At 34.7% G+C, this 143,066-nt stretch overlaps 8 protein-coding genes and 1 non-coding gene across 14 annotated transcripts; 6 read left to right on the top strand and 3 right to left on the bottom strand.

Annotated features, from left to right (window-relative positions):
• Nucleotides 1-16,286: 16,286 nt before the first annotated feature.
• LOC135685953 (techylectin-5A) lies at nucleotides 16,287-19,065 on the bottom strand. The gene is made up of 2 exons (XM_065202071.2): nucleotides 18,699-19,065; nucleotides 16,287-18,060 (listed from the first exon to the last, which is right to left on the bottom strand). The coding sequence occupies exons 1-2, from the start codon at nucleotides 19,003-19,005 to the stop codon at nucleotides 17,405-17,407; spliced, it is 963 nt and encodes a 320-aa protein (XP_065058143.2). The 5' UTR covers nucleotides 19,006-19,065; the 3' UTR covers nucleotides 16,287-17,404.
• A 688-nt stretch (nucleotides 19,066-19,753) lies between these two features.
• LOC135685949 (uncharacterized) lies at nucleotides 19,754-31,619 on the top strand. 2 transcript variants are annotated; one of them, XM_065202062.2, is made up of 8 exons: nucleotides 19,754-19,910; nucleotides 20,790-21,152; nucleotides 22,003-22,443; nucleotides 22,972-23,302; nucleotides 24,343-24,418; nucleotides 25,975-26,083; nucleotides 26,999-27,034; nucleotides 30,186-31,619. In XM_065202062.2, exons 1-8 carry the CDS (start codon nucleotides 19,893-19,895, stop codon nucleotides 31,371-31,373), a joined length of 2,562 nt encoding a protein of 853 aa, XP_065058134.2. In that variant the 5' UTR covers nucleotides 19,754-19,892; the 3' UTR covers nucleotides 31,374-31,619. The 2 variants fall into 2 exon arrangements, with proteins under 2 accessions (XP_065058134.2, XP_065058136.2); XM_065202064.2 differs by having other exon boundaries at nucleotides 19,781-19,904.
• Nucleotides 31,620-33,274: 1,655 nt separating this feature from the next.
• Nucleotides 33,275-38,806, top strand: LOC135685950 (PC3-like endoprotease variant B). The gene is made up of 2 exons (XM_065202065.2): nucleotides 33,275-34,447; nucleotides 36,383-38,806. The coding sequence occupies exons 1-2, from the start codon at nucleotides 33,370-33,372 to the stop codon at nucleotides 37,696-37,698; spliced, it is 2,394 nt and encodes a 797-aa protein (XP_065058137.1). The 5' UTR covers nucleotides 33,275-33,369; the 3' UTR covers nucleotides 37,699-38,806.
• Nucleotides 38,807-41,585: 2,779 nt separating this feature from the next.
• LOC135685952 (uncharacterized) lies at nucleotides 41,586-50,323 on the top strand. 2 transcript variants are annotated; one of them, XM_065202070.2, is made up of 9 exons: nucleotides 41,586-41,833; nucleotides 43,940-44,060; nucleotides 45,584-45,743; nucleotides 46,180-46,330; nucleotides 47,584-47,722; nucleotides 48,176-48,361; nucleotides 48,508-48,593; nucleotides 48,997-49,072; nucleotides 49,952-50,319. In XM_065202070.2, the coding sequence occupies exons 2-9, from the start codon at nucleotides 44,021-44,023 to the stop codon at nucleotides 50,005-50,007; spliced, it is 894 nt and encodes a 297-aa protein (XP_065058142.1). In that variant the 5' UTR covers nucleotides 41,586-41,833; nucleotides 43,940-44,020; the 3' UTR covers nucleotides 50,008-50,319. The 2 variants fall into 2 exon arrangements, with proteins under 2 accessions (XP_065058142.1, XP_065058141.2); XM_065202069.2 differs by lacking the exon at nucleotides 41,586-41,833 and adding an exon at nucleotides 43,314-43,787 and having other exon boundaries at nucleotides 49,952-50,323.
• Nucleotides 50,324-51,210: 887 nt separating this feature from the next.
• LOC135685948 (uncharacterized) lies at nucleotides 51,211-57,205 on the bottom strand. The gene has a single exon (XM_065202061.2). The coding sequence runs from the start codon at nucleotides 57,042-57,044 to the stop codon at nucleotides 51,795-51,797; it is 5,250 nt and encodes a 1,749-aa protein (XP_065058133.2). The 5' UTR covers nucleotides 57,045-57,205; the 3' UTR covers nucleotides 51,211-51,794.
• Nucleotides 57,206-58,428: 1,223 nt separating this feature from the next.
• On the top strand, nucleotides 58,429-73,207 carry LOC135685951 (maternal embryonic leucine zipper kinase). 3 transcript variants are annotated; one of them, XM_065202066.2, is made up of 24 exons: nucleotides 58,429-58,531; nucleotides 59,243-59,670; nucleotides 61,338-61,387; nucleotides 61,909-61,950; nucleotides 62,932-63,048; nucleotides 63,541-63,594; nucleotides 63,967-64,056; nucleotides 65,088-65,114; nucleotides 65,345-65,444; nucleotides 65,964-65,998; nucleotides 66,310-66,408; nucleotides 66,804-66,840; nucleotides 67,222-67,253; nucleotides 67,730-67,831; nucleotides 68,320-68,406; nucleotides 68,503-68,597; nucleotides 68,904-68,934; nucleotides 69,204-69,339; nucleotides 69,668-69,734; nucleotides 70,130-70,271; nucleotides 70,504-70,551; nucleotides 71,327-71,448; nucleotides 72,130-72,224; nucleotides 72,534-73,207. In XM_065202066.2, exons 2-24 carry the CDS (start codon nucleotides 59,574-59,576, stop codon nucleotides 72,614-72,616), a joined length of 1,788 nt encoding a protein of 595 aa, XP_065058138.2. In that variant the 5' UTR covers nucleotides 58,429-58,531; nucleotides 59,243-59,573; the 3' UTR covers nucleotides 72,617-73,207. The 3 variants fall into 3 exon arrangements, with proteins under 3 accessions (XP_065058138.2, XP_065058139.2, XP_065058140.2); XM_065202067.2 differs by having other exon boundaries at nucleotides 58,447-58,531; nucleotides 59,499-59,670; XM_065202068.2 differs by lacking the exon at nucleotides 58,429-58,531 and having other exon boundaries at nucleotides 58,595-59,670; nucleotides 69,204-69,324; nucleotides 72,534-73,206.
• Nucleotides 73,208-75,399: 2,192 nt separating this feature from the next.
• Nucleotides 75,400-75,531, top strand: LOC135686952 (U11 spliceosomal RNA). Its single transcript, XR_010516130.2, has one exon. It is a non-coding gene; the product is annotated as a U11 spliceosomal RNA (small nuclear RNA).
• Nucleotides 75,532-75,951: 420 nt separating this feature from the next.
• LOC135686426 (protein SGT1 homolog) lies at nucleotides 75,952-93,593 on the bottom strand. The gene is made up of 11 exons (XM_089109099.1): nucleotides 93,391-93,593; nucleotides 91,668-91,716; nucleotides 91,049-91,139; nucleotides 90,432-90,501; nucleotides 88,546-88,616; nucleotides 80,998-81,051; nucleotides 79,917-80,004; nucleotides 78,304-78,400; nucleotides 77,873-77,980; nucleotides 76,920-77,007; nucleotides 75,952-76,549 (listed from the first exon to the last, which is right to left on the bottom strand). The coding sequence occupies exons 1-11, from the start codon at nucleotides 93,411-93,413 to the stop codon at nucleotides 76,242-76,244; spliced, it is 1,047 nt and encodes a 348-aa protein (XP_088965225.1). The 5' UTR covers nucleotides 93,414-93,593; the 3' UTR covers nucleotides 75,952-76,241.
• Nucleotides 86,048-87,782, top strand: LOC148960110 (uncharacterized). Of its 2 annotated transcripts, none has more exons than XR_016143858.1 (2): nucleotides 86,048-87,114; nucleotides 87,430-87,782. XR_016143858.1 is itself a non-coding variant. In XM_089109100.1 (2 exons), the coding sequence occupies exons 1-2, from the start codon at nucleotides 86,948-86,950 to the stop codon at nucleotides 87,671-87,673; spliced, it is 411 nt and encodes a 136-aa protein (XP_088965226.1). In that variant the 5' UTR covers nucleotides 86,732-86,947; the 3' UTR covers nucleotides 87,674-87,782. The 2 variants fall into 2 exon arrangements, 1 of the variants encoding a protein (XP_088965226.1); XM_089109100.1 differs by having other exon boundaries at nucleotides 86,732-87,114.
• Nucleotides 93,594-143,066: the final 49,473 nt, after the last annotated feature.

The following is a 143,066-nucleotide window of genomic DNA, read 5'->3' as shown; positions in this document are numbered from 1 at the left end:
ACCAAGCAACGATTCAGAGTTCCATGAAGACTTTACGCAACACTTACTGAAGGATAAGGATAGAAACATCATTGAGTACAGATTCACGAGGGTCATATTTCCTAGCCCTTATATACTAGGTGCTACACTACAGAAGCACGTATTGGCTTATAAATAAATTTACCCTGACACTGTGAACGCCTTACTGAAGGACACTTACATGGATGACATACAATATGGGGGAGATTCATTGGAAGAGCTTGTGAGATTTAAGGAACAGGCTATAGAAATCATGAAGGAACGGGGGGTTTACGCTACACGAATGGCATAGCAACATCGCGTCATTAAAATCTATTGCAGCTGAAAAGGGAAGGCAGAAAGAAGAAGATGACGTCAGAGAACAAATGAATCAACATGAAGAGTTGAAAAATACTTCCAAGATTCTTGGAATTAAATGGGACAAGGACAAGGATCAACTTCAAATAAAATTTGAGTCGTGTCACCAAACAGACCAGCCTGTAACCAAGAGAAAGATATTGGCAGTCATCAATAGTATCTTCGACTTGCTTGGATGGGTTTCACCAGTGACAATAACTGCAAAGATCTTTTTCAGTGAGCTGTGCCTAAGGAAAGTCACTTGGGATGAAAGCTTGCCAGAAGATATACAACGACGTTGGCATTTATGGATCAAAGGACTGAAGTTATGTCCCACTATCACGATTCCCAGAAGTGTTAAGAGCCCCAGAGAAGAAAAGTTGTCAGTTCATGGATTTGCTGATGCCAGCAAGCAAGTAGTATGTGCAGCCGTGTATCTATTGGTGACATATCCCACTGGAACAGTGGATGAAAACTTACTCGTTGCCAAGTCTCGCATTTCGCCAAGGGATTTATCAATACCTCGTCTGGAACTGGTGGCAGCTCACACACTTGCGAAGCTGATAAGTTATGTTATGGGAACACTGAGCTCGTTTGAAATCAAGGATGTTCATTTATGGTCTGACAGCACAACTGCTCTCCTCTGGTTGGCAAGCAAAGGAACATGGTCACAGTATGTCAGAAACCGAGTGAAAGCAATACACGACTTGGGGAAGTGGCAATGGCGCTACGTTAGCATCAAGCCATTGTTTGACATAACCAAGTTCTTTATTGACAACTTTTACAAGTTCACCAGATTCATCAGCTTCAAAATATATATTAGTGTCATCAGCAAAGAGATAAAAGACAAATTTTTGAGATGAATTAGGCAAGTCATTTATGAAAGGAAGGAATAGCAAAGGACCAAGGGCAGAGCCTTGTGGTACCCCACATGTGATGCTAAGTTGATTAGAACTAAAACCATTAACAGAGACATATTGTTTTCTATCAGTAAGATAGGATCAAAACCAGTTAAAAGCTGGGCCACGTATTCCATAGTGTTCAAGTTTTCCCAAAAGAATTTCATGATTTACCATATCAAACGCTTTTTGCAAATCAAGAAAAATTCCACATCCATATTTTCTGTTGTCTAGACATTCCTTTATATTCTCTGTCATGCTAATGAGTGCATGGTTTATAGAATGGCTTGCACAGAAACCAAATTGAAGTGAATACAAAACATTGTGTTGTTCTAGGAAGTTATACAGACGTTTATACATTAGTTTTTCTGTAATTTTGCTGAAGACTGACAAAAGGGATATCGGTCTATAATTAGATATAGCAGAACAACCTTTCTTGAACAGGGGAATAACTTTTGCTAGTTTCATTTTATCAGAGAAAATGCCACACTGAAATGATATTAATGGTATTAATAGACAATGGAAAAGATATTAATGGACATAAAAGTTTTTAAATTTTATTTGGAATACTGTTTGGCCCTATAGATTTGCCTTCTATTAAGCAGATTGATTATATCAGATATTTCTAAAGGGACAGATGGAGAAATAAAAAATGATTTATTGATCCTTTCACCTACAAAACACATAGGTAATTTTTGAGATCTTGGTATTGATTTAGTAAAATTGTGAGAAACATCAACAAAAAACCTATCGAAGATCTTTGCAATTACAGCTGGATCAGATGTTATATTACCATTACAGTATTTCATCTTCGCTATAACATTTGCATAACATTTCTTGATATCTATGATTGACTTAATGCCGGACCATAATTGTTTTGTGTTGTTACAATTTAATTGAAAATAATTATAAAAGTAAGAAGCTTTGCTCTCTTTTAAAGCAGTTGTAACCCGATTCCTAAATTTCTTCTACAAATTCTTAACTGGTTGATCATCAAACATTTTTTGTCTTTTGAATAACCTCTCTAAAGCCTTGGCCAAAAATTAGGCAACATTGTCAGGCAACATTCAAAAATTCCTAATGTTGCTCAAATGTTGTCCAGTTTGGCCACCGTGTCGGCCGACAAATTCATCAAGAAATTTGTTGCTCGAATGTTTGAACATGCTCAAACATTTTTCGGTAACATTTGTTGCTCAGCTCTATGTTGTCCAGTTTGGTCACATTGTCGGGCAACAATTCACCTTAATTTCCCATCTGAAAAAAACCAACTTGCATAGTGATGTATTGCGAAACAGTATGCTCTACTCGATTCAAATAAAATGGCCTGTCAAAATTTAAGCTTTCAAGTTGATTGCACCGAATGGGAAGAAAACCATGGAGTGGAAGAATAGTTCAGGAAGAATAGAAAGTCTCGTCTGAAACAAGTCCAAATGCAAGCTCTTTGAAAAAACAAATCAGCCAAATGCTACCCGCGTGCTTGACCATAGAGTGCTAAGCAACAAAGGTGTTGTGATGTCAAAATCAGCTTCCAGTAGCTGCAGCTTGCTTCCTATCTGCCATTCTTATCCAAATTTTTGCTCAAATCAAATATGGCGCGGAAAACCACATATCAGATCATATTTGGCACGCTGTTTCGATAACATCATCAAAAGATGCTGCACGACAATGTTGCCCAGTTTGGTTACCACGTTTCGGCGACGAAAAAATTAACAAAATTTCGAGCAACTTAGTTTGGCCAAGGCTTAATGCGCTGTTTTATCCCTATCTCATTGATCACATGTTTTATCTGTTGACCTAGGTCATAGTACAACTTCCCAGGGGGCTCGTCACCAGTCGACATTTATGTCTTGTAAAGACGGTGGAAATTTGGAATGGATAGGTGTGTGATCGGCTAGAATGAGAAATTCAAAGAAATGTAATACTCTCACTCTTTATGTTCTTCCTCACCTTGCTTAAGCCCAAGACACAATAAGCTTCTTAGTTTTAAGAGCTGGTAGAAATTTGACTGTCTCTCATTGTCGCCCTGTAGAGCTTTACCCTGACGTCCAAAGAATTTCAGTACTTGTAAAATTTTCAAGAAACAATGGCGATTAGTCTGCATCGTCATTTCAGCCTGTTTGTTCACCATCCCCAGCACATCAGCATATTTCAGTCAACGCAGTTTTGTGTGATTTAGATTCCTGGTGGTCACAAAATCTTTCAACTGCTTTTTTCCAGTTGTTAAAGCCAGCTGAAATAAATGCTTCTTCTGTAATTCTGCAGCTTTGCAATTTTTCATTCTTGTCTTGAGGTGCATAAACAAAGCAAACCACGCGATCTCCACCTAGAGAGTGAAGCCATGGAAACTCGTCAAACCATTTGGGCAGAAACCCTCTAAACTGCGAACCGAACTTTGCCTTGGGAAATTGATAGTTGCAAGGCAAAAATTGACCCATTATATTAACATCCATGATTATATTCAGTGTGGTATTACCATCATCATCATAATCATCACCTATGCTCTCGATAAGATAAGAATTTTGACGGTATTCCCGACTGAAAATAGAGGTATTTTTGTAGACCTCTTTATTGTGGATTCATGATCGTCGCCTTTTCAATTGTTTACGCTTTGGCAAAAAAGTGGGGTGGAGGGGGGGGGGGGGCTAGAGATAGATAGATAGATAGATAGATAGATAGATAGATAGATAGATAGATAGATAGATAGATAGATAGATAGATAGATAGATAGATAGATAGATAGATAGATAGATAGATAGATAGATAGATAGATAGATAGATAGATAGATAGATAGATAGATAGATAGATAGATAGATAGATAGATAGATAGATAGATAGATAGATAGATAGATAGATAGAAAGATAGATAGATAGGGATTTTTGAATTCTAAGTCTCTCTATACTTCAAAGCGAGTTCCAGTCCCTATCTCTTTCTAAACAAAGTTTCAGCCCCATTTGAATAATGATTTTAATTTTCTTACTTATATTTTTAAACAATTTAGTCCCCCTTGGTATTCGCACCCTCCCATCCCCACTTAAGCACAAATTTGTTCGCCTCCATGGAATATTTTTTTTAAACTACAAATTTTATGGTTAAGTCATCTTCACACAAGCGGCTGAAGGTGCGGGCACATTCTTCACTGCCATAGCAAATTCAATTTGTAACATTGATTAGGTTTATCTCATCAGTCTTATGAACGAAACAAGTTTTTAACTCTCCTTAAAATTGATCCCAGACGACTCAGTCAGTTGGTCAAACGTATAACATCTGAGTTCCGAAAATTTGAAAAAAGCTAGAATTCTGGGACATAGAATCTTGAAAATAGGGTTGCATTCTTAATCAGTCAGAGGAAGCACAAAAAGAGCAGGAATTTACTGATATTATGTTGCAGATAATTTTTTAGGTAATATATTGAAGTACAACAAATTTTGCAGTACGTCTAATCTTGTATATTGTTCTAATACTAGATAAGAAATTTCATTTCTTCATAAAAAACATTGAACACAATGTTGTGAAGCAAGCAATATGTGGCAGCTATAGTTTTACAGATGTCTGATTTTGTTAATAAATATGTCAAGAACCATAAGGGATTGTTGTTATAATCAAATTTAGTGAACTCTGCTTTTTAACTTGCCTGTACATAAGTTTAAGAAAAAGAATGGCTCTAACATGCTCAATGAAAAGCAGAGTTCACTAAATTTGACTTTAACAAAAATTCCTGCTCAAGCTTGAATATTCTCAGTGAAAAGAGTTACACAATTTTGGCAAAGGCACAGAATAGGGTACATTTCACTCAACCCAGAATCAGAGATAGGGGTCCAGTTTTTACTTTCAAGAACACAATGGCGGCTTTTTCGTTTTTATGTAGATTGACTCCAAAACTGCTAGATGGAAGGACGACCGGGCTCTGCCAATTATCCAAAACATGTCGTCATTATAGAGTTTTGCACAATCTGGGTTGTCTAAAAGATGTTGACCGATGGCAGAATCATTAGTTTTAACAGTGTTTCTAGACCTACAAGATCGAGGAGGCTGTTCTCTTTGAGGGGCAGTTTTGTTTCGTATGTTGGAAGGAACATGCTGTTTTATCCTATCCCCCAATCTTTGGGTTGTGCGTCCTACGTACAATGCCTGCCAAAAGTACTTGGAACACCCACCAATTTACGCTGCATTTGATATCTTTCATTCCTTTCATGAAAAAATTTGCTAGTTCCGCCCCCTTCCCCCTCAAACAATGTTGATGATTTAGAGAAATATCATAAAAGAAGCGCAAAAGAAAGTGCTTCCTAAAATCCTAGTCCGTTTGATAGTAAACCAACATTGTTCCGTGGGGGAGAGGGGGATGATTGGTTTTGACCTTGGAAGTTGATGTCAGTGTTCCAAGACTTTTGGCAGGCATTGTAGCCAGAATCACACTGGCACGTAAATTCATAAATGACGGAACTTTTTTGTTTGGTAGGAACGCAATCCTTTTGAATGGATGGAAGGGCTCTCCTAGTGCTGTAAACAATCCGAGGATTGACAGCAAAGAAACATTTGGTTATGGCTTGCCTAATCTGACTCTCGAATCGCAAGGAAATGTTACCAATCCATGGTAGTTTCAAATAAACTGGGCACTTTTGCGGACCAAACTTCGGAACAGCCGAAAAAACTTGCGATCTTCTCCTTAGTATAAGATAAAATGACGTCTTCAGGATAGCCGTTGTCCAAGAAGATCGTTTTGAGTTTTTCCAGTTCAGCGTGCAGTTTAGATTTCGAGCAGATCATAAGTGCCCTATGTAACTGACTGTGCCCACCGGGGACTTGATCGGACCTTTCACTAATGATTTTGTTGCTGAAGATATACTAAAGAAATTTTCTCGCGAAACTGGCTGTCTCCTTTGCAGTTGATATTGTTCATCAAAGGAGCTTGCGCTTCTTGCATCAAGACCAAGTAAAAATTTAAGGAATTTTCAGTGAATGGTCCTACAACAAACAACGTCCAGAGTTATGTTATTTTATTTATTTTCTAAAGGCAGAATATCTGGCAGTGAACAAGTACACGCAATATATTTTTCGAAAAGGGGCACTTGTTTATACTTTTCAAAAACAGGGGGGGGCTGTGCCCCCGTGGCCCCCTGGCTCTGCCAGCCCTGTAGATAGATGAGAGAGCTTTGTGAATAAAATGAAGCATATGAAAAGCAGTTATGTTATCCAATATTAATGCACATTGACTCTAGAACTTTTACGTTTCAACAAAATATATTTCCAATGCACAATTGCAAAGAGAATTATCTTCCTTTCACAAGCTCTTGCTTTTACTGGCTTTCAGCAAGCTGGCCGAATATTTTTTCTAAATCTAATAACTCTGCAGGTTTTCAGCAAATTCAATTTTTGGGACAGTTAATATTAGGACACTTTTGTTTATAACAGTAATAAGGTCAAAGTGTTTGTTTGAATAGCAGCCCTTGCTCCACAAAGGAGCTTGACCAGAAAGATCTAGGAGCTTCATTGATCGAGGAACAAGTATGTTTATGAACTTTAATAATTAAATGCAAAACCCAAATTTTGTTTTTGATGATATTTGATGATGCTTAATCGAGCACCTAGAGAGTTGAAGATGCTCAGTGTCAAGTGCCTGCTTTTTGCTTCTCACAAGGTCTGGTGAAAAGGATACTAAAAAGAAACAACATGAACCTTTATGTGATAGTATCGGTATGACATGAAGCCATAATCTTGACAATGTATGAAAATAGGCAATCAGCAACAAGTGATATCATTAAGATTATCAGTATGATAAAACAAAGTGATAAGTTATCTTGAAAGTTTTCTAAAGATAAACTGTAGGTAATATTGTAAACACTGGGCAATTACAGCTAGTCAAGAGAATGGATTTTGTCACATTGGGCGATAACAGCTAGTCAAGAAAATTGATTTTGTCTTCAAAACATGCTGCAATGAAACCTAGTAAAAATTGAAATAATTGTCCTTATTACCAGCAGGTATTTCATAGAAGAGGTAAAAAGCAAAAATGTTCTAAAAGGGAAAAGTGTTAAGCTATCCTATTGTAGACAAAAAGCAAAAACTCTGGCACTCTTGCTAAAATTTCTGATTTTCATGGGCTGATCAGAATAAAGTTATTTGTTGTTTAAAAGTCTGAATTGCTATCAGATTGATTTTAGATTGAAGATGTCAGTCCCATTTTCTTATTGAGTCAATGGAGATGCAAATTCTTCTTCTGATTTGATAATTTGCAACCAAACTACAATGTGAGCATGATCTGACAAAAAGTATATCTTCTCTGCATCTACCATCAAATCTTAGTTGCCATGGAAACCAACTGAATCCAAACCAAAAGTAATTACTTCTCAGAATGAAAGCTTCGTTTGTGTCTGTTCACATGACTTGAGTGAGAAAATGCAGCATCACACAAATCACAAACATAAGGCTTTGCGCCACTGTGGATGCGAAGGTGTGTTGTCAGGCTTGATTGTTGCCCAAATGTTTTATTACATTCTTTACACACAAAGGGTCTTTCCCCACTGTGAATGCGTTTATGTCTTAAAAGATGGCCATGATTGTTAAAGGCTTTCCCACACTTATCACAACTGTAAGGACGTTCCCCTGTGTGGATTCGCCTGTGTGTTTTAAGAGTGCTACAATCAGCAAATGATTTATTACAAAATTCACAAGAATAGGGTTTTTCTCCTGTATGTGTGCGGGTATGTGCAACAAGCCCAGCTCTAAGTGAAAATGTTTTGGAGCAGAAATCACAATGGAACCTTTTGTCTATATCATGGGCCCTATAATGGCTCCTTAAACGTAATTTCGAAGGGAAACTTTTACTACACCTATCACAGTCATATCTAATAATATCTTCCTCTTTAACTGTTTCACACCCTTTTATGCCAATGACCCCACCATTGCAGAGGTCAGTTTCAACATAATGAGTTGGCACTTTTACGGAAGAATCTACGGAAGCATTATCTGAATCTTCAGAATTTTCTTCGTTGGTATCTGGGAAATACTCATTATCACTGTTTGTTATGTCCCTGTCATTGTCCTTATAATCATACTGGATACAAACATCATTTATGCATTTTTCCATACTGGTAGGTGTATCATCTGATGGTTCCTCTTTAATTTCAAGCAATACAGCAACATTTTGTCTCAAAATTACATCATGAGGATATTGGTAGCTCTTTGGCTTTGTGAGGGCACTCTTTTCTTCGTTTGCCATAGTAACACCAGTTCATTCAACAAAAAGCAGCCGTGAAGAAATTTTCACATTATTTACCAACTTTGCCCTGGAGAGTAAAGCAAATAAAACTATTGCTCTTGTGTGCACCAATCATTTAGACAACAGACAAAAGAGGTCTAGGGACATAGACTTATTTAAAAAAATGGGGGTTTTGAGAAAATGAATCAGAAAAACAAAATGGGCTGATTCAATAAACCAGATTACATTTCTGGTTAACCAGATCAATCAATAAGCAAAGTAATTGAACTATAAGCATGTTTAATTATTCTTTTCAATGAGGGTTTTAAAGATAAGAGGTCAACATTAGAGAAAAGGGGGTCAATTCTGACAAACTGTGGTTTCATGATTGAGGATCTAATCTAATTTTATCTAGTTTACTCTAAATATACACTACCAGGACAAAAGTATTGCAACACCTGCGAAGGCAATTAATGGCGGATCAAGCAATAACTTTTGTTGTTGTCTGATTAAGCTATTGTTTAATCAGCCAATGGCACGCAAATAAAATTGCAATTTCAATGAAGCGCTTATTCTAATATTCCATTTTCTTTTTTCAAAATTTTAAATCAATAATTTAAGTAACTTTTAATTAAACATATTTTGTGGAGGTGCTTTTGGGTCTGATAAGTGCGGAAAATTGCTTTGGATTTGATGCACAAAATTTGTTGATGAAATGCACTGGGATTCTGTTTTATTCTCAATAAACTCTCTATGCCACTTTTTGTTTGGACCTTAGAGACCCTTGTGGACCTCAAATTCGATCATTTTCATTGGCAACAAGAAATATTAGCTTATTTTAATGTTAGGTCTTTGTGATGGCCGAGGAAGGACATAGAGTTTGCAGATTTTCAGGTAAATTTGAGTAAAAATGGCCTTGTAACGGGGATGTATTGCTTTTTATGATAAAAACTGCCTTCCTCATTTTCCTAGCATTAATTTAATTCCACCAAAGAAACTGTTATGCATTATTTTGACATGTTTCGCTGCATTAACTCGCAGGTCGCTAGTTCATGATTTACCAATTTATATAGGCCTAAATGTACCAAAAAAATTATCCAAGTTTTATTGGAGAATTTCGAGGCTAAAAGAGTCAGCGCTAATAACTTCATATGTTGTTTCCTAAACTTTCACTATTTTGCTATCATTTTCTATAAAAAGTTGCAAAATCTTTAGAGTCCAGAGACCAGTTACACGAAGTTTAATCACAACTACTCGCTCCTTATCTTGTCAATATCTTGAATTTACCACTGCAGATATTTTTTCCTATAACTGTAAAACTTCCTACGTTAATATTGTAACTCTTTTCGAAATCCTCAATAAATTTCGAAGAATTTAATTCCTGGTTTAGAATGATTATGCTTATTTTTGAGGGGAATATTTCAGCGTAAAGTTAAAAGTTTACAAAACTTCAATTTTTTTTGATGCCATTTTGATTAGGGTGTTGCAATATTTTTGTCCTGGTAGTGTACAGGGCCCCATCATTGGTACTGCGTACTGATTGGGGTTATTTGGTTAGTTAAAAGAAAATAATGACATTGCACTAGCATGGAATTTTATTGCCTTCACCATCAGTCTCTAGAAATCAAACATAAACTTGATTGGGTAGAGGCAACGAAAAAACATACAGGTTTTCCACAACAAAAGATTGAGATTTTTACTTTCTTTTCGTCGTATTACTGCTCGATAGATCGCCCGAACAAAAACACTAGCTTACCTTAATAGGCGCATCATGTTTGGTCATCTTGAAAAAGATCCTCAAGCTTAAGAACTGGAGAAGAAACCTACCACCCGATGTTTACGAGCATATCAAGCTTGTTAGCTTTAAAAACTGGGGAAAATTCCAAATGTTCCAACAACAGCAGGCCCTTTGCCTCGAATCTCCATGTAAATGACTTGTAGTTTAACAATTCAATTCAATGCCGAGCCGAATTCGAAACTGGGACGGCGCTAGGCGGAAATACCGCAAATCCTCGAATTGCCCCCCCCCTCAAAAAAGCCCCCCTCGAATAAGCCCCCACTGCTAGCATATATTCTCAAATTGGACCTCTCAATTTGATTATTATTGCCATCTGAGGTTGCCTATGGCGTTTTATTGAATTACTCTAAGGTCCTTAATTGAAGGAGGGGGTCTTGATTGTTGGGTGGGGTCAGAAATTTTTCAAAAAATTAATAAGTGGGGGTCCTAGTAAGTGGGGGGGGGGGGGGTCGGAAATGTGAAAAATCTGAAAAATCTCGTGATCATTCTTTTTTGGGGTCAAAGTAAGTTTCCAACTAAATTTCTACGCATACTGGCGTTCATTTAAAAAAAACAACATGATTACGACTACAAATTGACCAAGAAAAAATTATCCTGAGTAATTGGAAATTGTGTGATCTCAAAGTGCAATTTTCAATCACCCGTGGCAATTTTTCCTTGGTAGCCCTGCGTGTAAAGAAAAGAGGATAATTTCAACAAATATCAACACTTTTTCAAAATATCAGAACAAAACAAACTTTTCAAAGCTCATATATATTAATAAACGGGGGGAGTTTGCCCTGAAATGTTTTCGGTACCACTCCATCTTAAGCGCTATAAACGCTTCTCAGAAATATTGACAGAAATAACCAAATGTGTTTAAAAAAATCTAAACGCAATCAAAATTCCTATTTACAAGAAAAGATAAGATTTAAAAAACCTAAATCACTTAAATCAAGCGTTACACGGGACAATTTTTCACGGAAACTTGTGTTGCAATTTATTTTTGATGAATTTATGTGATTTTTGATAACTGCAGATGGACCTCCCCATATGTTCAAATTTTGAGTGACCCCCCTGGGGGAATGAGAACCTTCAACTGCCGCTTTTTTGCGGAAGCTATGAGAGAAGTATTGAGTGAGTGAACATATCACCCAGGCATTGGGGTGCCGAACCAGTCAGAGATTTCAAGACCATTAGTTGGGACTTGTTTTGAATGAATCTACAGATAGTTTTTCGACCCAGGCTTTAGACTAAAGGGCCTACTAGGGACATCATAGCTGCTTTTGAATTTAATTCTAGTAGCACGATTCTGAAGTTTTTGCTGATTTATTTTTGTTGACCCTGTACAGAAACAAATAGGGCAGCATTAAATGCCTGAGTACAGAGTTTCAAATTTGGCAAAAAAAATTTCTTCTTGCATGCTTCAGAAAACCTAGAGCCCTAGAAACTTTGGAAGAAAAAGTTTCCACTTGCCCTTTCCAATTTAAGGAACAATCAATTTGCATTGCAAAGTTGGGTTACTTTGTTTTGTACTTTAATTGCAGGACGTCGTTCTGATTTTTGAGAATGTTACTAAAGCTTTTCATCTGATACTCTTCAGAATGTAAAACGTCAGAGCATCGATCGAAAACTCTACGCTTGAAAATATATGCCCAGTTGTGAATCGAAATAGGCCAATCAGAATCACGAGCACATAATTGCTGAGGTTTCCTAATCAGTGCTACTTGCCTATTGAAAATGTTACCAATGGAGTGCTAAGGTGAAAACGAAAGATGACACTAGCCATTTTTTGAGATATCTATTAGTAGCCCCATCCAGCAAAGTAATGTTATCACACTGAAAGCAAAGGCTAGTGTCATCAGCAAATACAGTGGAATCATGGACCGCAAGTTGTTGATCATTAATGAAGAATAGAAAGGGTAAGGCATAAGCCTTGTGGCACACCGACATCAATATTCGCAATCTCAGAATCTACACCATTAACCCTACAGAACTGTTTGCGATTTGTGTGGTATGATTTGAACCATCAAAGTTTACGGTCTGGAACACCATAGAAGGCAAGTTTTTGACATAGGATGTCACGATCAACAGGATCAAAAGCCATTTTCATGTCAATGAATACTTACCCAACAAGCTTACCAAGATCCGAGGTTACAGTGGACCGGAGTCGCTGAAAGCCTGATTGACCATTAGAAGACAGACCACTTATGTCCATATATTGGTACAGTAGGTTAGTTATAGGTTTCTGAAAGAGCCTTGAGATGACCGGAAAGGCAGATATTGACTAGTCAGTTGTTTCTTCTTCTTCGAAACTTGGAACAATTCTTGCTATTTTTAATGTGCCAGAAAATTGACTTGCTACAATCGATATATTGAAAAAGATAGCAAATGAGTTTTCGATAAAGAGTAAAGCAAGTTTCGAAAAGTAGCTAGCAATTCATTTCTGTTTTTGTTACTTGCCAGAAAAGAGGCAATTTTGGGCTGGGTCAATTTATTAGCAAGACTCTTTGTTAGAACACAGGGTTCCCATTCATTGCAGGACATCACATGACAATTGCATCATTGCGCTGCAATTGCATCAGCTTCTGTAAATTGAATTATTCTTAGGGTATATAAGGGGTGGCTTTATAGTTAGGTTGAGTCTTGCCGTAAGCTTTGTCGAACTCAACCTTGTAAGTGTACGAATAAGTGTACCTTGTCGCTAGCTTGCAGAATTGTGTTTGCCGTTACATTTTCGCCGTTAGCCATTTAAGATATTTTTAGTCGTTTGCCGTGAACTGATTAATTAGAAGAAGTGTATAGAGAATTGGATAACAGTTTTTGCCGTATTTATCGTGTACGTTTCTGCGAACGACCTACGAACTCACATTTGTAAAACCCCCTTTTTAAGTGGTTTTACATTGGTTACCCCGTGTGAGGACAGCCGAGCCGAAGGAACAGAAGATGAGCACTTATCGATACCTGCGAACCACAGACGACCAGCCGATTTGCAATTACTGCAAAAGAGTGGGACACGTGGTCAAATATTGCAGAAGACGCCCGTTGAAGCAGCAACCATTGCAAGGTAAAGCTTCTGTGCCTGTGAATGCAAAAATGGGCCCAGTTTTTGAAGCCGAAATTCGGACAAGAATGACAACCTAAACCACAACTGAACCCTTCGTTGCTCTGTGCAAGTTGTTCCGCATGTTAGAAGACATAACAAAGGAGCTTGCTAACTTGATGAAAGAGCAATTGGGCCAAACAATAGCGTTCGACGAGGCAGAAATTTTCAAAACGCCCCTGACAACGATATTCAAAGAAATGACGTCAATCACCGATATACTGTTAGCCCCATCACATCTGTGCAGATCATCATCACCATTATGCTCATTACCAAAAATGAAAGAGTTGCAAGGCATGTTGTATAAATGCGAAGAAGAAACGCCACAAGAAGACCAAGCCAGGAGGCTTGTTTTCAAAGGAGGGGGCTATGTTAGAACACAGGGTTCCCATTCATTGCAGGACATCACATGACAATTGCATCATTGCGCTGCAATTGCATCAGCTTCTGTAAATTGAATTATTCTTAGGGTATATAAGGGGTGGCTTTATAGTTAGGTTGAGTCTTGCCGTAAGCTTTGTCGAACTCAACCTTGTAAGTGTACGAATAAGTGTACCTTGTCGCTAGCTTGCAGAATTGTGTTTGCCGTTACATTTTCGCCGTTAGCCATTTAAGATATTTTTAGTCGTTTGCCGTGAACTGATTAATTAGAAGAAGTGTATAGAGAATTGGATAACAGTTTTTGCCGTATTTATCGTGTACGTTTCTGCGAACGACCTACGAACTCACATTTGTAAAACCCCCTTTTTAAGTGGTTTTACATCTTTCCAACAGAGCAAAAGAAATTGTTCATGGAATTTGAAACTTCCTTTTTGTAAATTTGAGACAATAATACATTAGCATTATGAAGCATTACGAATAAAGAGATTACATCTTCTATCAATTTTCAGGTTGCAAGAATAGAGATGACTATTTCGAGAGACAAAATAAAATCTATATTACAAGCAGTGGTAGGCTGATATGATGGGCTAGTTATCAGGCTAAAGCAGTGGGTTTAAACTATAGTATTCTCTCAAATTAGCGGACACCGTCGGGACAAGAGCAAGGTGTCCGCTAATTGGGAGTGTCCGCCTTTTGGAAAGTTTTGCAATGTAAGTCCCAAATTTGAAAATAGACCCGAGTTTTGTATTTAAAAGGTGCAATCAGTGCTGGCACCAGGGCTGAGCTAGTGGAGGGGGGGGGGGGGGACTTCAGCCCTTCCGTCGGAAGCATCTAGCCCCCATCGGAGGAAATTTTAGGTTATTGTTGGAGCAAATTTGACAAAATAACGTACAAAATCTGCATATTTTAGTCATTTTAGCCCCCCTGTCGGAAGCTCCAACCCCTCTGTCGACAGATTTCTGGCTCCACCTCTGGACGTAATCTGGGTAGTTAGTGGCTATCGGGTAGTGCCAAACACTTACATTAAAGCTGAAGTTACTGGAAAGAGGTCGAATCGTGGAGGTAGCTATGGTCTGGAGATTCCAGTAATTTACCACTTTCATGGACAAGAAAAGTTAGTAAACTGGGCTGTAAAGAAGCTCGAAGCTGTAAAAAGCCAACTAGATTGTTAAATGCCAAAGTGTTTGAAATAAATATTTGAACAAATATTCATTCGTCTCAGTTATTTGCTTGCTGGCTCCTAACTTTTTGTACTGTCCGCTAATCGGAAAGAAAAAGGCCAAATTGGCTATTTTGTGCAAAAGATATTTTCCGTTTATTAGAATGTCTGCTAATTAAGTGTCCTCTTTTTAGGAAGTTTTTTATGAGACTTTGACTAGAAAACCATCGGGAAAAAAATTTTCCGCTAATCAGAGATATCCGCCTTTTAGAGTATCCGTTAATTGGAGAGAATACTGTGTAAAAACCATTTTTTTAAAAAAAATTTAATTCATAAAACGGGTTTAAATTACTAATAGTTTTGAACATTACAGTCATCACCCATTGCATGTATTTCTCATGTATCGTTACAGTTCAGGCTTTTTTAATAAAGTTGCAGAGCTGAATCTTTAGTATTTACGTCATATTCTCTGGGCTCCCTCGTGCAGCCTATTGACTTTCCTATTTATGTTTCTGCTATGCAACATCCACACAAATTGACAGTACTGTAGCTGGCCGTTATAAATGCCATCATTAAAAGTCTCAGTTCAGCGATACCTAGATATAGACAGATATGCTTACAAATAAATTAGAAATATTAATGGCAATGCTGCCAATATTTATGGCACCCAGTTAAATTTTTGGGATCTCTTCTAGCCTATATTTTTGGGATCTCTCATCTCGCACGCTTGAATTGATGCATTAAAGTTGCAGTCTCTCGCATTGATAGCAGAAATTAATCGGTAAAGAAAAGACATTGTACAGTAGAGGTCCAGAGGAACACCAATCCCTAGGCATTTAAAGATCCATTAACTTTTACCCATTGCCTTTGATTTTCTAAGTGCGAAGCCTGTATGTGTGAAGCTGTAGCTTGGCAATAAGTACATTCTACTTGATGCAATCAAAGGCCTTTGAAAGGTTACTCTCGTGCCGTTGTCCAAGCAAACTTTCAATTCTTTAATTTTACACATCAATGCAAGGTTTGCATTGTGGCCCTTGACGAAAATCCACAAAGCAACTATGATAAATTCCGAGACGTATAGTAAAAACTGAGAAGCAATGAGCCCTCTCAATTGTTTTTGACACTGTGGAGACTGGAGAGAACACTTTTAGGCATGTATTTACCCTTTTTTCATCGTTTTAAGAAAATATTACGCATCCGGGAATTTCAATTCATCCATAATGGAAGATTACTGTATGGTGTTATTGAGTATGACTCGCAAAGGATGTAGAAACCAAATCGAAGTCACTCTTCAACCGATCTCGATGAGACGCAATTTGAGAAAGTCGTTTACTTAGTAGGATTTATTCTAGCAATTTTTTATTTAACTGACAACTTATTTCAATGATGGAAAGCTGTTTTTGTAATCCTGAAAGTTACAGAATGTAGATAAGCGTTGACCATTAGGACTCCTAGTTTTTTTAGAATCACGGATAGTTTTTCCTTTCTCAATAATTCTAAGAGAATCGGTTATAGTGACAAGGGAATTATTAAACATTTCAACTACGTCTGAATCATGCAAAATTATTGTCCCTTCATTGACCCTTGTTATGCTTGTCAAAATCTCTTTTCTCCTTAAAGGATATTTAAACCCATACATTATGCTGTCTACGAAAAGCATGCTAGTTGTAAACTGTTCTATTCTTAAAACAGCTGAATCGCTTTAAGTCGTACAACGGAAAACTGATTTAGAAGTATCATTGGATTTTCCTATCGGATTCACATCAAAAGACGAACCCTGGAATAATCAGACATTGGAAAAGTCAGACCATTATCTTACACCCCTTGATGGTGCACTTTAATGGAATTGAATTGTATATTATTTTTCAGTAGGTAACTAGAACAGTTTGTATTCATACTAGAAGTAGGAACCAAGAAAAACAATCTTCCAGTCATTAGATTAAGTAATTTGACTCGTTAGATTAGTGTAAAGCTGCTACAACAGTTGGTCATCAAACATGGTGATGTTCAATTCAAGCCATTTATTCCTATATATAAATCACTAACAAAATATCTAATCAAACAGTAATGGAAGAAAGTAAATGAAATAAGAAAAAATCAAGAAATTGAACCAACTGTCTAATGTTGTCATCCAAAATGCCCGAGCTACAGTGTGTAGGAATATTTTGTAAATTAGCTAAATGTTGTCTTATACGTAAGCGAAAGGGAATATCCTCCTAGATAATGTAAGCTATGAAAACTCCAGCAATTGCCTGATGATTGCATTAAGCAAGATCCTAATTGCTACTTAGAACCGCCTTATTTTAAACAACAAAGCGTAAATCATAGTCTATTCACCTTTTGAAAAGCAAATTATGCGTAGTAGCGTAGGTAAATATTTTCTGAGGATTATAGATCGATGCAGTGATGACAAATTTGTAGATAAATAGGAAGGGTGGGGAATTCTCTTTCCCTTATCCCCACTCAAATATATAATTCTGAAACTAAATTGTGGAGACTCGTATATAGTAATTGCATAGTACTATAAATTGTTGTCAATTGTATTTCATATTCATTTCAACATAAACAATCTTCCGCTTTCCTTCATTTTTCCAAGTAATTTCTTGGGCAGGATCTGTGCCTTCTTCTGTATATATGCCATTTAGATTTGCGCTTGGTCCTTTCGAGCAGTCGCCAAACCACCAGCCTCCAGTGTAGAGAGAGGCACAGCTACAACTGCAGCCATCTTGGTCTCTGTCTCCTGTACTAAATTGCTTTCCATTTTGTGTTTCCATGGCGTTTACGTCATTGCCAGAAAAGTTACCAATATGTAGTCTGTATCCATTAGCCTCACTTTGAACTTTGAATGTCTCATACTTCGCAAAAGCTTTGTACTTTCGTGCTGACTCTTGAAATGTTATATCTACTCGCAAAGTCGCTGATTTCTCACTTGAGGTGAGGAAATGCATATTTTCTAAGCCTATCCACATGTTTTTACTTAGATCTCCAAAACCATCTTTGTATTGTTTCCATTCACTGTTGAAGTACCTATTTTCGTCCACTCTTCTTTGGATCGTTATCCATCCACCTCCATCGACGTCCATATTACAAAACACAGCAAGGTTACCATTATCTGTGCCTTTTGGCCATATTTCGTAAATACCGCTACGTCGATTTCCCCAGTCGTATAAAGTCTTGCAGTCTTTAAATCCTTGAATAAATGAAAATAAAGCAGGATGATGTATGATAACACATGTTGACTTGCTGTCACAATATCATTTATCAATAGATATCATGCATGATAGATCAAAATGTCTGAAAACGCCATAAGAAATTCCATATGCTGTGCTCTCTGCTTGGAAAAATGATCTTGATTCTATAAGATAACGTGAAATTCCAGCTCCTTCATAGACAAAGATATTTTTAGGGTCTTTTGAAACACTTATTCATGCAATAGATACCATATTTAGAAACTAATAATTTGAAAAAGAACATTTAGATTAGCAACCTAATGACAAGTGACTTTTGACAAGTAAGATCCAGTGTATCAACCTAGCCTACATGGAAATAAACTCAGGAGAAAGAGTACATGCTGTTACTTGTTGAAAGATACTTGAATGGAGTGAAAGGAAGAATGTGATTGGTAAAGGAGCATTTTCGCGATTTTAGTTATTACCTAGTGTAGCTGATCAACTCATGATAATCAGTTGAAAAAGAAGAAAAGTTGGAGATGTCAAGTGGGTCGTTAACAATGGGCCTTATGAGATTTTCTTAAATGGATTGTTCCTCCATTTTCCCAACACCTCATACGTCCCTGCCAGTTTTACTATATTTATAAACACGACATACTTTTTAGACTTGTCTCCTTTAACATCTTTTTCCACCTCACAATTACATTTGGGCAAAACCTGCTTTTTGCTATTCTTGTCCGATTCACAGCAAAACAATCTTCACGAAAACTGCAAATGTGATAAACAGCACTGCTTTGAACCACTGGCTTGTGCCTAGGCGCAGAAGGCATCACCCTCGATTTGGTTTGGTAGGTTTCCGTGTCTCTGATGAAAAATGTTCCCTTTGTTATCACCACAGAGCAAGATGCTTGAAAAAGAGCAAAAAGTTTTGTTAGAAACAAGCAGAATTTTAGTGTAGTCAACATGACTAAATGACTTATAAAACTGAGACAATATTTCACTGGTTTTTAGTCCCTATTACGAGACAGTTTATTTCAATATTTATGAGAAAATGAGCTCATTGCCACTTGGGCAAACAACATCTGTTGAACTGATTGCCAAGGAAAACATCAACATTAAATAGCGAGTTTTGGTAGATAAAAGAAGTTAAATTGTTCATATAACATCCTTATGCGAGATTCAGACTCCTGTTTATTTTTGAAACCTACCTTCAAAGTTTGCTTGGCTTTTGGGTAGAAATCTGTAGAAATTACTGGTGTTTAACTTATTAATTTGCTCAGTCGATATTTAATTTTACGACTCCTTTTAATTCTTTCTTTTCTATGCAAATATCTTTCTTGATGTAATAATTACCAATCTATTTCTCAATTTGTCCGCATTAAAGCACCTAGCTATCTGCATTTGCAGATCCTAGAGTCAGTCATAACGCGGGGCGGGTCGCGGGTTGTGGAACAATAGTGTTGTTAGAGACAAAGCAAGCTTGTGAAAATAAATTCTCCTCCGCAGAGACATAACGTCTCACTGCTAACTGTTTCACCCCCGTTTTCAACCCTTAGATCCCAGCAGATTACTGTTCACCGTCACTTTTCTGAACCTTTACATATGTACTTAAAAAAAACAACAACAATTTGTGCGATTTCAGGTGGCATCTACCCGGTTTCGGGCTCGTTTTGATTGTTTATTGTCCCGGTTGTAGATGCTATTCGCTGATTGGTTAGTCTCATTCTCGCTTCAACCGTCACTGTGTTTTCGTTTGGACGCAAAGTTTGAATACAAAAATGGCGGAACCGTTCTATCGACCCTCCACTCCAGCCTGAATTATAATGATTTCCTAAAGACCATTTCCATAATAATGCCTAGCAAGGTGAGGGTAAGTATTTGCACTGCCAAAAATTAATTTACATTTATTTAGAAAATATTTATGGGTTTTCTTGCTAGTTACATTTTATTCATTTAGGCCTAGCTCTCTTTCTCCTTTGGATACCAAGATGACGACCGTAAACAAAGAGTTATGCACGGATTTACATCTATTACGTTCTATCTTGAGGTTTTCAATCAAACTTTATGCTTATGTTTATTGCTTTTTGAAGAGAAAATGCAAAGAGCAGTCTGTTCAGTTATTCTACTCTACAAAGGAGACTGCGACTCCTCAGGGAGACAGCTAGTATGTTGAAATAGCTTGTGAGTTGTGTAAGGATAATCAGTGATGCACTCATTGCCAAATATTAGCCCAACTAACCTAATTACCAATTATAAATTGAGAATAAGAAATATGAGATCCAGCAACAACACATGAATAGTGTCAGCTTTTACTGACCATTTTCTGCCAAGCTGGGAAACTTGTATAGCTTGGCTTTGGATGGCCAGTAATATGTTACAGCCAGGATCCCACAGATTGGTTCACATGGGCATGAATTTAAGCTGTTTGAAGTGTTGATTTTATTTATGGTGGCATTTATATGGCAGAAACGGAAATTGTAAATTACCAGTCACTTCAATACATTACAGTATTCAATAGCTGCAAGGGAATATTGCCAAGAATCTGTGTCAGAGCCAGACATTTCAACACCTGACGCATTGATACTTTTGGTCTAGATGTGTAGTTTCCTTTGTGGGCTGGCATGATTTTTTAGGAGTCCGGGTTGAGCTTTTTCTCGGCCAAAATGAAGAAGTTGAATTTCTATAGCTTGAATCAAAAGCAGGCTAATAATATATCAATTTATGATGAAAATTTATAATTGCTTTTTAGTTTGAGACAGAGTATAACTCATCTTTCAAAGGATTTGACAATGATGTTTCAAAAGTTGTCAGGAGTCCAGTCTTGAAGCCAAGGGCATCAGATGGTCCAATCATTGCACCAGTGCCGATTTTGAAAAAGAAATCAGGAAAGGAAGCAGGCGTCAAGTCGTTAGATGTGCACATCACAAGGGAACCTCCCTTACAGCACAAAAAAGCTGCTGCTCTAACAAAGAATGCAGATAAAATTATCCCTGCACCAAAGGAGAATTACAAGGAAATACAAAACCCTAAAGCTTTCAGTGAAGGAAATCCTATTTTGGACTATGCAGCTAAAAGGCAAACAGCAAAAGTTGATGCAAATGAACAGTTCAAGGTACCTTGCCAATTCTATCAGTTTATCTTCAAGTGTTAAAATTGACACTGTTTGATGTTGTATCCATGTTCATTTATAGGATTATTATATTCTGTCAATCTTGACACTAATATATTCTGTACACTGATTTAACTTCAATAATAATAATATACAAATTCAGTGATCAGTTCCTCTATACTCAAAACGTCAAGAATAATTGTTCAACCCCTTTAATTTTTTTAAAAGTCTGAGGACCCTCAGTTCCTTATTTTGACTTCATAAGAGGTAGACTCCCTGGGTTTATAACCTCTCTGAATTTATTAAATTTTTGACTTGACCTTGACCTCTCCTTTTCAATTAAACCCTCTTGTTTATTTCTGACCCCAGTGTACTTCATGGTCAAGTCCAACAGTAATGTAGATGACAATTTTTTGTAGTTTAAAGGGTTTCTTTTTTCCTATGGCCATTTTTTTCCTTTTAAGAATTTCTTTTTGTGAGTTTTAAAACATTAATTTCAGTTTGAGGCTTATACGCTTCTCAATGTTTTGAATCCAAGATTAAGATTAAGAAGCATCAAAGCTAGTTCCTGCTGTATTGTGCTGTATTAGATTATTTTTGAGTTTAAGCATCTTGATTTTGATTACATCGCAAAAACTTATTTGGAATGAATCACAAAGAGAAAGTAATAGTACTCAGGCATCCTTAATTTTATGGTGCTCAAATTTGTAGCAAGTATAATGTATCTTTCTGGAATAGTTTTAGCTAAAAGTCGTCAAATATTTAATTATTTTTATCTTTTGCTGTTAGAAGTCTAGTAATGATTTTAATTTGCAATACTCAGTTTAGAAAATGTTTCAATTCTTCTTTTAAGGATGACAAATTTGCTGGAAGAGAATCTTATAACCAAGGCTACAGTGCCTTGGAACCGCCGATGCAGCGTAAAAAAAGATCGCCATTCAACTTCAACCATAATATTCTAAGAACAGACACCATTCCACCTATGAACGGCAACTCAAAAGAGAGCGAGGGTAATGGCCTGGCTGAAGTGACAGCTGTTAACCAAAATGTTTCAGAAACTGCCAAAAGGAAATTGGAGTTTGAACAACCAGCAAAGAGAGATGTTCCAGTTGAAAGCCTTTTTCCTATCAAAACTGCAGACTGGCGGTTGAGAGAAGACACCAGTAAGAAAGAGAGCAACCCTCTAAAAGAACATGCTGATGATTCCAAGAGAGAGAAAAGACGCCGAAAAAGCCCTGCAAAAGAACAAAGGAAGAAAGATTTGGACGACGTGAAAAACAAGCAAAATGAGCGGGTTTGCGATTTTATGAAGTTTAATCTTAAAGTTATTTCCTAGTTTCTTAAACATACTCTTTCAAAAAACCTTCATGATGTTCATTATTTCAGAAGATTTTATTGATTAATGACTTCAAGGTTTGTGAAGGTGCTCATCAAATCAAGAAAGTGCTTATAAGCAGGGGCGGACACTTGATCAAATATTGGGGGGCAAGCCTATTGTTTTAATAAGATGATATCACATTTCCCATTGTTTTAGAACAAAAGACCATTGTCCTCTAAAGTATTGGGGGGGGGGCGGTCGCCCCCCTCGCCTCCCAAGTGTCTGCCACTGCTTATAAGTTCTCATCCAAAAAGCCAAAATATTGGTGTGGTAGCTGTGGTATTTTTTTCATGTTATTGGAAAATTTAATCTTGTTTCTTTTCTTGTAATGGAAGATGACGATCTCAAACATAATAGTGAAACAATGTCTAATTAACTTTTGTGCTCTTCATAATCGTTTCGTGCTTCTAAATTTTTGTTGATACGAAGATGTTTTCTTTATAGGTGGACAGAGCACTAAAGATAAAAGCTGGAATGCAAACCATTGAGCCTCCGTTACACAGTCACCCCATAAAGACAGAATATCAGCTACAATTTGCGTGGAAAGAGCCGGTCAGACATGAAATATATCCTAAGGTCTCTGTTCCCGTAGAAGTTGAAAATGCTGAATTAGCTAGTGATGATCTCACAAAAAGGAAATTCAAGCCTTTCAAATCGGAATATCAGTTGCAATTCAGAGAGTACCCGTTGGTAAAACAAAGTCCAGATTTTAGTATTGCAGGAGATAAAAAGGCACCTGCCGAAAATGCTGGCGATCACAAGGAAGGCAAAGAGGGTACGGTGCTACTTAAATTTATTTTCTTATGCTGGCCTATGACCAGGCATAATTTCCGAGAAAAATCTTTCGAAAACGGTATCAATTCAACTTCAAACATTTCATTTATATATAAATAAGATAATTAAATAACACGAAATAGACATTAACGTATTTAGTTGATAAATATAACTATTACAAAATGAAAGCTGTAGGACATAAGAAAAATCTCATTACAGCTATCTAGCCACATGGCCTTGCTTAACGCAAAAAGAAAAGGCCTGTTTTTGATCATGAAATTATGCACTTTGGTATAGTGAAATTTTATGATTAGTCGTAAGGAACAAAAGAACTTCCCCATCTATTTATCTGATACAGTATGATTCCAAGTATGCCTTTTTGTCTGTTGATAAAAATCAAAGCATTTTTTACGTTCTAACTACGGAGGATCTTGCCCCGCATTGAAGAGAAAATGCCTCTTTAGCTTAAGGCCTATCCTGTCCTCTCGATATTGTATGAGGAGCAGGAAATTTCTTATTAAGAAATGCCCAAAATGCAATTGTAAACCTCATTTTGTTTGATGCTGGGGGGGGGGGGGGGGGTAATTTCTTTGTAATTTTTTCTGAAATCAGGGTCCTTTCAAAATGTTGCCCCTACCGGGGAAATTTCCTAAAGAATGTTTGCCAAAAATTGCACCATCAATTGTAACCTTCTTTCACGTTTACACAAGGTGCAAGTCAGCGATGCAATGTCTCCACATTTCCATGACACGGCATCAAATGAAACATTTCTTTTGCACTTGTGATCTCCTTTCCTACTCCAACTTGGAGTTAGCCGGTCACTTTCTTTTTTTCCTGCCTTCCTATATATACCCTTCTCTTCCTAATTTAAAGTTGAAGCCTGAGCGTGCCGCAACTATACAATACGTATCCAGTTATTTACTTAAACAACGTATCATTTATTCGGAACTCTGAATGATTTCCAAAATGTTTTTCATAATAGTATTTATTCGTTATTGATTGGTGTAAGACAACATCTATTCTGCGTGAAATATCTTGCAGGTAAACCTGTTGTCGACAGAAGACTTCTTCACCAATCCAAAAATGTTCAGCCTCTCTTTGTCCCATACGGCAAAAGGTTTGTCAGCTTTTCCACTTCTAGTTTCTCATTGTCTTTTGACACACCTACAATGCTATTTTATCATGTCTAATCTTTAATATCATGTTTGATATCATGTGAAATGTCTCATTTATTAAATTTAGCTAGTTTGAAGCAACTGAATAAGGGCGATTTAGGCTGACATTGCTAGATTTTTTATAATGATTTAAACTTGAACACCGACAAAGTGTTTTGCCTGCGTTATATTTTTATCTCGAATCATATGAAGTAGAGTCTATATAATCTCCTTGAAAATAAAGACTCTGCCTGATATAACCTTGTTTTCCTTTAATATTTAAAAAAAGGTAAAAACATACGCTAAGATAAGGCCTTTGTTATTTCTCGGACATCATTCTTTTATGTTTGATTTCCGCATGTTATAAGAGTATTATCATCTCAATGAATTTTTCAATCATAAAAGGCAAATGTCTTTACGTAGGATTAAGATTATTCTACAAATAGACCTCTTGAATGAAGATAAGCAATACTAGACTTAACGTTGCTTGTTAAAAATGTACCTGGGCTTTTGGTACACAAATGTTCTTTTTTCTCTTAACTCGTGGTATAAGTCTTCATGTAATCACTTTGTTATACAATTTTTCCCAGAATCTTCAAAACACCTCGAAATAGATGAGAAACTTGTAATATAAGCTATTTCGTTTGTGTCTTTTCTGTTGACATTCAAAAAAGTCATCTATAAGTTCGAAATGTGATCAGTTTTTGGCTGCTTTTTGTGACTGGCTACAACACAAATAATTGTTTATTCATGTTTTGATAATAGCAGATTGCATTGTTATTTCGAGATTCTCTGCCTTAGTTGCAATCCCTGCAACTATGTCATGCAGGTTAATGAACAACGTAGCTGCAGGCCAGGACCAAGGATCGAGTATCTTACGCTTCTCCGTAGTCTCAAGTTAGCTACGTTTAAACCCCAAAGTAATGTCTGTATCAGACTAACAAACTAAATGATTACTACAATATCCGAAAGCCTTGTTTCTTTGTGGTTTATTTTATTATAATTTTTAATTTACAAGAAATCCTGTTTGCACTGTTTACAGTAAGGCCTCGCAAATAAGAAACTCTTTTTTCTATTTAGCCTAAGAAGTTTCTTAAATCTTGGTTTTTTTAATTTTTAAGCTAAACGATTATAAAATTTCCTGAGGCCCATTACCATGTTTTCCTAAGAATACTGTACTGTATGATTTGCCATACATCTTGCTTTGTAACCCATTCATAGGTTTTTAATTTGAAAACGAGTGCTGTTATGTCTGTGATCTCAAATAAGTGTATTTCTAAATGTCTTGTTAAGAACAAGGCAACTTGGACCACGTATAAGAAACATTGTATCACTCTTTATAAAACAGAGCCTTTCAGAAAACATTTAAGCCTTAAAGTTTCTTAAAAGTGGTTTCTTATTTGCGGAGCCTTACTGTACTAGATTTGTACGACTTCATGTGATTTTGCTCAAGTTTTCCTTTAACCCATCATACATCTTATTTTACTTTCTTATTCTTAAAATTTTCTTTTTTTCAAAGCAAATTGGTCACAGAATACAATGCCAACTTTGTCGCTCCCTCAAAGTTTAGCCCCGGTAAAGTATCTCGTTCTAAAGCCCAAGAAGACGAGCAAAGCAAACAAGAAACGGTTTGTACTTAGCTTTTCTAATGGAACAGACGTTACTATACAAGCAGAATGACAATAGTATTTTCGAAATTTTAATTGTATGTTCACAGCTTAGCGATGTCGGAAATATTTTTTTCCAATTTTTCAATCCTTTATGCAAGAAAATGTTTGATCTTGCATAATCTGTCTTTATTATGTTACATAAAGGTTATTGTTGATGCCAAAATTAGCCTTTTGAAATCATTATAAATCTCATATTCAGTTATAAAATTTTTTTGCAGTATTCGCATTTAGACGTTGCTCGTAATTGAATTTTTTCGACTTGTTTTGTGATGTTGCAAATAACATTACAGCTACAAAAATGATTTTGTAGAGAATCTTGCCATGCTTTGGTTGTATAAGTGGCTTAGGAATGCAGTGAAAAACAATGGTATTATGCTTAAGTTTATCTGTCAATCGATAAGAACAGACGATTTTCTTTTGTAGCTGTGTAGACCAATTTATTTTTCTATTTCCGTACCAAGCGAAATTCCAGCTGCCGTCAATTAAACGCCTCTTGCATATAGTTAGGGCGTCTGGTGTAGCCTTTTTTCAGGGAGATTTCTTCTTGATGAGCGAAATTTTAACAATAGAATCAACAGAATTATTGTTTATACTCGTATAAACAAATGAAACTTGTGAATGGCTTACATACCTAACGATCTTTTTTAAAGTTATGATATAAACACAGCGTCTGCTTATACTAGTGGTTTGATAACTCGAAATCTAAGCAAAACCAATGTCCCATATACTTATTACGTCATAATGTGATTCTCTTTTAGAGGATCCAAGCCAATTCTGAAATCAACTCTTTTAATAGGACATTTGTTAGTATGACATATTTTCGTTTTCTCGATGCCTAATATGAAACTATCAAACATATATTTTGTTTTTCAGGTCGAAACATCTGAAAGCCTTGATTGGTTCAAAGAAGTAAGTCTTCTCAATTTGTACCGTATTGAGGTTTCATGGTTTTCACCCCTATCAACCTCTTTTCTGTATGACCTAAGACCACCTACCTTGCTTTTGTTTAGTGTAACTCACAAGAAATGCTAAACTAGTATACAAATTACGAGTTGGGGAATAATATGATGGCCTCAACTCAGTTTGGACATTTCTGAACCTCAAGTCTGATATTCTTAGTGCTTTTTTTAAAAGTTGCTGAAATGTACAACAATATCCGATTCAGATTCCAATATGAATAAAAAAGGGCCTGGCTGCAAACAGCAGCAACAAATTTCTGTACTATTGAGATTTGTGATAATGAATTTATCTCCATACATCTTTATAGGTTATCGTGCAACTTTTTCTATAGCCAAGTATCGGCGGTTATGCTTTTTGTTGAGCATGACATTGTGCTGCAATGGTTGCTTATACAAGACAGGTTTTGCTACAGAACATTTAAACTAAATTGTAAAACTGCAGTGTAATGTAACGTCTTCGGTTCACCTTTGATACGGTTATCTGGAAGAATGCTACCTTAAGAATAGTTATCTGTGATTTATGAAGTCCTTCCTTTCCCAAAGCATAACCTCAGATTTTCGATAGTGGCTTAAATAATTTTCTTTCCTCCTGTTGAAGAGCTTCATTAGGTGTTACATTCTCATGAACTTTCTTGAAGCTCATGCCGCCGCTCGCCACCCACGCGAAATTAAATATAACCAATATCTTTTTTGGGAATTTTTCCTCTTCCTCCTGACCAATGCCCATTCATTCTTACAACAAACTGCAGGTCACTGTGGCGTCACCCGTACTGAAAATTTGCTTTATATTTTGGTTTTTTCTTCTTCAAAGGGAACCTAATCTTGTTTTGTAGTTCAATTTTCTTGACTGTTTGATTGAAATATTGTGAAAGAACAGCTTTAATGGTGACAAAGTATTATGTAGAGTCCTTAAAGGGGTTTCGATCGAGCAAAATATGACTGTTCGCTATTTGAAGTGATCGGTTATATGCAATGTTTTTTATATTTTGATGTAAACAAAAATTTGAAACATCAAAAATGCTTTAGGAAAACTCTTTGATTCTTCTTTAAATTTCAACCATGTTTAAGGCGTGTGGACCTGAAGGAGAATCCTTAAGGGGTTTCGATCGAGCAAAATATGACTGTTCGCCTTTCGAAGTGATCGGTTATATGCAATCTTTTTCATATTTTGATGTAAACAAAAATTTGAAACGTCAACAATGCTTAAGGAAAACTCTTTGATTCTTCTTTAAATTTCAACCATGTTTAAGGCGTGTGGACCTGAAGGAGAATCCTTAAGGGGTTTCGATCGAGCAAAATATGACTGTTCGCCTTTTGAAGTGATCGGTTATATGCAATCTTTTTCATATTTTGATGTAAACAAAAATTTGAAACGTCAACAATGCTTTAGGAAAACTCATTGATTCTTCTTTAAATTTCAACCATGTTTTAGGCGTGTGGACTTGAAGGAGAATCCTTAAGGGGTTTCGATCGAGCAAAATATGACTGTTCGCCTTTTGAAGTGATCGGTTATATGCAATCTTTTTTATACTTTGATGTAAACAAAAATTTGAAACGTCAAAAATGCTTTAGGAAAACTCTGTGATTCTTCTTTAAATTTGAATCATGGTTAAGGCGTGTAGACTTGAAGGAGATCCAGTAAAGCACATCAGCAGACTTGCTACAGCAGCTCTTAGCAATGCCGCTAGTTTTTATTGTTTCTTTTCTTGACAGCAAAGTCAATTTCTAAACTCTTGACAAAAACATTTGTCCTGTCTTATGGGGAGATTAAGTCTTTTCAATCAGTCGTCATGTCTGTTGTATTCTCGATTCCTCTGGCTGCAATGTTGATTTTCATCCTTACGGCTCTGTTGCTTTAAGTAAATTTATTTTCAAAATCATCGCATCTTTTAAAAGTTCTCTTTTAAGGCTATATTATGCTTGGATCTCCAATGTAGCCTCCTAATTAATATTTTAAACAATAAATGCAAATATATACTAATACTATTTGTAAGTTGCTTGGTAACCAGAAGTGTAGCGTTGTGTTTGGTCTTTAAACATCGATGGGAACTGCCACGTGTGTTTGTCTCGGTTTCCATTGTTTGATGTTCTATCTGCATCCAGATTTACTCTGATCACCAGAGGATATTCAAAACCACTTATTTTTTGCAATTTTAAGTTTCGAGTAGAAATTTTATTTCACTATAAATAAACATCAATTACTTCACAGTTTGATATTCCAAGCTATCAGGGGTACGACTTAGCTGGATTCAAATGTATTCTGTCGTGAAATCCGGATTGGGATTTCATTAGAGGTCCTTAGAATGAGAAATCCTTAACAAAGTCATTATCCCGAGTTGAAGTTTAAATTGTGTCGAAACTTTGGTTCTCGTTTACATGTTAGAGCAATTTGACATGTTAGAATAAAATTCAGGGTCTACTTTCAAGACAGAATTTTGCCATGTTAACCTACATGTCTTGAATATAACTGTTGAGACAAACCCCAAAACCACGTGCCCGATAGAATACATGTATATAAACACATACCCCCCACCCTTCATTTCAAGGTTAGGAAGTTTGTAGCAGTGATATCAACATTGAACTGGAGGGTAGAGAAGGGTGCAAAATCTCAATACCATTTATTCGTATTTGAAAGTTCTAAGTCCTTCTATGATAATGTGATTCAAAAATTGAGAACTGCAGGTATCGGTTACATACTTTCATTAAATTATGTAAAGGATACGGATTAAAAATTCCCTTTTACCAAATTCGTAGGTTGAAACGCTTGAGCTTTGTTCATTTCTTGCGCAAAATTCTAGTTTTTTGACAAAACACGTGTGAAGAGCGTGTTTGAAATCGACTTTTCTTGCTTTGGAAACATCTGCTCCGTAAATGCTTTTTTGAGCGAATTTTCCATTTATGGTTTAATTTCTGTTAGTAATTGCCTTTCTTAGTTTAATTTCACCCATATCTACATGTGAAGATACTGTTCCAATAAAAATTAGATTTATTTTTGTAACTGAAGTTTGCTGAAGATTGATTGAACTCTGCGAGAAATAGGTCTTGATATGATGTCGACAGTCAGGCTCGTATTCTTAACGCCATTTTGAATTTTCTTTAAGGTACTACGTCTCAGGGAGAGAGCCCAGAGTTACAAAGTGAGGACACGAGAAACTCACTACCCGACAGTGTTTCTTGCATCTTTGTATGACGACGATGAAGATGAAACTGCTTCCGAAGAAGGCGTTAAAGGTTCGGAGAAAGCAAACTTCAACTTAGAAGCAATTGGAGGGGGCAAAGTTAAGAAGACTGAAGATTATGAAGATTATGTTGCACAAAGTAGTGAAGAAGCAGAGGAGAAAGATGAACCCGCTGAAACAAGCAATACTGCAACCAATGTGCTAGCTTCTCAAGCTGGAGGGCCTAGATCGAAAACGAATATTTCAGACTCCAGAAAGCATGGGAAGTCAGCAAGAGCAAACGGTTCTAGTAAACAGAGCACTGTGGCCGCCACTGGGAAGGTGATGAAAACTTATGTCAGAGATGAGAAAGTAAGTGATAACTATGAAGATGAAGAGGCTGAGGCAATATCTTCTTGTGATAAAGAGGGTTTGGTAGAAGCCGACGTAGAGCCTCTTGCAAGTCCTGTCTTATCGTCATCCTCAAGTGAAAGTGATTCAGTTATGAGCCTACTCAAAGGAAGGATAGAAACTCCACGTTTAAAAAGCAGAATGGACCCTAGGCGCCATAATTTGGACCGGACAACACCACTACGAGGCGGTAATGTTGCATTCCCTGGTCAGAAGCTTTCAAGTGAGGTTACAGCTCCAGTGCACGAGTTTCGAACTTTGGAACCAGATATAGGCTATGTCAGACCAAAGAAGTGGGCAGAAGGAGCTGCAAGGAAAACAATGGTAGGAAATTATGCCAAATACGGACCTCCAGGTGAACCCGAGATTATACGGGAAACTCGACCGAAGCCAGCTCATTATCATAAGACGTACAGGCGTGATAAATACGAAGACAAGGCCAACGAGGGTGACTTGATGGTGACTGATCTAGAAGAACGAGATGGAGCTGTTAATCATTTACGTTATGAGCCGAAAGACTATAAACAAAAAGATAAGCGCCCGGAGATCAAATACAGTCGAAAGCCTCCGAGAGCATTTGTTCAGCCCTCTGAAATTGGGCAAGATTTGGACAACACAGTTCAATCGGACATTTTATCGGACACTTCGATGTCTGCTAGAGAATCTGTCATATCTGATGTCCTTCAAAGATCGAGAAAAAGAAGAGACAACTTCTGGTAGCATGGTAAACAGGTTTTTTGTTCTGGACATTCAAGACCAAGGGACTGTCATTCTTTGTCCTGTAAGACGATGGCACACTGATAACGTGTTGTAAAAGACTCTTTAATTATATAATTTATAACTGGTAGAAAAAAGAACAGTATTTAATCGTGTATGTTGTAAATAAAAATTTACTGTTTTTATGGTTTTAGCTGTTTTACATTAATTTTTTATCCTCAATCAAATCTTGCATATTGTCGTGATTCATTGAGTGTTTAATTTTTTCATTCTTTTGGTTTTAATGCTTGAATTTGTACCCAAAGCTTAATATGATGCCGTTAAAAGTGAGTTGGACCATTATTGCCTAAAATGATAGAATAATTGCCTAAAAGTTTCAACTAGGAGTAGCAAACTGCGATTGCTGTCGGTTTCAAAATTATGCTTTACTACTTCGTTAGCAATGCAATTTCAAGGGGGGTTAATGTTAAATGTATCAAGTTTTTAAATAGCACGAAATTCAAATTTTATGAAATTATATCTCTTTTTGTGTTTGTGTCAACTACCAAAGCTGTTAATCTCTGAAAATAAAATATTGATGCCTCTAATGTCCGCAGCGAATACCTGATCTGATTTGATCAGTTCCTGGGTTCAAATTACACACATCTCGCTCCTTAGTTTCTTCGCAATAACTTCATAAGGGCAAGTACATTCTGAAACTCTTTAAAACTGTGTGCATTACATATGTGCATTACAACTGATCACATTTACTGTAAAAAAGCAAAACGTTTATCTCACTGGTATTTGGAAACGCCAGAAGCTTTGCGGTAGAGATGCGACTAAGACACTTTGCTATTAAAAAAGTATTGACAAATTCAATATAAACATATGAATGATTTAGAAATGATGTTATATTTCTGAAGAAAGTTAATCCTTTTATCCTCGTAACCTGATTTGGATGGTCTAACTTGCAGTCGCCTGCCTTTTGGTGGGATTAATTAGATTCGACGATATAAACGTTAATACAAGTTTCACGACCTGACTTTTCAGACTAAAGAACTGTTCTATTGCACCAAAGTGCTTTAAAATGTTTGTAGAGAAAACTGATTGGTAGCTATCTCACATCAGACAGTATGAATCATGTTTTGTGCAATGATCGTAATGCATCGAGGAGCCTTGTAGAACACCATTCAGTTCAAAGATACAAAAGGCTTCTTCATTACTAATTCATGGGAAATTTATTGTCATGAAATGTTTGCATTTTATTTTGCTTGAAAAAATGATATAGGGTGTCGGATGCATTTGTAGAGACTTTCTTGAGCCGATTTTTCCTCAGAGCCTAGTTCAACAAAAAGATAAAGATGGGACCTTACTGATAAATTTGCAATTTTTTGAACAGTTAATGGTTCATGGTCAGTTTAAACAAGAGCTATTGAAACTTATATGTATTCAACGTAAATGGGTGTATTTGAGGTTTTTTCTCATTATTGTAATTTGAAAAGTGTAAAGCAGTTGCTCTACATTACTAAAAATATCCAACCTATTTGTTTGTAAAAGGTGGGAGCTTCGTCGGCAAAGTCTCGAATCCTTTGGCAAAGAAGGGTTGGCTCACCGATTTCGTCGCCAATTGAGACTTCGAATACGCCGACCCTGCGTGTGAGCCCCTGTAAATTTCATTATTTCGTTCATTAAATTTTTCACCATTTAAGAGCATCTAGATGTTACTTTCACTTTTTGCCCTGAGATGCTTATTTTTCTCTGTGAAATTGAACCTAATAATACTTCTTTGTATCCCATTATTGAATTGTGACTGTTACATGAAGTTGCTGCTGCAGCTGTTTTGATGTTCGGGGAACATCACGTGACTTGATTATTCTTCCATGTGACGACGTTTGTTCAGTTTTGAGTGGGCGAAATATTTGAAGTGAAGAAATTTGCATAAATAAATGAGAGGAAGATGTCGCAAAGGATAGGCTGGTACTGATAAAGATAGTGAAGGTATCCTTGTTCCTTTCTGAAAATGGGACGGGGTATTTTAGGGTATTGCTTAGTTGTATTTATTTTTACTTATTTAAGCCACATTTCGTCAGCCGCTATCGAGAAAAGGCAGTATTCTGAAGAAGAACTAGACAAATATCGATCGTTGCTGCATGATCCAAAAGACGAAGAATACGATGACGAAGAGAGCGAAACTACATATGATAACACTTGGATTGTAGGTTTGGATGCAGCAGATGCTGAAATTGCTAATGATATTGCTAACAAATATGGTTTTGAAAATAGAGGACAAGTACCACATATAGACGGAGTTTATAAATTTTATTTTCACGATCACCACGAAGATAAGAAGGAAGTACACGAAACCGAAGATGATCGTGCTGAACATGATGTTCCCTCTATTCACAGTACGAGCACCAGCAAGATACACGTTAGAACGAAACGAGATCATGTTGAGCATGCTAATCTTTTACGTTCTCACCCGCAAGTCAAATGGGCAAAGCGAGAACGTCTTCTATCGAGAGAGAAGAGGGAAGGAAGGCCTAGGCCAAAGTCAGACGAGGAACTTAATTTCAATGATCCATTGCTGTCCGAGGAATGGTATATTCTCAACAATGGCCAGACATCAGGTCCTGCAAAATTCGATAGCAAGGTTTTTGATGTATGGAAGAAAGGCTATACGGGAAAGGGGGTTGTTCTTAGTGTTCTTGATGATGGTATGGACCACACTCACCCAGAACTGAAAGACAATTACGACCCGAAGGCGAGTACGGATCTCAACGGGCATGATTCTGATCCTTTTCCAAATGATTCAGATCCTTATAATGCCCATGGTACTAAGTGTTCTGGTACAATCGCTGCGAAAGCTAACAACGGCATATGTGGTGTAGGCATTGCTTATGATTCGAAAGTTGGTGCGATAAGGATGCTAGATGGAAAGGCCACTGACAGTCTTGAGGCCGATGCCTTGTCCTTCAACCCACATCACATAGATATATACAGTTGCTCTTGGGGACCAAAAGACAACGGGAAAACCTTCGGCAGACCTGGTAAACTAGGACGCATGGCTTTAGAGGCTGGAGCAACACTTGGGAGAAATGGTAAATGTTGATCATTTGATTCATACAAACCTATTCTTTAAAGGTTTTTCCACTGACCTTAAATCACGAAATTACTATCTGATATCTTGTAGAACATTTTACATTGTTCGAATGCTATGGCAAGGGTTTTTCCAAGAGTTCATTTGGAGAATTGTGCCAGTTCATTATTAGCAAACAAAATTCTTTAAAAATGTTCTTATTGAACAAAACATAAGAGCCAGGATTTTGAGACAGTATTTTCAATTATTATTATCGAAACACAATTTTATGGAATTGGAATCAATATTTGAATGAACAGCATCTCATGGGAAAATGTAATGTTTGAACACCATACTTCCAAAGATTTAAATCTGAATGCTGCCAACTTCAAAAACAAACTTGACTTTATCACTGTTTGTTTTTTAATCAAATAGATTTTAATCAGCACAAAAATTAGAAAACTCCATATATTTTTAATTATCCTAAGCAGCCAACAAGCCTACATATTCATTTGTGCTAATAAAGATAATGTCCTAGATTCCAGTCACAAACAGTTGATTTTTGGGTGAAAATAAATCCTGTTTATTGTCCTGGTGCCTCTCTGTAGCAGTTTGACAAAACATTACACATTTAAACTGTGATGATCCAAGAACTTAAGGCTTGGTTTGTTGTAATAGTTACATTTCTACCTCTAGGAAGCAAAAATTTACCAAGATGTCTAAAAAATGTCTCTGTTTCTTTTTTAATGCAGCATGGTTCTCCATCAGATACTAAAAAAATGTATTATCTTGTTTATTTTTATTGCTGTTTCCTATTCTATCTGTTAATCTTTCAGACAGATTAATGTGCTCCCCCTGTGGGTTGATAACAACTTTGCTCTTTATAATTTAAAACAATGTGTATGTGTATTGTTTGATGGTGATCTTTGGTCATAAATATTCATGAAATTCTATCATGAAGTTAAAAACAATAATTCTCTAGAGATGTTAGAAGATTGAGAGAAAAATGATTTTTCTATTACAAAAGATTTTAATGCAGGTGCTGGCAGGTACAAAATATCTTAGTAGACAGGTAGTTTTTGTGATTTTTTTTTAAAATTATGAATAATTAATGAGGGTTGTGAATGAATGGGAATATTTTGCAGCTGCATGCTTCGTTTTTCACATTACTTTAAAGCCAAAATGCAAATTTTTCATTGTTAGTTATAACAAATTAATAATTCTGTAGTTTTGCTGTTTTTCCTGATTTATGAAATCCTGTCAAGTTATCACCAAAAAAAGAAGGAATGTTCAGTTTTTTTTCATTTCCATTTTCCTCCCTCAAAATGGGGAACCATTATTTATATTTGCTAGATTCTCAATTTTTCAAAAGTTCTTAATGAAGATCTACAGCATAAAATATTCGAGATATTCTGATTTTGAGGCCAATTGACATTCTTTAAGAAATTTTTACTAAGGTCAAAGTTGACAATCATTCGATCATTCAAATCAATCATGCAATTTATTTATACAATACGTTTTTGGTCTATGATAATGATATGCCTATTCTAAGACTTAGCCAATCCGAACAAATATATATGCTTATTATGTGAGACTTCAAGAAATGAATACAAGTTTGAACCAATTATTTGTTAAAGTTGATAAAATGTAAGCTAATAAAAGAGCATCTTTTTATGTGTAAGCTATTTCGCTTTGCTCAAAGGACTCTAAATAGATACTGTCTGTCCAGATTTAGCCACACAACAGAGGGCATAATGCCTGTTGGTACTTTATGATTTAGAGAAATAGACATTTATGCCTTACATTGAAGGAGAATAAAGAACAACTGGACTCAAGTCAGTCTACAAGTCAGTCTACAACAGTTGTATGATAAAGCAAGTCATTTTACGGTCATCTGTGAATCTTTTTAACCATTTTCTTTTTATATTTTTTCAATATCATCCTTCCTTTTAAACAGGGCTTGGGAGTATATATGTTTGGGCAACTGGCAATGGTGGAATGGCAAAAGATGACTGCAATGCTGATGGCTATGTCAATAGTATTTACACTATTGCTATTGGTTCAGTCAATGATTATGGTGTTTCAACTTATTACTGTGAACAGTGTTCTTCCACAATGGCTGTAACATACTGCAGTGGGCAGCACAAGTATGGTGACAATGAGAGTAAAGCAAATGTCATAACAACATACCTGCATCACCAGTGTACAAAGCACTTTGTTGGCACCTCATCAGCTGCACCCTTGGCTGCTGGAATATTTGCCTTGGTGCTGCAAGCCAACCCAAAGCTATCTTGGCGTGATATGCAACATCTTGTTGTTGAAACTGCTGACTTGACTAGTCCACTTGACCCAGGATGGAGGTCAAATGGTGTGGGGCATCATTACAATGCCAAATTTGGCTTTGGTGTTCTTAATGCTATGAAACTTGTTGAAAAGGCATTGAAATGGAAATCTGTTGGCCCACAGCATGTCTGCCATTTTCCCATCCGGTTGAAGAACAAGGACATCCCAAGTGATGGAGCTTTGAGAATCAAGATAAAAACAGATGCCTGCCAGAGCTGCTTGGCAAAAGACAAAGATGAAAATGGTACATGTAAGCATGCTGTAACAAAGATGGAACATGTTGTGGTCACTGTTACTTTGAGGTACAGAATGAGAGGTGATTTAAGTATTGCACTATTCTCTCCAAATGGCACAAAAAGCAAACTGTTGCACAGACGCCAAAATGATGACTCCAAAAATGGCCTTAAAAACTGGTCTTTCATGACTGTTTACAATTGGGGTGAAAATCCAAAAGGGACATGGGTCTTGACTTTCACTGATAGAGAAAGAGTCATTGCAAAATCTTTGTCAAAACGATATCAGCGTGATATGGAGGAGATATATGTTAAGATGCTGGATAGAAAGAAGAGGAAAACTGAGATGAAAAATTCACAACAGAAAAAAGCAGCAAGCACAGTGGAGAGTGATGACGAAAGTGATGTGAATGATAAATCAGCTGACAGTGTTCCAGAAACAGAAATTTATAAAAGGGCCTTTGATGAACTTCGTAATGAAATGGCATCAAAACCCAAAAATGAGGAAGAGAATGGTGACTTTAAGCGCAATGCTGATGATGATGGTAGAAGGTATAATCAAGATATTGATGATGAAGAGAGGTATGTTGGTAGTCGAGAAAGAAGGACTTTAAATAGTCATACTGCATTGGAAGGCAGTCCTGTTGCAGGTGTGATTGAAAAATTATCACTAACATTATATGGATCAGCTGACTAAAAATATCCTATATTCAAAATTTATTTATTTACATTTTGTTGGGAATCTTTATTGACAAATCTGCATTGAACGAATCTGCAAAGGCTTAGGTGTTGCCTATTTAGAACTCCAGGGTTTAGGATATTGTTTGTCTTGGAGCAGGGGTGGATAATGATTATGAAAGTAACCAAAATGCTCCAAATGTAACAAGTCTCATATCCAATTTGATTTTCTCAGCATTCCAAAAAATCAGCGTTTCCTTCTGGTTAATATTTTTTCCCAATGAAAACTGCATTATATACTACTGAATGTTAAAGTTGATGAACGCCTCTAAATTACAAAAACAAAAGTAAAGAATAGTTCTCAATTTTGTAATATATTTGATAGATTAATCTAGATTTTCTCACTATATTGCATATTTTTCCTGGAGGGGAAGAATGGTAGCATATTACTTTTCAAGCTCTTGCTTGTCTTATCATGAAAGTAGCTGTTGAATTTGTGCAATTAATAAAAATGCTTGCTGTGATATTTATTAGCACCATTTATTTTTTGATGAATTTATTTATACTGGAACATAAGATCATGCAGAAAGGTCTAAGATGTTATTAACTAACATTGTAGTCTGCAGGCTGTTCATATCTCTCTGGTCAACAGATTCAGATTACCGCTATACTTGAAAAAAAATTCTAAATGTGTGCCCACAACTCAGGAAAGTATTTATGTTGGAGGTTAGCGCCAATTTCACGCTAAGAAGAATAGAAATATTTCTGTTGATAGGTATTTTTATCTTCTTTACACAAGCTAGTAAAAAGGTTACAACTTAGATCTAACAGTTTGATACCCACATGAACCTGCCCTCTAGAGAAACGGCAACTTGCCTTAAACGAACCTGGTGCAATTTGTTCTCCTGAAAAACGTGTAGGTATGTCCCTTTCCAGCTATGTTCTCGTATCATTTTCATGGGGGCCACCAGGGCTTACCACAGAGAGGCAGATGGCCTATGTTTGTAATTGTTCAAAGCAGATTTGTTAATATTGCAGATTGTGAATATGTCAGAATGTATTAGCACATAGTAAACGAGTTAGGTTTTAATTAATCACAGAACATATATGTTGTAAAAAACACACAATGGAATTTTATTTCTTAATTGCCTCTTTGTAAAAATTAGGGGAAACATTTCCTGTCAGCTAATATTTGGAAATTTCTTTCCATTCAGTGATGATTCTATTGAAAATATTCCCACAATATTAAAAAATGAAAAAGGTGTTTTTAAAGATTGTAAGGTAGGAGTTACCACAATACGCGAAACAAGAAAATTGATTACGAAATTAACTTTGTTTACACAAGATGCGTTCTCTCAAATGCTTGTCCATCTTTGCTTATGTTCTCGATAAACTTTCAGCATTAAACATACCAAAATATTATTCAAAATGTTATTGAAATGAAGATGCAGTATGGATTTTGAAAAAAAATTAATATTGCTCGGAAAGCAGAAACATGTTATTCTGTATATCATAGTCTAATAGACTACTTTTTAATATCAACGACGACCAAAAAGTATGGGGAGGATAGCGGGCAAAGAAAAGTTTGGTTGGTTCCTTATTTTTACTGCGAACCTCTCATGTAGCTCAATTTGAAGATTCCAATAAAGGAAACAAACTCTTACCGTCTATAAATTTGGATATACTTGAGACGACAGTGAGAAAATAAGCAATAAATGGCATTGTTTAGATATGCAGGAGTTGAGCGAGACCCAGCAACGCTCCAGCAACGCAGCATTCAAGAAATGGATGCTGCCAATGACATAATTTCCGTCCTTATGATGCCATTTGAGGGTTATTGTCAAAAAACACTACGATTACATTATCATCATCATCATTTTATTTAGGTCAGGGTTTTTCTCTTTTTCAAAGGGTTACTGACTTTCCATCCATCACTTGATGCAACTTCTCCACTTCACTCGGTCATTCGCATCCTCAAAGTTCACACCAACTCAACGGCACTGCTTTTCCATCATTCCTCTCCAGCTCATCTTCGGTCGTCCTCTTCCTTTACCACCCTCAGCCTCAAAATTCCATGCCTCTTTCACACACTCATCATCACTCTTTCTCAAAACATGGCCCAACCATCCTAAACTTCCTTATCTAACAGCTTCTACAATGGTATCCTTCAGTGTTATCATTCCATCAACTCCGTTGTGTTTATTCTATCAGCCATTTTAACACCACACATCTTTCAAACCATACGTCTTTCTGTTCTTCTCAAAATATCCTTTTCAACTGATCTTACCACCCATGTTTCCGATCCGTATGTCATGACAGGTTTCACGCATGTCCTGTAGATTCTTCTTTTGAGATTCCAAGTGTACCGTTCCCACACAAAATAGAAGACAGTGTTAAATGCCTTCCAACCCAGACCTACTCTTCTTGTCACAGCCAGTTCACTCCCCCCATCACCATTTATACTGTCAACCAAGAAGCAAAAATTATCCACTTTCGCTAACTCACTCAGGAAGCCATCTTCTGCTGGGTCCTGTTCTTCATTTCCTCCACTGCTGCAAACTCTGCATCCAGTCAGTCACTCTCTTGACATTAGCACAACGTACATGAATCCATTTCTGACAAGTCTTGCACAGAAGACAGTTGACCTTAGCACTTTTACCGCACACACCACATGGATCAACTTTCACCTCTACTGCCACCCCTTTTCCAGCTCAACGCTCCAGAATCTTTGTTTTGCCAAGATTCACCTTCAATCCTTTCCCTTCAAAAGCTGACTTCCAACGGTTAAATTGTGCTTCCAACTCTTCCATTGTCTCAGACATCAGAACGAGATCATCCGCATACAGCAGCTCATACAAGGCGCCTATCACTATTTGAGGGCAATTATTTGAAATTTTAGCTTTGGCCCTCATTGACCCCTGACTGGACCCCCTGTTAGGCCATAATGGGAGTAGCCACTTCGGGGGCACGAAACAGTAGTTCTTTTATATATCTTTTGTTACTTTGTCTAGCTCCACTCTTACTGGGCTTCTTGCTTCAGAGTTGGTTTTGCAAAGAACGGAGTCACTGAAAACTGCACAAAACATAAACGCTTTTGATTTGTACTCAATAACAGAACAAGTGGGTGTACGCGTTTTCCTGAAATAGCTTCAGGTTCATTATGCAAAAGGACCAACTGTACAATGTGTTTTTTTAAGGGCAATTCATAGTACACAGCTTTAGGAGGCTTCTACAAAGTAGCAAGAATGAACCATCCAAAAGCTGCCATGGCTCTTTCCCTTACTAATGCGTATAGGGGTTCTAGGGAACTAGGGAGACGTTTTTTCAATAGGGGTGGGGAACAGGAAGCAAGGCTAATCTGTGAGCGGAACGAGGGAACATTAAATTTGAGGAAGGTTTAGCTGAGGAGAAGGGCAGTCAGAGGAAGGTTTAGCTTTTGCTGAACCATGAAAGTCATCACATCACATTTTAAGAATGTTTCAAAACTCATTTGAGCGACACCATTTACCATGATCTACACTATTTACCATGTAACATTCGGGAAATTAGGTTCACGGAATACATATCAAAGGCTCGAGTCTCTGCCGTGAAACAAGGTTTGGTCAAATCAAGAAGAAGGGCCAGGACACTTCTCGATAGGCATAGCTTCTCAGTATCCAAAAATCACCTTTTGATTCTAGGCAACACCAAATATAAAATGCATATACTGATTTTTCTAAACGAATTATTCAAGTATGCAAATATTCAAGTCCACAATTATATTCCAATTAAAGTTTTCCAAGAAGAAAAAGAGGAATGTCGCAAATAATGATTTACGATATACGTTTGCTATGTGGTACGTTCCTGTACTCAAAAATCAGAGTGATTGTTTTTGCACTAGGATACCAGCCAAACCAAAATACAGTAATCCGACTAACAAATCGGAAAATTTTTGACTTGGGCTCTTAAAACGCTATTCATAATTTATGTAGTGTTGAATTGAAATAGATTTTGAGCACCTGTAATGACTTGGCATTAGCAACAAAAAACTTTTATTCTTAATTAATGGGCCGTTACCATGGTGTACATCGATGATTTGTTTACTGGCAATATAAGTAGTCTCTAACATATGACAGTCCACAGACGACTAAACCGAGAGAAGACAAACTTTTTCGGTGAGTTTTTGTGCCATACTTTTCCGCCAATTTTATAGGTGACTGTTATTTTAAGTCCTTTAGATGATTGTCAGCTTCATTTATGAGTCATATACGGTATCCAAGGTAGACATAGCTGAAAACTTGGCAAACTTTCTATGTCTGTGTCATATTACTATAGCTTTAGTTTCAAATTAAACTTAGAATTGGAAAGGACACCACTGAAACGATAAGCGAGAAAGAGGTGAAATTTAGGAGACTCAAACTGAGTTTGCCAGGAATACTGCTAAGTGCAGAGGACAGAGTAACTGTCGTGTAATCAAGTATCCAGAATAGAAAAATGAAAAATGTTGTGCTCAATAGCTTTCTCTATGAAGTTTACGTTAAAAACTTTGGATTCAAAAAGTCGCGGTCGATAACTTTCCGTTATTTCTAGTGTAAAGAATATCCCAGACTTTGCAGAGCCTCGATAACTCCAAAAGTTCGCGATTGTCTGGTAAATAACTTGAGAGCTTGAATTTACTTTCAAACCATTCATAAAGCGATACATCACGAGTTGACAGAACCGAAAAGGAAAGTTATCTTCTTTGCTACTGCCATTATTCATCACGAATATATTCATCACGACAATACACACTTGACGAATGTACTTATAACTTTTTACGTGAAAGTCACCCAAGTTTTATTTGCTTGATATACCCAGATGAGTAAAGAGCAGAAGTAAAAATTCACTAATTTCCAGCTTTAAAAATCGCTATAATTTTTTTTTAAAAAAAGTATCTACATTTTTAGGGCATACACACACGCACCTCCTCTTAATTAATAACAGTGGGATGAATAAAAATAATGATGATTCTGAACGGCACATTTTTTTGCAAATTCTTCAATGTACGATGCAATAACATGAACTATTGAAGGGTGATTTTAATGGTAGTTCATAATGGTGATAAGAGCTGTGACAGGGGCCACAAAATGTATTAGAGCTTTGGCAGGAACTGCAATCACATGAAAGTAGTTATAAATACCAACGCAGACTCGGTGTGTAGTTAGGCCGATATAAAAGCCTGCTGATAAAGATCGCGATGGGAGTTGCGAGATGTTACAAAGCTGATGAATAATGAAAACTTAAAAATGAAAAAGACAGAGTTTCTCTAAGTGTAAAACTAAGGGCAAGAGGAGTTGGCTCCCCAATTTCCGAAATTTTCTTAAAAGAATATTAAAAACCACCTAGCTCTTGGTTTTTCATGCTAGGCCTGCCAAAATTTTTTAGCCCCCTTAATACGTAATCTGCCCCACATCTTGTGGGATGGCATTGGGAGTTTAAATGGTAAATTTAGCTGCTCGTCGTCAGAAATTAATTCTAGTCTTTTTTTAAAAACCCATTTTATAGAGCTACACATTTATTTATAAGAATGCATAATTTTTTCCTGAGCCTTGATATTCTTAATTTTTTATTTTGAGCCTCAGATTATTCTTAAATTAATTTCAAGTGACATAAGGTATCATCGAGTTGCATTATATAGTTTTAATGACTCCATGGCCAGATACATCTTTTTCAAGACACAGCGTGAAACTCTCATTTGTTTTGCTTTCCAAAAAACTCAAGTAGACAACGTTTATGTTCTTGGTGAAGCTCGAGCCTTGCATTACTTTTAAATTATTCTTAAATTTCACTAGATTTGAGCCACAATATACTATAGACTAAAAGGGTGTGTTTCTGCATGAAGGAGGTTTTGCTATGCTTACGGTGACAGAATCTCTCTGGGATCGAGGCGTTTCCTTGGCAACTGTTGTATGCAGATGGCCTTCCTCTGGTCCTAACGGTGTGCAATCCATAGCAATTACGTTATATTAATCAAAAATTTTAAAAGTTTTGATAATGACGACTAATATAAGAAGGCCCAATTCTTGCCATTATTACCGCAGAGGTAGAAGTGCAGGTCCAACTCTTGCTTGGGGAGAACAACCTTTTGAGGTATGTTGAATAATAATGTGCAAACAACCAACCCACTTCACACCTTGGTGTAAGATATCGCAAATTATTTTGCCATGGTAGTCTCTTTAGGCAAAATTCATTAAAAATTATATTGTTTTGTATTGTTTTAATCCAAAAGTTTTTTCAAATAGGCTTCAGAAAGTGAAGGTTGTTGGCAAGGTCAGGTGAAAATTGACAGCAGACGTTTAGAACAAGAAGAGATAGATCTCAAAATGGAAAGGCCAATTCAGCACGGACAAGAAAGATTTGCAGGTTTCTATTAATTTGTTTAATCTTATATTCGATAATTAAGATATGCTCAATTGCGTGAAGCTATCAAAAGGTTGTCAGAGGAGGAGCTGGCGGGCTGATGCAAAGCTGTGCTCCATTTTTTATACAGAGTACTGAGTGGGGAGCAACTGACTGGAAACCCATAGCAGTGGCGGCTGGCACGAAAAAAGATGGTACTAGTAAACCAAAGAAAAATTAAGAGCAAACCAGCTAGAGGAAGGGTGTTGCAGGGGCGTGGTCCCTGGAAAATATTTGTTTTATAGCTAATATGGCCCTCAGTTTGTTTGATGTCATATTATATTGTCAGCTGCAGGGGTTAAATGGCCTTGCAGCGTTTTATCACTAGAAAGAGGAATCTAGAACTGTGAACGATTTTTTCATTGTTTGGTTGTCGAAAGACAAACGGTTTTACGCCACGTTGAGTCACAAATGGCAATGGGACAGACTTCTTCAGTACTGGATGAATGAGGTATAGTACTGTGGTGTACATAATAAAGAGGGCTTATTCCAATCTTTCAATGAGAATTAAGATAAGGAGGGTCAGAATTAAAGGGCATCTGTTGCATTAGCAGTTGGCTAATAAAACAAAAGCGTTTGGAGTGGAATTCCATTGTTTAGTGACTTTTCATTTCTTCTCTCGATTCCATGCTTTGTACTAAAAATAAGAGATAATTGCGTTGCATTAACCAATTATGTTCACGGCACATGCCCTTTAAGATATGGTGTATTCTGCTGCTCTTCCCTTTATTGCCATTAATTCAATTATCATAGAAAAAAGCAAAATCATTACACTACAAAAATATTTAAAGCTTTCAAATTAAAATGGTACTAGACTGGTACCACTAGTACTGCTGCAAGCCGCCGCTGCCCCATAGTAAACATTGGATTTGTTAAGGGATATGAACACAAAATGTAGCCTATGATGTCACTCAGTACACCTTTCGGCTGTTTAAGAAGGGGTTTTGGAATAGGTGTGTTTCTTCCATCATAAAATATGGAAGGATGACTTAATGTTTGCCCTTGAAGCAAGGTAAAATGAGAGCTACAAATGCCCCCTGGCTGACCTTCCCATGAAATTAAAATTTGGAATTTGTTCCAAGAACATAAATTATTGTTCTAGCTCTTATCTAACAGAATTCCTCTATTGGTTTTGTAAAAATGCAGCTATGTATGAAGTCTACACATGCAAGTTAGAGGAGGGAAGGAAGGGAGGATAATAGTTTTTGACATAGGCAACATGATCTCTAAAGATGGTTCGTAGAGAATGTGGCAAAATAACGGACCCGAGTGAGGCTTGAACTCATGACCCCTGACTTTGTATATTAAGTGCTCGACCACTGAGTTATCGGGTCATGCTTTGAAGCCATCACTCAAGGCCAAGCCATTTGCCCGCATAGCCCCTCTCTTTTGCCGATTGCACTTAATAGTTTTTTTTAATTTCAAAATATCCTTAAAATGCATTTATCATATTCAGCTTCATTGTCAATGAGTTTCTTGTATTTTAGAAATCTCCCCAAGAGATGGCTTGGATCTCACTGCTACTTCTCAACAATGCAAAGGCATGAAGAGCCATGGCTATGCTTTGAAGGATCCTGATTATTTTTACCAAACATCAAATAAAAGGGATTTTACAGGATATCCTGGTTTACCTGCACCCAATGCTAGGTTTGACTTGTTCCTTTTTTAATTTTACTTACTTTGACACAACCCAGATTTATACAAAAATCCATTATTTTCTCTTAAGCTCGCCTGGATTAATAAAAGGCTTTTTCATTCATTATTTGTTCCGCATCCATTTTTCAACTTTGCAATGGAGGGTGTCAAAATTATTTTCATATTTTGACTATCAAACCAAATTCAAATTTCAGTACATCCCCAGGTACCTTTACTATGGGAGAGCCACTCATTCCTGAAGGGTTTTGCACGCACATGCTTATGTGTGAATACATCTTTAATATCATAGTGAATGTGCACATGCTAGTAGCTCATGCATCAGTTAAAAAATCTCAGATATATTTTGGTTGCTATTGCTATTGCTTGGTCAGTTCACTTGTTATAACTTTTTTAATCCATTTGTATAATTTTATGTGCTTGCTTTTAGGCCAAAATCATCAAAGTTCTACCCATCAGAAGGAAAATTTCTCAAATCATCATATCAAGATGAATATTGTGGAAAGGAAGCTATAATTGATTCTGCTTCAAGATCTGTAACAGATAGTGCCCATAGACGCAATAAACCACATCCATTAGAGGTGTGTTATTACATACTTTTAGTTATTCAACCCTTACTAATACGTTTAGAAATCAGTAACGTAAAGGTCTCATCTCATCCTATAATCTTTTATTCTTTTTTCACAGTTAATTTTTGACAATGTAGCAATTTATGGTCATGCTTATCCATAGAACACATACATTATTTCACCCTACTCACTCACTACTCTATTGAAGGTCAATTTTTTCTTGTTTTCTGTATTGTGGTTGTTCTCTGTGTTTCGAAATCCCTCCAGACCCCAAATTCTGAAATTTGAGTGCCTGAGTGATTCCACGTTTTACCTATTGGCTGGAACAGGCAAACTTTTGCTTAATTCTTTCAAAACTAATTATGCAACCCCTGAAGCAAACAAAATTTGTCATCAGAAACATATGATGGCACGATAATCATCTCCTCTTGATCACTTCAAGCATAAATCTCAGAGTGGCAACTTAGAGTCGTCCTTGGAACCATCAATGCATGTAAAGCTTTGTTTATACATCCTTGTGAATTAAGCACCCAGAGGGGTCACTTGAACTTTTTATCTACTGGGGGTCCAGTCGATAATTATGGGTAAGAACTTTTCTTTGTGATCTGATACTTTTGGGTACCTGATTTAACAATATACCTTTCTATGCCTATGGGTCTAATTAACATATATAATAACGTCAAAAAAGGAACAGAAGAACAGATGGATTTAAACTACTGATTATTGTAGTAATGGTCAAAATTATTGGTCTCTTATGTGCTCAACAACAAGATTTTGCATTTTGATATTTTTTGGCGACTCCCCTAGGGCTAAGCATACCACATATTTTGACTATGCTTAACATATATTTCAAATCCCGATGTTCTTTTAATGTTAATATCACCATCAATTATGGTAATCCTCTCAAGACTTGCCATTTGTGCTAACCTGTGCTTCTCTGAAGGTTTACACTAATGAAAGACAAAGCTCGTCTTTGAGGTTATCTATGTATCTCGCCTTTGGTCTTCCATTTTACCACTTTTTGTAGACCATCCAGATGATGAATTCCCTAATTAAGGTGTTGCTTCTGAAGATGTGCCCCAGGTAGGAGAGTCTCAGATACTGTCCAGAAGACGTTTGGGACACTGTGCACCTTTTAGCACCTCCTCATTTGTAACTGTGTCAATCCAACTAATGTATGTATATTTATATTAAGAGGGTACCCAGTATGGAACCCTGATTCCCAAACTCTTGAAAATCTGCAATGTATTTCGTTTCTCATTAAGGCTTTCATGATTTGGAAGTTTCCTGGACGACTGCCGCCTTTAGAAAATGTTCATGACTTGAATAAAGAGTTGATGGAACAAGTCTCAAGAGAATCTTTGAAATCAACATATCAAGTTGATTACATTGGGTTAACTCAGGGTAAGGCATTTTACAATTTTTTTAAGTATTTTAAAAAATGTAAAATCTCAACAAATAGAAGAGGCTTTTATCTTGCAAATGATGTGAGGTTTATTAGGCAATATTGCAGCTGTTTTGCTTTTTTCAAATATTTAATCAGTTGGTGATTTTTGTGTTTCTAATTTTGCAAGTTCATTCACAATCATTCTCAAAATATCAAATTATATTTTTACTTTTGTTTCTTCTATAGATAGCTAGTATTGGTAATTTTGTGTATATTGAAAAGTATATTAATATCAGAAGTTGATAACCCTTTCAGTCAAGTTTTCATTTAAATTGGCTCTTTAGTTGGTTTAATAAACAATTTCATCATTTTATCAGTAATTGTAAGAAACTTTTTTCCTATCCTTTCTCTTTTGAAAACACCATCAGTCCTTGTAACTTGCTATTATTGTGGTATTTTCTATGATATAGGGACACAGCAAATGCAAGAATCCCTGAAAAACTTTTACCCAACAATGAAGTCAGACAAGCCACCTTACACATTGGATTCAACAAAGAGGTTTGATTACCAGCAACCCCAGCGACATGGCAGCTTGAAAAACAATACTTCAAGGTATGGTTGTAATGCTAGGAGACAGGTGCCAGCAAGAGGAGCTGGTAAGTTTCTGATCATTTAGTCTTATCTGGAACACTGTACCTAAACATAAAACATAACAGTTACCTTTGTTTAAGAAGCTGACTTTTGTTTAAGAAGTCCCTTTTAACAGTCCATCGTTTAATTAACTTTAATTTTTCTTTCATAGTCCCTAATATTTCATCACGAGCTCCTGCAATGCAGAGATATGAGAAAACTATGTATTCTGATGAATACATAGACAAGTCAGAAAGTGTAAGTCATATTACAGATAGTTTTGTCATTCATTTACAGATAGTTATGTCAATATTTCACGTTATCTATGGCAGGGAATGGCAACCAGAAGTCCGCGAACAGAAGGCTTTTAGTTTGCCTAGATCGAAACAAACTGGTACGCAGATACAAACTACCAAGCTAGCTTTCATTTTTCAACAACCCTTCCCGTCGTACAGGCCCTCGGGATACCCAAAATAATTAAGTTGGCACCCAAAGCTTAATCCATTCTTAACCTAAGAATGACAATATCCACCAAGCACTTCGGTTACCTACTGAAAATTTTTACTCTTTTGTAATGATAACCAGTTTAATTTATTTGGTAGTTACTTATTTAATTTCTTGGTTTAATTGCTTTGTTAATTCAACTATTTTACATCACCAGGCAAAAATATCTGAACATGTTCGACCCATAGTTGCAAAGCGACTAAACAAATTTCTTGACAGCCAAAAGTTTGAAGGTAGGCTATTTTTCTTCATTTTTCTACTTCTTTGCACCCATGTACCTTTGTAGGTTTTGTTAAGGAGTCTATTCAAGTAGACTAATTGCTAACAACTAAAACGAGTTTTTACCGCAATATCAGATAAGGTTTAGTATGCACCTATGGAATATTGTTATCAACCACTAATTGAGAAATATACATCGACTTTCGGTTATCGCGCCTTTTCATAGCTGTGCAAATATTTTTTACTGCTGATAACTTAGCAGCAGAAGACGAAATTTTTGTATGTACATCGACCAACAGCAGGGGTGTAACTGTGCTGCTCTGCGTCTTTTTGAAGCATATGCATTCACAACAATGTTAGATAACTCCACATTGTTATAGAGCATAGCTTTTTATTGGCATAAACAAACTGTCTTTGATGAAAGCTGTTTCAGTTATCTGTGTCGTCAACAACTATTACAGAGAATTTGCGAACAACTGTGGTTGACTCATCTTATTGGTGTTTGCGGATTAATGTTTAATAATGTTTTGTATTAATGTTGTCATGGAAACTACCCATCTTCCTGTTTCTAAAGTAACTCCTGCTATAAAAAAAGAGCATGGACTTGATAGAAAATTGAGGTACAGATTTTTCAAGATTAATTCAAAATCAATGCAATTTTCATATAAGCAAGCTTACAAAATGATAAAACCTTGACTTTAATTCAATTGAATTTTTAGTAACAGTGATATTTATCGAAATTATTTTAGAAATGAAACGTAATTATCAATTCATTGTATCTTGAGATAGAAAGTATCTATTCAATTATCGTACTGTAGGAATAACCTGCAAATATTGTAACTGCTTGGAAATAATTTGCGATGCAATTTTTTACTAAAATTTGTTGTTTTTAGATAAAGAGAATCGATTGAGAACACCAACTTCTGGTAGATTTTCACAATCCCAGTAGAAGTGCAAAGCAATCATTGCAACGATGTAGCCTAAATCCGATTAAAACAGAAATGCTTCATCCAAACCAATTTGAATGAAGAATAACAGCTGCTAAGAATCTCTAGCCATGATTAACGAATGATAATTATATTTTTAAAGCCTGTGTTTATAAAACTTGAATTGTCTTAATCGTTTAACGAAAGCGGTTAATTAACTATGGGATTTTGAAATCTTCTATTCATTGCACAGCTGACTCTAAATTAAACAGTATCTGAAATAATTTTGCACTATTTATTTAAGAAATTTTCAATGTAAATATTACGTAAGATTTTTATTATAATAACTGAATTTCTTTTTAAGAAAATTCGGAGCCTGTTTGTTCGTTTCTTAAACTGTACCGAGTGGTAGATCTTTGATAAAATATAATAAATTGAATCAATTAGACTAACAAGAAAGAAAAACGAAAACCCACGCGCTATTACTGCGATTCCTTTTTGGAATCGCCTCTTGAATATTGCTTAATATTCTCATTAAAATGTCTGTCTAAAATAGTTATATTGTAACCAGCTCCTAAAGAGGCCTCTAAAGATGCCTGCAAAATAGGCTCCTTTTGCATAGTACCTGTGACAGGATTCCTGTCTGCAAGGTTTAAAACTTAGCATTTCAATGGCAAAACAATGAGTTTATTTTTAACTGTTGCCAACAGGGGCACGTTCTGGTTCGCTCTGTAGTTTTGAGGGTGCCTTATTGGGTCTTATATGGGCTTTACTTCCCAGTAAATAGAAAATGCAGAATATGATTGACATTAAACTGACGGTGAAAGTCTTGTAGACACATTAATGACGAACAAAACTACATCAATCATACAGCATTTTACGATCATAGAGAAGACTGTGTCACTTGAACTGAATTTACACAGCTGTGTAAAGATGATTTGGGGAGTTTGTAAAGCGACAATGGAAAAAACTTACACAATAATCATTGCTTCGGTGAGTATTAATTCTGATAGCTTCGCTTCTAAATAAATGATTAAGCTGTCAAAAATGACAATTTCAAGAAGTGACCGCCTAGGGGTTTCTGCAAAATGTCATCTTTATTTCTATTTTGCACAAGGCTTCTTGAACAAGTGGCGCTTCATCTTAATCAAACATTTTTCTTGATTCTTGATTTGATTCTTGCTGTCTTTAATGTTAGCCGTAAATTATCTATATTAGGTTGATGCTTGTTTCACTTTACAACTTTAGGCAAATGTAAGATAGCGCCGAGCTTCGATAATCGTTGATAATGACGTTAATCTTTGTTGACTAAAGTATACTTGGCATGCTTTACAGATTAATACCGACAGATTTGCGATCGTTTCCCGTGCATGTTATATCGACTCCAAATCAGCATCCTCGAGCGTCTAGTAAGATCATTTATGCGAGCCTTATAGCCTTCCGTTAAATGAGCTCAAAATTCATTCTATAAGGGCTACTTTTTGATTTAGTAAGCCTGGTTTGCTAGTGTATATCGTTGCATTATGTTAATGTAAAGATCCTAACGAAAAATAAAATCGGGGATTATATTCAAATTCAACATATTTAGTATCACTACGATCAATCCTGGTACATCACAACGTAGATAAAATAATTCTTTAGAGAGAGTACCAGTAAGATTTTTCGACAATTAAGGTGTCAATCAGCCTGTATGTTTTCGCCTGACCGCCAATCAGACTGAACACCAGAAACCCGTACGGATTTTTGAAGATACTAACATCAACGATCACATTATCTAGTCTTAATACTATACACGAAATGAAAAGAAACATTAACATAATTCTGTAAATCTCTTCGTTCGATGATTCTGCGATGCCCCTTCAAAGTTTTTAATACAGGATTTCACTAGCGGCTTTGGGCAGCTACCATTACATGGAAAGTGGCAGTCAACGTTCCAGTGTCTCTTTTCACCGTGCTTGTCGTTAACCCACTCGTTAAATGCATCATTTAAAGTCTGATTATTGACTCGAATACGAGACCATGTGTAATCCACGATCGCTTGCCCGTGCCCGATGCACGAATCTGCAAACAAACCGTGATGTTTAGAGTCTTTTAAAGCCTCTTTTAGGTTCTTATACATGTCGTTTCTAAACTCTAAAATGCGATCGCGCTGTTGCGGTTGACACTTTTCGTTATTGTAAATACACCGCAACTGGTGCAACTCTGAAAGTTGCCAATGGTCGTAAAGAGAATTCACAAAATACAGTGGTAAACTTGTATACTGAACCATATTTTGAGGCAATAAGCATTTGAATTTTGTACTGTTGTCTCTTCCTTTCTCACATTTGGTCCTCAGTTTAGGCATGTGCGTTTCGTACAGTCCCTTAAACTGGTTTTCTGTGACATCCACGCTACCTTCTGCTTGTGAATCTAGGAAGAATCCAGCATCAACTAATCCACGGACTGCCGCAGTCTTTGGAAGTTTGTGCTTTAAGTAATCACCCTGTAACAAAACTGCTAGACCTCCTGCAGACGTTCCACTCAAGATAACATCGCTGGCCTTTTCCAAACCTCTTCCTTTTAAACTTTTGATCATTGCTTTTAGGATTTGGCGTCCCCTGAAATACATTTTCGCACCCCGATAAATTAAAGGCTCTACTCTTTTCCCAGAAAAGAAGCCTCCGTCACAGTATGACTGAACTACGACATTCCAGTTCTTGAACCAAGGGTTGATTTCATTTTTATCGGAGAGGATCCCTTGGAAGAAGTTTGTTATGTTTTCAGCCGACCAGTGCTTCGTCGACCCAAGTATAGATTTGCTGCGTCGGTAGCACGTTTCGGGATCGTAGCACCAGGCTCCACCGTGTAAATGAATGATCCATTTGTTATGGTCTTTTCCGTTACCTTGCCGAAAATAGTAGCCCGGGATTGATCCATCAATACAGACTGCTCCCTGTTTCGCTGCCCTCTCGATTTTGAAATATTTAACATTATTGGGCATATGGTTCTTAAATGTTGGTTCCTCAGCTGGGCTCTGAATTTTGAGCGTACCACTTATTCCAAATTTGGCAATTCCATTCACGTGCCTGTGATTCTTTGCTTTATATCTATGCTTATGTAACCTATTTGTCTTCTTTACATGCGACCTTGATTTCTTCCTGTTCTTTCTATGCTTATCCTTCCATCGAACATTGCTTCCTTCTGATGACAAGGGAAGAAATGTTTTTGCGCGATGGTGCTTTCTTTTTTTATGACCTTTACTCTTTTTTCTCATATGTTTTCTTTTCTTCCTTTTCGTTCTAGGTTTTTCTTGAACTTCTTTTTGAAATTTCTTCCTTAGATTTCGGTGTTTTGCTTCTTTTTCTGTGATGTTGTTCTTGCCCATCTTTCTGTTTTGTGCGATATCATTACCTTTTGGTTGTGCAGTTGGATGTTCCACCAAATCAATCAAGTTCTTGTGATTCACTTCGTAAAACACGTGAACAAGATCGTCAATATTCATAGACACTACTGGATGGTTCTTCCATAGACTGCTATTTCCAGCAAAATATAGCGAGGGATGTCTTCTCAACTGACCGCGCAATCGCGCCATAGCTTTCGCCATTCTCTCCTTCTCACTGCGCCAAGTACCTGCGTTTTCTGGAACCCGAGTTGAGCTAGTATTTTTCGCTTGTATCTCAGTGATGTTTTGCTTTCCGCCTTCTTGTTTCAAAGGTGTTGCTGTCATGTTTGTAACTCCATTCGTCTGGCTCTGATATTGTTCTGTTTTATTTTCAAGGCTCTCCTCCGAATTATATGATGACAGCAGTGCTGCAGCGGAATTTCCTGTTGCCATTGACTGCATAATTAACTCAGATGAAGCATTCTCTTCGTTTGGTGAGAGTTTTCCTATCATTGCCCCGATGCTCTCTTTTTCGATCTTTTCATTTGTTGCCAGTTCGCCTTCTATTTCCTGGTCGATCGTCTTATATTCATAGTCTTGTTTAACTCCATCGAGATTGTCTAAGTTTACATTATTACCCAGACCAACTTTGGTTTGCTTTTGAAGCACAGTTTTTCCTGGATTCTCATTCTCCATGGCATCACTGTCTAAGCTTGTATCTTCCTCATTTTCTCTCAGTGGCAAGGGTATCTCTTTTGCCTTTTTGGTGCTCAGTTTCAACTCTGCTAGTTTTTCTACCAATGAATTCTGTTTTGATTTGGTAAGGTCTTTTATTTCGCCAACCTCAACAGTTTTAGTCGCTGCCTGTTGCAAAAGCTTGTGATCATTGGCCACCATTGTACTCAAGATGTTTGTTGCCAAGTTCTTCAGGCCAATGGGACCTTTCACATTAGCTCGATTATCTGGCCTGATGACTTGCAACTTTCCTTTTGCTTTTTTTTCAGGATATATGCCTGGTTTTGTATACCTCATATGATGCCTTCTTCTCTCTTCATGGCGTTTTCTTGCCATCAAAGCCTTAGACGTATCATGTATTAGTGTTTTGTAAAGTTCTCTTGCTTTCTCGCTCATCATTGCTATTATAAAATTCCTTCCACTCTTCTTCCTTTTTTTTCTCTTCTGTACCTTAAGTCTCGAATTGCTTCTTTTCCTTTCGCTATCACTTTTCTCTGCATTATGGCGACTTTTTCCAGTTCTTGAGGAATTTTCCTGTCTTCTGTGAGGCAGTATTTTGTTAACCTCTTGGTTTTGAGCTAATAGTCCATTTTTGTCAGGTAAAAATTTTTTTGTGAGGTGCGATTTTCTAGAATCCGAATGCAATGACCCTTTGTCTGTAAATGTTGCATCAGAAACTTTTTCGAAATGTTTTCTAGCTTCTGTGTTCGCTGAATCATGTTGTCCGTCAACGAGTGAGTTATCCTTCACATTATTTATATCATCTTCCACAGTTGTCATTAGAAAGCTATTTTTAGATTTGCCTGCCACATTTTTGTCATAAGTAGTTGCTTCGCCTTCTTCTCTCTCCCCAGACCCTGGGTTCTCAACCTCTGCATTTTCCAACTCTTCATTTACTTCATAGCTTGACATAAATATTTTTCTCACAGCTTCTTCTTTAGTTAGTTTAGCACCCTGGCTATTTTTTGATTCTATTGAACTGTTTGATATTGGTTTTTCATTCTGTTTCATTTCAGACTCTAGGCCAGTATATAGCCCTGATTTATTGTCCAGTCCTGACTTAAAGCTTGTCGTAGAGACAGATGTTATGTTTTCTTTTGGCAGATCTTTACTCATACCTTGAAAGCTGGATGCAAAACCTGTATGGTCAGTAACTGCACCACTTGACATTTCTCGATTATTATGCTGTAAATCCCCGAAATTCGAATTTACGTCTGTTGTTTTATAGACAGTGCTATTACTCTTTTTCAACTGGAGATCAACATTACTTGCATTGGAGAGATTATCTACAGAAGAGTGCAGCACTGTATCTGCCCTGGGATTACTCTTGAATGTTTGATCTAATTGAGTTTGATCTTTGTTGTCGCTTTCTTTTTGGTCGTCCACATCGTGATTAACTGGAAAATTTTCCTGTTGCACATTTGGCGTTTGCAAAGAATTGATTCCAACAATGCTCCTTGTCGTATTCTCCGGTCGTTTAATCGCCCTTAAACCATCAGATGTATATTCATTTGCATAATTATCTTTCTTTTGATCTTCTTCAAATGAGTTTGCATTAGGCTTTAATATATTCAGGCGATGAATCTTGTTGTTTTTATCCAATGACATCTTTCCAAAAACTGAACTTACTGCTTCGTCATTCTCCATATTTGAATTGCTTGAATTAGTTCCAAGCTGAATTGACTTATGCTGTCTCTCGGGTTTATTTTCATCGTTTGCCTCTTTTTCACCTGAAATCTCTGAGTCTTCTTCAGCCTCATTTGCAGGATCATCACCACCAGAGCCAATCTCAGTATAAATACCCGCACCTTGTTTCACTGCCGCATTTAATGAGCTGTTTACTGATTGTTCATTAGTGCTCATATGCTCACTGGTACCTACGTGTTCAGTAGAGTTTATATGCATACTGGTGCTCAACTGCTCAGTTGTGCTCACTTGCTCTCCGATTTTAGTGTCCTTTCCAGCTTTTGGTTCTTGCCTTTGAACGGTCTGGTAAAGATGTGTATAATTAAATCTCGCATTGTAGATATGTGGATTAGCAGTTGATGTATACGTGTTGCCTTTGTAATCAGTAGTTTGATCTGTTTCCTGATCCAGTGGATCATTTTTCCCTATTGCTTGAACAGTTACATTTTTAGCTGGTTCATGTCTATCTTCATCCGCTGGTCGATACTCTAGATTTATTTTCATGTTATAAATTGGTGCAGAATTCGCGCTATTATTATAAGCCTCTGAAAAATCAATTACGTTATGAGAATAGGCCATATTCTTTGAATCATTGAAACTATTTGACGAAATATTTCCATTATTCTGAACAGCTTTACTGGCTCCGCTAGTAGTCGTTAAAGGAGCAATAGTATCCACTGTTTTGTCTCCACTACTATCCTCGTCTCCAGCAGTACCACTTCCACTTCCATCTTTGCTCCATTGGTCATTTGAAGGTTCAGCATCGTCTGAAGCATTCATGATTCCTTCACCTCGCTCTGTTTTATCTGTTGAAAAAGTTGGTTGTTCAGAATGAATTACGCTTGAACTCGATTTCGTTTGCTCTTCATACATGGTCAATGGTTTTATACGGTAAAACGTACTGCTCGTAGGCGTTTGGGTTGTAGATTCGAGACTGCTGTATGCTGTCAATGTATTTCTGTTGTGCGCAGACGGAACAAGAAACTCAGAGTCGCTGTTTTTTGTATTTTGTGCTTCTTCTACCGGCTCAATCTGAGCGTCTATGACTGCTTTTTTATACCTGGCAAGTGGTCTAAACATCTGCTCCAAGTTTTGTGCTCCTTCCGGGAGAATTTCTGCGATGAAAATATCAACATCTTGATCGGATCCATGTTCATTTGCAGCGCTTAGATCTCTTTCGTATCTGCTAAGGTCAAGATCTGCATATACCGTGGCTAATGCAAAGATTACCAAGAGCACGAGCCACTTCTTTCTGTGATTTGCGATGAGCATCACCATTGCTGAGCTCTGTGTTGCCTAGTCCCTGATTCCTGCATGGATGAAACCTTGAATTACAATTACTTGTGAAAAGATCAACTTTTAATATGCAATGTGAAATTGGAAACGACCTTTAGGGAAAATTTGTGCCCAGGCCTAAGTTTGCTTAAACAAAATTAAATCTGTGAAAGCTTCCATGAATAGAAACCTGCTCTCGGCTGCACATGAATGGATCAACAATTCACGTGTTTAACCAACTGAAATCACTTGTATCTGATTCAGAACAGGGTTACTGAATAACAAATGAATGTTGAGTCATTAGACAATGCAGTTGATTATAGAGGTCCTCTAAGCTGTAAATGCTTCGTTGAGCAATGTACAGCTTGCTAATTAATTGTTTCAGAGTTCAAATAATTGTTATAAGGTAAATACTACGTTTGAGGATATCCAGCCAATAGCTTTCAGGATCTATATACGGTTGCATGAATTAAATTGATTAAGTACTATAACTGGCTGGAAAGTCTGTGTCAAAAAAGAATCAGAAAAACATTTTTTGCTTTCAGCATTGTTGAGAACAAAGGTCTTGAATTTCATTGAGAACATAAGCAGATCTCACCTTGGGCCTTGGATATATTTTTGCGAGTTCGCTGGTCAAGGTACAACAGCAAAGTCTAGAGTAACATGTAACAGTTCCATTATCGTGGGGCTCAGCTCACGGAAAAGCTTAACCCGTATGATACCAAAACATTTATCTGCTTATTATACTCCCTTCGTAAAGGAGTACAAGGTGGTTTAATCCGCCTTGTATTTTTATGTACAGAAAGATGGGTGTTGACTTTGATTTAACCAGAAAGGAGGGGTGATTTTTGAACTACCTCAAAATACATGTTGCAAATGCCTTTTCCCCTGACTTGACCTGAGTATATTTTATTTTTTGAGACCAAAGAATATAGAAGCATCAAATATCAACATTTTCAACCATTTAAAGTTATCAATCATTTTAGAGATAGAAAAAAAGCAAATGAGTTATATTGCAGTATCCAGGTGTCTGTGGCGAAAAGGAGAGTGGGATAAAGAACACTCAATTTTCTTGGTCCTTTCTACGCTGTCCCTAGCTTTCCTTCTTTAGAGTTCGAACTTGTATTTTTATTGGATTAAGAACTTCCATATTCATATAAAACCACTTAAGCCACGAATTTCCAAAAATAAATGACTTTCTGTTTCACTTTTGATATCAAACTTCTTAATATCGTAATGGTCTTCTGTCACCAAAGTTGAATTCATTGCGATAATTTCACGTTATGAAATCATCCAGGCTTTTGGCAGCCATCCATTAAAATTGTGTTTGTCTTTGGCTAGCAAAAAACTTGATTGTTTATTTTTGGCTTTTCTGTAGTACGAACTTGTTGAATACGTGAGGCAGGAGAGATGTCGTTCTCAAGATCTGTTTTACCTCGCCCCTCATGGTAACATCAATAGCCGCTTCACCATGCGTTCCTCAGCTGAAAGTAAGTACCAATGAAATATTTCGCTCATCGAGGAGACATCGCCTGTGAAAGGCAAAATATTACAAAGAAAAATATAATGTTACATTGGACAGGTATCGCGGAGCATAATACGATCCATTTCAAAAGGAAGAAGAGCCAGGCACCGCGCAGCCATTGAGCTAGCAGGGGCTACAGCCCCTCCACTTTTTTGCGATAATTAATATATGTTGGAAAACTTTTTGGAAAGTTTACGCAATATTGAATAGTATACTCCTAAGTAGAAGCAGTTCTTCTTGGCTGGGAACCCTTTTTGTTCATTTTCTAGGTGTTTTTCTTGATGTTTGATTATCTCCAACTTGGGGACCCCAAGCTAATTTTATCTATTCTATAGCTATTGATATCTTCTCTGAAACAGACTGTTTATTAAACCCCAGTAGAGATGAGCCAGTATTTTCTAAAAGGGGAGTTTTCCGGCGTTTTAGAGAGCATGGCCGCAAAACAATTTTCGGTCATGCTTTTTTCAGCCCTCCCACATTTAGCTGGTGCGCGGTCTCTGAGAAGAGCCCTTTCAAGTTGTAGCGGTAGCACAATAGATCGCATGAAATAATGCACAATTTTATTCAAGTTCTGGTATTTTCAAGAAAAACATTCATACGTTCTGCTCTTCATTCATACATTAACCTCGAACTAAATATTTTGCATTCATTGCTAACGTTTTATTTACAAGTGCAGTTGCGGACTTGGCCTGCTGAAGAGACGAGACGACGCTAGAGGCTAACTAATAGGATTTTTGACCACAAACCCCCTTGTTTGCCCCTTGTTTGCCCCTTTGGCCACCAGTAACGCCATCCTTTCCTGGACACTCATTGATGGTGGCCACACAAATCGAAAACGAAATCCCTCTCACTGGCGTGTTGTTGTACTAGCGGAAGTAGAGTCATCAGTTCACATGTCAATAGTGTTGTGTCAACGTTGCCTTTCTTCGAAGATGATGTCCACGCGGAAATTGGTTCAGCAATAAATCCTGGGTACAATTCAAACGCCCAGTGAGAAAAGAGTCAAAATGTCTCTGAGGTCAGAGGAAGATGAGGACGAAGAAATTTATTTCCCTGAAGAGCTTGATGAATTTTACGAAAATAAGTACACGAAACTTGGATCAGGTATGTTTATAAACATATTTGTGATGATAGACACAGTACCGGGAGGGCAACAATGTGACACAGTACTGGGAGTTCAGCATCTATTAGCAATCCCCTACTCTCAAACCACTAGTAGATTCACAACTGCTTGTTAAATATTTTTCTCTACCAGTGCAAAGTTGTAAGTCTGGTCCCTTCGTAAATACGTCACAATCAAGTTTTGTTCCAGTCGTGCAGTTTCTGTTCAAAACAAGCAGTCGACTACTATTTCTGTTTCTCAACAATGTTTGAAATGATGCGCCAAATTGCGCCAAGTTATTTGTTAGAACTACTAGATGATGTTTTCTTGAAAGCACAGATGCATTTGCTTTCCATCCCTTTATTTTTTAGTAATCTACCCGGAATCAAGCATCAAATTCTCTCACCAGGCTGTCTCCAAACAGATCGCTGGGTTTTCGTTTTGGACGGCAAATATATGTTTTTTATCAAATCTGGGATTCAGATCAAAAGGGTGTTGAAACAGAATACTAGGATTATTGACAAAAAAGATTAACAAGGGATGGGGGGAAGTAATAAGCAACATTTTTCCTGAAAGCATTTCGGGCTGGGAAATGCAGTTCGATTTTCTTGTAGCTTGATGCTCCTGATAAAGGACCAGATGCAATGGACATCCAGCTTCACTCTTATTACTCAACCATAAATAGAAGCAAACTTGTAATATGTGGGACTTTCTCTAGGTTCAGCAAGGCTTTTCTAACTAACGATTTCACTACTGACTCGAGTGTAGTTTTCATAATCTTAAAAATGCATTTTCCCCCGCTCTACCTTGGTTTATTTCGAAGAAAATTTGTTCTAAATTTAGTCAAAGATTTGATATTATTTGCTCCAATAAAAACTGGTAGAAATTTGGCCATTCATTATTGACGTAAGTCAGAAACCGAAAGATTGCTATCTCTGACAAAAATATCAGCTTATTTTGGCTTGATAAAGGGGTATTAATTTTCATCATTATACATTATTTTCCTTTCCATTCGAAAGCCTTGACCGTTGGACACTGCTTTAGTTGTTGACAACAGGCTTGCTCCATGCCCCCATTTCAAATAAGAACCTAGAAGGATTGTTAGGACATATTTGCTAAAACGAAGGATTAAAAAATAATTGAATTGTCTTCGGTCAGATCGGAATGATCAGTATCCCGAATTTGATAAAAAAGTCTCTCTTTTCAAGTCGGAGAATGTTTATCAAGGAATGTTATCCATATATGTTGCCAATCGGTATTTGCAGTTTGCGAAAAGCATCGGAGGCAAAGCTTAAGCCCCCAATTGCCTCCCGTGGGACCTTCCTTGGGACCTCACTTTGGTGTCCGTCAACTACAGGACACAGCCTTGATTCGTTGTGAGCGTTCTTCTGCAGATCCGAATCAACTAATTCCTACGCAAATCGCGCGAACATCGGCTTGAGTATCAATCATAGAAATATATATAGCAAAATAAGCCTCTAGCACTGCAGAACTTCAATTCCGAAAGCTATCGCCTAACTTTTGGCAGGTCATTATCCGTCAGTGATTGAAAAACTCGATGACCTCGATGATTGTCTCTTAAAAAGATGGCATTCAATGAAACACGAAATCTGTAACTCCTCTACTGCATATGAATCAGCATAAATTTGTCACATTTGATTTTCTTTAGGTGCATTTTCCAAAGTTCTTCTTGCTGAGCACCGCGGGACACAAGAAATGGTAGGTACTTTCTAACCCGCTTGCTTTAACGAATTTTATGAACATGTCAAAAATCTATCGACAGGGTCATAAAATTTGTATACAAAACTGGCGTGTTTGGAGCGTAAATAGTGTCCGAAAAAATTGAAATGCTCGAAGTGTTTAAAAGTTTGGAAAATAGATCAAGACTGAAGTACGAACATTTTTTTGAAGTTTACTGTCCGTTGACAAAAGTTTTGTGAACCTGAATTATTTCCTGTGGTCATTTATTCACAGCAATCAAGTCCGTCTGCTCCATTTCTTGCCAATAAAACATTTTCACAGCGGTTGTTCGTATAAATAAGATAAAAGATTAGTTCAAAGTTTGCCAAAATCATCAATTAGAAAAAGCCAGTAAGTCTTACGATATGACATCGTTTTCGGGCAAGTTAAACAGGAGGGCTGATGCTTCCTTTAATCTGCCTCATGTTGCATTATAAACTTATTTTCCTGAAGATAATCGATCGCTCCCCATGATATTCAGCAATGTTATCTTATTCCAGGTGGCTGTCAAAGTTATGAGCAAAGAGAAATTGAAGAAAAAGGTTTGATTACTGTTTTCCCCTGCCTATCTAAAAAGCCTTCTTTCGATATGGTTTCAATCATTGACAAACTGATCAGTAACTGCTTGAGAATATATTACTCAATCTTCTGCAAGCAAGCATTAGTATCCCAAGAAGATAAGTCTTACACCAAATGATATGTATTTACTCCTGCGCTTTCTAGAAGGTGTCCTTTATGTCAATTTTTTTTGGGGGGGGGTACCTTAACATGTTTGAAGGTACAGGGACGTGTCATTACTTAGGGGTACCTTTTTTCTGAAAAGTCCGGAATTATCGATAACAATTTTTGAAATATGTGCGGAGCTATGGGCCCCATTGAAAGAAGCATGCAGAATTATGGGCACCATTTTGGGAAACTATTCCAAAGTTATGGAGATGCCCAGTAAGAAATGAAAGTATAAAATATGTGTATTATTAAGATTTTGAGGCAAAAGACATGCAAAAGTTGTTTGGTGGTTTTGGTGTGCCATTAAAATTTAATTTGCTTCCTCGAAATTATGAGTAAAGTTTCCGTCATGTTTGCGGATTTATGGGTCACATTTTTTCAGACATGTGCGGAATTATGTGTCCAAATAATTAATCAAAATGACACGTCTCGGTCCAAAATCAGGGTTAGTAGCCCCCACCCCCCGAGATGTCAATATGCTCTGTGATTTTTTAATTTCTCTCTTATCTAGAATTTTCGAAATAGCCTAGCTCTGTTATCTCGAAATAGCCTAGCTTGAATAGCAGCCCAACATGTGCGCCCATACCATCTCAAATTTGTTGTTATTGGCATTCAAAAGATGCTTTTAAAATTATGCTAGAAATACTCTGTCACATTTAAGACTCGTATGTGACAAATATTTTCAATTGAGCATACATATCTAAGGCTTAATCCTGAGTCCTGCTCACTTACTGATACAAACGGTTTCTTGTGACACCTTGCGTTTCGGAGTAGTTATAATTCGCGTTTTTTTTCAGAACAACCTTCATCGATTTAAGTGCGAAGTAGATGCTCTAAAAATTCTCGTGCACCAAAACATATGCCAGCTATATCAAGTTGTTGAAAGTGATGGGTACATTTCATTGGTGATGGAGGTAGGCTTTCGCCCTGAGGTGCATTTGCCCTGAGGTGCATTTGTCAGTTACTCTCCTTGTAGGATGATGCCTGAAGCACAGCTGATATGTTTAAAAGAAACCCAACAAATTCACATCTTGAAATTTCACAGTGATACTGTCAACTTTGAATTTTGTCAACCTTTATCTGATAAAACCAAGATAAAATTCGCAAGGTGCCATCCAGACCTTTGCAATCAATTTGCTGATAATGGTAAAAAATCTCGAGGTACGCCAATTTGAAACAAATAAAATAAACCACCATACCCAAACCATGCTTTAAATTTTGCTCTTATGTGGCAGATTTTAAGAGTTTCAAGAAATAGTCCGAGTGAAAAATGGGCATTTTTCTGGACCCTTGGCCTAGGTTTTTATTGTATTTACTGCAATCCTAAAAGAATTTCAGTTCTAAAAACTTGAACGGAAGTTTAACGTCTAGAAGTGGCAAGTACGATAACGTCTCATTTTTTATAGCATTGCCCTGGCGGAGAGTTGTTTGATTACATCGTTTCAAAGAAAAAGCTACCGGTAATTATTGTTTTCAATTGTTTTTTCAATCCTTTTACAATAGCACAGAGACTTTGAAACCTTTAAAAACTTTGAAGATTTCCTTCCACGTATAAAAGTCCAACAATAATAAACAAGGTTCAACATAAAATTCTATCAATCAAATCGGAGGGATAAAATGTTCTACTTGCTGTTTGCAACATGGCTTAGGGTTTCAAAAACTATTATCATCTTTTTTATGTTATTTGTCAAGACTTGATAATTTTTGCATAAAAAAGGCATTCATAAATTTTGAATTTTAAACAAAAATCTTAATGCTCTTTAGAGGTGGCATTTTAGATTTATTTTATCTTATACTGCATCAAACTGCTACACCAGTTGCTTTTTTTCTAGGAAAGCGAAGCACGGATTCTCTTTCGACAAATTTTGTCAGCAGTTGCATTTACTCACGAGCATGGCATTGCCCATAGAGATATCAAGCCAGTAAGTCGAATTTGAATTGACACTTTCAAAACATTGTCAATCGATAGATACTAAAATGGCAATCTGTCAATCAAAATTGGCCAATCAGTAAGCGTATTGCTACTAAAACGTTTGTTGATTGGTTAATAGGCGATTGACAGATAGCTTAAACCATTTAAGTATCTGTCGATTACCTTTAAGGTATTGCACTGGTCGGTCATTCTTTGTTAAAATTTATATTAAATTTTCGAATAGGTTTTGTTGCATAAATTGTATAGGTTGAAAAAGTTTCAATCATCCTTTAATTTTAATAGACCAGAGAGCATAAAAATCCGTTTGGTGTGTCTTCAATGTCTCATATCATCCATACGTTCTTAGAAGGAAGAATGGGATCTTCATGTTTGAAACAGGCCCTTTTGATTCAATCGTCTCTATAAGTTATCAATAATATTGCTCAAGACTTCTTTCCTCTGGCATTTAATTTCGCTTATTCAAGTTCAGGTCTGCCAGCCTATGCCTGTCAGAGACCATTTTCAGCGGCGACCATATAACATTCAAATCAAACTCATTGTATTGGTAGGGGTCAAAGGGGCTCAGCACTATGAAAAAAGAATATTTCTCTATTTTATTCAAGTGGTAGAATCTCTACCTGTTGAAGATTAAAATGCTTTTAATAGACTTTTCATTTGAGATAGACGCAACCTGACCTAAAATCTAGCGGTACGAGTAGAGATTCTAATATAATCAGATATGAGAAAACCTGGGCTAAATTTTAGTTCGGCATAAGCTATCTACAACTTCCTTGACCTCCAGCTTTTCTTAGTTATCTGTGTTCCTAGGAAACATGGGTTTCAAGTTGAAAATACATTTACTATTGTCATTATTACTGGATATATTGAAAGGCTATTCAAATCTTACACTTGCTTTGTTTGCTTCCAATGTACATTAAGTTCGAGGATTATTTTTATAAAACGTTATTTCATTTTTTTTTCATTACACCCAATGCTTGCACACATAAATTTTATTCACCTTCCTTTCTTTTTAATTTTTAGGAGAATATGTTGTTGAATAACGAAAAGGTTTGTTTCTATCTCTCATCCAGTTTAGAACCACTGAAATCATATAAAATACAGTGGTGTATAAATTCTAAAGCATTTTTTTAAGATTCAAGAAGAAACTTTAGATGAAGAGCAGCGCTAGGACACATCATTTATGACAGTATTTTGAAAGCGGAGATCACTTTGTATCACAAATTGAAGTTAATTGCCTGAATTCCTGACTAGACGTTCATCTTTTTTTTTTATAAAAGTCAATTAAGATGATCGACTTTGGTCTGTCTGTGAAACCAGTAAGTGGTCTAGGGGTACCACTTTTGACAAGGGTTGGCTCACCAGCTTATGCAGCTCCTGGTAAGTCCTCTTCGAACAGCCAATACCTTTAAGAAATAATAATCTAATATCCTATCTAATAAGATTTTGTTGAGAAATTGCATACCTGTTTTTGCCATCTTTGCCTGGCATAATCTTAATGCTTTTCAATAAAACCACCGATATGTAAGAAAAGACAGGGGTAGCATTTTCTGTTTCTTTACTCATCTTTGTTTCTGTCGGTGAATTCAATTACTTTCTCCCCCCCTTCTATGCCGGGAAAACAGTAAATCTTTTCCCTATTAGCTGTAATAATATAAGGTGGAAAAATTGTTTTGGATTTATGAAAAAGATAATGTCTTTTGTTGCAATAATAATATTAAAAGTAATGACAGAATTTCAGAACATAAATGTTGCAGTTTTTATATTTGTAATCTGTAGCCGAGTTCAAAAATATTTGACATTAACTATAGATCAGATTTACACAAATGGTTGAAATGTTATGGAGAATAGATTTCATACTATATCTTTTTCTACCATATCTGAATGCTTCATTTTTAGAGCTAGTATCTGGAGAGCTTTATTACGGAAACCAGGTTTGTTCGACTCTTTTGGTCGTTATCGTCGATAACAAATTTACCCGCATATTTATTTCTTAAATACAGGTAGGAAAATTATGTATTATATTATTTCAAACAACTAAAAATGGTAGGATATAATTTATAGATCTTCACTGATATTGTAAATTCAAGAGAGATGTGTGGTAAAGCTATCAAAGTAAATATGTTTTCAAAAATTGATAAGTCTGATGAAAGCTGAATCATAATACCAGGAAGATTCTAAAGAAAATGTGATTGCTCTTTTAAGGGCAGATTCTTAGATTTTCAGAATATGGGTTTTTCTGTAGACTGACGTTTGGAGCCTTGGAGTTGCACTGTACGCCATTCTTTGCGGTCGATTGCCTTTTGATGAAGATACAACAGAAGAGCTGTACGAGGAAATCAAGGTGACTTGTAATTGTTAACGCTGAAAGAGGGACAGAACTCAAGCTATTGTGAACTTCACCTTAAAACATTAAGTTTACCTCTGCTTTTAGAAGCTATGTGGCAGAGCCTCAGAAGGTGCAGGCGGCATGCCCCATTAAATTTTCTTATCCAACAAAAACTGTACCTTCTTTCTTCTCATCTGTTTTAGGTTATCATTGGCATAATCATTGGTCCAATGCCAATCCTCGATTGACCATTAAAAAGTTACCGTAAAAGGGGTAAATTTAGGCCCTCCTTTTTACAAAAAACTTTGTGATTAGAGTTTTAGCATTGTCATGAGCACAATAGAAATTATGTTGCTGTTGCAAGTCTTTTGTTTCTATAATATATAAGACTTTATTTCTTTCAAAGAAAGAAAGGAGAATACTTCAAACCAAAGCATCTAAGCAAAGGTAAGAGCTTCTGTCTTTCATTGCAAACTTTGCTATTGATCACCTCTTTGGCCCGCTATTTTTAGAATAAAAACATTTGATCAGAAAATTATTGGTGTCCTAACGAGTCATTATGATGATCGCACGTTTTTTGCAATGGTAACTTTTGTGCTTTAATAGAGCACAATGATTTATGGAGTTTACAGATGCAGTTATGAGCAGAATACTTCTTATAAACATTTTTGTTTTAGAATTTAAGAATGCTTTCTTATTTTCAATCACTATTCCCGAATAAAACGATTTTTTTTGCAATTCACCAATGTGTTTTGCAAAGTGTTTGAGAAAGTTTTTTTATTTTCTTGTACACATCTTAAAAGGGTATTTCTATCTATGATTTTTTAGGCAGCGCTAAGCTGATCAGCAAAATGCTTGAGGTATGACGTTCATAGGGAGTATGTTAAAATTTTTCCTACGGACTTCTCCATCCACTTAGAGACTTTCGGCTTTCTAAGAATTGTGAATGCCTTTTTTAAAAAGCTTCTTTTTGTAAAGATGTCATTAGAAATATCACCAGCATGATGACGTCAGAAAAGATAAGTGCTAGAGCGTTTGATGACATAACTTTAAAAGTTGAAAGGGCAAATGCTAGGGGAATTTGCTAGAAAGAATAGAATCTTGGATTAATTTTTCATCGTACGACTAAGTCAATGGTGGATGATATTTAGTTTTTTCAACCGCCGGATATCGATTTCTCTGTATATAATGACATACTCCCAAACTTCAAATTAGGTACCTTGTGGATTTTAAACTATTCGTAGATGCATTGTACCCTGGCATGTGTTTGGGAGTTTCTTTGACATGTCCAAGATAAAAGTACTTTGCAATGTTGATTTTTCTTGGATCTTTGCAGGTAAACCCAAAAAAGAGGATAACAGTACCTGAGCTGCTCGAAGACGACTGGGTTACAAATGGAAAGGAGCTGGAACGAGTGACGTCAGAAAGTAGCCTACCAGTACGTTTCTTTTTGCTTGTACATCGTTAACGTGTGCAAACTTGCGCTGTACAAAGTTACAAAGAGTCCCACTTTGAAAACTTGGTTAACATTTTCAATCATATCACTGGCAAAGTAAGACCAAAGGAACAACAGCGCTTTCTTTGTCATTTTTGAAATTCATGCAATGCCTTTTAATTTCATGGAATGGTATCCGTGAAAATCGCAGGTGCCAATAATTTAGTTATCCAAACTCAAATAAAATACAGTAAAGCAGTATACTTTGAGTATATAATTGTAATTATCCTTATCGAAAATTATCTTTATCCTTAAAAGGCTTTCTTATTTTATCAATAGACTTCTTCCATTAATCGTGGAACAGTGGCGTGGGAGCCGGGGGCTATAGCTCTCCTTAAATAATAAGATTTGCCAGGAATTTTCAGTAATATTCCTTCTTGTTGGAATTCTAGTTTTTGCAAGGTTACAGCATTATTTTGCTTTAATTCTAGGTGTCATCGGTCGATGAGAAGCTGGCAGAGCAGGTGGCAACTGCACTTGGTATCAGTTTGGAAAATGTAACCAAAATTATTGAAAAGGTAGAGATAACATGGTAGTAGAGAATAATATTGTCTGATGCTTTATAGTTTATTGATAAAGTTTCGTAAATATATTTATTTTTGCTTCCTTTTCAGAAAGAGTATGACAACACAATGGCGCATTACCTAATATTGTCCAAAAAAAAGGAAGACGATGTTCGAAAATTTCAACTTATTTACGGACTAAGCACGTATGTGTGGGCAAGAAAATTGATTTGATACCAAACAATGGTTTATTGCATTACTTTCTCTTTCATAGTTAAATGTTTAACGGCTGTGGAAGATTTTAAATCTCATTCATTTTTTTCGTTTATATTATTTCATCAAAGCTTCAAATGTCTTTAATTGCCTCTATCTATTGATATTTTCAAACCTAATTCTTTAGAAAGTAGCAAAATTTAGCTATAGATTACTAATATACTACTTCTGCTGGAGCTAATTTTTTTTGATTGAAAATTGTCATTTGTTTTACATATGGTGAAATTTGGTTTTTGTAGGGAGAATCTTGAGCAACTTCGTCTGCTTGGCGTGAGTGAATTTGATTTCTTTTCATCTTTGAGTGTGCCTTTTGGCTGTTGAGTATGCAAACTTGAAAGCTTTTCTTTTCCTCGTACACCTCATCATTGAGCTAATCGAAAGTAAAAATTTACCAATCATCTAGGCTTTGCAGCAAGGAGAGAAAACTTTCGTTCAAGAACTTGGTTGGCCAAAATTTAAATCTAATAGAGCCTGCCCCATAAAACGTTCTTTTAGACTAGAATTGTCGCTTTTTTAAGCCTTAACATCTCTTTGTGTAGCCGTCAAATACAAATCTAACGACACGACAAAGATCCAAAACAGAGCAGCGTGGACTGTTTCGAATGATTGACGGCATAGACACAGAAGATGGCCGATTTCTAGATACTGAAGAAGTCAGTGGTAGGTACAAAAGTGGTATGTTATTTCGTTAATCTACAATGCAGGCTGGTGACAATGACCCCAATCAGTATGCGTGACAGCTGAATAAACGCAAACATCTTTTGTCCTTCGTATTGGAAATTCTAAAAATGTTGAAATGGTGTCATTCATGTTAACAGAAAAGTTTTGGGGTAAGTACTTGATTTCATTGTCAGTGACAAGCTAAAGGTACCACGTGATTTCATCAAAATCGAGGCGATCCTGATGAGGCTAGTAAGAAGGTTTTGGAAACTCATAAACTTTCTGGATAAACTCATAAACTCAAATTTTGGATGATGCATCTCATTGAGTCTTTTTTCTCTAGGTTCGAAGAAAGGAAAAGGCCACTGGAGCCTACCAAGGAGGAAAATCAGCTCACAGGAACCAAGCAGGTATTTCTTAAGAGTCAAGCACATTCTGCTCTTATACGTATCTCGATCATCTTGAAATTTTTCTTGAATTCTACTAATTATGCTAGCCATCACCATACTTTGTGCTCGGAAAAACGTGTTTTTATTCTATGATAAGAGTGCTTTAGGCTCTTCTAATGCTCAGCATGCACGAATGCTTTCAAGAAGTTTTGCGTGGCAATTTCCTCAACGTTTTCATGTGTATTTAGTTTCTTGTTTATGTAATTGCATGAAAGAAACAAAGCAGAAAAGTAAAATTTATATACTTTCTTTATTAAATATTCACATATAATTATGTTCCACGATTTATTTCCTTCTCATTGATGGTTTATCTTAAAGATTTGCCATCGTTTATTTTCATAACATCTTTGTGCCAGGACTCCTTTCTTGACTATCAACGAGAGCCCGCAAACACACACTTCACAAGAGCTAGAACGTCATCATCAAAACGATTTAACTAAGTCAAGATCAATCACAATTAATGACTCGAAGTCAAGGTCAGGAAGTCGCTTAAACGAGGTGAGAAGTTTCAAGTAAAAAGCGTTAAATGATAAACTGAAATTTGAAATAATTCTGTGTTGCTGTTCAGCAAGAGAGATATCATCCACCTAAAAAGTTCCATTCAAACTTAATTGATCTTTTAAACCTTACCTTTTCATTCTTTACTTTTTGTGAAAGGGATGCTCATTTGAGATATTTGCCAATTTATTTTGTCTTTCCTTGAACCTAATTTTCATTGCATCATTTTCAGCTTGTTTCAGCTGTTTTCAAACTGGAAGAAAAGCCGAGAAAAGTAAAGGTAAAACAAAAGGATTTCAAATCTATTGATATTCATTAACAAATTCAACTTTTCCCCTTGTTGATCTTACTCAGCTGGTTCAGTCTAATATGTTTCATATTTCATAACAAAATTGCCTGTTTTTTCAAATTTGATCAATTATTCTAGGATCTCAATATTCAACCACAATAAAAACAATAAAATTGGTCATTACATAATGAAATGATATTGTGTCTGGGCCTCTGTACAAAGTGCCTCTATAGAAAATAGTGCAGACACACTTTTTTATAAGAATAAAGTCTTTAAGAATAAATGAGGCTAAAAATTGCTAAAATTTAAGAATAATTTAAGAATAACACCAGGCTCAACCTTCATCAAGACTAACATTTTTCCTTAATCTGAGTTTTCTCCCAAAGCAAAACAACTGACATTTTGACGCTATATATACGTATTTATACATGTTTTGCATTTTAATATCACATTTGCTGTTCTGTCTGTTCTTGTTGAAATTTATGATGAAGCAACACATCAAAAAGAGTTTAATGTTTTTCTTTGATCTCAAGGCGAATTTACACCTTGTGTTGGGCAAGAATAAATTAAAAATAATCTTAAGCTCAAAATCAAAAACTTTTGAGAATATTGAGGCTCGGCAAAAAATTAGGTATCCTTGTAAAAAAGTGTGTATACGATCAAGTGTTCTCTGGAACTAGATGCAACTAGACGCCATGTCTAAAAGACACTTGTAGCCCAAGAATGCTGCAAACCTGCGGCTCTTGATGTAGCAATTACATTCCAGGGATTTTATCACATGGGAAATACATCAACGAAATACCCAGAAGATGTCAGAAAGGAGTTGGCAAGAGTTCTTGAAAACCTTCCATCCTATTATGATATAGCAAGCATCACAAACCCCAAGAGGTATGCCATTTGCTCTCTCATTTATATACATATCATATTTCATATTAAAAAATACATTCAAACTAAGATCTTCATGGCTGGCTTTCACAATCCTTCGCATACTTTATTGAATCGTTTTGCTCAATGAAATTGTAATTGCTTTCGAAGCCGCAAACTGGAGTAGGATTGCGATCAAGGTCAGTAATTACCATTTGGTGGCATATTTCCTCTGTATATATGCTGTATCTGATAAAGCATATTTCAGTATTTTATGTCTTGTATCTTTTTCATCTAAAATTTATCCCTTAACAGGGTCTATTAGTGTTTCCCTATAATTTAACATTAATATCAATATTGAAGATTATAGTTTGATTGGAACTTTTTTGTCTTGTGCAGAGCTATTGACACAGGCTCACTTTTTACCCTTTCTTTTTGGGTTTGGCAAGACTCTGACCTTCAATTGAATTCGTTTATACTTGAAGCGCTTAAACTTGCGCTCAAAATTGGAAAAAGTGGGTAATTCGCTGAAAACTTCAGCCATGACATTGTAAGAAGCTAGCAAACAAGTGACATCTTTTTGTCAGCAGTAACAGAAAACATGCGCCGTCAGCTGGGCACTTTTTATAATCAGCTTGCTCCTTCGTCGTGCTCAATAAAGTTCTGCTACGCATGGGTTGCTATAAATTTGCTTTAAATACCTAGATTCCTTTTTCGTGTAAAAGCATTGGACAGTGAAGGAAAGAAAATGACGTGCGAAATCGAAATCTGTGCCATACCCAAAGTGGATAATGTTGTGGGTAGGTACAATTCATTGACACATTGATTCCATGTTATGGCTATTCAGGTGTTTTTCTTATCAATCTTTCTTAAAATTACTTTATTTTTGTTGCCGTAAAAATCTGGTAATGGGATCACTATAGGATAAAGTTTTATCATCATAATATATATTGTATAATCTTTTCACGAATTACGTTAGAACAACGTTACGTGAGAACAAAACGGTTAGAAAACGGAAATATAATAACATTCTTGTGATTAGCTGTGTGTCAACTGCAAACTATGTTTTGAGAATATCATTGATATGGTACTTAACATTTCGTTTTCAGGGATTCGTAACAAAAGACTAAATGGCAATATCTGGTTTTACAAACGACTTGTAGAAGATGTATTTACAGCGATTAAATTGTGAATAAACTGTTCTAAGAATTACTGTACTGTATACCCATTTGATGAATAAATTTAGATGTAGGTTTCTTATCACAATAGGTTTATAAAAGATCGGAATTTGAATGACTAGCATCTTCAGTATCAATTTTACGCCGTTTTTGTTTAAATTCTGCCACTGGTTAATCAATGTCTAAAAAATTTTCTTGAAAATATTTTGAAATCTATTCAAAACTGCATCAAACAACCCTAGAAATGATGAAATAGATTCGAAATTTGCTTTGGTAAGGAAAGATCTTGGTCGATCTTTTAGCAAGCTCAAAGCCAACAGCCTTGCCACAATCATAATTTTCGTATCACATTTTTTAACGAAAGTCTCTTAAAATTAATTCTAGTGAGAGTCCTATAAGAACTACTGCGAAATGATGAAGTTTATGCGCAAATACTTGTTGTACAGAGTGTTTTCGTACTACATTCAGCAAAATCACTTTTTTCATAACTTTATACGACAGCATCAATTCATGTGTTTTGATTTGGTAGTGACTGTTCTGATTCAGTAGTAACAGTACTGAATTCTTATTTCACTATGAAATATTATACATAAAAAGTACAAAACTTAAAAAAAACTAATTAATGAAAAATTTTTTTTTCTGACGCGTCTATTTTTGATGAAAATGTAAGGCTATAAGCTTAGCAAATTTGTTAAATATTTTCCGGGAATACTTTCTTCTAAAAACAAGTTTATTTTCTCCTAAATGATGGTAAAAACAGATAACTGAATTTAGTTTGTGAATAAAAGTCATATTTGTCGAAAAATAAACAATTTCAAGACAGATCGATTTTTGGTAAAATAGTAAGGCTTTAGGCTTAGAAAGTTTGTCAATTTTTAATGATTCTTTTCTTCTGAAAACCAATCTACTTCTTTCTAAATGACCAGAATAATAAAGAATTGAATTTAGCCCTGGAATAGAAGTCGCGTTTTTCGAGAAAAAAGGATGATTAGTTGCATCAATTTTTGATGAAAAAGTAAGGCTATAGGCTTAGCAAATTTGTTAAATATTTTTCGGAAATACTTTCTTCAAAAACAAGTTTATTTGCTCCTAAATGATGATATAAACAGATAACTGAATTTAGTTTGTGAATAAAAGTAATAATTGTCGAAAAATAAACAATTTCAAGACAGATCGATCTTTGGTAAAATAGTAAGGCTTTAGGCTTAGAAAGTTTGTCAATTTTTAATGGTTTTTTTCTTCTGAAAACCAATCTACTTTCTTCTAAATGACCAGAATAATCAAGAATTGAATTTAGCCCTGGAATATAAGTCGAGTTTTTCGAGAAAAAAAGCATGATTAGTTGCATCAATTTTTGATGAAAAGTAAGGCTATAGGCTTAGCAAATTTGTAAAATATTTTTCGGGAATACTTTCTTCTAAAAAACAAGTTTATTTGCTCCTAAATGATGGCAAAAAAAGAGAATTGAATTTAGTTTGTGAATAAAAGTCATATTTGTCGAAAAATAAACAATTTCAGGACAGATCGATTTTTGGTAAAATAGTAAGGCTTTAGGCTTAGAAAGTTTGTCAATTTTTAATGGTTTTTTTCTTCTGAAAACCAATCTACTTTCTTCTAAATGACCAGAATAATCAAGAATTGAATTTAGCCCTGGAATATAAGTCGAGTTTTTCGAGAAAAAAAGCATGATTAGTTGCATCAATTTTTGATGAAAAAGTAAGGCTATAGGCTTATCAAATTTGTTAAATATTTTTCGGGAATACTTTCTTCTAAAAACAAGTTTATTTGCTCCTAAATGATGGCAAAAAAAGAGAATTGAATTTAGTTTGTGAATAAAAGTCATATTTGTCGAAAAATAAACAATTTCAAGACAGATCGATTTTTGGTAAAATAGTAAGGCTTTAGGCTTAGAAAGTTTGTCAATTTTTAATGGTTTTTTTCTTCTGAAAACCAATCTACTTTCTTCTAAATGACCAGAATAATCAAGAATTGAATTTAGCCCTGGAATATAAGTCGAGTTTTTCGAGAAAAAAAGCATGATTAGTTGCATCAATTTTTGATGAAAAAGTAAGGCTATAGGCTTATCAAATTTGTAAAATATTTTTCGGGAATACTTTCTTCTAAAAAACAAGTTTATTTGCTCCTAAATGATGGCAAAAAAAGAGAATTGAATTTAGTTTGTGAATGAAAGCCATATTTTTTCAAAAAAAAAACAATTTTAAGTTTGATCGATTTTCGATAAAATAGTGAGGCTATAGGCTATTATGAAAAAATATCTATATAAACTGAATGAAGAAGAGTTTAGATTTGATTTGGAATGTAAGTCGCATTTTTCGAAAAATCAAAGAACTGTTCATAATGATGTATTTTCTCATAAAAATTTAGAACACTTCTATTAAATAGAGAACATTTAAAATTCTTGTTAGATTTTAATCGAAAAATCTAGAATTCTCATCCCTTCTATAAATTTTCTCATCTATGGCACTGCTTATGACCGCGGGTTAGAATAATACAAAGATAGGAAATGTTCGTTATTTGACGTCCTGTATTTCGTGGAGCCCCTTTTTTGGTTCTAACGAGGCATTGTTACATTCCTTCCTTCAACTTGATTTTGTTCCATGCATCCCAGTGTTCAGATAGGTAAAACAAGAAATCAAAAAAAGGCTTTGTTAAAATATTCTTCATCCCTCGATGACCTACACTGATGGTTTTATACGCATGCGCCAAATGGCAGAGGTCCCTCATTTGGAGACATTGACAGCTAAGAATTGGCAGGTGCGGCCACCTATCATCATTTGAAAAGGGCATCTGCCGTCAATGGCACGGGGAGGCGCCCCGTGGGGCGCACCCCGCGGAATCGCCATCATGAGATTTCGGATGCATAATTTTTATAACCAGGAGCAGTTGATCTCAAAGGATCGGCGCTCCTCCTACAAAACACGAGATAAATATGTATAGGGTACCAAAGTGCGACGAGAGCAGTATAAAAAACCTCGCAATATGCAAAATTAGTTAGATATGATCATAATTGGGCGAGGCATGGCCAATGTAAGGTTTAAAGTTTGCTAACGCATTACTGTTAATTTCACCTATAAAATCAGCACGTAGGCACAAAATTTTTTGCAAGATATGTTTTATCATAGACGTAACATGCTGTTCTACTGGAGAGGGGGTCATGAACAGCAGCGCAACCCTTTACTAGGAGGGACCTCGTAAAAATTTTATCCAATAACAATAGCATGAAGTAGAAAGGGATCCTTTTTTGGCATTAGAAAAGGGAGCTCAGCCTTCTTTGCACCTTCAAGTAGCGAACGGCGCACGGAGCAAACACAATAAAGAAAAACAATAATTTATAAACATTTCAAATGCCGTTCTCCTGGCAATGAAAGGAAACTTGGATTGAATTTCTACAACTGTAAGTTTCATGAAGATAATTAATGGTGCTTCAAAACATATTTCAGATGACAAAAAAATCAATGTGAAGTAGTCTGCAAGATAGCTTACGTCTTCATAAAAATTTGTACAAAACTCTGAAACTTTTCAGCAAGCGAGACTGAAGATGCATGAAAATCGACGAAGCACAATCAAGTACCAGTGGGTTACTAATTGCTGGATCATTTCTACGAAAGTTGTCTTCTTTCAAAACTCATATTTCTTGAACTCCATGCCATCAGGGGGTTTACAATCAACCTTTTTAGCGCCTATGTCCTTCCAATTCGTACTCAACACTGTTCCCCCTGATTCCTGAAAGCTTTTGTTCATTGCTCTTTTCGTGTCTTCATCTGCATTCGCATAAATTTTCTGGAAAAGTTCGTTCAAGGCAGCCTCGCCTTCTTTCTTATCTTCAGTTTCGTCCTTCTCAATTTTGGCAGCAAGTTTGTCCCAGTCTTGGTGCCGCTTTGATGACGTAGGGTACTGTCGCGTGGAAGATTCATTTGTCGCCGAATCTGTTTTTACAGGGATGGTAACAGTAAACAGTCAACAATGGTACAATCAAAAGCTGAAAATTCTAAAATACTTATGAAACCTCAATGGAGCTACTACAAAAAAAGCTTTAACTTAAGGAAATCTTCCTGAACCTTGCTTTGAAACAGACATACTTGTCAGAAATGTAGGGGAAAAGTAAATGTATCGTTAACTTCAGCCATAAACCTTAATATAAGCAAGGAATGCGATGGTTGATTTTCGAAAATCGATGTTAGTGATAGCCCATGTTACTGAGACTGCACCATACTAGTTGTTAACTACGAAATAAAAACATTCTCTTGTCAAAGATAAACTTGACAACCCAACGAGTGACACCCATACATAGCTTACCTTTATCTAATTTGGCAAAAACAGGTTCGTTTTTATTTTCAAGAGAATTCCAACGCATTCCTTCAGTTTTTTTCATTTTCACCTCGATCTGAAAAAGAGAAAAAACATAATCATTCTGAATGTTATCCACAGTATTACATCACCACTGCCAATAAGTTGCAATAAGCTACAGGGTTGGTAGATTATTACGCATACTCAAAGCCAAAAAATTGGCAAACATGTAAATAAAATCTATATCAGAAAGCCAAAATTTTCGTAATTCAGAAAGAAAAAAGCAAAATGTAACATTTATGTCACATTAGCAAAATTATTTGAAACTTATGCCTACTTCAAGGTTTCTGCATCCCTCTACTGAATACATAGCAGCTGATTTGCAGTTTACACAAGGCGAATAAAAATCAGCCCAAACAAATCATGAATGTACCAGTAGCACTTCTAGACATGCAAATAAATGCATAGCCATATAGCACTAATTGAGGCTGCCCATTTTCAAACAGTGTGCGAGTCTCTTTGTTACCCCAAGTTTAAGCTGTTTCTTACGGTTCCCTTTATTATTTCTAGCTTCTGTGTCACCCAATAATTTTATAGCTGCAAAGTTTTACACGAACAAATTGTTGTGAAAAATGAAGAAAGTATTCACTTCTTTCGCTTTTAACGATATTTTTATCTGTCTTTTATTGTTGCCAGAAAATTTCTACGCTTTCTTGGGTTCTCTTTTGGTCTTAAATGACCAATTTATAAGATTTGAACCCAGTCCTCTTCCCGTCAGTCACTGTGTTGACAACACCTTCCATATTTCGATACACAATGCACTTGCCCACGACAGTTAATCAGTTCGGAGTTGGTATAAAAGGAAAACGTCAATCTATGCTATCTCTGGCTCAGAATCTTGTCTCTATAACAGATTATGCTTATAAAGAGAACCTGGTGGGACTGTAATAGGGTTGGCTTACCTTTGTTGAAAGAATACGAGTAATGCAGTCCTGTGGTACTATTGGATGGGCAAGGTTCAATTCCCAGTTGTAGTCTTGTGAGCTTGAAAGCTTCACTGCTATACTGACCTGTAAATATTCAAGTAGATAAAAAGCTTGTCTTTGCAGCTAAATGGAATGTTACCTACAACAGGTTTTTTCCAATTGCTCCATTAACATAATTAAAAGAACTTAAAAAAGGTTGTTACTTTTGCCCTTGATTGATGCAAAATCTCTGGCTACAGTAATTTCTTCAATGAATCTAGGATAAGACCAATCCCCCTAGCCGATTTTCCTTTGACAAGCTGCATAGTAAATAAAAAAATACCGTGAAAACTATTGAAGATTACAAATGAAATGTCTAGTCTTAGCATAAAAAGGCAAAATTTGTTGGAAAATATGAAAGTACAAACATTTTGCTTCCCAAACTCGACTTCAACATCCTCTTTCTTGCGGTTTTTCACCATCAGAGTAAGGACAACATTAGTTTCAGTTTGATACCAGTCGTGCCTTTAAATAAAGATGAAAGACATGACACAACTAAACAAACAAGCAATTGACAAGACGTTCATACCAAGATCCAAATTTGATAATGGAATATTTTAACAGAGATTTAGATTGACTAGTCAAAGTATAATCAAACAGAAACTTCTGGGTTAGGTAACAACTTCACTCACCAGAGTCACTACTTATAGCTATAAGGTCATTAATTGTTCTATAAGTTCTATAAGGTCATTAGTTTATAGTTGCTTGTGTTTCTGAGACCTCATTTCTTAAATCTATAGAGTTAGCAGATGGCCCGAGAGCCTATAACTGAACCCTAACAATAAAGGGAAGAGAAGGGAATAATTTTATTTTTTGACGGTATGGGAAGGTAATGGTTTTGAATGAAGGCAGGTAGGAAGGGAGTAAAGCGCTGCAAAGTTTTCAAGATCTGGTAAGGAAGAATGAGCTGTGGGACAGAGTTCTTTAATTGTGCAAACAGACATGATTAGGGAGGGCACTAGAAACCTATCTATACTGCATACGTTTCTCAGGGGACTGTAGATCTCTGATACCCGTGGTAGAGTCTTAATAAAATTGAGAGATCGGCGACACAGCGCCGACAAAAAAGATGTGGAACGGAGGTGAGGTTGCAGTTGTTGATTAGACGAATGGCTTTGGATTGGATTTTGTGATGGAGACAAAAGGACGATTTAGGTGCACCACTCTTAATAGAAGGGCAGCATTCTAAAGAAGGACCGATCTGAGACCTACAAATTGTTAAAAGTTGTGAAGGTGAGAAAAATCCACGTGCGCTAGAGAGGAGACTAAGATTTTTAAAAGAATATGAAGCAATAGCGAAAAAGGTGAGAATTCTAAAAAAGGTTGGATGATAAAGAAAGGCATAGTTGTGAAAGAGAAGTAGAAATGCCCAAAGCAGTACCATTCATGGAAACAGGAGGGAAGCCAGGGTTGCGTTTATCTGAAACAATAACCTGTTTGGTATTAGTTTGGTTGAACCTAACGAGATTGTCTTTACCCTTCTTCTGAATTATTGCCAGGCTATCAGTGGGAAGAAATATAAAAATGTTTCTTTGAATCATGTTGAGAATCAAAAGTGAAAGAAGAGCTCAGATAAGCACAAAGAACAAATACTTGTAGCGGTGAAAGATAATAGATCCTTGATGAGAAGGACGAACAAAACAGAGGCGTTGACAGCGCCCAGTGGAACACCAATCTAATGAATCATAAAAAGACTAGGTCTGGTATTCTCTGCTGTCTAGAAAAAAATCAGTCAAAGTTCAGATGTTTGGCTTCAGCAATCAGCGAAAAAGCAGTTAACTTTGTATAAACGCTTGCTTTTAGGATGTCTGGCTGAAACAAGTTACAGTAAGTCTCCTTTATTTCTTTCCATAGACAAAAACCCTCAGCACTGTCAGCTTCAGAAGTTGTTTGAGAAAATTTTCCCCTCATCTCCACTTTGCCAATGCTAAAATGAATGGTCACTAAAATGAAATTTACAGAAGATTCTAAAGCATCTCACTTAACGGAGTTAGCTGCAGCATGCTTTTCTTCCATATTTTTCTCTGATGCAACAGCTTCGTTTGTCACTTTACTTTCTGCATTGTTTGCTACAAAACATGTTAGCAAAGTTTAAGACCCCTGTTTACATGGAAAATGGGACTGATCCAGTTTGGGATTGATCTCATTTGGGATCGATCCCAAAATTTCGCAAAAGTATACACGGGATCGATCCCAAAATAAATTGTGTTTAAATATAAAATGTCAGTAATAATATTTTCTGTAAAGCATGTTTAGGTAGCATGAAGAATTGTGGCTTATCCATACGTCAAGCAAGTACAAGTATTTATTGACAGTGTATACATGAGAGGCATAGATTAAAGTCTGAGATACCATAAAAGCTCTATTAAGCCCCCTCTCATTTAAGCCCCCCTTTCATTTAAATACCCCTTTTATTTAAGCCCTCCTTTTCAAACCCAAGTATAAAATAAGCTCCCTTTCTCTATCGAGCCCCCTGTTTTAGCTCCCGATATCAAACGAAAGAAAAAATGCGCATTGAGTGGGTCTTTTGATAGGTTTGATGATGATAATACGACCGTGTGCACTAGATACAGCCCATGAAAAGATTTACTAGTGCACCTTAGAAGTCAGTCAAAATTTGTTTAGAAGATGAAGCCCCCTCTCTTTTAAGCCCCCCTCTCTTTTAAGTCAGTCAAAATTTGTTTAGAATATGTCTCAGGGGTTACAAATTGATCCTGTTGGCTCTGATTAACATGAGAACATCATAATTGATTGATTTATGAAACTCTCTAAGCTACTGGCGAAGGTTTTTGAGAATATTTGTATGACATTTTCATAACAGAAATGTATAAGGGCCTTTTGTATAAAAGCATTCAAATTGAATCATTAATAAGCCCCGCTCTAATAAGCCCCCCCTCTCTAATAAGCCCCCTCTCTTTTAAGCTTTCCCTCTAGGACTGAAAATATAAATAAGTCCCTGGGGGCTTAATACAGCTTTTACGGTAACTAAAAGATGTTTCTGAGAGTTCTCATGCAAAACTGTCTAAGAAGGTTTAAAAAATACAGAGACGTATAACACTAACCCGCTATTTCGGCATCACATTTCTTTATCCAATCTACTGCTTCTTTGTTTTCAGCTAAAAATTGAAAATTCATTTGATTTAAAATATGTACACTTCAGAATAGAGAGAAATGCGAATACGTTAAAGCTCTATTAAGCCCCCCGGGGGCTTTTTCAGTTTTGCCAGTCCAGGGGGGCTTGAAAGAGAGAGGGCTTATTAGAGTAGGGGGGCTTACTAATAATTCAATGTAAAAAATGTTATAAAAAAGCCCTTATTAATTTATTGTTATGAGAATGTTATAAAAATTTTCTCAAAAACATTGCTAGTAGTGAGGGAAAAAGCCATAACAATCGTGCATTTAGTGAAGAAAGCATGAAAATTGGCATACCTATAGATTTTGACATGCTGAAAACGATGAGATCGGGACCCCACCTGTAAATTACCCCAAAAAGCTATTTTTAGATGATGATACTCGGACCCAGTCCTCCTCAACTAATTCTACCAATTTTACACCACACTTCCATATTAATAGCATACAGAGTTGTATAAGTGTATAATCAGGCATGAAAATGCAATAATATTGTTATTTCAAAATGAATTGCCACCAAATTCTATTTTTAGATGGGGTTCTTGGTCCCAGACCTCCAGGAAAGGTGCTGATCATTTTTCTGTAGTACCCGGGAGCGAAATACTAAAATTACTAATTTCACAGAGATTAAGATCCTCATAACGATGAAAGCAATTCCTCAAATTTCATATTAGGCCCGCAGTCTATTTTTAGAAAGAGGTACTTGGACCCAGACCTCTACAAAATTTTCAAAAACAATGCGTCAAGTCATAAAAGTTAATTGAGAGGGGAATTCATTCAAATCATTAAATTGTACCAAAAAGCTTTTTCAGAATGGGGTAGAGCAGTTTTTCTATCAATTTATCTTTATGTATGCAATGGATGGACAATTTCGATTTTCGCGATACAGAAGCTGAATCCGTAGTTAACAGCTGAAAGCAATCTGTAAGCGTTGCTTTTGGATTTCCAGAAACGTGGTATAATTACTGATCTGATCAGTTGCGTTGATGCATGTAGAAGATCCTTTGTCTTAAGAACGCGCGAGCATGCTACCCTTGAAGTGAGATACCTGGTAAAAAGAAAAGCCTGATCTTATCAAGATACAGGGGCGCGTGGCATGGTATGAGTAGGGGATATTTTGACATGACTGTAAGCAGAAAGTAGTCAGAACGGTTCCAAAAAGTGTCATGTCCGGAAAGAGGTTTGAGCTCTTGGACGTACCCGATCACTTTGATAGATGTCAGACTGATAGAGAAATAGACTGGAATCTCTGTTTTCTGTGTCAAGGAGTCGATCAAACTGCGCTCGTGTGTCCAGCGAATGTTACTAGAGCTGATGCTAGTCAAGGATATCTTGCTGTAATAGAAAACCTTAGACGTTTTGAGGAGATAGGGCAGCTACCGTCATCTCTGAAGCGAAGGTTCCAAAATCCGAATCTCTTAGATAATTTTGTTCAATACCAAGCAAAGTTTCATAAAAGTTGTAGAAATCGTTACGACAATTATCATTACAACAGGGTATGTAGAAAAAGGCGCGTTGATGAAAGCAGCCAGGAACAAGGTTCCACTGTGACTTTAAAAACTCGATCTCAGTATACTGCAGATAATTTTCAACCAACGTGCATATTATGTGATGAGCATGATTCCGACAAAAACTTGCACCATGCGCGCACACTTGGCTTGGATAAAAGAATTCGCGATGCGGCCATTCTGTTATCGGACGACAAGCTTCTTGCTAGACTCCGTGAAGGTGACTTGGTCGCAATTGAGGCTCGTTACCACAAGAACTGTTTGACCATTCTAGGAAATAGAGTACGAGCCATAAAATCTTCTAAACCTGCAGCAGATGTTGAGTACGAAATTATTTACGGAGTCGTTTTAGCGGAAATAGTCTCCTACATACAAGAATGCTGCAGTGTTGCAGAAACAATCCCAGTTTTCAAACTAAGTGCTTTGAAAACTCTTTTTTGCAAGCGCCTTGTCGAATATGGTGCATCTGAAGAATATAAGAGCAAGATTCACAGCACTCGCCTCAAGGAGAAAATTATTGAGCTACTTCCAGAACTGAGTGAGCATAAGAAAGGAAGAGAAATACTCTTGACTTTGAAGGAAGAGACGGGATCAGCAATATTCGATTCGTGCTCGTTTAGCGGAGAGGATGATGGTAGATGCCTTGCAAGAGCAGCCAAAATAATTAGAAAACAAATGTTTGCTGACGATAAGGAAGAACCAAAACATGAAGCATCAGTTCCGGCCTCACTTTATAGCTTAGTAAGAATGATCCTGGGTGTTTCGGTGATTGGAGGGGAGCCTTGTGAATTGAGCAACAGTAGAGCTGCGACATCTATCTCTCAGTTGATTCGGTTTAATACAATCAGAAAAGAAAAGAAGCATAATGGCATTGTTGAAAAAATACGGCACATGAAAGCTGACGAAACACCATTTCCTCTCTATATTGGATTGATGATACACAGCAAAACGCGAAAAAAGGGCTTGGTAGTAAACCTTGCAAAGCATGGAATAAGCGTCCCGTACAATCGCGTGCAAAATTTCGAACTAGCGGTTACAAAACAGTTGTGTAAAATTTACAGAGAAAACGGCGTAGTTTGCCCACCAAGTATCCAGAATGGTATGTTCACGTCTGCAGCGATCGGCAACATTGACCACAATCCATCTTCATCTACAGCATTGAGTGCTTTCCATGGTACCAGTATCTCAATTTTCCAACATCCGAAAATCATGAGAGGGCAGACACAACTGCAATTGGAGAATGATATCGAGAAGAGCAGTGTTCCCTTAGAGCTGCCAAGCTACTATACTGAAATATGCCCAACAAAATCGAAAATACCGGAATATCCACTACAGAGAACAAACACTGAAGATTATAGCAATAACGCGCAAAAATTGCTTGAAGATAATGGCTGGTTGCAAAATTTGCACTGCTGGGAGAGTTCAGAGGTAGAAATTCCTTTGTTCGAAAGAGTTTCTTGGTCGGCATACAATGCAAAGAAGCTGGAACGAAACGAAGCACTTCCGACAACACTTTCAACGCTCTTGCCACTTCTGAAAGAGTCTATCACGTCGACGGCCACAGTTGCCCATACAATGAAGATAGTTAAGCTCATATTACAGCATGTGAATCCTGGACAGATTCCTGTAATGACAGCGGATCAGCCAGTATACGCGATTTCAAAGCAAGTGCAATGGCTCTACCCCGAGCTTTATGGTGAGGGTAAGCTATTAATGATGATGGGTGCCTTGCATATCGAAATGTGCCTTCTCTCAACCATTGGTGATTGGCTTGATGGGAGCGGTTGGGTTGAACTTTTAGTAAAATCCAACATCAGCACGCCAGGAAGAATCGAAAGTATGATTCAAGGCAAGCAAGTTAAGCGTTGCCGTTACGTTCACCAAGTGACATGTGCTGCACTCTACCTCCAACTTGGCGATGTCTACAAATGCTCAGGTTCATCATTAACACTGCAAGATTGGATCGAGAGCAAGCGGGCAAAATCACCACAGTTTCACTACTGGGCCACAGTTATTGAATTGGAAGTGTTACTCTTAAATTTAGTCCAGAGTCTACGTGAATCAAACTTTTCCATGTTTGTACAGACTCTTCAAGAAATTGTGCCATGGGTATTTGCACTAGATCACACTAACTATGCAATACTACTCCAACTGTTGCTATGCACGGTGGCTTCCTATCTTTATTCAAGACCTAAAGATGCTTTCCTCTAGACATCCTTCAATTCACAAAGAATTTATGGAAGGGAACTTTACAGAACTTTACAACTTGGCGATGTCTACAAATGCTCAGGTTCATCATTAACACTGCAAGATTGGATCGAGAGCAAGCGGGCAAAATCACCACAGTTTCACTACTGGGCCACAGTTATTGAATTGGAAGTGTTACTCTTAAATTTAGTCCAGAGTCTACGTGAATCAAACTTTTCCATGTTTGTACAGACTCTTCAAGAAATTGTGCCATGGGTATTTGCACTAGATCACACTAACTATGCAATACTACTCCAACTGTTGCTATGCACGGTGGCTTCCTATCTTTATTCAAGACCTAAAGATGCTTTCCTCTAGACATCCTTCAATTCACAAAGAATTTATGGAAGGGAACTTTACAGTAAGAAAGACAAGAAAGGCCTTTTCAACTATTGCTGAAGATCAAGCTCATGAGCAGAATAACAAAGTTATAAAAATTGACGGTGGAGCGATCGGCATTCTTGACAACGAAACCGCTCTACTGAAATGGATGGTTGGGGGACCGGAAATTGCCCGGTTAGTTAACGAATTTAAGCATTACGACGAACAGAGTGAGGACGAAGACAAAACTCCAAAGGAAGAGTTGCCACATCATGAAGACTCAAATTCTTTTGAAAAGCGTTTTCGAAAAGATGTTGCATCGCTCAAAGCAACGTTGTCAGAGATAGGGAATCCATTCGATGAAGGTGATATTCTATTTCAAATAATGACAAAGAATGTCATGGCTGATCCTTCAATCAAGTCAGTACAAAACGCTAAAAAGATCGGAGAGGCACAGTATCAAGCTTACGTCACAGAGAGACTGCTGACTTGCAAGAAATCAATCTACGAAGTTATACCGAAAAACAAACTCTCTCTATTTCGCAACAAGAATGCAGTGAAATTCTCAAAAGGTATATTGAAGGTGGTTTCTCTTCAGCAGGACCGAAAGCTCTATGCATCACTCTATGTTGCTTGTCAATCAAGGAACGGTGATCTGGCTGACTTCTTTGCTCACGAGAATCATGCTTATCCACCAGCAATATCTGAATATGGAAAGCTACGTAAAGGCAATAAAGCTGATTTCCTTGCATGTTTAGAAAGACACGAATCATCAGACGTTGACGAACCAACTGGTGTAACTGCAAAGATAATAGATGGGGCAGCAATGGTTCAGTTTTCAAAGCCAAATCAGGTCAAAACATTCGGTGAATATAGCAAGGAAGTCTTTCGTAAAGCTGGCTTTAGAGAATTTTCCACCAATGGCATGCAGCGAGTCGATGTCGTCTTTGACAGATACATAAGTGGTAGCCTGAAATCAGAAACGAGAGAAGGGCGAGGTTCTGGAATTCGAATCCTTGTTAATGAAGCCACTCCTGTCTGGAAAAATTGGCAAAAATTTCTTAGAAATGACGAAAACAAAAGGGAGCTGTTTCATTTGCTGGCTGTCGATTTGACAAGCGAATCCTTGACAAGTTGTGTCGTAGTTGCTACAGATTCTGAAGAAGTGCTATCATCAGAAGCAACAGATCTTACGTTTTTAACTCCTTGCAACCACGAAGAGGCGGACACACGCATTTTCCTGCACGTCAAACATTGCGCTGATTCCGGTCATAGCAAAGTCGCTATAAGAACTGTCGACACAGATGTTGTTGTTATCGCCATCTCATGTTTTCATTCACTAGAGGTTGAGGAATTATGGATAGAGTTTGGCGTCAGGAAATCAAGACGGTGGTTACCAGTTCACTCGTATGTACATGCTTTGGGACAAGACGTTTGCAAAGGCCTTCCATTTTGGTATGCATTCACTGGCTGTGACACTGTGTCGTCATTTTCTGGAAAAGGAAAGAAAATAGCTTGGAACACCTGGAAAGCTTTTCCTGAGGCCACGGATACCTTTGCAAGATAAGTTCTTTAAGTGACTAAATTTTCTTTTTGATAGTATAGTTTCTAGCTTTCTGTCACAGAGATACAAGAGAACTTCAGAGCAAAGAACATTCTTCTGGGATTGCTGAATAAACTCTTGTTTAAAGATTTATCTACAGATTTATTGTATCTAAAGAAGTGCATTTGTTTGCTATTTAAATTCATCCCATTTTTCAGATTGTCGAATGGTGAGAATGGCCAACCTAGGGATATTGATGTCAAGATGATAGAGCGCTTCGTGGTATTGATGTACCAAAGAACGTCTTCACTCAGCGACGTAAACGAGTGTCGCCGACATTTGTTCACCAAGAAGGGTTGCCCAAGTGAAAGTTTGCCACCAACAAGTGATGCACTTCTTCAACATACAAGACGGGCTATTTTCCAAGCTGGGTAAGTATTGAAAGACTATTCACGTTGAAGTTTGCAGAAGCATGTATTGGTAACATTGGGCGACCTGCCTTCCTTGAAGGCGAAAAAAGCTTTGGATAGTAGACCAATTCTTGAAGGTTCTTGAAGCTCCTTTTTGCTTTCACTTCATCAAACATTTCTTTGGTTCTGTTCCTTAACAAAACTTACTTCATACAAACTCAATAGTCATTGTGAAAACCAACTTTCATTGTTCGACCCAAACAGCAAATTCAGACTCGATATGCTTCCAAATATTCTGGAAGGGAATGGCACTAAGATTTTGCTCTTTCCTTAAAGGTTTGTCTGGTATCAATCAACGGTGAAAACGCAGCATCTACCTCCAATTGTAGAATGGGGTTGGAATGAAAATGTGTCACCTTTATGGATGGTTGTCCCGGAAGCCTCAAAAGCATGCCAGGAGCTAATCAAATGTGGATGTAGGCAGAAATGTTCGACACGATGTAAATGCAGACAGTTTGGTTTGGAATGCACGGAATTGTGCATGTGCAATGGGCAGTGCCTCGAAGAATTAGACATTTGAACTTTCAATTTGAACTAATTTTCCTTTGACAATGAAATTTTCGCGCTTGATGAACAATTAATCGTTAGTAGAGGTCTGGATCCAAGTAACTCTTTCTAAAAATAGACTGCGGGCCTAATATGAAAGTTGAGAAAGTTGGAGGTCTGGGACCAAGAACCCCATCTAAAAATAGAATATGGGGGCAATTCATTTTGAAATAACAATATTATTGCATTTTCATGCCTGATTATACACTTTTACAACTCTGTATGCTTTTAATATGGAAGTGTGGTGTAAAATTGGTAGAATTAGTTGAGGAGGACTGGGTCCGAGTATCATCATCTAAAAATAGCTTTTTGGGGTACTTTACAGGTGGGGTCCCGATCTCATCGTTTTCAGCATGTCAAAATCTATAGGTATGCCAATTTTCATGCTTTCTTCACTAAATGCACGATTGTTATGAAATCTGCCACTGGTTGCCCTCACTATAGCAGCTTCGAAAGTTTCTTAAAATCAATCAATCATAAGGTCCTCATCTTCCTCGGAGTCACCAGAATCAGTTGATAACCTTTGGGACATATTCTGAACAAATTTCGACTGACTTCTAACGGGCTTCTAAGGCACACAAGTTTATATTTACATGGGCCGTATTTCTCGTAATCACTTCCGTCAAAAAACCTACTAAATTAATATGTTTTCTTTGTTTGACATCAGGGGCTTAAGAGGGGGCTTAAGAGAGAGAGGGGGTTTAAAAAAAGACGGGGGCTTATTTTAAATGTTTGCTTGATTACGGGGGGCTTTAAAGAGAGGAAGATTAAAAGAAAGGGGGGCTTCATAGAGCATTACGGTATATTCAAAGTAAAAAAAAATAAAAAAGCATAAATTAACCTTACCATCTAAAGCTGATAAACTTTGAAATGCTTCTTTTGAGCTTTTATACTCTTTTAAGTGGAATTTTGCAATCCTAGAGAAGATGGAGAAAGGTTGCTTTGTGTAACTTTTAAAAGTTTTCTTTGGGTTACATAAAAACCAAAGAGCAAAAGGCAGCGGCAGCTCTTGGAGGAATTGTGAATGCGTGTCATGCATGAACTTCATTTTTAGGGCACATCGCCTCAAGGGCTGAAATCATCGGGGACCCCGAGATAGGGTCACCAAATATGCTAGGCCTTTAGACTCAGGCTGTTTGTTTAAAGTAAACAAATATGCTTCTTGATTTCTGGTATTGGCTATAAACATCTGCTTCCGAAAAGCAAGCATTTGCAAGGCCTGTCTTTTCTATAAAAGAAAAACAGTTTTCACTTTCTAAATCACCTATCTATTAAGAGAGCAATTTCAAAAAGAGACTGAGGTAGGATCTCAACTTTGTCACAGTGGAACAACAAAACACAGCTTGGAAATTTCGGAATTTAGAAACAACTATGCAGACTACAATGTTTCAAAAAAAGAGCTTCAGTTGCATTTTCTGAGTTTGATTTCAACTTTCGGTTGCTTTGTAAGGAATTCAAACAATTTTGACACCAAAGCACAAAGTCAGTATCTCTGAATTCACCATAAGGAAAACCCTCAAGCAAAGAAAAGTTTTTTTATTGGAAATATTTTGCAGGTACACATATCATCAAAGCTCAATTTTCGTGTTTTCAAATCATGGATATTGTTCAGAAACAGAAGAAGCTCGAAAATTTTTTGCAATTCATATCTCAATTACAATTCCTTGATAAATTTTCTATTATTTACTGCTTGAACTGTAGGCTTAGAACTTTCTGTTATTTGTTACAGCTGTTTGGTCATTTTTTGGCGAAGGGTGCAATACTTTCGGATCGTAAGTCTAAAAACCTAAGAGAATTTCGGGGCATAACTCCCTATGAATGTATGATAAACCAATGATGAAATTTTCATACATTTGGAAAAGAAATTACTGCTTGATTTTTCTCAACAACGTATTCCAAAATGGCATTTGATTTATGATGCTTCTAAAATTGTCAGTGTTCAATGGGCTCCGATGCAGGATGGAAAGGGGGCGGGTCAAGGGAAAATTTAGCAATCCCAACAAAAGATTTTGAAAAAGCTCTCTTGTTTTGCAAAAAGTGGGGGGGGGGCATGCCCTGTGCTAATTTCCTTCTTCATCAAACACACTTTACTTTCCGTCTATACTTTCGCTGTCGATCAATACTTCAGACTCTACTTCTGCATATCGAGGCAAAAACAAACATGTGCACGTCGTGCTCGAGACAAAAGACAGAATGTTGCTCTTGCTTGCCTCGTTTCTGTTTCGTTTCCAAACTGGGCGGAGATTGTAAAAAGATGAGGGGAAAAGACAATATATTCAAAAACCACGCTGGGGCAAAAAGAAGCAATAAAAGTGCGACCTAAACAAAATTTCCTTATCTGCCTGGCGGATATGCTGGCAGCCATAAATTTGCCGGACAAAATCTGCTTTTTTGAAGATTGAGGGAAGGGGTGCAACACCCCCATACCCCCAGCAGTTTCGCCCCTGCCTACCCCAACAACAGAATTGACCCATAAGAGAGCACAAGTTGAGAACAAACGTTAGGAAGATGGTTTCTGGCACGTCTTTTTCTAGTTTTAAAAAACGTGGTTAGTAGGATCTTTAACAAAGAATCTAAACTTATAGAAAACAGGCAATTGAAATTATGATGGACATTGAATATTATTTATGTACATGAATATAAAACTAATTCTGGGAAATCTTTGACGGTCCTGAGCCACACTTGTACCAGCATATGGGCTGCCACTAGCAGTAAAAATATTGAAAACCTACCCCAGCCTTAGATGTGCTTTTTGATTGTTGGCATCTAATTTGATAGATTGTTCTGCATCACTGGCTGAGCCTAAAACATAATAAATTTCAAAAGTTATAGAAAGCAGGGCTGGTCATTAAAAGCAAGCCATAGCTCTTATTTTTCTCCAGATTCCTCTCAAATATAAGATGGGAAGCTGTAGATTATCTTCTCAAGTGCTAAAAAGACAAATTGCTCTCATTGAAAAAATTCCTTTTTATAGGAAAATTATAAATACCATATGTTTGATCATGTTTGAAATGAATTTCAATGGAAGTTCTAGCCACAATATTTTAAAGAAAAAGTAGATTTCCCTTCCTTTATTACCCTCAAAATTCCAAAATGCCAATTGGCAGTCAATAAAGGTAAAATATAAGAATTTTGAGAGTTTCCCCCCTAATGGCAAACTCAAAGTATAATCCTAGACTAGCTATACAAATTAATACTTATTCGCTGAAAAGAGAAGTACCTTAATGAAGCAGCTGATCTTGGAAAATGAGCTAGTTTCAGAATTCAGCAATATTATTTCAATATCTCACTTGTAATTAAACATAGTAATAGAAAATCGCATAGAAAAAAGGCATAGAAAAAGGCATACTTGCATAGTCCTCTAATTTTGCATGACAGATTGATCTCTTGAGGTAATAAGAAGAATTTTCAGGTTCCAGGCTGATTGCTTCTGAATATTTCTGTAACAACATGTGGTACTATCAGTACTGGAAATAAGTGTATTGAGAAAATAATCTGATGTTCATTAGCTTGTGGAACTCTGTTCTAACAGACAAATTATAGACATACAGGCAGACCATGTCACATAATTTTGTCTATATCTTGCCCTTAAATCACACAGGCTGTGCTAGACCATTTTGGTACACATTTTAACAAGCAACCTCACAATGATAAACCCTTAATTAGATATTAAGGCTCTAAATAAAATCCTAAATATGAGTGTTCAAGAAATTAATCTCGAAAGCTAGAAACATATGCATTGAGAGTCTAGATCTTCATAAAAATTTAAATATCATACAGATTCTTTGCAAATGTTAGTTCTTCTGACATTTGCAAACTGAATTACTTTGCTAACATTAAACATAATTGAATGCATTCCTTTAACATTGCATTCCTGTTGCAAAATTGTCCAAGAAAAACAGTATATTTTTCAAGAGGCTGAAAAAGCAATTTATTTCCACCTATATCTATAACATGCAACCAGTTACCTCTTTGGCAAGGCCATACTCTTCATCCACAAAAGCATCATTGCCAAGGCTTTAAATACAAAAAAGAACCCAAATTCTATTTGTCAAACCAAAAAGCCATAGAACTTAAAGTTTAATTCAAATGATAATTATCATATCTTGACACATTTATTATTTGACATGGATGATTTATCTCTTAAGGGAACAACAATTAGCAAGTATGATTGGATGCGAGGAGGATCAAGTCTCTATTTTTGAGCACAGGGTTAATAGGAAAATCAAAGGCAAAGAAAAATCATGTACATTTCTCCATTTTTCATAAAGAAAAAAATACATTTCTCCATTTCTAAAATTCATGTACAATTATGAACACATGCGAAGAACTATCTACTTAAAGTTTCCAAGCTTTCTTGGGGTTAGTCCTTTTCTAAAAGTGGAATGACAGATATATATAGAGATATTAAGTTGGCACCATGGAATCAGGGAAGTGGTGGAAAGGGATTCCATCCTTAAAAATGGGCAACAAATGTGAACTTGGGTTGTTTCTTCCATCTATTTTTCATTCATAAAAAATTTTAATTTACATTTGCCTAATCAAGCTTGACACATAACGGACTTGCACATATTGACAATAAGCAAACCTGAAGAAGTAGACCACAAAAATTATGTGCACTGGGAATTTTATATGGTACATCCTCGCCAGAAATGTTTTGATACAGAACACCTGAGATTTTGTTTTGAGTCTTCTGCAAACTGGAATTACTAAAAATTTTTGCACTATTTAAACCTTATACTATTGCTCACATTTTCTGTTATTAAACAATCAAAGAAACAATATGAAAAATATTCATAGGCCAAAAAAAGCAATAGTAATTGCTATAAAATCAGAACCGTTGATTGAGGCTTCTGAGATGCTGGTTAATATAGCTCTCAGGTTGAAAAACATATCAAAAACAAAGTTAGCAGACCCATAATTATTAGCAAAAATGTGTTGATATTGACTCAAAAATATCAAAAAACAAAATCTTGTTGTTGAGCACAAAAAGACTGGTAATTTGGACTGTTTCCAATAATCAGTATAAACACATCTCTTCTTTTATTCCGGTTTGTGATGTTGGTATGTATTAATACATACCAACTAGTTAGTTAACTAATTAGTTAAAACCCATAAGAATCAAAAGGTTTATCGCTAAATCATCCTGGGTCGCAACACGAATGTTGTTTAGAGCAACAAAAGTTGTTTGAAGCAAAAACATTTTTTAAAGTTTGCAGGACAATTTCAGACTTGTTAAGTTTCTTATTTAATCTAAATTCACGAAGACAAACGAAATATCTCCAGATTTGATTGAATGAAACGTCATTTTCTTGGCCTAGACCAACGGCTATACATATTTCTCGTATCGATACAGTGTCTGTACAAATGCAGAGTTATAATTGTTGCCAATTCGATTTTTGGTAAATGCATCCAGAAAATACAATTTATCGACTTTATTGAAGCAACGGAATATCATCTGTCATCATCCCAATGAGCAAAATAGACTAAAACGTACATTTTCCCTTTCTTGGTTTGTTTACAAAACAGTCATGTACAGCCCTCTTAAGGCTATCCACCTTTTCTCCTAACAAAATATCTGTCAAGACAAAGTGTATAAAATAAATTGTTTAAAACTTAAGGCAACATTGAATTCCTAATTAAAATTAATTGTTTTCTAAACGCAGAAAAAACCCTTCTAATGTTGCTTACCCAAACTGTTTTGCACCCGCCATTTTTCTCCTTGCAAAAAGATGAGGACAGCCTCCTTTTGGAAAGTTCTGGAAATTTCAGGAACTCCTCTCCCGAGGTCCGTAGTAAAAGTAACCAGTTGGGGCAACCAAATCTACTTGGGCCCACTCCAAACGATTTTTTGCGTCTGGATCATCTAATTTGCATAACAGAGGCTGTTTTGCATTCAGCCCATGCCAACGTCATTTTGGCAGGGTCGCACTCAGTGGCGGATCAAGGGGGGGGGCAGCTAGGGGCAGTTGTCCCTCCCTCACCGAGTTGAAGCAAGTCTGGCGCTCCTTTTCAGGAAATCGTGCGCCCCTTTTGAAAAATGATAATCAGGTGCAAAAGTTACTGAGACTTAAAAGTTAATTTACTTCAAGAATTATCTCAAAGTGGATAGAGAACCTACTGTCAGTAGTTAGAGTCTGAAATTGCTGTATACTGTTTATACTCGTCACCAATATTGGAAAATTTTTCAGCGCCCCCACTACCAACTGCCCCTCATTCGAATTTGCTCTGGATCCGCCCCTGATCGCACTAACATTTTTAGAGCCCCCGGGCCCAGGCAGAGACCCCGGGCCTCTATCGTGAAGTGTGGATGTCCGAGCATTTTTTTGTAGAAACTGAGATGTGAGAAATTTCACGAGTTATTGAAAAATTAATTGAAAGCTGAAACTCTGTAGCTACAAAATATGCAATCAATGAGTCGAGAAATGCCTTTATCAAAATGTATCACAAATTCATTTTTCACAATTCATGCATCAAATTAGAATTTTTTGCTCAATTTTTGACTCGTAAGTATGCGTCCTAAATCATAACAAAACGTCTCGATTTACTTACTACCCGAGGCGGCACCACAGTTGCCGCAGAAGGGTGAAACAGGTACCATGGAGAAGTGGGGGGGGGAGGGGGCTTCGGAGGCTATAGCTCCCCACTTTTCGCCGAAATGCAAACAAAAATTACCAATGAATCACCACTCAAGCCATGTTTTATTCGGTTTTAGCCCCCCCCCCCCACTTTTTTAGATCCTCCACTTTTCTCAACTCTCCGCGGTGCCTGTGAAACATTTTCGCATATGATTGATTCCAGTACACTCTTTGAAGCAATTTTGCCCATACAATATAATTGCCTATATAACAAAATCTCTCACATCGTATGGTTGGGACAAATTCTTGATATCGAGACAAATCAGATATCAATGACTGGGGGTTGTGAATAAAGACGAAGTCAATCAGTCCTCCATTCGCTCCGCCAAGTCCTCAGCTTTACCGCTCATTTTAGACCGTCGAAGCATTTGCCAACAAGTTTCTACATACACTTTTTTGAAAAATTTAGCAAAAACTTCCTTTCGGATTCCATTCAGTGCAAAACTGACACAAACTGACATTCAGCAGACAAACTGACAAACTGACTAGCATTACAACCGCTTTCTTTTACTTCTTCGACAATCTATTCAAGCACAAATTGGGCTGTTTTTGTCACTTTTTTGGTGTTTTTCCACCCAAGAGATTTTTACCTTTTCCATTACTTTCGAAAGCGCTCTCGATCATGACCACTTGATTTTTTCATCTCAGAGAATTTCAAGCATGTTAAAAATGTAGTTTTCTTATACCTTTTTGTTTTTGGAGAAGGCTCCTACCCGAATTTTGCCCGAAAAAAATCAGCTGCCCAAATCTAGTGGGTTGAAGGCTCCCAGCCCCCGTCCCGTACGCCAACGCTTATCTGTTAGCAGATTGGGTATCATCCTCTCTAACTGCTGCAAAGATTCTAAATATTTCTTTTAGCTTGGCCCTATCCTATAAAATTCTGGGATTTTTCCTTATATGATAACAAATTCTTGAAATAACGTCCACCTTTCCGATGTTTTCTCATAACGCGGTGTTATCTTAAAGTACTTGAAGCCTTGTGTAAACTTTGTTTGGTTTAAATTGCTCTTTACGATGCCGGACGGCATGACTGTAAAAGCCATATCAATGTTTGAAGCTTGTACACGTTAAGGTTGTGCATTCTCGCAGTATTTGGTTATGAAAATCTTGGTTCATAAAACCTATAAAGGCGCAAGTTGGTTGTAATTTTGCTCTTCTAAATCTGGAGTGCGGCCCCTTTTGCTAACAAGCAGATTATGAAACAGTATAAAACCCTATACTTGAAAATTTCTGGGGAGAGTAACTGCTCATTTGATCCAGCTCGCTATGCATGGCCATGTCCAAGACATTATGGGAAGTGTGACCCTGCTTTTTGGCGCCTGTACCTGTACACAGATTTGCATGATGTCGATTCAAAACACTTACTAACGGACGGCATCCCTTGTCTCAGCCCCCTTAAAGTTAGCGATTAGCCCCTATAATTAAAAGGCTCACATCCTGATATGCCAATTTTTAATCCAAGTTAAATCGCTTATAGCATGTTCATGACGTTTTCTTGATGTCGGTTTAAGGATGTTTTGCTGTATTTTGCCCTTCTCTGGAATTAGCCCTCACCCAAATTCATAAACCCAAGAAAGCTAATCCAAGGATTCATTGCAATAAAACTCATAAAAGTGTATCTTTACGGGTAGAGGCTGTTCAGAAAAAATAATAACCTGTCATCAAGAAAAGTTTCAAAATATTTTGACAATGAAATATTTAAAGTAATAAAGCTATCACTAGGCAAAAGCTATACTACTTTGCTGCTCCAACGTTTTTTCGCCCTCTGATATTTAGTTATTTATCATGGCACCCCCACTTTTTTGCAAAGTCAAAGGTTGAAATAGCCCAAATTTTCACACACACACATATATATATAAATATATATATATCATAGATTGAAGAAAGTAAAACTACATGGTTTATCTCTACAAGCCTGTTTCGTGAGTAACTCACTCCTGCTAACGTATTGAGCACTGTGCTACGGAAGTATCAAAAGCTATATATATATATATATATATATATATATATATATATATATATATATATATATATATATATATATATATATATATATATATATATAAATATATATATATATATATATGGAAGCACTCTTTCCAAAACTGAGCAAGAAAAGTCAAAAGTTGATGCACTTCTAAATAGAGAAATGGATACAGACACCTACAATGATGTTAAAAAAACTATCAACGCAAATACACTGCAAACAAAAATAACATGCCAAAAGAGAAAGTCAAGGAAGTTATACTACCTGAAATACGGTAAGCCCCAAAACAAAAATGTAGCTGCGGCTTCTAAGGAAAAGAAACAACAAATTGCACCCCAGAAAGAAAAAGAGGAGAAGTCTTACGCGGGCGCAGTAAAACGACCGCAACAGATGGCATCCAACCAAAGTCGACCAATGAGCTTTGTAGATCACCTAAAAAATGTAAGAGCATCAACAAGCCAGAGCCAAAGAGACAGAACAACGAAAGTCCCTGGAATGATCAAAATTTTGCAGCGCCCGAAACAAAGAACGGAAAAGTCTAATCAAACAACACATGTTGAAGCACAAACAACCGAGGAAATTCAAAACCGGAACCAAAAAAACGAAACCACGGCCTCCATGTATCATGGGGGCCTAACAGATATGCTTACAGCCCTAAACAAAACAACAAAGGCAATAACAGGATTCGAAAAGTTATTAAGAAGCTTGTCCGAACAATAAACGATCCGTTTGGACAGGTCATAAATTTGTCAAACTTTAAATTTTCCTTAAGTGAATTTAAACTATTAAACAAAAACCTCAACTTTTGTCCTACACCCTTACCTTACAAAACAAAAGAACTGGAAGAAGACATGAAGGAATTTTTTCGAAAAATCAAACTTAAAGCCCATTTTAACAACGATGAAGAAACACTAGAAGACGAAGAAGAAACTGACGAGCAACAAGCAGACGAAGAAAGAATATTTAGGAAGAAAAGTAGATGGACACCATACAATGTACATCATACAGTCGAAACTTTTATAGAAGCGGTAAAAAGCGATATTTACTCAACACCTAAGGTACCTCTACCCAAAAATAACCTCTCAAAAAAAGAAATAAAAGCCATGAATGATTTAAAGCAAAGAACCGACATTATCATAACCAAAGCGGACAAAGGGGGAGCAGTTGTAATAATTGCTGTAAAAGACTATATAAAAGAAGCAAACAGACAGTTAGGTAATACCCAGTTCTATTCAACCATTGACAAAGATTTAACCAATAAACACAATAAAATGATAAATGATTTAATCGACAGGTATATAAGAGAGAAATTAATACAATCTAAAATTGGAGAAGCGTTAAAAACAGCTAACCCTAAAACACCTAGGTTCTACATGCTACCGAAAATACATAAACCAAACAATCCCGGTCGACCGGTGGTAAGCTCAGTAGCTTGCCATTCTAGCCAAATCTCTAAATATGTAGACTACCACTTAAAGCCAGTAGCACAGCGACTAAGTTCGTAGGTAAGAGACACCACAGATTTTATTAATAAATTATCGTCAGTTAAAGACCTACCATATAATACAGTACTTATTTCCATGGATGTCAGATCCCTTTACACTAATATCCCTACAAATGAAGGCCTTGATGCTGTTAAACAAAAATTAAACCAGCTTACAAATACAAATACACTTTCAGCCTCTCCAATCGTAATACTTGAATTTCTAAAACTTAAACTTACCTGTAACAATTTTGAATTTAATGGCAATAATTTCCTCCAAATCAAGGGTTGTGCCATGGGAACAATATGTGCCCCTTCTTACGCTAACATATTTATGGGGAAATTCGAAAAAGAATACATTTATCCATATATTGGGAATAAAGCAAAATTATATCTACGTTACATTGACGACATATTTATTTTGTGGACAGGCACCAAACAGCAATTTGAAAACTTTATATCTGAACTTAACGAAAAACATACCTCTATCAAATTTGATTATGAGATGTCAGCAGAAGAAGTCCCATTTTTGGACACGATCGTTTATATCAATAACAGAACCATTTGCAAACACAACTACATAGGAAACCCACAGACAGACAGAATTATCTTCATAGAGCATCTGAACATCCACTACCACTAAAAAATAGCCTAGCCTACAGCCAAGCATTAAGAATTAAGAGAATTTGCTCTGATAATGCAGAGTATGAAAATAACACAGAGCAACTTGTCAAAACATTTACATCACGAGGATACGAAAGAGCAATCATTGACAAACAAATAAAAGAGGTTGACAGCATTTCACGCGAAGAACTACTAAAACAAAATTCTAAAAAGACAACAAGTAACAGAACTCCATTCATCACGACCTATAACAGAACCCTTCCACCTATTGGAAGTATATTACGTAAGAACTGGAACATCCTTAACATCAATCCCAAAATCGCGAAAAGCTTCAAAAATCCTCCCATGATGTCATACAAACGTAACAAGAAATTAAGGGATATCCTTGGGAGTAATAAAATATCCAACAATGAAGTAGCAAAATCTAAAAGCCGTAATGAAAAGGGTCATTGTAAACCATGTAATACTAAACAAGGCAATTTATGTTGCCAACAAGTTTTGAGTACATCAACTTTTAAAAGTAACCAAACCAAGCGTACTTATGTGATCCGACATAAGGTTAACTGCAAAAGTAAGTATGTGATCTATCTACTAGAATGTATAAAATGCGGTTTACAATACATTGGTAAATCAGAAACACAAGTCAATCTACGAATAAACAACCACCGAAAAGACTCAAGTAAATCAGCATCAATACCAGTTTGCCAACATTTTAACAACACTTCCAACAACTTCAATAATGACGCGAAACTTATAATAATTGAACAGCTTAAGTCTCTTGAAGGCGACAAGGAACTCTTAAGATCTCGACTGCAACGACGAGAAGACTTTTGGATAAAAAAACTGAAAACCCTAAGTCCGCTTGGGTTAAACATGGAACTCAATAGCCCTATATAGGGCAATACATTTCATAACCTCGTTTTCCCAATTCATTCGTGCATTTTGTCAAACAACAGACTTTATTTCTGGGGTGAGGTCTTACATCATATTAATAAACAATGAAACGTCATATTAGAATAGCCTATATTTAGATATGCTTTATGTAATTGGAATCAGTTGATTGCCATGAATACGACAGAAAGTCGAAACTAGTCGGCAAAATTTGAATTTTTACTAGTGTACACGTCTTTTCAACTGTACAATATAAATATATATAAATATATATAGAAATTTGTCTTTTGATACTTCCGTAGCACAGTATATATATATATATATATATATATATCATAGATTGAAGAAAGTAAAACTACATGGTTTATCTCAGAGATAATCAGAGATAAACCATGTAGTTTTACTTTCTTCAATCTATGATATATCACGCTCTACGTGCTAATGTATTGAGCACTGTGCTAGTGAAGTATCAAAAGACAAATTTCTATATATATATATATATATATATATATATATATATATATATATATATATATATAGAGTCAAAGAAAACACTTTCGTAAGACGTTTCGCTTTCGCTTTATCAGTAATAACTTTACAAAATCAGAGGAGCCTACTTATCAACCTAAATTACAATAGAACACTACAATACAATAGAAACCTAAGGGGCACCTGCCTAATACAATACATATTGTCAAATGTGTTAGAACGCAAACTGTTATGGGGAACTGGGAGAGAAGTGAAAAGAAAGGTAGAAGAAAGAATGTGATGGAGATGCTGGTGTTGGTTGTCTCACAAGAGATAGATGAAAGCCATAAAAGCAAAAAACGCAAAATAATGAGAAGATAAGCTATAAACAAAAGAGCCGACATTAAAAATTAAAAATATAAAAAAAAAACTTTTACAAATTTAAAACTGTAGAAAAATTTATAAATGTCCTATGTATCTACCTGCCTAGTATCAAGACCTATCGGAGAGAAAGTATTCAAGCGATATTGCCAAAAACTTTCTCTCCTCCTATCATTATCTGTTAACCTATCTATGACCTTAACACTTATGTCATTCAGGAACCCCCGATGTCCTTCCTCAGAAAAATGTCTGAAAAATTCCATCTGGGGCACTGAAGACCCTAAATTAAACTTACGACTACACGCCTTGTAATTATTAAACCTAAGCCTAAAAGGCGTACATGTGCTACCTACATACTGGACTCCACAGACATTGCACTCGATTAAGTACACAACATTGGACGAGTCACAGTTAAACGAATAGTTGATCTTATATTCTTTACCTGTAGTGTTAGACTTAAAATTATCGCTGTTAGACATGACTTTACACACTTGACATCTGGACTTCTTACAACACGAACTTCCCCTGTTATTGTGTCCCTTCTCCTTCTCCGTTTACATATATATATAATATATATATGTCATTCAGTCAGATGTATATATATATAGAGATATATTAATGTATATATATGTATATATATTAAGATTTATATATATATATATATATATATAGATACTCAATAAAAAAACAACTTGGTTGACGTTTCGCTATAAGCTTCTTCAGAATGTGAAGAAGCTTATAGCGAAACGTCAACCAAGTTGTTTTTTTATTGAGTATCTATTTATATTTTTAAAGAACTTTAAAGTTAGGAGCTATTGAATATATATATATATATATATATATATATATATATATATATATATATATATATATATATATATATGTAAAAGATTCATGTGTCGAGTATATTCTGCAGGAATGAATCAGTTTGACTTCCCTCTTTTATTTATAGGAAGGTGTCCCCCTAAAAAGACATAATATTCTTTCCAAACACTAATTCGGGCAATTTCTGTGAATTTCAAGGTCGCGTTTTCAGCAAAAGGACTTCTTCATTTTTGAAAAAATTAATGACCCTGGGCCTGTAAAAATCTTCAAAAATGTTGAATTTTTTCAAAAAAATGTTTTTACTCGAAACAACCAAGAAATTCTTAAATTACGTTCCTAACACCATTGTAGGTAAATTTGGCGAAATTCAGGCTCGTATTTTGCATTAAAGGACTTGGCCATTTATAAAAAATTTCATGACCCCGGACCTGCAAAAAAGTTCAAAAAAGTTGAAATTTTTCAGAAAAAACATTTTTACTCAAAACAATGTAAAATACTCAAAAAAATACTTTTCTGAAATCAACTGATGACATTTGCTTCAAATCCCAAGTGACATCTGAAAAAAGAAAGAAATAACATTTATAGAATGTTTGGCACCAAAACTTGAAAAAACCTGAAAAAGTTGTAATATTTTTAAAAGATTTTTTTTCGCAAAATACCGAAAAAGACTTAATCTTCTTTTCAAACTTTAATTCGGGTAATTTTGACGAACTTTAGGCTCTTATTTCGAATTCAAGGATTTAGCCATTTTTGAAAAAAATCATGACCCTGGACCTGTAAAAAAATTCAGAAGTGTTGAATTTTTTGAAAAAATATTTGTTACTTGGAACAACCAAGAAAGTCTTAATTTACGTTCCAAACAGCATTTTGGCTAATTTTGGTAAATATCAGGCTCGTATTTTGCATTCAAGGACTTAACCATTTTTAAAAAATTTCAAGACCTCGGACTTGCAAAAAAGTGCAAAAAGTTTTAAAATTTATTTATTTGAAAAAATTCATTACCCCATAGCTGCAAAAAAGTTAAAAATAGTTGAAATTTTTCAAAATTTTTTTTACTTGAAACAACCAAAAAAGTATTAACACATATTTCGAACAACATTTCGGGTAGTTTCGGTGAATTCTATGCTCTTATTTTGAAAAAAAGGACTTAGCCATTTTTGAAAAGTTTCATGACCTCGGACCTGCAAAAAAGCTAAAAAAAGTTGTAACTTTTCAAAAAAATTGTTTTTAGTCGAAACAACCTAGAAAGTCTTAATACACGTTCCGAACAACATTTGGTGTAGTTTCGTTGAATTTTAGACTTTTATTTCGAAAATAAGGAGTTAGCCATTTTTGAAAAATTTCATGAGCCCGGACCTGCACAAAAGATCAAAAAATGTGAAATTTTCGAAAAAAACTTTTTACTCGACAAAAACAATAATGCTGAGAAAATACCTTTCCGAAATTATTTGATGACATTTGGTTGAAACTCCAAGTGATATCTGGAAAAAAGTAAGAAATAATATATCTAGAATGTTTAAAACTGAAGCTTGAAAAAATACGAAAAAAATTGAAATTTTTCAAAAAAACTGTTTTAGTCAAAATATTCTAGTAAGTCTTAATACACGTTCCAAACAACATTTCGGGTGGTTTTGCTGAAATTCAGACCCTTTTTTTGAAAAAAAGGACTTAGCTATTTTTGAAAAATTTAATGACCTCTGACCTGCAAAAAAGTTCAAATTTTTGAAAAAATTCTTTTTGCTCAAAACAACCTAGAAAGTTCGTTGAATTTTAGGCTCTTATTTTGATAAGAAGAACTTGGCCATTTTTGAAAAATTTCATCACCCGGGACCTGCAAAAAAGTTCAAAAAATTTGAAATTTTTCAAAAATGTTTTTTAGTCAAAACAACCTAGAAAGTCTTAATACACAGTTCGAACAACATTTAGGGTGGTTTCGTTGAACTTCAGACTTTTATTTTGAAAAAGAGGACTTAGCCATTTTTGAAAAATTTCATGACCCCGGACCTGCAAAAAAGTTCAAAAAAGTTGAAATTTTTCAAAAAATTTTTTTAGTCAAAACAACTTAGAAAGTCTTAATACACGTTCCAAACAACATTTCGGGTGGTTTCGTTGAATTTCAGACTCTTATTTTGAAAAAGAGGACTTAGGCATTTTTGAAAAATTTCATGAACCCGGATCTGCAAAAAAGTTCAAAAAATTTGAAATTTTTCAAAAAATGTTTTTTAGTCAAAACAACCTAGAAACTCTTAATACACGTTCCAAACAACATTTCGGGTGGTTTCGTTGAATTTTAGGCTTTTATTTTGATTAGAAGAATTTGGCCATTTTTGAAAAATTTCATGACCCTGGACCTGCAAAAAAGTTCAAAAAAGTTGAAATTTTTCAAAAAAACTTTTTACTCGACAAAAACAATAATGCTGAGAAAATACCTTTCTGAAATTATTTGATGACATTTGGTTGAAACTCCAAGTGATATCTGGAAAAAAGTAAGAAATAATAGATCTAGAATGTTTAAAACTGAAGCTTGAAAAAATACGAAAAAAATTGAAATGTTTCAAAAAAACTGTTTTAGTCAAAATATTCTAGTAAGTCTTAATACACGTTCCGAACAACATTTCGGGTGGTTTTGCTGAATTTCAGACCCTTTTTTTGAAAATAAGGACTTAGCTATTTTTGAAAAATTTAATGACCTCTGACCTGCAAAAAAGTTCAAATTTTTGAAAAAATTCTTTTTGCTCAAAACAACCTAGAAAGTTCGTTGAATTTTAGGCTCTTATTTTGAAAAAGAGGACTTAGGCATTTTTGAAAAATTTCATGAACCCGGATCTGCAAAAAAGTTCAAAAAAATTGAAATTTTTCAAAAAATGTTTTTTAGTCAAAACAACCTAGAAACTCTTAATACACGTTCCAAACAACATTTCGGGTGGTTTCGTTGAATTTCAGACTCTTATTTTGAAAAAGAGGACTTAGCCATTTTTGAAAAATTTCATGACCCCGGACCTGCAAAAAAGTTCAAAAAATTTGAAAATTTTCAAAAAATGTTTTTTAGTCAAAACAACCTAGAAACTCTTAATACACGTTCCAAACAACATTTCGAGTGGTTTCGTTGAATTTCAGACTCTTATTTTGAAAAAGAGGACTTAGCCATTTATGAAAAATTTCATGACCTCTGACCTGCAAAGAAGTTCAAATTTTTTCAAAAATGTTTTTTAGTCAAAACAACCTAGAAAGTCTTAATACACAGTTCGAACAACATTTAGGGTGGTTTCGTTGAACTTCAGACTTTTATTTTGAAAAAGAGGACTTAGCCATTTTTGAAAAATTTCATGACCCCGGACCTGCAAAAAAGTTCAAAAAAGTTGAAATTTTTCAAAAAATTTTTTTTCGTCAAAACAACTTAGAAAGTCTTAATACACGTTCCAAACAACATTTCGGGTGGTTTCGTTGAATTTCAGACTCTTATTTTGAAAAAGAGGACTTAGGCATTTTTGAAAAATTTCATGAACCCGGATCTGCAAAAAAGTTCAAAAAATTTGAAATTTTTCAAAAAATGTTTTTTAGTCAAAACAACCTAGAAACTCTTAATACACGTTCCAAACAACATTTCGGGTGGTTTCGTTGAATTTTAGGCTTTTATTTTGATTAGAAGAATTTGGCCATTTTTGAAAAATTTCATGACCCTGGACCTGCAAAAAAGTTCAAAAAAGTTGAAATTTTTCAAAAAAACTTTTTACTCGACAAAAACAATAATGCTGAGAAAATACCTTTCTGAAATTATTTGATGACATTTGGTTGAAACTCCAAGTGATATCTGGAAAAAAGTAAGAAATAATAGATCTAGAATGTTTAAAACTGAAGCTTGAAAAAATACGAAAAAAATTGAAATGTTTCAAAAAAACTGTTTTAGTCAAAATATTCTAGTAAGTCTTAATACACGTTCCGAACAACATTTCGGGTGGTTTTGCTGAATTTCAGACCCTTTTTTTGAAAATAAGGACTTAGCTATTTTTGAAAAATTTAATGACCTCTGACCTGCAAAAAAGTTCAAATTTTTGAAAAAATTCTTTTTGCTCAAAACAACCTAGAAAGTTCGTTGAATTTTAGGCTCTTATTTTGAAAAAGAGGACTTAGGCATTTTTGAAAAATTTCATGAACCCGGATCTGCAAAAAAGTTCAAAAAATTTGAAATTTTTCAAAAAATGTTTTTTAGTCAAAACAACCTAGAAACTCTTAATACACGTTCCAAACAACATTTCGGGTGGTTTCGTTGAATTTCAGACTCTTATTTTGAAAAAGAGGACTTAGCCATTTTTGAAAAATTTCATGACCCCGGACCTGCAAAAAAGTTCAAAAAATTTGAAAATTTTCAAAAAATGTTTTTTAGTCAAAACAACCTAGAAACTCTTAATACACGTTCCAAACAACATTTCGAGTGGTTTCGTTGAATTTCAGACTCTTATTTTGAAAAAGAGGACTTAGCCATTTATGAAAAATTTCATGACCTCTGACCTGCAAAGAAGTTCAAATTTTTTCAAAAATGTTTTTTAGTCAAAACAACCTAGAAAGTCTTAATACACAGTTCGAACAACATTTAGGGTGGTTTCGTTGAACTTCAGACTTTTATTTTGAAAAAGAGGACTTAGCCATTTTTGAAAAATTTCATGACCCCGGACCTGCAAAAAAGTTCAAAAAAGTTGAAATTTTTCAAAAAATTTTTTTTCGTCAAAACAACTTAGAAAGTCTTAATACACGTTCCAAACAACATTTCGGGTGGTTTCGTTGAATTTCAGACTCTTATTTTGAAAAAGAGGACTTAGGCATTTTTGAAAAATTTCATGAACCCGGATCTGCAAAAAAGTTCAAAAAATTTGAAATTTTTCAAAAAATGTTTTTTAGTCAAAACAACCTAGAAACTCTTAATACACGTTCCAAACAACATTTCGGGTGGTTTCGTTGAATTTTAGGCTTTTATTTTGATTAGAAGAATTTGGCCATTTTTGAAAAATTTCATGACCCTGGACCTGCAAAAAAGTTCAAAAAAGTTGAAATTTTTCAAAAAAACTTTTTACTCGACAAAAACAATAATGCTGAGAAAATACCTTTCTGAAATTATTTGATGACATTTGGTTGAAACTCCAAGTGATATCTGGAAAAAAGTAAGAAATAATAGATCTAGAATGTTTAAAACTGAAGCTTGAAAAAATACGAAAAAAATTGAAATGTTTCAAAAAAACTGTTTTAGTCAAAATATTCTAGTAAGTCTTAATACACGTTCCGAACAACATTTCGGGTGGTTTTGCTGAATTTCAGACCCTTTTTTTGAAAATAAGGACTTAGCTATTTTTGAAAAATTTAATGACCTCTGACCTGCAAAAAAGTTCAAATTTTTGAAAAAATTCTTTTTGCTCAAAACAACCTAGAAAGTTCGTTGAATTTTAGGCTCTTATTTTGAAAAAGAGGACTTAGGCATTTTTGAACAATTTCATGAACCCGGATCTGCAAAAAAGTTCAAAAAATTTGAAATTTTTCAAAAAATGTTTTTTAGTCAAAACAACCTAGAAACTCTTAATACACGTTCCAAACAACATTTCGGGTGGTTTCGTTGAATTTCAGACTCTTATTTTGAAAAAGAGGACTTAGCCATTTTTGAAAAATTTCATGACCCCGGACCTGCAAAAAAGTTCAAAAAATTTGAAAATTTTCAAAAAATGTTTTTTAGTCAAAACAACCTAGAAACTCTTAATACACGTTCCAAACAACATTTCGAGTGGTTTCGTTGAATTTCAGACTCTTATTTTGAAAAAGAGGACTTAGCCATTTATGAAAAATTTCATGACCTCTGACCTGCAAAGAAGTTCAAATTTTTTCAAAAATGTTTTTTAGTCAAAACAACCTAGAAAGTCTTAATACACAGTTCGAACAACATTTAGGGTGGTTTCGTTGAACTTCAGACTTTTATTTTGAAAAAGAGGACTTAGCCATTTTTGAAAAATTTCATGACCCCGGACCTGCAAAAAAGTTCAAAAAAGTTGAAATTTTTCAAAAAATTTTTTTTCGTCAAAACAACTTAGAAAGTCTTAATACACGTTCCAAACAACATTTCGGGTGGTTTCGTTGAATTTCAGACTCTTATTTTGAAAAAGAGGACTTAGGCATTTTTGAAAAATTTCATGAACCCGGATCTGCAAAAAAGTTCAAAAAATTTGAAATTTTTCAAAAAATGTTTTTTAGTCAAAACAACCTAGAAACTCTTAATACACGTTCCAAACAACATTTCGGGTGGTTTCGTTGAATTTTAGGCTTTTATTTTGATTAGAAGAATTTGGCCATTTTTGAAAAATTTCATGACCCTGGACCTGCAAAAAAGTTCAAAAAAGTTGAAATTTTTCAAAAAAACTTTTTACTCGACAAAAACAATAATGCTGAGAAAATACCTTTCTGAAATTATTTGATGACATTTGGTTGAAACTCCAAGTGATATCTGGAAAAAAGTAAGAAATAATAGATCTAGAATGTTTAAAACTGAAGCTTGAAAAAATACGAAAAAAATTGAAATGTTTCAAAAAAACTGTTTTAGTCAAAATATTCTAGTAAGTCTTAATACACGTTCCGAACAACATTTCGGGTGGTTTTGCTGAATTTCAGACCCTTTTTTTGAAAATAAGGACTTAGCTATTTTTGGAAAATTTAATGACCTCTGACCTGCAAAAAAGTTCAAATTTTTGAAAAAATTCTTTTTGCTCAAAACAACCTAGAAAGTTCGTTGAATTTTAGGCTCTTATTTTGAAAAAGAGGACTTAGGCATTTTTGAAAAATTTCATGAACCCGGATCTGCAAAAAAGTTCAAAAAATTTGAAATTTTTCAAAAAATGTTTTTTAGTCAAAACAACCTAGAAACTCTTAATACACGTTCCAAACAACATTTCGGGTGGTTTCGTTGAATTTCAGACTCTTATTTTGAAAAAGAGGACTTAGCCATTTTTGAAAAATTTCATGACCCCGGACCTGCAAAAAAGTTCAAAAAATTTGAAAATTTTCAAAAAATGTTTTTTAGTCAAAACAACCTAGAAACTCTTAATACACGTTCCAAACAACATTTCGAGTGGTTTCGTTGAATTTCAGACTCTTATTTTGAAAAAGAGGACTTAGCCATTTATGAAAAATTTCATGACCTCTGACCTGCAAAGAAGTTCAAATTTTTTCAAAAATGTTTTTTAGTCAAAACAACCTAGAAAGTCTTAATACACAGTTCGAACAACATTTAGGGTGGTTTCGTTGAACTTCAGACTTTTATTTTGAAAAAGAGGACTTAGCCATTTTTGAAAAATTTCATGACCCCGGACCTGCAAAAAAGTTCAAAAAAGTTGAAATTTTTCAAAAAATTTTTTTTCGTCAAAACAACTTAGAAAGTCTTAATACACGTTCCAAACAACATTTCGGGTGGTTTCGTTGAATTTCAGACTCTTATTTTGAAAAAGAGGACTTAGGCATTTTTGAAAAATTTCATGAACCCGGATCTGCAAAAAAGTTCAAAAAATTTGAAATTTTTCAAAAAATGTTTTTTAGTCAAAACAACCTAGAAACTCTTAATACACGTTCCAAACAACATTTCGGGTGGTTTCGTTGAATTTTAGGCTTTTATTTTGATTAGAAGAATTTGGCCATTTTTGAAAAATTTCATGACCCTGGACCTGCAAAAAAGTTCAAAAAAGTTGAAATTTTTCAAAAAAACTTTTTACTCGACAAAAACAATAATGCTGAGAAAATACCTTTGTGAAATTATTTGATGACATTTGGTTGAAACTCCAAGTGATATCTGGAAAAAAGTAAGAAATAACAGATCTAGAATGTTTAAAACTGAAGCTTGAAAAAATACGAAAAAAATTGAAATTTTTCAAAAAAACTGTTTGAGTCAAAATATTCTAGTAAGTCTTAATACACGTTCCGAACAAAATTTCGGGTGGTTTTGCTGAATTTCAGACCCTTTTTTTGAAAATAAGGACTTAGCTATTTTTGAAAAATTTAATGACCTCTGACCTGCAAAAAAGTTCAAATTTTTGAAAAAATTCTTTTTGCTCAAAACAACCTAGAAAGTTCGTTGAATTTTAGGCTCTTATTTTGATAAGAAGAACTTGGCCATTTTTGAAAAATTTCATCACCCGGGACCTGCAAAAAAGTTAAAAAAATTTGAAATTTTTCAAAAAAAGTTTTTTAGTCAAAACAACCTAGAAAGTCCTAATACACGTTCCAAACAACATTTTGGGTCGTTTCGTTGAATTTCAGACTCTTATTTTGAAAAAAAGGATTTAGCCATTTTTGAAAAATTTCATGACCCCGGACCTGCAAACAAATTCAAAAAATTTGAAATTTTTCAAAAAATGTTTTTTAGTCAAAACAACCTAGAAAGTCTTAATACACGTTCCAAGCAACATTTCGGGTGGTTTCGTTGAATTTCAGACTCTTATTTTGAAAAGGAGGACTTAGCCATTTTTGAAAAATTTCATGACCCTGGACCTGCAAAAAAGTTCAAAAAAGTTGAAATTTTTCAAAAAATTTTTTTTAGTCAAAACAAGTTAGAAAGTCTTAATACACGTTCCAAACAACATTTCGGGTGGTTTCGTTGAATTTCAGACTCTTATTTTGAAAAAGAGGACTTAGCCATTTTTGAAAAATTTCATGACCCGGGACCTGCAAAAAAGTTCAAAAAATTTGAAATTTTTCAAAAAAAGTTTTTTAGTCAAAACAACCTAGAAAGTCCTAATACACGTTCCAAACAACATTTTGGGTCGTTTCGTTGAATTTCAGACTCTTATTTTGAAAAAAAGGATTTAGCCATTTTTGAAAAATTTCATGACCCCGGACCTGCAAACAAGTTCAAAAAATTTGAAATTTTTCAAAAAAAGTTTTTTAGTCAAAACAACCTAGAAAGTCCTAATACACGTTCCAAACAACATTTTGGGTCGTTTCGTTGAATTTCAGACTCTTATTTTGAAAAAAAGGATTTAGCCATTTTTGAAAAATTTCATGACCCCGGACCTGCAAACAAGTTCAAAAAATTTGAAATTTTTCAAAAAATGTTTTTTAGTCAAAACAACCTAGAAAGTCTTAATACACGTTCCAAACAACATTTCGGGTGGTTTCGTTGAATTTCAGACTCTTATTTTGAAAAGGAGGACTTAGCCATTTTTGAAAAATTTCATGACCCTGGACCTGCAAAAAAGTTCAAAAAAGTTGAAATTTTTCAAAAAATTTTTTTTAGTCAAAACAAGTTAGAAAGTCTTAATACACGTTCCAAACAACATTTCGGGTGGTTTCGTTGAATTTCAGACTCTTATTTTGAAAAAGAGGACTTAGCCATTTTTGAAAAATTTCATGACCCGGGACCTGCAAAAAAGTTCAAAAAATTTGAAATTTTTCAAAAAAAGTTTTTTAGTCAAAACAACATAGAAAGTCTTAATACACGTTCCAAACAACATTTCGGGTGGTTTCGTTGAATTTCAGACTCTTGTTTTGAAAAAGAGGACTTAGCCATTTTTGAAAAATTTCATGACCCCGGACCTGCAAACAAGTTCAAAAAATTTGAAATTTTTCAAAAAAAGTTTTTTAGTCAAAACAACATAGAAATTCTTAATACACGTTCCAAACAACATTTCGGGTGGTCTCGTTGAATTTCAGACTCTTATTTTGAAAAAGAGGACTTAGCCATTTTTGAAAAATTTCATGACCCCGGACCTGCAGAAAAGTTCAAATAAGTTGAAATTTTTCAAAAAATTTTTTATACTCGAAACAAACTAGAAAGTCTTAATACACGTTCCGAACAACATTTCGGGTAGTTTCGTTGAATTTTAGGCTCTTATTTTGATAAGAAGAGCTTGGCCATTTTTGAAAAATTTCATGACCCTGGACCTGCAAAAAAGTTCAAAAAATTTGAAATTTTTCAAAAAATGTTTTTTAGTCAAAACAACCTAGAAAGTCTTAATACAGGTTCCGAACAACATTTCGGGTGGTTTCGTTGAATTTCAGACTCTTATTTTGAAAAAAAGGACTTAGCCATTTTTGAAAAATTTCATGACCCGGGACCTGCAAAAAAGTTCAAAAAATTTGAAATTTTTCAAAATATGTTTTTTAGTGAAAACAACTTAGAAAGTCTTAATGCACGTTCCAAACAACATTTCGGGTGGTTTCGTTGAATTTCAGACTCTTATTTTGAAAAGAGGACTTAGCCATTTTTGAAAAATTTCATGACCCGGGACCTGCAAAAAAGTTCAAAAAATTTGAAATTTTTCAAAAAATGTTTTTTAGTCAAAACAACCTAGAAAGTCTTAATACACGTTCCAAACAACATTTCGGGTGGTTTCGTTGAATTTCAGATTCTTATTTTGAAAAGGAGGACTTAGCCATTTTTGAAAAATTTCATGACCCTGGCCCTGCAAAAAAGTTCAAAAAAGTTGAAATTTTTCAAAATATGTTTTTTAATCAAAACAACCTAGAAAGTCTTAATGCACGTTCCGAATAACATTTTGGGTGGTTTCGTTGAATTTCAGACTCTTATTTTGAAAAAAAGGATTTAGCCATTTTTGAAAAGTTTCATGACCCCGGACCTGCAAACAAGTTCAAAAAATTTGAAATTTTTCGAAAAATGTTTTTTAGTCAAAACAACCTAGAAAGTCCTAATACACGTTCCAAACAACATTTTGGGTCGTTTCGTTGAATTTCAGACTCTTATTTTGAAAAAAAGGATTTAGCCATTTTTGAAAAATTTCATGACCCCGGACCTGCAAACAAGTTCAAAAAATTTGAAATTTTTCAAAAAATGTTTTTTAGTCAAAACAACCTAGAAAGTCTTAATACACGTTCCAAACAACATTTCGGGTGGTTTCGTTGAATTTCAGACTCTTATTTTGAAAAGGAGGACTTAGCCATTTTTGAAAAATTTCATGACCCTGGACCTGCAAAAAAGTTCAAAAAAGTTGAAATTTTTCAAAAAATTTTTTTTAGTCAAAACAAGTTAGAAAGTCTTAATACACGTTCCAAACAACATTTCGGGTGGTTTCGTTGAATTTCAGACTCTTATTTTGAAAAAGAGGACTTAGCCATTTTTGAAAAATTTCATGACCCGGGACCTGCAAAAAAGTTCAAAAAATTTGAAATTTTTCAAAAAAAGTTTTTTAGTCAAAACAACATAGAAAGTCTTAATACACGTTCCAAACAACATTTCGGGTGGTTTCGTTGAATTTCAGACTCTTATTTTGAAAAAGAGGACTTAGCCATTTTTGAAAAATTTCATGACCCCGGACCTGCAAACAAGTTCAAAAAATTTGAAATTTTTCAAAAAAAGTTTTTTAGTCAAAACAACATAGAAATTCTTAATACACGTTCCAAACAACATTTCGGGTGGTCTCGTTGAATTTCAGACTCTTATTTTGAAAAAGAGGACTTAGCCATTTTTGAAAAATTTCATGACCCCGGACCTGCAGAAAAGTTCAAATAAGTTGAAATTTTTCAAAAAATTTTTTTTACTCGAAACAACCTAGAAAGTGTTAATACACGTTCCGAACAACATTTCCGCTAGTTTCGTTGAATTTTAGGCTCTTATTTTGAAAATAAGGACTTAGCTATTTTTGAAAAATTTCATGACCCTGGACCTCCAAAAAATTTCAAAAAAGTTGAAATTTTTCAAAAATATTTTTCTACTCGAAACAACCTAGAAAATCTTAATACACGTTCCGAGCAACATTTCGGGTGGTTTCGTTGAATTTTAGGCTTTTATTTTGATTAGAAGAATTTGGCCATTTTTGAAAAATTTCATGACCCCGGACCTGCAAAAAAGTTCAAAAAAGTTGAAATTTTTCAAAAAAACATTTTCGACTCGAAACATCCAAAAATGCTGAGAAAATACCTTTCTGAAATCTCTTGATGACATTTGGTTGAATTTCCAAGTGATATCTGGAAAAAAGTAAGAAATAATATACCTAGAATATTTAAGACTAAAGCTTGAAAAAACACTAAAAAAGTTGAAATTTTTAAAAAAAAATATTTTACTCCAAACAACCTAGAAAGTCTTAAAACAAGTTCCGAACAACATTTCGGGTGGTTTCCTTGAATTTCAGACTCTTATTTTGAAAAAAAGGACTTAGCCTTTTTTGAAAATTTTCATGACCCCGAACCTACAAAAAAGTTCAAAAAAGTTGCAATTTTCCAAAAAAATTTTTTTACTCGAAACAACCTAGAAAGTGTTAATACACGTTCCGAACAACATTTTGGCTAGTTTCGTTGAATTTTAGGCTCTTATTTTGAAAATAAGGACTTAGCCATTTTTGAAAAATTTCATGACCCTGGACCTGCAAAAAAGTTCAAAAAATTTGAAAATTTTCAAAAAAAGTTTTTTAGTCAAAACAACCTAGAAAGTCTCAATACACGTTCCGAACAACAGGTCGAGTGGTTTCGTTGAATTTCAGACACTTATTTTGATAAGAAGAATCTGGCCATTTTTGAAAAATTTCATGACCCCGGACCTACAAAAAAGTTCAAAAAAGTTGAGATTTTTCAAAAAAAAATTTTCTACTCTAAACAACCTAGAAAGTCTTAATACGCGTTGCGAACAACGTTTAGGGTAGTTTCGATGAATTTTAGGCTTTTATTTTGATTAGAAGAATTTGTCCATTTTTGAAAAATTTCATGACCCCGGACCAACAAAAAAGTTCAAAAAAGTTGAGATTTTTCAAAAAAAATTTTCTACTCGAAGCAACCTAGAAAGTCTTAATACGCGTTGCGAACAACGTTTCGGGTAGTTTCGATGAATTTTTGGCTTTTATTTTGATTAGAAGAATTTGGCCATTTTTGAAAAATTTCATGACCCCGGACCTGCAGAAAAGTTCAAATAAGTTGAAATTTTTCACAAAAATTTTTATACTCGAAACAACCTAGAAAGTGTTAATACACGTTCCGAACAACATTTCGGCTAGTTTCGTTGAATTTTAGGCTCTTATTTTGAAAATAAGGACTTAGCCATTTTTGAAAAATTTCATGACCCTGGACCTCCAAAAAATTTCAAAAAAGTTGAGATTTTTCAAAAAAAATTTTCTACTCGAAACAACCTAGAAAGTCTTAATACGCGTTGCGAACAACGTTTCGGGTAGTTTCGATGAATTTTAGGCTTTTATTTTGATTAGAAGAATTTGTCCATTTTTGAAAAATTTCATGACCCCGGACCTGCAGAAAAGTTCAAATCAGTTGAAATTTTTCAAAAAAATTTTTATACTCGAAACATCCTAGAAAGTCTTAATACACGTTCCGAACAACATTTCGGGTAGTTTCGATGATTTTTAGGCTTTTATTTTGATTAGAAGAATTTGGCCACTTTTGAAAAATTTCATGACCCCGGACCTTTAAAAAAGTTGAAATTTTTCAAAAAATTTTTTTTAATCGAAACAACCTAGAAAGTCTTAATACACGTTCCGAACAACATTTCGTGTAGTTTCGATAATTTTAGGCTTTTACTTTGATTAGAAGAATTTGGCCATTTTTGAAAAATTTCATGACCCCGGACCTGCAAAAAAGTTCAAATAAGTTGGAATTTTTCAAAAAAATTTTTATACTCGAAACAAACTAGAAAGTCTTAATACACGTTCCGAACAACATTTCGGGTAGTTTCGATGATTTTTAGGCTTTTATTTTGATTAGAAGAATTTAGCCATTTTTGAAAAATTTCATGACCCCGGACCTGCAAAAAAGTTCAAAAAAGTTGAAATTTTTCAAAAAAATTTTTTTACTCGAAACAACCTAGAAAGTCTTAATACACGTTCCGAACAACATTTCGTGTAGTTTCGATGAATTTTAGGCTTTTATTTTGATTAGAAGAATTTGGCCATTTTTGAACAATTTCATGACCCTGGACCTGCAAAAAAGTTCAAATAAGTTGGAATTTTTCAAAAAAATTTTTATACTCGAAACAAACTAGAAAGTCTTAATACACGTTCCGGACAACATTTCGGGTAGTTTCGATGATTTTTAGGCTTTTATTTTGATTAGAAGAATTTAGCCATTTTTGAAAAATTTCATGACCCCGGACCTGCAAAAAAGTTCAAAAAAGTTGAAATTTTTCAAAAAATTTTTTTTACTCGAAACAACCTAGAAAGTCTTAAAACACGTTCCGAACAACACTTCGGGTGGTTTCGTTGAATTTCAGACTCTTATTTTGAAAAAAAGGATTTAGCTTTTTTGAAAATTTTCATGACCCCGAACCTACAAAAAAGTTCAAAAAAGTTGCAACTTTCCAAAAAAATTTTTTTACTCGAAACAACCTAGAAAGTGTTAATACACGTTCCGAACAACATTTCGGCTAGTTTCGTTGATTTTTAGGCTCTTATTTTGAAAATAAAGACTTAGCCATTTTTGAAAAATTTCATGACCCCGGACCTGCAAAAAAGTTCAAAAAAATAGAAAATTTTCAAAAAAAAATTTCTCTACTCAAAACAACCTAGAAAGTCTTAATACACGTTCCGAACAACATTTCGGGTAGTTTCGATGAATTTTAGGCTTTTATTTTCATGAGAAGAATCTGGCCACTTTTGAAAAATTTCATGACCCCGGACCTACAAAAAAGTTTAAAAAAGTTGAAATTTTTCAAAAAATTTTTTTTACTCGAAACAACCTTAGAAAGTCTTAATACACGTTCCGAACAACATTTCGGGTGGTTTTGTTGAATTTCAGACTCTTATTTTGAAAAAAAGGACTTAGCCTTTTTTGAAAATTTCATGACCCCGGACCTGCAAAAAAGTTGAAATTTTTCAGAAAAAATTTTCTACTCGAAACAACCTAGAAAGTCTTAATACGCGTTGCCAACAACGTTTCGGGTAGTTTCGATGAATTTTAGGCTTTTATTTTGATTAGAAGAATTTGGCCATTTTTGAAAAATTTCATGACCCCGGACCTGCAGAAAAGTTCAAATAAGTTGAAATTTTTCAAAAAAATTTTTTTACTCGAAACAACCTAGAAAGTCTTAATACACGTTCCGAACAACATTTCGTGTGGTTTCGTTGAAGTTCAGACTCTCATTTTGAAAAAAAGGATTTAGCCATTTTTGAAAAATTTCATGACCCCGGACCTGCAAAAAAGTGCAAAAAAGTTGAAAATATTCAAAAAACATGTTCGACTCGAAACATCAAAAATGCTGAGAAAATACCTTTCTGAAATCTCTTGATGACATTTGGTTGAATTTCCAAGTGATATCTGGAAAAAAGTAAGAAATAATATACCTAGAATATTTAAGACTAAAGCTTGAAAAAACACTAAAAAAGTTGAAATTTTTAAAAAAAAATATTTTACTCAAAACAACCTAGAAAGTCTCAAAACACGTTCCGAACAACATTTCGGGTGGTTTCGTTGAATTTCAGACTCTTATTTTGAAAAAAAGGACTTAGCCTTTTTTGAAAATTTTCATGACCCCGAACCTACAAAAAAGTTCAAAAAAGTTGCAATTTTCCAAAAAAATTTTTTTACTCGAAACAACCTAGAAAGTGTTAATACACGTTCCGAACAACATTTCGGCTAGTTTCGTTGAATTTTAGGCTCTTATTTGAAAATAAGGACTTAGCCATTTTTGAAAAATTTCATGACCCTGGACCTCCAAAAAATTTCAAAAAAGTTGAAATTTTTCAAAAATATTTTTCTACTCGAAACAACCTAGAAAATCTTAATACACGTTCCGAGCAACATTTCGGGTGGTTTCGTTGAATTTTAGGCTTTTATTTTGATTAGAAGAATTTGGCCATTTTTGAAAAATTTCATGACCCCGGACCTGCAAAAAAGTTCAAAAAATTTGAAATTTTTCAAAAAAAGTTTTTTAGTCAAAACAACCTAGAAAGCCTTAATACACGTTCCGAACAACATGTCGAGTGGTTTCGTTGAATTTCAGACACTTATTTTGATAAGAAGAATCTGGCCATTTTTGAAAAATTTCATGACCCCGGACCTACAAAAAAGTGCAAAAAAGTTGAAATTATTCAAAAAACATGTTCGACTCGAAACATCCAAAAATGCTGAGAAAATACCTTTCTGAAATCTCTTGATGACATTTGGTTGAATTTCCGAGTGATATCTGGAAAAAAGTAAGAAATAATATACCTAGAATATTTAAGACTAAAGCTTGAAAAAACACTAAAAAAGTTGAAATTTTTAAAAAAAAATATTTTACTCAAAACAACCTAGAAAGTCTTAAAACAAGTTCCGAACAACATTTCGGGTGGTTTCGTTGAATTTCAGACTCTTATTTTGAAAAAAAGGACTTAGCCTTTTTTGAAAATTTTCATGACCCCGAACTTACTAAAAAGTTCAAAAAAGTTCCAATTTTACAAAAAAATTTTTTTACTCGAAACAACCTAGAAAGTGTTAATACACGTTCCGAACAACATTTCGGCTAGTTTCGTTGAATTTTAGGCTCTTATTTTGAAAATAAGGACTTAGCCATTTTTGAAAAATTTCATGACCCTGGACCTCCAAAAAATTTCAAAAAAGTTGAAATTTTTCAAAAATTATTTTCTACTCGAAACAACCTAGAAAATCTTAATACACGTTCCGAGCAACATTTCGGGTGGTTTCGTTGAATTCTAGGCTTTTATTTTGATTAGAAGAATTTGGCCATTTTTGAAAAATTTCATGACCCCGGACCTGCAAAAAAGTTCAAAAAATTTGAAATTTTTCAAAAAAAGTTTTTTAGTCAAAACAACCTAGAAAGTCTTAATACACGTTCCGAACAACATGTCGAGTGGTTTCGTTGAATTTCAGACACTTATTTTGATAAGAAGAATCTGGCCATTTTTGAAAAATTTCATGACCCCGGACCTACAAAAAAGTTCAAAAAAGTTGAGATTTTTAAAAAAAAATTTTCTACTCGAAACAACCTAGAAAGTCTTAATACGCGTTGCGAACAACGTTTCGGGTAGTTTCGATGAATTTTAGGCTTTTTTTTTGATTAGAAGAATTTGGCCATTTTTGAACAATTTCATGACCCTGGACCTGCAAAAAAGTTCAAATAAGTTGGAATTTTTCAAAAAAATTTTTATACTCGAAACAAACTAGAAAGTCTTAATACACGTTCCGGACAACATTTCGGGTAGTTTCGATGATTTTTAGGCTTTTATTTTGATTAGAAGAATTTAGCCATTTTTGAAAAATTTCATGACCCCGGACCTGCAAAAAAGTTCAAAAAAGTTGAAATTTTTCAAAAAATTTTTTTTACTCGAAACAACCTAGAAAGTCTTAAAACACGTTCCGAACAACACTTCGGGTGGTTTCGTTGAATTTCAGACTCTTATTTTGAAAAAAAGGATTTAGCTTTTTTGAAAATTTTCATGACCCCGAACCTACAAAAAAGTTCAAAAAAGTTGCAACTTTCCAAAAAAGTTTTTTTACTCGAAACAACCTAGAAAGTGTTAATACACGTTCCGAACAACATTTCGGCTAGTTTCGTTGATTTTTAGGCTCTTATTTTGAAAATAAAGACTTAGCCATTTTTGAAAAATTTCATGACCCCGGACCTGCAAAAAAGTTCAAAAAAATAGAAAATTTTCAAAAAAAAATTTCTCTACTCAAAACAACCTAGAAAGTCTTAATACACGTTCCGAACAACATTTCGGGTAGTTTCGATGAATTTTAGGCTTTTATTTTCATGAGAAGAATCTGGCCATTTTTGAAAAATTTCATGACCCCGGACCTACAAAAAAGTTTAAAAAAGTTGAAATTTTTGAAAAAATTTTTTTTACTCGAAACAACCTTAGAAAGTCTTAATACACGTTCCGAACAACATTTCGGGTGGTTTTGTTGAATTTCAGACTCATATTTTGAAAAAAAGGACTTAGCCTTTTTTGAAAATTTCATGACCCCGGACCTGCAAAATAGTTGAAATTTTTCAGAAAAAATTTTCTACTCGAAACAACCTAGAAAGTCTTAATACGCGTTGCCAACAACGTTTCGGGTAGTTTCGATGAATTTTAGGCTTTTATTTTGATTAGAAGAATTTGGCCATTTTTGAAAAATTTCATGACCCCGGACCTGCAGAAAAGTTCAAATAAGTTGAAATTTTTCAAAAAAATTTTTTTACTCGAAACAACCTAGAAAGTCTTAATACACGTTCCGAACAACATTTCGTGTGGTTTCGTTGAAGTTCAGACTCTCATTTTGAAAAAAAGGATTTAGCCATTTTTGAAAAATTTCATGACCCCGGACCTGCAAAAAAGTGCAAAAAAGTTGAAATTATTCAAAAAACATGTTCGACTCGAAACATCAAAAATGCTGAGAAAATACCTTTCTGAAATCTCTTGATGACATTTGGTTGAATTTCCAAGTGATATCTGGAAAAAAGTAAGAAATAATATACCTAGAATATTTAAGACTAAAGCTTGAAAAAACACTAAAAAAGTTGAAATTTTTAAAAAAAAATATTTTACTCAAAACAACCTAGAAAGTCTCAAAACACGTTCCGAACAACATTTCGGGTGGTTTCGTTGAATTTCAGACTCTTATTTTGAAAAAAAGGACTTAGCCTTTTTTGAAAATTTTCATGACCCCGAACCTACAAAAAAGTTCAAAAAAGTTGCAATTTTCCAAAAAAATTTTTTTACTCGAAGCAACCTAGAAAGTGTTAATACACGTTCCGAACAACATTTCGGCTAGTTTCGTTGAATTTTAGGCTCTTATTTGAAAATAAGGACTTAGCCATTTTTGAAAAATTTCATGACCCTGGACCTCCAAAAAATTTCAAAAAAGTTGAAATTTTTCAAAAATATTTTTCTACTCGAAACAACCTAGAAAATCTTAATACACGTTCCGAGCAACATTTCGGGTGGTTTCGTTGAATTTTAGGCTTTTATTTTGATTAGAAGAATTTGGCCATTTTTGAAAAATTTCATGACCCCGGACCTGCAAAAAAGTTCAAAAAATTTGAAATTTTTCAAAAAAAGTTTTTTAGTCAAAACAACCTAGAAAGCCTTAATACACGTTCCGAACAACATGTCGAGTGGTTTCGTTGAATTTCAGACACTTATTTTGATAAGAAGAATCTGGCCATTTTTGAAAAATTTCATGACCCCGGACCTACAAAAAAGTGCAAAAAAGTTGAAATTATTCAAAAAACATGTTCGACTCGAAACATCCAAAAATGCTGAGAAAATACCTTTCTGAAATCTCTTGATGACATTTGGTTGAATTTCCGAGTGATATCTGGAAAAAAGTAAGAAATAATATACCTAGAATATTTAAGACTAAAGCTTGAAAAAACACTAAAAAAGTTGAAATTTTTAAAAAAAAATATTTTACTCAAAACAACCTAGAAAGTCTTAAAACAAGTTCCGAACAACATTTCGGGTGGTTTCGTTGAATTTCAGACTCTTATTTTGAAAAAAAGGACTTAGCCTTTTTTGAAAATTTTCATGACCCCGAACTTACTAAAAAGTTCAAAAAAGTTCCAATTTTACAAAAAAATTTTTTTACTCGAAACAACCTAGAAAGTGTTAATACACGTTCCGAACAACATTTCGGCTAGTTTCGTTGAATTTTAGGCTCTTATTTTGAAAATAAGGACTTAGCCATTTTTGAAAAATTTCATGACCCTGGACCTCCAAAAAATTTCAAAAAAGTTGAAATTTTTCAAAAATTATTTTCTACTCGAAACAACCTAGAAAATCTTAATACACGTTCCGAGCAACATTTCGGGTGGTTTCGTTGAATTCTAGGCTTTTATTTTGATTAGAAGAATTTGGCCATTTTTGAAAAATTTCATGACCCCGGACCTGCAAAAAAGTTCAAAAAATTTGAAATTTTTCAAAAAAAGTTTTTTAGTCAAAACAACCTAGAAAGTCTTAATACACGTTCCGAACAACATGTCGAGTGGTTTCGTTGAATTTCAGACACTTATTTTGATAAGAAGAATCTGGCCATTTTTGAAAAATTTCATGACCCCGGACCTACAAAAAAGTTCAAAAAAGTTGAGATTTTTAAAAAAAAATTTTCTACTCGAAACAACCTAGAAAGTCTTAATACGCGTTGCGAACAACGTTTCGGGTAGTTTCGATGAATTTTAGGCTTTTTTTTGATTAGAAGAATTTGTCCATTTTTGAAAAATTTCATGACCCCGGACCAACAAAAAAGTTCAAAAAAGTTGAGATTTTTCAAAAAAAATTTTCTACTCGAAGCAACCTAGAAAGTCTTAATACGCGTTGCGAACAACGTTTCGGGTAGTTTCGATGAATTTTTGGCTTTTATTTTGATTAGAAGAATTTGGCCATTTTTGAAAAATTTCATGACCCCGGACCTGCAGAAAAGTTCAAATAAGTTAAAATTTTTCAAAAAAATTTTTATACTCGAAACAAACTAGAAAGTCTTAATACACGTTCCGAACAACATTTCGGGTAGTTTCGATGATTTTTAGGCTTTTATTTTGATTAGAAGAATTTGGCCACTTTTGAAAAATTTCATGACCCCGGACCTTTAAAAAAGTTCCAAAAAGTTGAAATTTTTCAAAAAATTTTTTTTACTCGAAACAACCTAGAAAGTGTTAATACACGTTCCGAACAACATTTCGTGTAGTTTCGATGAATTTTAGGCTTTTATTTTGATTAGAAGAATTTGGCCATTTTTGAAAAATTTCATGACCCTGGATCTCCAAAAAATTTCAAAAAAGTTGAAATTTTTCAAAAATATTTTTCTACTCGAAACAACCTAGAAAATCTTAATACACGTTCCGAGCAACATTTCGGGTGGTTTCGTTGAATTTTAGGCTTTTATTTTGATTAGAAGAATTTGGCCATTTTTGAAAAATTTCATGACCCCGGACCTGCAAAAAAGTTCAAAAAATTTGAAATTTTTCAAAAAAAGTTTTTTAGTCAAAACAACCTAGAAAGTTTTAATACACGTTCCGAACAACATGTCGAGTGGTTTCGTTGAATTTCAGACACTTATTTTGATAAGTAGAATCTGGCCATTTTTGAAAAATTTCATGACCCCGGACCTACAAAAAAGTGCAAAAAAGTTGAAATTATTCAAAAAACATGTTCGACTCGAAACATCCAAAAATGCTGAGAAAATACCTTTCTGAAATCTCTTGATGACATTTGGTTGAATTTCCGAGTGATATCTGGAAAAAAGTAAGAAATAATATACCTAGAATATTTAAGACTAAAGCTTGAAAAAACACTAAAAAAGTTGAAATTTTTAAAAAAAAAATTTTACTCAAAACAACCTAGAAAGTCTTAAAACACGTTCCGAACAACATTTCGGGTGGTTTCGTTGAATTTCAGACTCTTATTTTGAAAAAAGGACTTAGCCTTTTTTGAAAAATTTCATGACCCCGGACCAACAAAAAAGTTCAAAAAAGTTGAGATTTTTCAAAAAAAATTTTCTACTCGAAGCAACCTAGAAAGTCTTAATACGCGTTGCGAACAACGTTTCGGGTAGTTTCGATGAATTTTTGGCTTTTATTTTGATTAGAAGAATTTGGCCATTTTTGAAAAATTTCATGACCCTGGACCTGCAGAAAAGTTCAAATAAGTTAAAATTTTTCAAAAAAATTTTTATACTCGAAACAAACTAGAAAGTCTTAATACACGTTCCGAACAACATTTCGGGTAGTTTCGATGATTTTTAGGCTTTTATTTTGATTAGAAGAATTTGGCCACTTTTGAAAAATTTCATGACCCCGGACCTTTAAAAAAGTTCCAAAAAGTTGAAATTTTTCAAAAAATTTTTTTTACTCGAAACAACCTAGAAAGTGTTAATACACGTTCCGAACAACATTTCGTGTAGTTTCGATGAATTTTAGGCTTTTATTTTGATTAGAAGAATTTGGCCATTTTTGAAAAATTTCATGACCCTGGATCTCCAAAAAATTTCAAAAAAGTTGAAATTTTTCAAAAATATTTTTCTACTCGAAACAACCTAGAAAATCTTAATACACGTTCCGAGCAACATTTCGGGTGGTTTCGTTGAATTTTAGGCTTTTATTTTGATTAGAAGAATTTGGCCATTTTTGAAAAATTTCATGACCCCGGACCTGCAAAAAAGTTCAAAAAATTTGAAATTTTTCAAAAAAAGTTTTTTAGTCAAAACAACCTAGAAAGTTTTAATACACGTTCCGAACAACATGTCGAGTGGTTTCGTTGAATTTCAGACACTTATTTTGATAAGTAGAATCTGGCCATTTTTGAAAAATTTCATGACCCCGGACCTACAAAAAAGTGCAAAAAAGTTGAAATTATTCAAAAAACATGTTCGACTCGAAACATCCAAAAATGCTGAGAAAATACCTTTCTGAAATCTCTTGATGACATTTGGTTGAATTTCCGAGTGATATCTGGAAAAAAGTAAGAAATAATATACCTAGAATATTTAAGACTAAAGCTTGAAAAAACACTAAAAAAGTTGAAATTTTTAAAAAAAAAATTTTACTCAAAACAACCTAGAAAGTCTTAAAACACGTTCCGAACAACATTTCGGGTGGTTTCGTTGAATTTCAGACTCTTATTTTGAAAAAAGGACTTAGCCTTTTTTGAAAATTTTCATTACCCCGAACCTAGAAAAAAGTTCAAAAAAGTTGCAATTTTCCAAAAAAATTTTTTTACTCGAAACAACCTAGAAAGTGTTAATACACGTTCCGAACAACATTTTGGCTAGTTTCGTTGAATTTTAGGCTCTTATTTTGAAAATAAGGACTTAGCCATTTTTGAAAAATTTCATGACCCTGGACCTCCAAAAAATTTCAAAAAAGTTGAAATTTTTCAAAAATACTTTTCTACTCGAAACAACCTAGAAAATCTTAATACACGTTCCGAGCAATATTTCGGGTGGTTTCGTTGAATTTTAGGCTTTTATTTTGATTAGAAGAATTTGGCCATTTTTGAAAAATTTCATGACCCCGGACCTGCAAAAAAGTTCAAAAAAGTTGAAATTTTTCAAAAAAATTTTTTTTCTCGAAACAACCTAGAAAGTCTTAATACACGTTCCGAACAACATTTCGTGTAGTTTCGATGAATTTTGGGCTTTTATTTTGATCAGAAGAATTTGGCCATTTTTGAAAAATTTCATGACCCCGGACCTGCAAAAAAGTTCAAAAAATTTGAAATTTTTCAAAAAAAGTTTTTTAGTCAAAACAACCTAGAAAGCCTTAATACACGTTCCGAACAACATGTCGAGTGGTTTCGTTGAATTTCAGACACTTATTTTGATAAGAAGAATCTGGCCATTTTTGAAAAATTTCATGACCCCGGACCTACAAAAAAGTGCAAAAAAGTTGAAATTATTCAAAAAACATGTTCGACTCGAAACATCCAAAAATGCTGAGAAAATACCTTTCTGAAATCTCTTGATGACATTTGGTTGAATTTCCGAGTGATATCTGGAAAAAAGTAAGAAATAATATACCTAGAATATTTAAGACTAAAGCTTGAAAAAACACTAAAAAAGTTGAAATTTTTAAAAAAAAATATTTTACTCAAAACAACCTAGAAAGTCTTAAAACAAGTTCCGAACAACATTTCGGGTGGTTTCGTTGAATTTCAGACTCTTATTTTGAAAAAAAGGACTTAGCCTTTTTTGAAAATTTTCATGACCCCGAACTTACTAAAAAGTTCAAAAAAGTTCCAATTTTACAAAAAAATTTTTTTACTCGAAACAACCTAGAAAGTGTTAATACACGTTCCGAACAACATTTCGGCTAGTTTCGTTGAATTTTAGGCTCTTATTTTGAAAATAAGGACTTAGCCATTTTTGAAAAATTTCATGACCCTGGACCTCCAAAAAATTTCAAAAAAGTTGAAATTTTTCAAAAATTATTTTCTACTCGAAACAACCTAGAAAATCTTAATACACGTTCCGAGCAACATTTCGGGTGGTTTCGTTGAATTCTAGGCTTTTATTTTGATTAGAAGAATTTGGCCATTTTTGAAAAATTTCATGACCCCGGACCTGCAAAAAAGTTCAAAAAATTTGAAATTTTTCAAAAAAAATTTTCTACTCGAAGCAACCTAGAAAGTCTTAATACGCGTTGCGAACAACGTTTCGGGTAGTTTCGATGAATTTTTGGCTTTTATTTTGATTAGAAGAATTTGGCCATTTTTGAAAAATTTCATGACCCCGGACCTGCAGAAAAGTTCAAATAAGTTAAAATTTTTCAAAAAAATTTTTATACTCGAAACAAACTAGAAAGTCTTAATACACGTTCCGAACAACATTTCGGGTAGTTTCGATGATTTTTAGGCTTTTATTTTGATTAGAAGAATTTGGCCACTTTTGAAAAATTTCATGACCCCGGACCTTTAAAAAAGTTCCAAAAAGTTGAAATTTTTCAAAAAATTTTTTTTACTCGAAACAACCTAGAAAGTGTTAATACACGTTCCGAACAACATTTCGTGTAGTTTCGATGAATTTTAGGCTTTTATTTTGATTAGAAGAATTTGGCCATTTTTGAAAAATTTCATGACCCTGGATCTCCAAAAAATTTCAAAAAAGTTGAAATTTTTCAAAAATATTTTTCTACTCGAAACAACCTAGAAAATCTTAATACACGTTCCGAGCAACATTTCGGGTGGTTTCGTTGAATTTTAGGCTTTTATTTTGATTAGAAGAATTTGGCCATTTTTGAAAAATTTCATGACCCCGGACCTGCAAAAAAGTTCAAAAAATTTGAAATTTTTCAAAAAAAGTTTTTTAGTCAAAACAACCTAGAAAGTTTTAATACACGTTCCGAACAACATGTCGAGTGGTTTCGTTGAATTTCAGACACTTATTTTGATAAGTAGAATCTGGCCATTTTTGAAAAATTTCATGACCCCGGACCTACAAAAAAGTGCAAAAAAGTTGAAATTATTCAAAAAACATGTTCGACTCGAAACATCCAAAAATGCTGAGAAAATACCTTTCTGAAATCTCTTGATGACATTTGGTTGAATTTCCGAGTGATATCTGGAAAAAAGTAAGAAATAATATACCTAGAATATTTAAGACTAAAGCTTGAAAAAACACTAAAAAAGTTGAAATTTTTAAAAAAAAAATTTTACTCAAAACAACCTAGAAAGTCTTAAAACACGTTCCGAACAACATTTCGGGTGGTTTCGTTGAATTTCAGACTCTTATTTTGAAAAAAGGACTTAGCCTTTTTTGAAAATTTTCATGACCCCGAACCTAGAAAAAAGTTCAAAAAAGTTGCAATTTTCCAAAAAAATTTTTTTACTCGAAACAACCTAGAAAGTGTTAATACACGTTCCGAACAACATTTTGGCTAGTTTCGTTGAATTTTAGGCTCTTATTTTGAAAATAAGGACTTAGCCATTTTTGAAAAATTTCATGACCCTGGACCTCCAAAAAATTTCAAAAAAGTTGAAATTTTTCAAAAATACTTTTCTACTCGAAACAACCTAGAAAATCTTAATACACGTTCCGAGCAATATTTCGGGTGGTTTCGTTGAATTTTAGGCTTTTATTTTGATTAGAAGAATTTGGCCATTTTTGAAAAATTTCATGACCCCGGACCTGCAAAAAAGTTCAAAAAATTTGAAATTTTTCAAAAAAAGTTTTTTAGTCAAAACAACCTAGAAAGTCTTAATACACGTTCCGAACAACATTTCGGGTAGTTTCGATGAATTTTAGGCTTTTATTTTGATTCGAAGAATTTAGCCATTTTTGAAAAATTTCATGACCCCGGACCTGCAAAAAAGTTCAAAAAAGTTGAAATTTTTCAAAAAAATTTTTTTTCTCGAAACAACCTAGAAAGTCTTAATACACGTTCCGAACAACATTTCGTGTAGTTTCGATGAATTTTGGGCTTTTATTTTGATCAGAAGAATTTGGCCATTTTTGAAAAATTTCATGACCCCGGACCTGCAAAAAAGTTCAAAAAATTTGAAATTTTTCAAAAAAAGTTTTTTAGTCAAAACAACCTAGAAAGCCTTAATACACGTTCCGAACAACATGTCGAGTGGTTTCGTTGAATTTCAGACACTTATTTTGATAAGAAGAATCTGGCCATTTTTGAAAAATTTCATGACCCCGGACCTACAAAAAAGTGCAAAAAAGTTGAAATTATTCAAAAAACATGTTCGACTCGAAACATCCAAAAATGCTGAGAAAATACCTTTCTGAAATCTCTTGATGACATTTGGTTGAATTTCCGAGTGATATCTGGAAAAAAGTAAGAAATAATATACCTAGAATATTTAAGACTAAAGCTTGAAAAAACACTAAAAAAGTTGAAATTTTTAAAAAAAAATATTTTACTCAAAACAACCTAGAAAGTCTTAAAACAAGTTCCGAACAACATTTCGGGTGGTTTCGTTGAATTTCAGACTCTTATTTTGAAAAAAAGGACTTAGCCTTTTTTGAAAATTTTCATGACCCCGAACTTACTAAAAAGTTCAAAAAAGTTCCAATTTTACAAAAAAATTTTTTTACTCGAAACAACCTAGAAAGTGTTAATACACGTTCCGAACAACATTTCGGCTAGTTTCGTTGAATTTTAGGCTCTTATTTTGAAAATAAGGACTTAGCCATTTTTGAAAAATTTCATGACCCTGGACCTCCAAAAAATTTCAAAAAAGTTGAAATTTTTCAAAAATTATTTTCTACTCGAAACAACCTAGAAAATCTTAATACACGTTCCGAGCAACATTTCGGGTGGTTTCGTTGAATTCTAGGCTTTTATTTTGATTAGAAGAATTTGGCCATTTTTGAAAAATTTCATGACCCCGGACCTGCAAAAAAGTTCAAAAAATTTGAAATTTTTCAAAAAAAGTTTTTTAGTCAAAACAACCTAGAAAGTCTTAATACACGTTCCGAACAACATGTCGAGTGGTTTCGTTGAATTTCAGACACTTATTTTGATAAGAAGAATCTGGCCATTTTTGAAAAATTTCATGACCCCGGACCTACAAAAAAGTTCAAAAAAGTTGAGATTTTTAAAAAAAAAATTTCTACTCGAAACAACCTAGAAAGTCTTAATACGCGTTGCGAACAACGTTTCGGGTAGTTTCGATGAATTTTAGGCTTTTTTTTTGATTAGAAGAATTTGTCCATTTTTGAAAAATTTCATGACCCCGGACCAACAAAAAAGTTCAAAAAAGTTGAGATTTTTCAAAAAAAATTTTCTACTCGAAGCAACCTAGAAAGTCTTAATACGCGTTGCGAACAACGTTTCGGGTAGTTTCGATGAATTTTTGGCTTTTATTTTGATTAGAAGAATTTGGCCATTTTTGAAAAATTTCATGACCCCGGACCTGCAGAAAAGTTCAAATAAGTTAAAATTTTTCAAAAAAATTTTTATACTCGAAACAAACTAGAAAGTCTTAATACACGTTCCGAACAACATTTCGGGTAGTTTCGATGATTTTTAGGCTTTTATTTTGATTAGAAGAATTTGGCCACTTTTGAAAAATTTCATGACCCCGGACCTTTAAAAAAGTTCAAAAAAGTTGAAATTTTTCAAAAAATTTTTTTTACTCGAAACAACCTAGAAAGTGTTAATACACGTTCCGAACAACATTTCGTGTAGTTTCGATGAATTTTAGGCTTTTATTTTGATTAGAAGAATTTGGCCATTTTTGAAAAATTTCATGACCCTGGATCTCCAAAAAATTTCAAAAAAGTTGAAATTTTTCAAAAATATTTTTCTACTCGAAACAACCTAGAAAATCTTAATACACGTTCCGAGCAACATTTCGGGTGGTTTCGTTGAATTTTAGGCTTTTATTTTGATTAGAAGAATTTGGCCATTTTTGAAAAATTTCATGACCCCGGACCTGCAAAAAAGTTCAAAAAATTTGAAATTTTTCAAAAAAAGTTTTTTAGTCAAAACAACCTAGAAAGTTTTAATACACGTTCCGAACAACATGTCGAGTGGTTTCGTTGAATTTCAGACACTTATTTTGATAAGTAGAATCTGGCCATTTTTGAAAAATTTCATGACCCCGGACCTACAAAAAAGTGCAAAAAAGTTGAAATTATTCAAAAAACATGTTCGACTCGAAACATCCAAAAATGCTGAGAAAATACCTTTCTGAAATCTCTTGATGACATTTGGTTGAATTTCCGAGTGATATCTGGAAAAAAGTAAGAAATAATATACCTAGAATATTTAAGACTAAAGCTTGAAAAAACACTAAAAAAGTTGAAATTTTTAAAAAAAAAATTTTACTCAAAACAACCTAGAAAGTCTTAAAACACGTTCCGAACAACATTTCGGGTGGTTTCGTTGAATTTCAGACTCTTATTTTGAAAAAAGGACTTAGCCTTTTTTGAAAATTTTCATGACCCCGAACCTAGAAAAAAGTTCAAAAAAGTTGCAATTTTCCAAAAAAATTTTTTTACTCGAAACAACCTAGAAAGTGTTAATACACGTTCCGAACAACATTTTGGCTAGTTTCGTTGAATTTTAGGCTCTTATTTTGAAAATAAGGACTTAGCCATTTTTGAAAAATTTCATGACCCTGGACCTCCAAAAAATTTCAAAAAAGTTGAAATTTTTCAAAAATACTTTTCTACTCGAAACAACCTAGAAAATCTTAATACACGTTCCGAGCAATATTTCGGGTGGTTTCGTTGAATTTTAGGCTTTTATTTTGATTAGAAGAATTTGGCAATTTTTGAAAAATTTCATGACCCCGGACCTGCAAAAAAGTTCAAAAAATTTGAAATTTTTCAAAAAAAGTTTTTTAGTCAAAACAACCTAGAAAGTCTTAATACACGTTCCGAACAACATTTCGGGTAGTTTCGATGATTTTTAGGCTTTTATTTTGATTCGAAGAATTTAGCCATTTTTGAAAAATTTCATGACCCCGGACCTGCAAAAAAGTTCAAAAAAGTTGAAATTTTTCAAAAAAATTTTTTTTCTCGAAACAACCTAGAAAGTCTTAATACACGTTCCGAACAACATTTCGTGTAGTTTCGATGAATTTTGGGCTTTTATTTTGATCAGAAGAATTTGGCCATTTTTGAAAAATTTCATGACCCCGGACCTGCAAAAAAGTTCAAATAAGTTGAAATTTTTCAAAAAATTTTTATACTCGAAACAAATTAGAAAGCCTTAATACACGTTCCGAACAACATTTCGGGTGGTTTTGTTGAATTTCAGACTCTTATTTTGAAAATAAGGACTTAGCCATTTTTGAAAAATTTCATGACCCCGGACCTGCAAAAAAGTTCAAAAAAATAGAAAATTTTCAAAAAAATTTCTCTACTCAAAACAACCTAGAAAGTCTTAATACACGTTCCGAACAACATTTCGGGTGGTTTCGCTGAATTTTAGGCTTTTATTTTGATTAGAAGAATTTGGCCATTTTTGAAAAATTTCATGACCCCGGACCTGCAAAAAAGTTTAAAAAATTTGAAATTTTTCAAAAAATGTTTTTTAGTCAAAACAACCTAGAAAGTCTTAATACACGTTCCGAACAACATTTCGGGTGGTTTCGTTGAATTTCAGACTCTTATTTTGAAAAAACGATTTAGCCATTTTTGAAAAATTTCATGACCCCGGACCTGCAAGAAAGTTCGAAAAAGTTGAAATTTCTCAAAAAAATTTTACTCAAAACAACCTAGAAAGTCTTAAAACACGTTCCGAACAACATTTCGGGTGGTTTCGTTGAATTTCAGACTCTTATTTTGAAAAAAGGACTTAGCCTTTTTTGAAAATTTTCATGACCCCGAACCTAGAAAAAAGTTCAAAAAAGTTGCAATTTTCCAAAAAAATTTTTTTACTCGAAACAACCTAGAAAGTGTTAATACACGTTCCGAACAACATTTTGGCTAGTTTCGTTGAATTTTAGGCTCTTATTTTGAAAATAAGGACTTAGCCATTTTTGAAAAATTTCATGACCCTGGACCTCCAAAAAATTTCAAAAAAGTTGAAATTTTTCAAAAATACTTTTCTACTCGAAACAACCTAGAAAATCTTAATACACGTTCCGAGCAATATTTCGGGTGGTTTCGTTGAATTTTAGGCTTTTATTTTGATTAGAAGAATTTGGCCATTTTTGAAAAATTTCATGACCCCGGACCTGCAAAAAAGTTCAAAAAATTTGAAATTTTTCAAAAAAAGTTTTTTAGTCAAAACAACCTAGAAAGTCTTAATACACGTTCCGAACAACATTTCGGGTAGTTTCGATGATTTTTAGGCTTTTATTTTGATTCGAAGAATTTAGCCATTTTTGAAAAATTTCATGACCCCGGACCTGCAAAAAAGTTCAAAAAAGTTGAAATTTTTCAAAAAAATTTTTTTTCTCGAAACAACCTAGAAAGTCTTAATACACGTTCCGAACAACATTTCGTGTAGTTTCGATGAATTTTGGGCTTTTATTTTGATCAGAAGAATTTGGCCATTTTTGAAAAATTTCATGACCCCGGACCTGCAAAAAAGTTCAAATAAGTTGAAATTTTTCAAAAAATTTTTATACTCGAAACAAATTAGAAAGCCTTAATACACGTTCCGAACAACATTTCGGGTGGTTTTGTTGAATTTCAGACTCTTATTTTGAAAATAAGGACTTAGCCATTTTTGAAAAATTTCATGACCCCGGACCTGCAAAAAAGTTCAAAAAAATAGAAAATTTTCAAAAAAATTTCTCTACTCAAAACAACCTAGAAAGTCTTAATACACGTTCCGAACAACATTTCGGGTGGTTTCGCTGAATTTTAGGCTTTTATTTTGATTAGAAGAATTTGGCCATTTTTGAAAAATTTCATGACCCCGGACCTGCAAAAAAGTTTAAAAAATTTGAAATTTTTCAAAAAATGTTTTTTAGTCAAAACAACCTAGAAAGTCTTAATACACGTTCCGAACAACATTTCGGGTGGTTTCGTTGAATTTCAGACTCTTATTTTGAAAAAACGATTTAGCCATTTTTGAAAAATTTCATGACCCCGGACCTGCAAGAAAGTTCGAAAAAGTTGAAATTTCTCAAAAAAATTTCTCTACTCAAAACAACCTAGAAAGTCTTAATACACGTTCCGAACAACATTTCGGGTGGTTTCGCTGAATTTTAGGCTTTTATTTTGATTAGAAGAATTTGGCCATTTTTGAAAAATTTCATGACCCCGGACCTGCAAAAAAGTTTAAAAAATTTGAAATTTTTCAAAAAATGTTTTTTAGTCAAAACAACCTAGAAAGTCTTAATACACGTTCCGAACAACATTTCGGGTGGTTTCGTTGAATTTCAGACTCTTATTTTGAAAAAATGATTTAGCCATTTTTGAAAAATTTCATGACCCCGGACCTGCAAGAAAGTTCGAAAAAGTTGAAATTTCTCAAAAATTTTTTTTTTGATGATACAACCTAGAACGTCCTAATTAATGTTCCGAACAAGATTTCAGCTAGTTTCGTTGAATTTTAGGCTCTTATTTTGATAAGAAGAACTTGACCATTTTTGAAAAATTTCATGACCCCGGACCTGCAAGAAAGTTCGAAAAAGTTGAAAATTCTCAAAAATTTTTTTTTTGATGATACAACCTAGAACGCCCTAATTAATGTTCCGAACAACATTTTGGGTGGTTTCGTTGAATTTCAGACTCTTATTTTGAAAATAAGGACTTAGCCATTTTTGAAAAATTTCATGACCCCGGACCTGCAAAAAAGTTGAAAAAAGTTAAAAATTTTCAAACAAATTTTTCTACTCGAAACAACCTAGAAAGTCTTGATACACGTTCCGAACAACATTTCGGGTAGTTTCGATGAATTTTAGGCTTTTATTTTCATGAGAAGAATCTGGCCATTTTTGAAAATTTCATGACCCCAGACCTGCAAAAAAGTTCAAAAAAGTTGAAATTTTTCAACAAAAAATTTCTACTCGAAACAACCTAGAAAGTCTTAATACACTTTCCGAACAACGTTTCGGGTAGTTTCGATGAATTTTAGGCTTTTATTTTGATTAGAAGAATTTGGCCATTTTTGAAAAATTTGATGACCCCGGACCTGCAGAAAAATTCAAATAAGTTGAAATTTTTCAAAAAATTTTTTATACTCGAAACAAACTAGAAGGTCTTAATACACGTTCCGAACAACATTTCGGGTGGTTTCGTTGAATTTCAGACTCTTATTCTGAAAAAACAATTTAGCCTTTTTTGAAAATTTTCATGACCCCGAACCTACTAAAAAGTTCAAAAAAGTTGCAATTTTACAAAAAAATTTTTTTACTCGAAACAACCTAGAAAGTGTTAATACACGTTCCGAACAACATTTCGTGTAGTTTCGATGAATTTTGGGCTTTTATTTTGATCAGAAGAATTTGGCCATTTTTGAAAAATTTCATGACCCCGGACCTGCAGAAAAATTCAAATAAGTTGAAATTTTTCAAAAAATTTTTTATACTCGAAACAAACTAGAAGGTCTTAATACACGTTCCGAACAACATTTCGGGTGGTTTCGTTGAATTTCAGACTCTTATTTTGAAAAAAGGACTTAGCCTTTTTTGAAAATTTTCATGACCCCGAACCTAGAAAAAAGTTCAAAAAAGTTGCAATTTTCCAAAAAAATTTTTTTACTCGAAACAACCTAGAAAGTGTTAATACACGTTCCGAACAACATTTTGGCTAGTTTCGTTGAATTTTAGGCTCTTATTTTGAAAATAAGGACTTAGCCATTTTTGAAAAATTTCATGACCCTGGACCTCCAAAAAATTTCAAAAAAGTTGAAATTTTTCAAAAATACTTTTCTACTCGAAACAACCTAGAAAATCTTAACACACGTTCCGAGCAACATTTCGGGTGGTTTCGTTGAATTTTAGGCTTTTATTTTGATTCGAAGAATTTAGCCATTTTTGAAAAATTTCATGACCCCGGACCTGCAAAAAAGTTCAAAAAAGTTGAAATTTTTCAAAAAAATTTTTTTACTCGAAACAACCTAGAAAGTCTTAATACACGTTCCGAACAACGTTTCGTGTAGTTTCAATGAATTTTGGGCTTTTATTTTGATCAGAAGAATTTGGCCATTTTTGAAAAATTTCATGACCCCGGACCTGCAGAAAAATTCAAATAAGTTGAAATTTTTCAAAAAATTTTTTATACTCGAAACAAACTAGAAGGTCTTAATACACGTTCCGAACAACATTTCGGGTGGTTTCGTTGAATTTCAGACTCTTATTCTGAAAAAACAATTTAGCCTTTTTTGAAAATTTTCATGACCCCGAACCTACTAAAAAGTTCAAAAAAGTTGCAATTTTACAAAAAAATTTTTTTACTCGAAACAACCTAGAAAGTGTTAATACACGTTCCGAACAACATTTCGTGTAGTTTCGATGAATTTTGGGCTTTTATTTTGATCAGAAGAATTTGGCCATTTTTGAAAAATTTCATGACCCCGGACCTGCAAAAAAGTTTAAAAAATTTGAAATTTTTCAAAAAATGTTTTTTAGTCAAAACAACCTAGAAAGTCTTAATACACGTTCCGAACAACATTTCGGGTGGTTTCGTTGAATTTCAGACTCTTATTTTGAAAAAACGATTTAGCCATTTTTGAAAAATTTCATGACCCCGGACCTGCAAGAAAGTTCGAAAAAGTTGAAATTTCTCAAAAAAATTTCTCTACTCAAAACAACCTAGAAAGTCTTAATACACGTTCCGAACAACATTTCGGGTGGTTTCGCTGAATTTTAGGCTTTTATTTTGATTAGAAGAATTTGGCCATTTTTGAAAAATTTCATGACCCCGGACCTGCAAAAAAGTTTAAAAAATTTGAAATTTTTCAAAAAATGTTTTTTAGTCAAAACAACCTAGAAAGTCTTAATACACGTTCCGAACAACATTTCGGGTGGTTTCGTTGAATTTCAGACTCTTATTTTGAAAAAATGATTTAGCCATTTTTGAAAAATTTCATGACCCCGGACCTGCAAGAAAGTTCGAAAAAGTTGAAATTTCTCAAAAATTTTTTTTTTGATGATACAACCTAGAACGTCCTAATTAATGTTCCGAACAAGATTTCAGCTAGTTTCGTTGAATTTTAGGCTCTTATTTTGATAAGAAGAACTTGACCATTTTTGAAAAATTTCATGACCCCGGACCTGCAAGAAAGTTCGAAAAAGTTGAAAATTCTCAAAAATTTTTTTTTTGATGATACAACCTAGAACGCCCTAATTAATGTTCCGAACAACATTTTGGGTGGTTTCGTTGAATTTCAGACTCTTATTTTGAAAATAAGGACTTAGCCATTTTTGAAAAATTTCATGACCCCGGACCTGCAAAAAAGTTGAAAAAAGTTAAAAATTTTCAAACAAATTTTTCTACTCGAAACAACCTAGAAAGTCTTGATACACGTTCCGAACAACATTTCGGGTAGTTTCGATGAATTTTAGGCTTTTATTTTCATGAGAAGAATCTGGCCATTTTTGAAAATTTCATGACCCCAGACCTGCAAAAAAGTTCAAAAAAGTTGAAATTTTTCAACAAAAAATTTCTACTCGAAACAACCTAGAAAGTCTTAATACACTTTCCGAACAACGTTTCGGGTAGTTTCGATGAATTTTAGGCTTTTATTTTGATTAGAAGAATTTGGCCATTTTTGAAAAATTTGATGACCCCGGACCTGCAGAAAAATTCAAATAAGTTGAAATTTTTCAAAAAATTTTTTATACTCGAAACAAACTAGAAGGTCTTAATACACGTTCCGAACAACATTTCGGGTGGTTTCGTTGAATTTCAGACTCTTATTCTGAAAAAACAATTTAGCCTTTTTTGAAAATTTTCATGACCCCGAACCTACTAAAAAGTTCAAAAAAGTTGCAATTTTACAAAAAAATTTTTTTACTCGAAACAACCTAGAAAGTGTTAATACACGTTCCGAACAACATTTCGTGTAGTTTCGATGAATTTTGGGCTTTTATTTTGATCAGAAGAATTTGGCCATTTTTGAAAAATTTCATGACCCCGGACCTGCAGAAAAATTCAAATAAGTTGAAATTTTTCAAAAAATTTTTTATACTCGAAACAAACTAGAAGGTCTTAATACACGTTCCGAACAACATTTCGGGTGGTTTCGTTGAATTTCAGACTCTTATTTTGAAAAAAGGACTTAGCCTTTTTTGAAAATTTTCATGACCCCGAACCTAGAAAAAAGTTCAAAAAAGTTGCAATTTTCCAAAAAAATTTTTTTACTCGAAACAACCTAGAAAGTGTTAATACACGTTCCGAACAACATTTTGGCTAGTTTCGTTGAATTTTAGGCTCTTATTTTGAAAATAAGGACTTAGCCATTTTTGAAAAATTTCATGACCCTGGACCTCCAAAAAATTTCAAAAAAGTTGAAATTTTTCAAAAATACTTTTCTACTCGAAACAACCTAGAAAATCTTAACACACGTTCCGAGCAACATTTCGGGTGGTTTCGTTGAATTTTAGGCTTTTATTTTGATTCGAAGAATTTAGCCATTTTTGAAAAATTTCATGACCCCGGACCTGCAAAAAAGTTCAAAAAAGTTGAAATTTTTCAAAAAAATTTTTTTACTCGAAACAACCTAGAAAGTCTTAATACACGTTCCGAACAACATTTCGTGTAGTTTCGATGAATTTTGGGCTTTTATTTTGATCAGAAGAATTTGGCCATTTTTGAAAAATTTCATGACCCCGGACCTGCAGAAAAATTCAAATAAGTTGAAATTTTTCAAAAAATTTTTTATACTCGAAACAAACTAGAAGGTCTTAATACACGTTCCGAACAACATTTCGGGTGGTTTCGTTGAATTTCAGACTCTTATTCTGAAAAAACAATTTAGCCTTTTTTGAAAATTTTCATGACCCCGAACCTACTAAAAAGTTCAAAAAAGTTGCAATTTTACAAAAAAATTTTTTTACTCGAAACAACCTAGAAAGTGTTAATACACGTTCCGAACAACATTTCGTGTAGTTTCGATGAATTTTGGGCTTTTATTTTGATCAGAAGAATTTGGCCATTTTTGAAAAATTTCATGACCCCGGACCTGCAAAAAAGTTCAAATAAGTTGAAATTTTTCAAAAAATTTTTATACTCGAAACAAATTAGAAAGCCTTAATACACGTTCCGAACAACATTTCGGGTGGTTTTGTTGAATTTCAGACTCTCATTTTGAAAATAAGGACTTAGCCATTTTTGAAAAATTTCATGACCCCGGACCTGCAAAAAAGTTCAAAAAAATAGAAAATTTTCAAAAAAATTTCTCTACTCAAAACAACCTAGAAAGTCTTAATACACGTTCCGAACAACATTTCGGGTGGTTTCGCTGAATTTTAGGCTTTTATTTTGATTAGAAGAATTTGGCCATTTTTGAAAAATTTCATGACCCCGGACCTGCAAAAAAGTTTAAAAAATTTGAAATTTTTCAAAAAATGTTTTTTAGTCAAAACAACCTAGAAAGTCTTAATACACGTTCCGAACAACATTTCGGGTGGTTTCGTTGAATTTTAGGCTTTTATTTTGATTCGAAGAATTTAGCCATTTTTGAAAAATTTCATGACCCCGGACCTGCAAAAAAGTTCAAAAAAGTTGAAATTTTTCAAAAAAATTTTTTTACTCGAAACAACCTAGAAAGTCTTAATACACGTTCCGAACAACATTTCGTGTAGTTTCGATGAATTTTGGGCTTTTATTTTGATCAGAAGAATTTGGCCATTTTTGAAAAATTTCATGACCCCGGACCTGCAGAAAAATTCAAATAAGTTGAAATTTTTCAAAAAATTTTTTATACTCGAAACAAACTAGAAGGTCTTAATACACGTTCCGAACAACATTTCGGGTGGTTTCGTTGAATTTCAGACTCTTATTCTGAAAAAACAATTTAGCCTTTTTTGAAAATTTTCATGACCCCGAACCTACTAAAAAGTTCAAAAAAGTTGCAATTTTACAAAAAAATTTTTTTACTCGAAACAACCTAGAAAGTGTTAATACACGTTCCGAACAACATTTCGTGTAGTTTCGATGAATTTTGGGCTTTTATTTTGATCAGAAGAATTTGGCCATTTTTGAAAAATTTCATGACCCCGGACCTGCAAAAAAGTTCAAATAAGTTGAAATTTTTCAAAAAATTTTTATACTCGAAACAAATTAGAAAGCCTTAATACACGTTCCGAACAACATTTCGGGTGGTTTTGTTGAATTTCAGACTCTCATTTTGAAAATAAGGACTTAGCCATTTTTGAAAAATTTCATGACCCCGGACCTGCAAAAAAGTTCAAAAAAATAGAAAATTTTCAAAAAAATTTCTCTACTCAAAACAACCTAGAAAGTCTTAATACACGTTCCGAACAACATTTCGGGTGGTTTCGCTGAATTTTAGGCTTTTATTTTGATTAGAAGAATTTGGCCATTTTTGAAAAATTTCATGACCCCGGACCTGCAAAAAAGTTTAAAAAATTTGAAATTTTTCAAAAAATGTTTTTTAGTCAAAACAACCTAGAAAGTCTTAATACACGTTCCGAACAACATTTCGGGTGGTTTCGTTGAATTTCAGACTCTTATTTTGAAAAAAAGATTTAGCCATTTTTGAAAAATTTCATGACCCCGGACCTGCAAGAAAGTTCGAAAAAGTTGAAATTTCTCAAAAATTTTTTTTTTGATGATACAACCTAGAACGTCCTAATTAATGTTCCGAACAACATTTCAGCTAGTTTCGTTGAATTTTAGGCTTTTATTTTGATAAGAAGAACTTGACTATTTTTGAAAAATTTCATGACCCCGGACCTGCAAGAAAGTTCGAAAAAGTTGAAATTTCTCAAAAATTTTTTTTTTGATGATACAACCTAGAACGTCCTAATTAATGTTCCGAACAACATTTCGGGTGGTTTCGTTGAATTTCAGACTCTTATTTTGAAAATAAGGACTTAGCCATTTTTGAAAAATTTCATGACCCCGAACCTACAAAAAAGTTCAAAAAAGTTGCAATTTTCCAAAAAAAATTTTTTTCTTGAAACAATCTAGAATGTGTTAATACACGTTCCGAACAACATTTCGGCTAGTTTCGTTGAATTGTAGGCTATTATTTTGAAAATAAGGACTTAGCCATTTTTGAAAACTTTCATGGCCCTGGACCTCCAAAAAATTTCAAAAAAGTTGAAATTTTTCAAAAATATTTTTCTACTCAAAACAACCTAGAAAATCTTAATACACGTTCCGAACAACATTTCGGGTAGTTTCGATGAATTTTAGGCTTTCATTTTGATTAGAAGAATTTGGCCATTTTTGAAAAATTTCATGACCCCGGACCTGCAAAAAAGTTCAAAAAAGATGAAATTTTTCAAAAAAAATTTTCTGCTCGAAACAACCTAGAAAGTCTTAATACACGCTCCGAACAACATTTTGGGTGGTTTCGTTGAATTTCAGACTCTTATTTTGAAAATAAGGACTTAGCCATTTTTGAAAAATTTCATGACCCCGGACCTGCAAAAAAGTTGAAAAAAGTTAAAAATTTTCAAAAAAATTTTTCTACTCGAAACAACATAGAAAGTCTTGATACACGTTCCGAACAACATTTCGGGTAGTTTCGATGAATTTTAGGCTTTTATTTTCATGAGAAGAATCTGGCCATTTTTGAAAATTTCATGACCCCAGACCTGCAAAAATGTTCAAAAAAGTTGAAATTTTTCAACAAAAAATTTCTACTCGAAACAACCTAGAAAGTCTTAATACACGTTCCGAACAACGTTTTGGGTAGTTTCGATGAATTTTAGGCTTTTATTTTGATTAGAAGAATTTGGCCATTTTTGAAAAATTTCATGACCCCGGACCTGCAAGAAAGTTCGAAAAAGTTGAAATTTCTCAAAAATTTTTTTTTTGATGATACAACCTAGAACGTCCTAATTAATGTTCCGAACAACATTTCGGGTGGTTTCGTTGAATTTCAGACTCTTTTTTTGAAAATAAGGACTTAGCCATTTTTGAAAATTTCATGACCCCAGACCTGCAAAAAAGTTCAAAAAAGTTGAAATTTTTCAACAAAAAATTTCTACTCGAAACAACCTAGAAAGTCTTAATACACGTTCCGAACAACGTTTCGGGTAGTTTCGATGAATTTTGGGCTTTTATTTTGATTAGAAGAATTTGGCCATTTTTGAAAAATTTCATGACCCCGGACCTGCAAGAAAGTTCGAAAAAGTTGAAATTTCTCAAAAATTTTTTTTTTGATGATACAACCTAGAATGTCCTAATTAATGTTCCGAACAACATTTCGGGTGGTTTCGTTGAATTTCAGACTCTTATTTTGAAAATAAGGACTTAGCCATTTTTGAAAAATTTCATGACCCCGGACCTGCAAAAAAGTTGAAAAAAGTTAAAAATTTTCAAAAAAATTTTTCTACTCGAAACAACCTAGAAAGTCTTGATACACGTTCCGAACAACATTTCGGGTAGTTTCGATGAATTTTAGGCTTTTATTTTCATGAGAAGAATCTGGCCATTTTTGAAAATTTCATGACCCCAGACCTGCAAAAAAGTTCAAAAAAGTTGAAATTTTTCAACAAAAAATTTCTACTCGAAACAACTTAGAAAGTCTTAATACACGTTCCGAACAACGTTTCGGGTAGTTTCGATGAATTTTAGGCTTTTATTTTGATTAGAAGAATTTGGCCATTTGTGAAAAATTTCATGACCCCGGACCTGCAAGAAAGTTCGAAAAAGTTGAAATTTCTCAAAAATTTTTTTTTTGATGATACAACCTAGAACGTCCTAATTAATGTTCCGAACAACATTTCGGGTGGTTTCGTTGAATTTCAGACTCTTATTTTGAAAAAAATGGACTTAGCCATTTTTGAAAAATTTCATGACCCCGAACCTACAAAAAAGTTCAAAAAAGTTGCAATTTTCCAAAAAAAATTTTTTTCTCGAAACAATCTAGAAAGTGTTAATACACGTTCCGAACAACATTTCGGCTAGTTTCATTGAATTGTAGGCTATTATTTTGAAAATAAGGACTTAGCCATTTTTGAAAACTTTCATGACCCTGGACCTCCAAAAAATTTCAAAAAAGTTGAAATTTTTCAAAAATATTTTTCTACTTGAAACAACCTAGAAAATCTTAATACACGTTCCGAACAACATTTCGGGTAGTTTCGATGAATTCTAGGCTTTCATTTTGATTAGAAGAATCTGGCCATTTTTGAAAAATTTCATGACCCCGGACCTGCAAAAAAGTTCAAAAAAGATGAAATTTTTCAAAAAAAATTTTCTGCTCGAAACAACCTAGAAAGTCTTAATACACGCTCCGAACAACATTTTGGGTGGTTTCGTTGAATTTCAGACTCTTATTTTGAAAATAAGGACTTAGCCATTTTTGAAAACTTTCATGACCCTGGACCTCCAAAAAATTTCAAAAAAGTTGAAATTTTTCAAAAATATTTTTCTACTCGAAACAACCTAGAAAATCTTAATACACGTTCCGAACAACATTTCGGGTAGTTTCGATGAATTCTAGGCTTTCATTTTGATTAGAAGAATCTGGCCATTTTTGAAAAATTTCATGACCCCGGACCTGCAAAAAAGTTCAAAAAAGATGAAATTTTTCAAAAAAAATTTTCTGCTCGAAACAACCTAGAAAGTCTTAATACACGCTCCGAACAACATTTTGGGTGGTTTCGTTGAATTTCAGACTCTTATTTTGAAAAAAGGACTTAGCCATTTTTGAAAAATTTCATGACCCCAGACCTGCAAAAAGTTTGAAAAAAGTTAAAAATTTTCAAAAAAATTTTTCTACTCGAAACAACCTAGAAAGTCTTGATACACGTTCCGAACAACGTTTTGGGTAGTTTCGATGAATTTTAGGCTTTTATTTTGATTAGAAGAATTTGGCCATTTTTGAAAAATTTGATGACCCCGGACCTGCAGAAAAGTTCAAATAAGTTGAAATTTTTCAAAAAATTTTTTATACTCGAAACAAACTAGAAAGTCTTAATACACGTTCCGAACAACATTTCGGGTGTTTTCGTTGAATTTCAGACTCTTATTCTGAAAAAACAATTTAGCCATTTTTGAAAAATTTCATGACCCCGGACCTGCAAGAAAGTTCGAAAAAGTTGAAATTTCTCAAAAAATTTTTTTTTGATGATACAACCTAGAACGTCCTAATTAATGTTCCGAACAACATTTCAGCTAGTTTCGTTGAATTTTAGGCTCTTATTTTGATAAGAAGAACTTGGCCATTTTTGAAAAATTTCATGACCCCGGACCTGCAAAAAAGTTCAAAAAAGTTTTTTACTCGAAACAACCTAGAAAGTCTTTATACACGTTCCGAACAACATTTCGGCTAGATTCGTTGAATTTTAGGCTCTTATTTTGATAACAAGAACCTGGACATTTTTGAAAAATTTCATGACCCCGGACCTGCAAAAAAGTTTAAAAAAGTTGAAATTTTTCAAAAAAATTTTTTTACTTGAAACAACCTAGAAAGTCTTAATACACGTTCCGAACAACATTTCGGGTGGTTTCATTGAATTTCAGACTCTTATTTTGAAAATAAGGACTTAGCCATTTTTAAAAAAAATTCATGACCCCGGACCTGCAAAAAAGTTCAAAAAAGTTGAAATTTTTCAAAAAATATATTTTAGTCAAGACAACCTAGAAAGTCTTAATACACGTTCCGAACAAGATTTCGGGTGGTTTCGTTGAATTTCAGACTCTTATTTTGAAAACAAGGACTTGGCCATTTTTGAAAAATTTCATGACCCCGGACCTGCAAAAAAGTTCAAAAAAGTTCAAATTTTTCAAAAAAATTTTTCTACTCGAAACAACCTAGAACACGTTCCGAACAACATTTCGGGTAAATTCGATGAATTTTAGGCTCTTGTTTTGATTAGAAGAATTTGGCCATTTTGGAAAAATTTCATGACCCCGGACCTGCAAAAGAGTTCAAAAAAGTTGAAATTTTTCAAAAAACTTTTTTACTCGAAACAACCAAAAATGCTGAGAAAATACCTTTCTGAAATCTCTTGATGACATTTGGTTGAAACTCCAAGTGATATCTGAAAAAAAGCAAGAAATAATATACCTAGAATATTTAAGACTAGAACTTGAAAAAACACTAAACAAGTTGAAATTTTTCAAAAAAAATATTTTAGTCAAAACAAGCTAGAAAGTCTTAATACACGTTCCG

This window comes from Rhopilema esculentum, chromosome 6, assembly GCF_057945365.1.
Source record: "Rhopilema esculentum isolate cy_ngs chromosome 6, ASM5794536v1, whole genome shotgun sequence".
NCBI classification, from domain to species: Eukaryota; Metazoa; Cnidaria; class Scyphozoa; order Rhizostomeae; family Rhizostomatidae; genus Rhopilema; species Rhopilema esculentum.
The sequence above is the reverse complement of the archived record's forward strand: the minus strand, read 5'-3'. Positions and strand labels throughout refer to the sequence as shown.

What these genes read in the sequence shown, in the direction of transcription:
- LOC135685953 (XM_065202071.2), bottom strand. Translation starts at nt 19,005, where the DNA reads ATGTTGACTACACTAAAATTCTGCTTGTTTCTAACAAAACTTTTTGCT. An exon ending in AAAGGAGACAAGTCTAAAAA is followed by an intron (nt 18,061 to 18,698) that starts GTATGTCGTGTT and finishes CATTTATTCAAG; the next exon opens with GATTTAAAGACTGCAAGACT.
- LOC135685949 (XM_065202062.2), top strand. An exon ending in AGCAAAGCAAACAAGAAACG is followed by an intron (nt 26,084 to 26,998) that starts GTTTGTACTTAG and finishes TTTGTTTTTCAG; the next exon opens with GTCGAAACATCTGAAAGCCT. An exon ending in GCCTTGATTGGTTCAAAGAA is followed by an intron (nt 27,035 to 30,185) that starts GTAAGTCTTCTC and finishes ATTTTCTTTAAG; the next exon opens with GTACTACGTCTCAGGGAGAG.
- LOC135685950 (XM_065202065.2), top strand. Translation starts at nt 33,370, where the DNA reads ATGGGACGGGGTATTTTAGGGTATTGCTTAGTTGTATTTATTTTTACT. An exon ending in AGCAACACTTGGGAGAAATG is followed by an intron (nt 34,448 to 36,382) that starts GTAAATGTTGAT and finishes CCTTTTAAACAG; the next exon opens with GGCTTGGGAGTATATATGTT.
- LOC135685952 (XM_065202069.2), top strand. Translation starts at nt 43,692, where the DNA reads ATGACGACTAATATAAGAAGGCCCAATTCTTGCCATTATTACCGCAGA. An exon ending in GGGGAGAACAACCTTTTGAG is followed by an intron (nt 43,788 to 43,939) that starts GTATGTTGAATA and finishes TTTTTCAAATAG; the next exon opens with GCTTCAGAAAGTGAAGGTTG. An exon ending in TTACATTGGGTTAACTCAGG is followed by an intron (nt 47,723 to 48,175) that starts GTAAGGCATTTT and finishes TCTATGATATAG; the next exon opens with GGACACAGCAAATGCAAGAA.
- LOC135685948 (XM_065202061.2), bottom strand. Translation starts at nt 57,044, where the DNA reads ATGGTGATGCTCATCGCAAATCACAGAAAGAAGTGGCTCGTGCTCTTG.
- LOC135685951 (XM_065202066.2), top strand. Translation starts at nt 59,574, where the DNA reads ATGTCTCTGAGGTCAGAGGAAGATGAGGACGAAGAAATTTATTTCCCT. An exon ending in ACCGCGGGACACAAGAAATG is followed by an intron (nt 61,388 to 61,908) that starts GTAGGTACTTTC and finishes ATCTTATTCCAG; the next exon opens with GTGGCTGTCAAAGTTATGAG. An exon ending in AAAAGCCGAGAAAAGTAAAG is followed by an intron (nt 70,552 to 71,326) that starts GTAAAACAAAAG and finishes ATTACATTCCAG; the next exon opens with GGATTTTATCACATGGGAAA.
- LOC148960110 (XM_089109100.1), top strand. Translation starts at nt 86,948, where the DNA reads ATGATAGAGCGCTTCGTGGTATTGATGTACCAAAGAACGTCTTCACTC. An exon ending in CGGGCTATTTTCCAAGCTGG is followed by an intron (nt 87,115 to 87,429) that starts GTAAGTATTGAA and finishes CTTTCCTTAAAG; the next exon opens with GTTTGTCTGGTATCAATCAA.
- LOC135686426 (XM_089109099.1), bottom strand. Translation starts at nt 93,413, where the DNA reads ATGGCGGGTGCAAAACAGTTTGG. An exon ending in AAGTTTATCAGCTTTAGATG is followed by an intron (nt 81,052 to 88,545) that starts GTAAGGTTAATT and finishes TTCAATTTTTAG; the next exon opens with CTGAAAACAAAGAAGCAGTA. An exon ending in TCGAGTTTGGGAAGCAAAAT is followed by an intron (nt 77,981 to 78,303) that starts GTTTGTACTTTC and finishes GAATATTTACAG; the next exon opens with GTCAGTATAGCAGTGAAGCT.